At 44.2% G+C, this 144,179-nt stretch overlaps 3 long non-coding RNA genes across 3 annotated transcripts; 2 read left to right on the top strand and 1 right to left on the bottom strand.

The window, feature by feature from the left end:
- Positions 1 to 60,157: 60,157 nt before the first annotated feature.
- LOC135330044 (uncharacterized) lies at positions 60,158 to 70,665 on the top strand. Its single transcript, XR_010391799.1, has 3 exons — positions 60,158 to 61,715; positions 63,462 to 63,592; positions 66,107 to 70,665. It is a non-coding gene; the product is annotated as an uncharacterized LOC135330044 (long non-coding RNA).
- A 26,408-nt stretch (positions 70,666 to 97,073) lies between these two features.
- LOC135330043 (uncharacterized) lies at positions 97,074 to 106,240 on the bottom strand. Its single transcript, XR_010391798.1, has 3 exons — positions 105,907 to 106,240; positions 101,438 to 101,833; positions 97,074 to 97,800 (listed from the first exon to the last, which is right to left on the bottom strand). It is a non-coding gene; the product is annotated as an uncharacterized LOC135330043 (long non-coding RNA).
- LOC135330042 (uncharacterized) lies at positions 105,767 to 122,779 on the top strand. The gene is made up of 3 exons (XR_010391797.1): positions 105,767 to 106,010; positions 109,795 to 109,947; positions 117,205 to 122,779. It is a non-coding gene; the product is annotated as an uncharacterized LOC135330042 (long non-coding RNA).
- Positions 122,780 to 144,179: the final 21,400 nt, after the last annotated feature.

The following is a 144,179-nucleotide window of genomic DNA, read 5'->3' as shown; positions in this document are numbered from 1 at the left end:
CTCTTTCAAAAATTGTACTACAGCTGCATGGCTTTAGGAAGAAAGGCATTGCTCTATTTCTTCACACACTAAACCACCAAATCATTCTTGGAATTACAATGCTCTTACCATATACATTTATATCATGTGTTTCCCAATATTCCTCCTCCTTTGCTCCGAGCATAGGAAAATCTAGTCTCCTTGCATACCTGCCTTATCTGCTGATCTGCCAGGCCTGTTTGCTTTTCGGTGGTGGAGTGCTCCTCTGCATTCCTCGTGCAGCAGCTGGAGCCGAGGGCAGAAGCGCTTTGCGCTTTCGTCAGGGCACACCGCTTCCCGTGAGCCCCTCTCACCGCGCACGACCGCTGCAGCCACCCGAAGTTAGCGGGCTTCAAACCAGACTCTGCCAAAGACACCTACCCATGTTTTCTCAACTCCAAAGAATAACGATTTGTTGCTAAAGAGAAGTCAGGAAAATTCCCTACCTCTTCTCTGTCTCTTCTGCTGCACAAAGTATTCCTGAGGCAAAAAGTGTGTTTTCCCGTCTGAATTACTGGGGTTTGCACCTGCCATTGCTAAATGCATGACGAGAGGATATTCCACCTCCGAGACCCGCCTATGGCCTCCTCCCACACCTTGTCCGCCCATGGGGCTTCCAGAGGGAAGTCACGAGAGACACAATCTAATGGTTCAGCTGATTGCTGGTCCTGCAATTTTTTGGCATATTCTTTCCAGGCCCGCCGGCGGCAGGCCTTTAGCTGCCTGCACCAGCAAAGGCTTATCTTCAGCAGCTTTTATGAAATCAAATTCAAGGCCATTTGGGCCTCAGGGTAAAATCCGGAGGTTCTAACTTAGGGCGTGATTTATCCCACTCACGCCAGTGGGTGTCAGCTGCTTTTTTCAGGCAAAATTCCCATTTAGCTCAACGGGGGACTTAGCTGAATCAACAACACGAATATTTGGCCAATAATTATGTCAGACAAATTGGGATAAGTATTCTGCTTTACAAATAGGAACACCTAATCAGACAGCCTAGCGCATTTGGCCAGTACCCGTATTTCAATGTCAGACTCGAGTGATGCCCAGCCTCCCAGTTCTGCACTCTGGGCCAGCCTCATCTACAGAGCAAAGAAGTTTAATATTGATAGCTGGATGCCCGCTCTTACCTCAGAAACGTACAGAGTTTGAAAAGTATGTTCACAGAGGACTCGTGTATTAGTAAATGGTATAAGCTGCAGAATTGAAAATACATCTTAAAAACTTACTGTATCAACCTCTTCGTGTTCAATTACCTAAGAATTCTGAAGCCCAGATTGTCCTGGTAGCATCACCACACAAACATAACAAGTTATTGAGAATTTTAATTAGTTTAGCGCCTTTTGCTTCATTTATTTAATCTTTGCTTTGTTAATATGAGTCAATCTTCTGATCATTTTAGTGGCTGGTTCAAATGTTAATCGTCAATAAGAAAAGGTAATCTAGCATCTTGGCAAGGCCCTGCTATTAGTGTGGCCGCTTTATTGAATCACAGATGGAAACATTTAAATTAAGGATGATTTTCTCACTCCAGTGCTTTGTCCCAATTAAAAATTATTGGTTCAGGCAAGATTAGGAGATCTAAAGAAGGCAGCGACTGCACTTAACTAATGCCAACAACAGATGTCACATTACTTGCCACTCTCCTTTCTTATCGACTCACTTAGCCAAATTCTGCCAAATATCCATTTGGTTCTGTTTTAAAAGCCCTGAGCCTGCAAGGTACAGAATTAACATTAATCATTGTATATGAGATTTGAGAAATTTTAGCATTTCCCTTCAGGAAACAAAGAGTTTTTATCTTTTGGAGCAGACTGTTCCAGGAAAGCCAACAGGGCTTCTCTGTAGAGTGGAGACACAGTGAAAATCACAAACTTTGAGCTAGTTGGACTCCATCTTGTCATGCTCAGTGTAGTAAGATCAGTCTAGGGGCCACACTAGATGGAATTTGGATCCAGATTTTGTGAATGTGGGCCTCAAAACCCATCTCTAAAGACCATAACGGAGGCCCCAGTCTGATCCCCCTTTGAGAGCCCTTGATTCGGTTCACCAGGGGAAGCGGCTTCCTCCACGCAGTGTGCCAGTGCTTCCTTCTCCTGGCCTCCTCCCCGGTGTCCTGGTCGCTTCCCTGGCGCGGGCTGCCTCTTCCTCCAGGGCAACACACCCTCGCCTCCTCCTGTGCCCTAAGCTGTGGAAGGTCGGGCTGGATGGGCCCCCGAGAAGCCCATGGCTTGGCGTAAAGGCGAGATTAACTCATTTCTGATAGAGACGTCTGACCTGTTCTTTCAAACTCCAGTGGAAGGGAAATGACACAATCTCCACTGAATACTTTGTCAGTGCTTTGCTAACTTTATGATTAGAAAATAGTCCATGCTGTCAGGCCTATTTCTTCTTCCCTTTAATGCACTTTATTATTACTATTCTATCCACAATAGGCGTGAAAGACAGCTTATTCTCTTCCTTTTAGCAGCAACCTCTTACATAATGGTGAACTCATTCTAATTTCCCTTGTCATTCTTTTCTTTTCTTGCCAAAAAACCTGTTTGACTATCCACTGCAATCCCCAAATCCTCTTCTAAAGAAATGCTACTGAGCCCATGGTTACCCATCTTGTTTATATACATTGATTTTTTTTCTTCTTTAATATAGCATTTTGCACTTTACTGAATTCCATCTTAACAATTCAGATTGTTTCTCCAATTTATGTAGATCGATTTGAATTCTAATCGTCTCTTCAAAGTGATTGCAATGTCTTCCACTTTGGTATCATCTTTAAATTTCATTATCCAAGTTCTTGATTAAAATATTCGATAGTACCAGTCTGAGGATGGGATAGTCCTCTGGATATATCATCCCTATTTAATAATGAAGCATTCATAATTTTGCATTAACCGTTCCACCTTCATAGTAATTTTTTTCTGAACTGGTTCTTTAAGGTGGCTTATGAAAATATCATGCCCAGCTGTGCCAAAACCTGTAAGTCAAGATATCATATCTGCTGCTTCTCAGTCATTACCAAGACTAGATATCTGTGAAAGAAGGTAACTAGATTTCCTTAACCTGATTTTTCCTTTAAAATCCCATATTGGCTGTTTCTTATCACCTCATTTTTTCCTAGGTATTAACAGGTTGATTATTTTAATTATTGTTCCAGCCTCCTTATAGGCATTAACATTTGTTCCTCAGGTCCTCTTTTTCAAAGTACTTTATTTGTACCTCTGTAACTGCAGAGTTTGTGACCCTGTCCCCTACCTGCTGTACACATCCTCAAGATGATTGCAAGTGGCTGAGAAATAGCTCTATCCAGTTCCTTGAGAATGCCTTAATATCATTTCATAAGCCTCTATGGATGCACAATTTACAGAAATATTCTTAACCTTTTATGGGTTTAAGCATCTAGTCTCAGCCAGCATTTTTTGAGGGCTAACATAAAAAGGGCATATTAACCTCTATATCATCATGTGGTAGTTGCTTTCCTTCCCTAATAAGTAATGGTCTTATACTCTGATCTTACTTTTTCTTTGAATATATTCATTGAAACTTTTGTTAGTCTTGTTTCCAGTGTGTTTATTGATCTCTTACTACTCTTCCTGTCTTTACCTCAGCAGGGCAGGCTGCTTATATTTTTTGTCTTCTTCCTAGAAGAACATGCATCAATTTTTTTTTGACTTGCTCATTTTCTGTCATTAATCCTTGAGATGCTACTTCTAGAGAAACTGAAATAATCAGACTAAAATATTATAAAACAATACTGTGTATTCTAACGTTCTCAATGCCTTTCAGACATACAATTTCACCACTGCATATTTTGGATTGACTTCAGTCTTTAAGTACATGTAAACTGGTGCCTTTAAATGCTTTTGGATTATGCAAACTATGAGAAGAGGGTCCTTGTTCTGCTTTGAATTGTTATTTGTTTGGGGGAATATTTGCTCAATGTGTTGAAAATCAGGTCACTGATTTTAGCAGCCAACCTTAAGTTAGATAAATCTGAGAATTAATTGGCCCGAGTTCAGTTCACCAATTATAAAATGGGATTGCTAATTGTGGAGCTAGAGCAATCTTTAGAGGAGTATGGAGGATTTACTTGAAGGCAGACCAAGCCAGCAGAAGCAAAGCAGAGTAATGACATTTTTAACACCATGAGGCTACAGGCAAGTACTCTGGTGTGAATGGAATCTGCTTGTGCAAGTTATCATTTAAGTGCTTTTCACACAAAAATATGCATTTCAATAAAATAATGGATCAAGTCATTTAAGTACCTTTCATTTAAATAAAAGGTTGCAACAATTGTTGTGTTCTTAAAGAATGAAAAGGGATCTATGAATATACTCTTACATGGGAAAAGAATGCCCTGAATATGGATTTCAGGGGCAATGATTCAATAACATCTGCTTGATTAGCTACAATTGGCTTTAACATTATCTCTGGCTATTTTATACTCCCCTGGAATTCTTATAATCTAAATCCTTTTATCTAAACTAGATGTACTTTACCATCACGTTATAGGGGATTTGAGCTGGTGGTTGAGAATTTATAACTTTATATATCAGTAACAGCTTTCTGAGCTACGCAGGTGTTTCATATTAACTTAATTTCAGTATCTCTTAGATTGAATGCTTTTATTTATTCACATATTTACACAATCGAGATAACAATTCTGAGGCCATAGGCTAGTTTATATCTATTAAATTATTTAACATTTAAATAGCATCATCTGTTTTAAATGTCAAGATTTGCTTTTTTTTTTTTTTTTTTAAACTAAACAGGCCTCTCATTTTACTCCTTAATCTCTGGCGATTTCACTGTCATACCTGAACAAAGCATTAGAATTAGACTTTAAATATGCGTATTGACAAAAGACAAGATGATCACAATTATAAATGATTGACTGGTCCAAGCCTACACCACTGGATTAATTCTTCATTCCTTCGCACCACTGTTAATTTGGGATAAATTTGCTGCAATCAAGTGATTTTCACTTGTGTGGTAAGTGTGATAATATGAATATATAATGTTCTACCTGAGCTTTACTTGAACTTAGAGGGCCAAATTCTGCCTCAAATCTAGTCTTATTTTTGTTTCAGATCTGGAGTGAATATACTGCTCAAATCTGAAAATGATCCTCCTGCCTACGTATTAGCTAGTGACAGATTTCCCGCCCAGTAAATTCTTCCATTAATAGGCTTAAACTTTCGTAAATGGATTTAGGATATAGTGTAGCCATTCTAATGTACTACTTTAGCTGCTAAGTTAGTTTTATGACAGATCATTTAAACATACGCATGTATGGAATAAGATTACATTTTCCATATGTTAGTCCGATCACTTCTCATAAGATTTGTTGCAAATACACAGTGATTTATTTAAAGAATTCCAGGAGGGAATAAGCTACAAAAGGTCTCAAAGCTTCAGAGTGAGGTAAATAGTAGATCATAATATATTTAACAAATGATCATGAAAAACACAGGAAGAGAGAGAGAGGAAAAATGCATTCCCTGGCTATGAAGTTGTTTAACTGTGGAGTCAAGGAACACTGTTCAGTCGGGAATATTTTCTTGGCTTTGCCCTGAATAAATAAATCATTACTGTGTACATAGTGAATGTGATGATACATGGTAAATTCTACCCTGGAAGACAGTTGGCCCCATTCTTTGCCCCTCACCTATAGCTAAGACAATGCAGCTATTGTGGTATGGAGCCCGGCAGGACTGTCCAGAGTTACAGAACGTGCTTTTTAGGGCTTAATCCTGCTCAGTTTTGTGTGCACAAACAGCTTCATTGAGCTCACGGGGACTGCATTTATGCATAAGGGAACACGCGCAAGTGTTTTCAGGTCTGGTGGCCGAGTGAGGAAATGGGACATAGTCCCCAGTGTTCGCCGAAGGAGAGGACCCAGCAGCTATCACAAAGCCTGGGCGTATCTAGGTAGTTAGACAAAACTAACAACGCGCATAGCCTTACCTTAAGAAACAACAAGCCTTTCCTTGTGCATTTGTGCATCACAGTGTCCGAGGCAGATTTCTGCCGCGTACCTGCCCAGCAGCTGCCTACATCTGTAAATGAGACAAAGACGATAAATGGTTTTAAAAAATCCTTTTTCTTCTTTGTATTGGGTTTCTTTCAGATAGTTGCATCTAAAAAGTTTGCTTTTTAAAGAAAAGTTTGGTTTAATTAATACAGGACTAAAAGAGTAATGCTGCCTGTGCACAAATGCAAAAGAAGTAATTTTTGCGTAGGTTGCTTTTATTTGGGATTGAGAAGCAGATAACAGAGAAGGAAGAGTTATGGCATCTCCCTGAGAGCAGCAGGGAGCTGGATCCCTCAGCGAGAGTCGGGTGCGGGAACTGCCAAGCGCTGGACACGGCACATCCCTCGGGACCGGGGCCAGCTCCGCGCTGCTGCACAGCCCAATTCAAACAGTTTTCCCATAAATCAGGAGAAACTTTTCCTACAGGCAGAGCTACAGCAGTGACACATTTTAGCTTCAAATCCAGATCTAATATGGTTAGGTAGTTTTTATTTCTTTTTTAGGTCAGCATAATGGTTTTACAGCGAGTTTCTCAGTGTCTGAGCAGACAGGTTTATTCAAACGTAAGTTTGGGGAATACCTGTGTGGTGATCCACGCGGTGCCCGGCCTGCTCCAGGGCTCATCAGCAACTGGGAAAAAAAGGAGTTCATCATTAGCTCCCGCAGCAAAACCTCACCAGCAGGAAAACCCAATGCTGAGTAGCAGAACAGGATGTTAATTTGCTGTTAAAATCAAACTGGGGTTGTGAACAGGTTACCTACCCCAGGTTACAAATGAGAAACGGGAGGACAAAATCGGAAAGAGGCGAACAGCTAAAGTTAAAACTTCTTAAATCATCCATTATAAGAGCAGGACGAAATCGGACTTGGTGTGATTTGTGTTTAGATACCATTCTTTACTTCCAAGTCAAATTGTATTATTCTACTGTACGGCAATGTTTCGTACAGAAAGGATGTATTTTTATTAGACCTTAAATTTAGATTAGATTTTTATTAGGTTTTATTTTATTTTTATACGGCCTACAAGGGAGGAAAACACAGTATAGTAACCTATACCCTGCTAACATAGGTTAGTGCATCTGTGTGTGCGTGTATACATATACACATATATATATATGCGTGTGTCTATATATGTGTGTATATACATATATATGCATGTGTATATATATACACATATATATACACGTGCACACACACACATATATATATATACACACACACACTACCAGCACCTTTATAAACCAGAGCACTCGTGTATATGTGTGTGTATATATGTGCACATATATATATATATTTGTAAACCAGGGCACTTATGTCCCGGCTGTAAGTGTAGAAATCATTTTGCAGATGGGGTCTGGCTCCTCTCTGTGTCCGTGACTCTTGGGCACCTTCTCCCGCGCGGAAGCAGGATCGCTGCGAAGCCGGAGCTGAACGCGTCCGTCTGCGTTGGACCGCGGGTTTGGGGAGCTCGGGCAGGGGCGGCGCTCAGAAGCGAGAGCTGCCGGCCCCGCGCTGCTGCTGCTGTTCTGGGTTGGCCTGGCTGGGTCATTGAGGCCTTGCCGGACCCGGGGATGAGCCGTGCGCCCGCGGCGGAGGGGAGGCCGAGGGGAGGCCCAGAGCCGCCGGCCTCCCCCAGGCCCAGAGCCGCCGGCCTCCCCCAGGCCCCCGCGCCGCCCTCCCGGCCTCGGCCCGGCGTGGCTGTGAGCCCCCGGCCTCCACACCCCTACTCGGCATGAAAGCGGCCCCGAACCACCTGAATAAATCTCCCTTCCAGCCCCGAGACACCGACCGAAGCGTTTCCCCTCCGACGCGCGCCTCAGCGGGGCCCGAGAGGGGCAGCGGCGGTGGTGGCGGCGGCAGCTCTGTGGCGCTCGGCGGCTGCCTCCGAGCGCAGCCCCAGGTGAGCTCCCCTCCGCCCGCGGGGCTGCGTTTCTTTCCGTTTCCCCCCGGTTTGGTGTCACAGCGATGGCCTCCAGGCCGCGGCAGCAGCCTGTCACCGCGCTGCCCGCGCTCGGCGTCCCCCGCCTCAGCCCCAGCCGCCGCGAAGGAGCCGCGAGCGACGCGGCGCGCTGCCCTCAGCGCCAGCATTTGCAGAGCCTGGCAGTTGTGTTTTGCCCCATCTCCCTTTTTTACACGACTCGCTGCTCATCAGCGACGTCCCTTTCCGGGCGGCCCAGCAGGGAACGGCTCGGGAAAAACACGTTCATGGAGAACCAGCGGCCTCGGGCGGTTCATTCCCCGTGGAGAAGGGCTGGAGGCTGTCAGACAAACCGCTTGGTTTTTATGACCCAAATCCAAAGCATTTACCTAATTCATCATTCTCTTACCTGTCCACATTTCGCGCTCGAATTCAGCAGCTCTAGTTCTTTAAAAGAAAAAAAAAGGGGGGGGGTTTCACTCGTCTGTGCCGCTGTCTGCTCCGGAGAGGTGAATTTTGAGGCTCCTTTCCTTGCTTTCCTCCCACAACAGCCGCACGTTTGATTTCCCCCACCCGCGTGTTGCAGCTCCGGCTGCGCTGAGCAGCTCAGCCGCTCGCACCGCCCGGCTCCTCGGGGGCGAACCGCGGCCTCCCGGTTTTGCCCCGGCAGACAGAGGTCCCTGACGCTTTGGGGACGTTATTACTGTTTATTTCACCTTAATTCAACAGAACTAGCAGCAGTTTCTCCTCTGGAAACCGGGTGTCACCGCTCATGCGAAACGCAGGGGACTGGTTTCGTTTCCTGCGGTCGCACAAAGGGACGGTGCTGCTCCGAGCCCGTCCTCTCTCTTTACCAGGGCCTGCTTTCACCTGAGCATCACTAATATATAAGAAACCATATCTGTGTTGCTGCACTGGGGCAGCTCTTTCCTCCTAAACTTTTCCCAAGACTGAATTTGTGTCCGGCAGCGAGCTCAGCTGCGACGCTGTCCCCTTGCACCGGCAGCCGGCAGTGACGCTGCGGTATTATTACTGTATTTTTGTTATAGCACCTGTGCTAGCAGTAGCGAGCAGCAGTGCTGCAAGGTTGTGCGCTACCGAATGCAGCCGGGGAGGAGGAGGAGGTGACGGGGAGCTGCTGAAGTAATTATTTCCAATTGAATCACAAAAGCAATAACAAACATTATCAACCATTTAACTTTCACAACCATTAAGCAGTCATACCAAATACTCATGCTTTTTCATTCTCACATAATAAATGTTATTAAAATAATCTCTCATCCATCATGAATTATCTATGAATATGGTAAGTATTCATAATCTGCTAAAAATTCTCCAATTCTGAGTAGCATGAAAATATTCAAATTAGATTATTTCAGATCATGTTTTTAAAGGCAAGGAAGACTTTCTTATTTTGTCATTAAAATATATCCTAGCAATGCTGTATAGTACATGCAATTCACAGTCAGAAATATGTGTAGCAAGTTGATACGATAAATATTGGTTTTCAATAGTATAAAAATTCTGCAGCACAATACCTTATTCTTATCCTGCAATCAAGCTTTGCATGAGAAAAGTAGTTTTACTTACCTGGAGAATCTCATCGGTTGAAACTTAGCAGTGTTTGATATACTGGGAATCCTAATGGATTTTAAACACTGGAGGTGAAAAAAATAAAGTCTTTAAAATCATATGATCCTTTTCCCTGCATCTTCCCAATGCAGAGTTATTCCTTTCGGTGCATAATCCAGGCTACTTTTAAACATGCTAATGATAATTCCCACTATGTTGGTGAAAGGAGGCAATACATCCCTAAATTGAGAGGGCATCTACCTTAACTAATCATGAATTCCTCTTTAACCATAGCACTTCAAAAGCATCTTAAACATCTGTAATAGAAATACAACAGTCTTTCTCTTTCTTCCAAAATCAGTAAATTAAATGTCTTCGTCGACCTGTGGGGCTTTTTGCTCATACTTCTTTGTTATTAATTTATCTGTTTATATGAGTGGACAAACTGTGTGTGGGGGTGCAGCATTTTTGAGGAGATACTAATGTTTTCATGCAATAAGCAGCTCTGAAGTGTTCACATTCAGCTCTCTTCCCATTTCTATCTCCAGCGCATTTGTTTGCTTGTTTTTACTCTAGATTGCTAAGCAGATGATTGCATAATCACAGAGGCCATTTCTTGTTCCTTCATTATTTTTCAAAGCAAATACAGCATAATTCTAGGCCCTGGAGAAAATACAGCTAAGCTAAATTTTGAAACCGTAAGACTTTTAAATAGTTAAAGTGCTGGCAGCAGCTTGATAATACCCATTAAAAACATCAAACTGAAGCTCTGAAACATCTTTTCAGTTTACATAGTAATTCTGCTGGAAGTATGTTCTATGGGAGTTTTTTTCCATGGAAACCTGTACTGTAATCCCCCAAACAACTCACTTCGCTCTTATGTATATAGGCTTGATGTTTAGATACCACCCAGCTATGTTAGTCTGGTTGCTATGGCCCTGTTTTCTTTTTCATACAACCTTTGATTAATATGCTAACGGCTGAAAGAAGTTGGGTGACTGGTATATGAAAATGCCATATGGAGCGCACCGGGTAGAGATGAGCTTACTAGATGCAAATGCTCTGCTCGTTTCTTCCAAGAAGCTCTGGCAATATAAACAGCCTTGGCCTGAGCTTATATAGCATCCCAGCCCCCTGCACACCACTGCCAAGATTTCTCGTTGCAGATTTTTTCCCCCATCATCCCCACTCCACTCTCGGTGCCTGAGCCTGCACACAGCTTAGCCAGGTTCCCCGTGGCTTACAGCACATCCTGCTCTCCCCAGCCCTCGCCGCTCTCAAACTAAGATTAACGGCTCTCATCACTTGATACGGGTGGCTCACGCAACCAGCAAATAGCAGGCTCAGACCCAGGTCATCCAAAGCAAAAAGCTAATGTCGTTACCCGTCTTGGGCCCTTGCAGGTATTGTCGTCGAGTTTCTTTTATTTACAGCCTGTAGCCAAGCAAGGCGGCAAATCTTCAGATGATACATCCTGGCAAGAGTGCTGACTTTCAAGCACAAGAGTAACCCACAGATGCATAGCTTAGTAAAGCTTAGGAAGCCAACAAAACATCATAGATTATAATTCTATTAATCTGCTCCATTTCTTTCCTACTATAAATTGTTTTTCCTTTTTACCAGTCTCAGTCAATCCAGTTTACAAGGATGTTGGTTAATTATTATCTGTATATTACAAAGGGGGAAACAGAGAGAGAGAGAGCTGGAATTATTTGTCTTAAGGGCACTAAGTAGGCAAGGCAGAGTTAAGGTCTAGTTCTCCCTGTCATAGCAACCACCGCTCTGCTGAGAAAACAAAACCAGGATGAAAAGGATATATCTTTACCTCTAAGCTCATTAATCTGTATCATTATCAACAAATTATCTGCATAGTTTTCTGAACTAGTACACTATTTTCTAGCTGTTATATTTATATCCCTGTGGTTTCTCAATGCTTCTGACTGTTCTCAGCTTTTAGTTTAACTCATCTAGTGTGGGATTCATCTGATCAGATACAGATATCTGTAATGCAGATACAGACATATGAGCAAATCATTTGAGGCCTTACAGGCAATGGAAAGAAATAGCCTCTGTAAGGCACTTTTCTTATCTTAAAGTAGACAACTATAACAAGTCAGAAGAATCATACCGTCTATTGACTGTAAAGGCAAGCGAGAGTGAGACTCAGATGCACACACACGACCTCTGCACTTGTGAGATGAATCCTTCCCTCGACAGGAGGATGTATGTGGATCAGCTGCTTGACAAGCCAGGCTCACGTAGTCCAATTCTCCTTGCAGGAGGGGAACCCTGTCGTGGCAGGACACCTTCAGAGAGATGCCTGACAACCGAAGGTGAGGAGGAACGTCATGCTCGGTAGCAAACTAAAAGCCTGTGCAGTAAGGTATTGATCCAGGGCCGTTGCTGTATTCAGGCCAGCTGCTAGAAAAAGCAGTGTCCTACAGACTTGTGCACACTGGCAACACTCAGGAAGGTTTTGGCAAGGCCTTTGGGGGGGTTCCTCCAGGTGCAGGGTGGGAGCAGGGTCAGAGCATCCCTGACCTCACGTCTGTATTTCTCTCCGGGGAAGTAGCACCCCATAAGGAACCTTTAGCAGACCGCTGCAAAGCTTATTGCCAGAGTCACTCTGGCCTTACCCTTGAACCTAAATATCTTGAAAATTTAAATCACAGGGCTAACAAAGGAAGAAAGCAGAGGAAATATAACCTGACCTCAAAACCTGCTGGTCACAGTGACAGCAGCGTGCTTACATGCAGTGAAAGGAGCTGGAAGACAGTTTCGGAAGAGCCTTGTAGCAGCGTCTGGATACGGTCAGCATCTTCTGTTCTCACGATTCTTCTGACGAAATCCTCAGTCACTGCCAAACACAAAACCATCGTAAGATCTTAAAAGCACAACAGAACTTGACAGCCTTCAGTTACGAATGCCCATTTCCATATGCCACTAGATGGCAACCTTTATATATCAGCTTTTCTTAGACGCTGTAATATTTGATAGAGCATGCTATCTGCTCCTGAGACTGCTGAGTAGGTTCTCCTACGAAATGCTAATGCGGGCCAGCAGATACCAAAGTTAGTGCACGGGACTCCCTACGCCCGCTGAGGGTCCTGCTGCGGGAGGGTGCTGAGCACTCGTACCGGCACAGCTAACAGGCCTTTTCCTCCTGTCAGCACTGAGCCCTGCTGCAGGGAATATGTGTTTTGCACTTCCGTGGCAATCTCCAGCTGGCACGCTGACACGCGGACCAACCTTTCATAATTGTTCAAAGCTGACCTAAGCCTGGCTGACACTTTTGGCCGCTGCTAGATAAAGCTTGGTCTTTCTCATGTGTATTTCTCCTCCCTCGTTTCTCCTCTGGAGTTTATGTGATGGTGCAGTGAGCTGGACCAGGGAACTGATCCTGCTAAGGATCAACTCTTTTTTTAACTAGATGGGGTTAATTTTCCATTGAATCAGTTCCCTGGTCTTAGGCTTGCCGTAGGGCCACACAAACCCTAGTGCAGGCGCCAGGAAGGACCAAGAAGGTGGGTGGGGGGCAACAGGCCAGAGTGTCCTCTTCAGCAGTGCTAGATGACACTGTGGGTCCAACAAATAGATATTTAAAGTAGTGACACTACATCAAGAATACTCTCTATCATGTCAGAGTATAAGGAAAAAGAAAATCTCACTTTGTTCTCTGAAATATCAAAAGTTTCTCTTTGCTGTATGAATTTAATTAAATTTTTAAAAAAACTCTGTTTTTCTTCCAAAGGAAGTGGTATGCATTTATTGTTTCTGTATTCCTTTACTTTAGAACAGAGATCACCAAAGTCTAGGTGACATTAGGTCCTGCAAGAATAAGTGGGTCACTTGGCTCTGGTGCTCTTGGTCTGAATTCAGATCTTGCAACAAGTTTTGTCCAGCATTGCTGATGCAGTCCTACACCAAACTCTGGTGTTTCTAGAGTAATTACGTGTATACAGCTTCTTCTCTTCCTTTCCAACAGGACACAAAAATTCCATGAAACAAGAAAAAAAGAGTGTGTGGGGGGGAATAACGATGTTTTGGCCAACTTCCGCTTTACAGGACCAATGACTGACTTATCAGCAAAAAGTTAATGGCCGCTCTGTTGACCTCCAGAGTCACTGCACTCATTTAACTGGTTACACTTAATTATGCTGAGTAGTATAAAAAGGGTATATGCTCTGTAAGCAAAATCTTCTTTGTTCTATGAAAAAATAGAAATTCAGTGGAGGCAAGAGAATGCCTGTGCTTGACTGTTTTATAATCTATTTTTAACTGAGTTTCACCATCTTTTTTGTAAAGAAATAGCACTTCTTCATTGCCTCTGGCCATAATTAACATGCCACAATTCAGGTCCAAGAGACATATAAAAACAGACTTAGAGCAAAGTGTTAGCTTTCAAGCAGAGCAAATAATTTCAGAGAAAATCAGTATTTTCTATGCTTAAAACTTCACTGTTTTTAATTAAAGTCTTTCAGTTGTTTGAAAATGGAATGTGTTTTCTTCAGCTGCGCACTGTGTTTAAGTGGGTTTGATTCCTGCAAGGACTGTGTGAGGAAGGCTGCTTTACTGCAAGAGCTGTTATTGGTAAAGCTTTTGCTCACTGATTTGAGCTGGCAGGAATATCTCTCTGAGCATCAACCTGCTGTCATTGCCTTTATTTATTTTTTGTTAGAAAATAATACTGTCATTTTTGTTGTGCAAGAAGTATACAGAAGAGAGTAAATGCTCGGAAACAGGTATTTAAAAATCGTTCCACAGCTCTGTTCTTTCACTTTCCTGATGACCTGGCAGCTCTTAGGAAGCAAAATACTGTTTAAGCAGAAGAAGTGTGTTTCAGATAAAACATGTTTTGAAACAATGAAGAGTTTACACATATGACTAATCCTTAGGAGGCTCTGCCATGGCCTGCCAGATCTGGCCATCAGGCTGCTGCGGTCTGTCAGCAAGCAAAAAGAGAGGATGCTGCGTGAGCTCCTCTGCTCCCAGCCACTTCCAAATTTGTGGGACCAGGAGTGAAACAAACTGGGAAAGGAGAGTGGGCAGAAGAGCAGAGTGGTTACACATCTCCTCCCTCCTCTTCTGCACACTGTCCCCATCCCCTGCACATCGTGGGCTTTCTAGGCAGCAGGAGGTGAACCCAGAGGCTTCAATTAGAGGCTGAGAAGTGTGTTGCCTAAAAGGGGTGGAGTGGCTGCAGCTGTGCCTTATCCACACAGCTGTGCCTTATTCGTGCAGGCATGCTTTATCTGTATGGCCACGGCAGGGGTTACCTCTTCTCTGAGAGCTGCCTTGTGCTTGCTGAGATGGCTTGGTGCAGGTAAGGGGTGCTGCAGAAGGGCAGGGGCCTGTTTGGCGAGCAGGCTTGCGTGTTAGAAGTGTGAGAGGGCCTTGAGCTGGGTCTGTGTGATGCTACTGTAATGCAGAACACAGCTGCGCTGGGAGCAAACCTGAAGGGTGCAATTAGTGTTAGGCTGAAGGGAGAGCTTGTTTAGAAACACTTTTGAGGTCTAGTGTGTGTTGTGCTGAGATACTTAAAGGAAAAAGAAAAAAAAAAACACTAAAGCCAGCTACTCTTCTACTGAGCGTTTCTAGAAAGCCTAGCCTGCTTTAGGTGCAGGCTTTAAGGAGAAGGGCTGGGGAAACCCATGCTGCTGTTGTAGCTGGTGCAGGATCCTGCTGTGCCTTGGGTGCAGGCTTGTACAGTGGCCTCTAAACGCACCTTCTGCAGCCCTTACAGCTGACAAGGGTGCTGGTGGCTGCCATCTCCCAAGCAGTACTTAATCTGGTCCCTCACTTTCACTTAGTGATGCAGAGTTTTGAGAACTCTGATATTTCTGTTCAGCTCTTTACTTTTCTGGCACACTTGTGTCTTTGTATGCCCAAGTTACAGTGGCTTTAGTCCTGCCTCTTGTGTTTCTCCTCTTGCTGACCATGGTGGTAGGTCCCCTTTCTGCAGTGGTGCTGTGGGCAAACCCCAGAGCACGGAGAGCATCAGTCCCCTCTGATGCACTGACGATGGTCAGGGGTCAGTGTGTACTAGAAGCAAGAACAAACTTGTTTTGATGTATACTATATAGTAAAATGCATTATGTTGTTATGGCAACTAAAATCTTCTAAAAATGAAGCAAAGAACAAGATATGGTATGTATCAAAATAGTGCATACTTTTTATCCTTTCTATGCAAAGAATTTTGAAGCTTATTTTTTAAGATTTCCTTGTCTTTGACTTACAACTTAGGAGAGCCAGGAACTTTAAAAAATTTCGAGGAGACTGCCAAATGGAAGCTCCAGTGCTCTGCTGTCCTAGGCAGCTCAGACATGGTGGCAGCTGCCACCCTGGAGCCTAAAGAATAGCAGCTGAGTCTGTCGAGAGTCCGTGCTGCATATCTGAACATACATCCATAAAATCTATTTGAGGAAAAAGCAATTGGAGCTTTTTCTTTGAGGTAATTTAAAAATCTGTTTGAGCAAAGATCTAAAAATTATACTTTGTGGTACCAATCAGGGCAGCAGCAATAGCTGTTTTATGATTATATCTATAAACACTAGAAAGGATATGGCTTTTGGGCTAGTTGTTGTATAGACAAATAGTAAAGATAATTGGACTAATCCCCAAAATCATATATTATAGTTACGAACACAGTGATTTTGACAGTAATCTTCATCCATTTGCATTATTCCTTATGTGCTATATTTGTCCAGAATTGGCTGCTTTCCCCATTTCATAGCAACAGAGGTCGTCAGAAACTTTTACTTTTTTGCTTTTTCGCTAGCTCTCTACAGTGAATGAAAGAAGATTCTTGAAACAGAGTATATTGTTTCCTCTTAGTAATAACAATAAGCACGTTCTTGCTTTGATGGACTGATTGGCTGTAGCAGTTTTCCATTGCAAAACCTTAATGTTGTGCTTTATCGGAAGAAGAGATACAACAGAACACTGCTGACCGCTTGGTGCTGCTTTTGAACTAAAGTTCGAATTTCAAAGAACAGTGAACTTAAGTCATTCTTGGAATGACTGGAGAAATGAATTTTATTATGTCAAAATCCAAGCTGCAGCTGCAATCCTTTTATTAATCATAATTAAACTTTCATGGAGTTACTCATGAATGTGGTAGCTGGGCAAGGCAATTCAGTTCCCTTCAGCTATATTGGTCTGACTGAGCAATAAAGCCCTTGCTAAGAAGACAGGGTACAGGGAGGACATTAGACTATAATATTCCTAGAACAGAAAATTAACATGCCCTTGAAAATGGGGTTTCCTTCCTTACATAGGTGGACTGTGAAGTGACCCAGGCAGAAATCCCTCAGTACCAGTGCTCCTAGTCGTGGAGGTCCACGACACCCTGCCGCAAGACTCGGTCACCTGTCCTCCACTCTTGTTCTGGAGAGGCCTCTTGCTCTGAAACCTGGTGGTAGCAGCTCCCCTGGGATTCCCTTGACCCAATTTTCTGATTTGTCTGGGTTTCAGAGCTGCCCTTTCTTGGTGATTAATCTCCCTGGCTGTGCAGGTGACAAGGAGAGAGGGTTACCCGCCACTGACTGCTGGGATGTCCTGACTTTTACTGCCATAATTAAACGTGGCATGAGGCTCTGAAGTCTGGCAGTTAAGGGGAGGCTCACCGGACTCTTCCTCGCGGCTGAGTCTCTCTTCCGTAGTGAGAGCCCGTCTGGGAAGCAATGGTTACTCTTCCCAGGCTTGGGGTCTACGTGAGCGCGGGGAAAGCCTGCGGCTTTGGTGCTGATAGCGAAGTGTGGCGAGGGACATGAGGGTCGGCTCTGTGGCCGGGAGCAGAGCTTGGGGTCAGCAATGCCTGTGCCGCAGGAGCGGGAAGCGCCTGCCCCAAACCGCTGGGAAAGGACTGGCCCGTGGCAGATCCGGGCCCGCGCTGCCGCCTCTTTCATCGCCTGGGGTTTCCGGGGTAGGAGCACGTGCCTTGCTTGCACGCTCTGGGCTGTGCTTGAGGCTTACGCGGTTACGTGTTTCAGGCATGCTGCTTGCTTCTCCTACAGCTGGGTTAATCCTGCATCATTGCTGAAAGATGAAAACATCTGGAGAAGGGGCCACGGAAAGGAAATTTTTGTCAATTCAGAGGGAGAACTGTGAGTGTCAGCTAAATAGTATGTGTGTATGAAAAGCAGCGTTTAATTAAATAAGCATAATGTAAATAGAAATATGCATTAGCTTAATGTGTGCCACGAAATGAGGGCACTTACAAAGAGCACTAAAGGGTGAAGCAGTGCGTACGAGCGTTTAATTTTTGTATCCTGCATTCCAGCAGGAACTAATTAACTGCCAAAGTCATGCTGTTTCTCTTTGTATGTATAGACATATTAGTAGGGTGCATGTGTGTTTACTACAAGCTGCAATTTTTTTAGGTGCTGTAAATTTTGTACCTCTTCCAAATATTTGAGCACTACTCTGACCTTTTAACCAAAACACTAGAAGTAAACTGTATGAAATCTATACGTATGGTGGTTGCCATTGAAAGCTAACATTTACCCATAGTCGTCATTGTTTGTATTGCAACAGTGTGAAAAATTACAAATAAAGAGGGGAGAGGTTGCTCCCAATATGAAGTGCTTTAAATCCAGAGAAGTAATGGTCTCTGACAGCGGCGTTGTAGTGTCAAGCTGTGCGTGCAGAAGTTGGGGTTTTTCTGCCCTCTCTGAGCATTCTCCTTGTACGGCTTATCCCACTGAGGAGCCCCTTCCGGATTTGGGATTTCTTATTTGTGCTCTGTTAATGAGCATTTGAGCCGTCACTGGTGCTGTCTTATCTGTTCTGTTGCTCTTTTGAGACTGCAGCAAATTGCCTTTTAGTTGTCATAGTCATTTCCTTCATTATAGTGGGAATTGGGATTCTGGGGTAATACACAGTAAAACTCGTGATTTCTTCATGAGGCTTTGGAATCTATTGATATCTCTGTGTTATAGCACTGCTCTGTTTGACTGTCCTTATCCCTTATCTCCTTTTTCTTTTTTTATCGCTGTTTTGGGATAAAAGGCAGTCATATGTGCCTCTAACAGCCACAGGCTGTTAGCTGGAGGGAGTAAGGTGGGATGGGCACGGACAGACTCAATGCTGTTAGCTCTGCTGGTAAACATAAAGGAAGGCATTGCATTCACAGTGTTTGCTTTGCTAATGACCTGTAATTCTTGTCCTTTATCCTTAATGAAAGTAGAGTTTGTATAAACTCTGGCAAACCTAGCTGTATATTTGCCTATACCCCTGCTATATAGCCACATTATAAACCATAAGGAATTATTCTATAAAGAGTTTGTTTTAAATGATTTTTTTCCCCCTTCCTCAAAGCTGCTGAAGCTTGGGGTAGGGCTGGAGGGCTGTGGGAGCTCATGATGGGAGGAGAGCTCCTGGCCTTTCAGGGGTGCTGCTAAACTAAACATCTGAACCCCCCTGGTGACTCGAAAGTGTCTGAGGAAGACTCCAGGCCTTATGCTGTTAAACTTCCAGGTGCTCCAAATGCTTGCTGGATTGCTTGACATCATCCTGGGGATTGCTTGACATCATCCTGGGGAATGGCCATGTTTATTCCCCCGTACTAGAAAAGGGAATTATCTTCTGCCTCACATAAGTGCTTAGAGCTTGGGTTATCCTAAAGACAGCATGCTGCAAAGCAGCAATTCAGCATTTTCTACCTGATCATACCAAAGCTTTTACAACCATCTGTGGCAATACAGGCGTTCGTATCTTCATTTTACTTGAAGTCTGCTCAGAAGGGTCTTGTCGTCTTTACAGGGTGCCAGGGAAAATGTGTGGCATGATTTGTAACATGACCTACTTTTCAGATTCCAACCTTGTGTCTTAACCATAAGATTGTTTTTCTCTATTAGCTTATTAGTCTGTTAAAACACTCTGATAATAAATGCTAGCCTGTAGCTTACAAAATTACCTAGAGTTAACTCTAAGAGAAAACAGCGTAAGGTACGGACATCCAGCGCACCAAGAGGCGGATAATGTAGCAGTCTCCACGCTGCAGTCCTGGGTAGCTATATAAACATCCAAGGAAATGGCAGAGTGCCACATGTTTAAGCCAGTGTGACACTAACCAAGGATCTGAACCAAGAGGCCACTTGAACTATTGCCCTATTTACTCTATTGGTCTTTTCTATTAAGAGTGTGTAAGCTCCCTGGAACAAGACTTGTCTCCATATGATGACCTGTCTTTCCTCAATTGCCCTTGCTTAGCTGCTAATATGTACATTGAATGAAGAAAAACAGCTTGATTTAAAATGAACCTTGTAGTGAAAATGATATTAGCTGTAGGACTAGTTTGAAAGCCAATTGCCTGATGAATGTTAAATTTTGCCATGGCATTACAAACAAATGTGTTATTAGAACTGCCAGGGAAGGCTGCTATATGTGATACTAAAGATGCAGCATATTTGCTTGCAAAGCTGAAACTACTGAAACATGCAGAAGGGTGGGTTTTTCCTCAAAAAAGTCAGATATCCAGCTGTTGCCACTAGCTGCTGTATTGGTATCAGTATTAATCACAGCAAAATGATAATGTGGATAGGTCTAGAGAAGCACAACAGCAGCATTTATAATCAATCATGTCTTAAGCAGGCTACGCTAACATATTCTATAGCATCTCTGAAAGCTTTAGTGCATTAATCTAAATGTACTGCTATTCCTTGTAAGTTTTGCTTTATGTAATTTGCAGTGTCCTCAATTTTAGCCTCTTACTAGATGCTTTTGCTGAGAATGTTCTAACGTAAATAAAATAAAGCATACCTGAAGCCAAAAGAACGGAGACCCAAACTCTCCCACAGATGTCTCTAAGGGAATAAGAAAGAAAAAAATCTTGAGTTTCTATTTGATGCCTAGAAACCTTGGATATTTCAATGAAATTGAAGTGTTCGGTCTATCGAACCTCACCTTCTAGCCAGAAGCCTTCCTGGAAGAGGAAATGAGAGATTAAGGCCCTGGACCTGCCTAACAGGAAGGTACCCGAACATCCAATTTGATTCCACAGGGGCGAAAGATGAATCATAAGTAATGGAAACACAATTACTTGTTCAGATGATAATGACTTAAACTTATTTGGTGTCTCTTTACCCAGAACCAGTACACCTAGAAACGACGTCACTTCTCGCTGAACCAAAGCTACCTGTGGGGAAGCTGCAGCAATAGGCAGTGCCATGCCCCCAGGATTCTGGAGAGAAAATGAGGCAAATACCATCTGCCTAAATAAAACCACAGCAGTCTTGGAGATTGGCAAAGGGGGAAGGGATGTACTGTGCTATCTCAGAGGTTCAACAGCATGGTCTGAAGAGACCTCTTTGCAGGAAGGACGTGAGAAGATGTTATGATTCACATCCCTAATCCCTCAGACAGTACTAGTAAATCTGCAAGGTACAGCTGAATGATTTCAGGCATGGGTTGTATCTGTTGGCCAAATTGTTTGCCATAGGTAAATCTTGCTTAGGAAGAGCCATTATTGTCTTTCTCAGTGTGAACTGTGGCAGAATTTGGAAGGACGAAAATAGAGACCAGCTGGCCAGCGTGTGTTCTGGTAAAGCCAGAATCGAGGTCCACGTCCCTCCGGACATGGAATTACTGTCGCCCAAGTTGTGGGTGGCAATGGGATTCCCTATGTCTGCTCCAGTCCTGTGAGATAACAAGGGGCCTAATTTTACTGTTGATACACTAAAAGAATGCTGGCCTTGCATTTGTGTCTGATATTGAGGGACCCAGATCTAAATTCTGTACACAAGAGTGGGTTTTGCCTACCACAGTTTGGGAAACAAGTTCTGATATTTTTACATATATGCTCAGCTGTTTAGAATAGGCTGCAGAGAATAACACTGCCAGGTTTTAAAACTATTGGGAGAATACAGAAAAGCAGCCTGCAGTTGCCAGAATTTGAAGGAATGTATGATAGGAGTTATTATGTTTCTAATTACCAAAGTAATCATGACAATTACTTTGTGTATGGCAGTGTCTGGAAAACTTCTGAAGACTTCTTTTTCCATTTGAAAATATTCATTATAAAACAAAAACTCTTTGTAAAGAAGATATGTCTTCCAAATCTTCTAATTTAAGTGTTTTTTAAGACCTTTCTAGAAAGACCTGTTAAGCTGAGTAACATTTAGTTTGAAATCTTAGTTAATTTATGCTGGAAAAAGGTTAAAATTAAAAGGTTTAAACTGAAGTGAAACATTTTAAATGCTTTTAATGAGATGTTTTGGTGAGTTACCCTCTTAGTCTACCCATCAGGAAAAAGTGGGCTATCTTTTTATTGTAGTGGTGCTATATGTTATATATAACCATTCGCTTGTCCTTTGCAGAAGTCGTTTTAGAGGTTTGCATATAAAGAAAGAAGAGTGGGGTCCGTGGATGAAGCGCCTCTGCCCCGGGAGGTCTGCGTGCGTGCTTGTTTGCGGACGTGCTCTCGTACGTGAGAAAGCAGGTCAGCCGACAACTTGTTTATAACCTCAGCGAGGGAAGACGTTCTGCTCTCCTCTCTTTTTGTTAAGATGAAGCGATGAGTCCATCAAAGACCTTTATAAAGTTTTGTTTGTCCTATAGTATTTCTTGAACTGGAGAGTGAGCACTGGGTGCTCCAGGACTTCTAGCAGTTCATCGCTTAATTTCGTTATGGGAATTCCCTCCATTAACTTTATTTTTAGCTTTTGAAGTGTTCCTCTGGTTGGCATATGAGGTTGCTTTATACAAAAATTCCTTGGGAATTGTTTTTCTGTTAATATCTTCTCATGAATATCTCTATACTCTTTTTGTAGCATAAGCAAATTATGCTTTTGCAATATCACTTTTTCCCCTAAAATGAAAGGAATGATATCTGATTGGGAACACTTAATAGGCATTAAATTAGATGTTAGACGTATAAACAAGACAGGACATCTATATAGACAGCTGTGGGGAGGGGAAAAAGATTAGCTTTTCTGCCAAGTTGGAGTACATTCAAGCAAGTCCAGTATTATCCAATCGCTTTACTTAAACCAATGCTTGGAAGGCTAAAGGCATTCCTAACTGTACCTTGTTTTCCTTGGCTATTTTATTGGCTAAATCTCCACTAACTTTTGGATGAAATCCTGATTTGCTGAAGTTAATGGAAATTTGAATGTGCTTAGTTGTACGGTCTGCCCTTTTCTTTTATAGGTTTGCTTTTTAAACATTTTTCTGAATTATTGTATTTTGTGCAAGCTGGTATTCCTAAGCAGATATTTCTGTACCCTGGAGACCTGAAATATCAAAAAACTTGTAAAGAAATGTAAGATTTGAGGAAACTTGTTGCTTTATTGTTCTCATAACTCTCCCCCCCCCCCACTACTTTTTATTCCCAGTTCTCCTTTTCTTCTCGTACCACTAAGCCTATTTAAATAAGATACATGTGTTGAGTGAAGTGAGAAGAGCTTGTGGACTGTAAATGCTCACTGAGTGCTACAACACAGCTTACTCAAAGATGAGGGATAATACAGCTGTTCCCCTGTAGTGAATAATACAGATATTATCCAGTTTGCACATAACGGGAGAGGCCTAGGTTATTTTTAAGGAAATGATGCAATTCAGTTTTCTTTCACTTTCACACTAGTGTGGACAGAATAGCCACACATTGGGGTGAATGTAGATAATCTGTAAAGAATATTGTTATTATGCAAATGAAATTGCTCTTCAGAAATAATTGAAACTATCATCTGGATGTTTAACTTTCACTGACTCTTGGCCCAGAAGGTGGTGGGGTGTTAGGGCTGTGGCAAAAGTGCTGTTACTGAGCAAAGTGTTTTGAGCCCTGGACACCTCAGCCAGAAAGGCGGCTGCTCATACGTGTCTACCCATGCTTGTCTGGGCTTTGCTTTTTCAAGGTCCAGCGCATCATGTTCCGTTGGAGCAAAAATGTCCTCTTCTGAAACAAGCTTTCCTGTGTTGCTGCAATCATCTGCCAGGTATGTGGGCCCCAAGGGATAAGTCTCTGGCTAGGGTTTAAGCTTTCCTGGAGAGGCTGAAGTCAGACAGCTTTGGCCCGGAGTAGCATCAGAGCTACCCGTGTAGGTGGGACATTATATGCAGGGGTTGTGGAGGTTAAAGGCGTAATGCTCAGTGATTCTGCAACAGTTGTGTTTGTATGTGCATAACTTGTGTCTCAAGGTGTGGTTTGACTTTGCAACTAAGTCAATCCAAGAATTAGCTGCCCTCACAGAAGGCATTCCTGCTCCAGCCTGTCCCTCCAGGCAGGACGCGTTGCATCGCCTGCTTTCCTGTGCCAGCCCTGGCACGAGTCCGACCGTGCAGGGAGCTGAAGCTGCCTTTGCAGAGGTACCTTTTGGTGGTTTGGCCTCGCGAATGAGCTTGCCACTCTGAGCAAGCGCCAGCACTGGCGCACAGAAGCATCTGTAGCTGGAGGCAGGAATGCGCAGGCTGTTTGCTTAACCTGGACTTAGCTCATGAGTGTTTGTCCTCATTCAACCCCCTTTATTGTAATGCTGCCTACTGCGTTTCTACCAAGTGATGAAGACTAGCACAGGCCTCAGAGTGATGAAAACCTTTATGAAAGACAGAAGTCTTTACAACAGTGCCTGTGTCCAGGTACCACACTTAATCTGATGACTGTCTGTGGCATTTTCCCACCACTTACTGGTCAGCAGTACAGCTAGCAAGACCACTATATCCTCTGACTGGGTCAGCTGTATGTTGCTGATGGGTAAGATGGGGAAAATGCTTAGAAATGGCAGGAGAGTACAAATTAAAGAATCGAGTCAAACAGCAATAGTGCATAAGCTCAAGTTGTTATCAATAAAGAAACGGTTTGAGCTGATAGCAAAACAAACCCTAGGTCCTGGTGAATATAATTATGATGAACTGTCAAAGGTTAACTATTAATATTCTCTATTGCTTATCAAGATTTTTTTCACTGCTATGTAGTAAAAAAACTGAGTATATAGAGATTCCTTTTATTTCCATCAAACAAATGCTTCTTTTCCCAGTTAGTTGTGCAGCATTGATGTGAACAGCTTCACTGCTGTGCATTTTTCTTGGTTTGTTGGTTAACCTCAGTAATGGGTACCTTTTGTTTTCAACCGATCTTCCAGGGCTGTTAACCACTTGGGTTAAGTCCCTGTAGAGCTCACTCCATGCGTGCTAAATCTACATATAAAGATTTATTTTTAATTTTTGTTCATTGCCAGCACTTTACCTGAAACCTCGGTGGTAATTTCAGCTGTATACCATCAGGTGATCGACTGTGGGGCAAAGCCCTAGGGATTTGAGAGGCGGATGCCCTCTGAAGAGGGGGGTATGGGGTTGCTGTCCTGCTGTGGCAGGCTCACAGGAGAAGCCACGGCTGGATGTAGTTGCCGTGGATGTTTCGGAGACAGTTGCCTGCTGGAGGAGGAGGTGCCCTGGATGCGCAGGGGCTGGAGAAGAGCATGAGAGTTCTTGAAAGTTGTGAGACTCTTTGCTTCCACTTCTGCTAAATGATAAATAATGGGAAGGCCTAACAGCTACTGAGGATTTTGAGTGCTCATCACTGCCTGTAGCTTAGTTTTCCTTTTCCCCTGCTGCATTTGCAGTTTCCCTTGGGGAAGAACTGGCTCCCGGAGGCCGTGGGAGCTGGGCTTGTCCGAAGGAGCGCTCCCACCCTCCGCTGGACGTGGCTCCCCTGGAGCAGTGCAGGACCATCCATCTCCTTCTTGTTTTTATTCTCACTCGCTGCTCACTGCCTGTTGCTAGCTACCTGTAATTCTGCTCTAAACACCAGCCCTTAGAGGTCAGTATCTCCCAGGTATCGGCTGTACGAGGGGCTTTAGCCATGGCATAAAGCAGCTGGAGGAAAGGAGGAGAGCTGCCGAGGAAGCCGACTCCTCCTGGGCCGTATGACTCATTGGTTTGTCTGGGGTTTCGTCCTCCCGTGCGGTGACTCATGATGAAATGTGAGTGGCATATCGTGTCTACTTTCATTTTCTTTGTAACTCTGTGAGAAAAAGCATCAGGAGGCAGACATCTGTGTTGTGGCTCCTCATTTTACCTGGTTCAGACCCTTTTGGCTTTCAGATGCCTTTTACCTCGTGGCAGGGTGAGGTCATTTTGTGTTCATCTTCAGAAGATTTACTTAAATTGGGAGGGGGATGCCAGTGTTTTCTTATACATATTCAGTTTTTTAGATCACTTGTACTTCAAGTAAGAAGCAAGAATAAGGGAATAACCATGTCGGCAAACTTTTGAGATGTGTGTTGCATATTAAATCTGAATTGAATAGATGGTGTCCTCCACTTACTGGGACAAAAAATGAGGGGAGGTGTGGTGAGACTGATGTTATTAACTGTTACAGCAAGTCAGGCTTCTTATGTAAACCATCTTCTGCTGGTAAGATTAAAAAATGGTATGGGAATGAGATCAAAGTTAAACATCTTTGGCATCTTAAGATGCCAAAGGACACTTTAAAGAAATCCCATAGTGCGCTTCAGAGTCCAGATCTGTTAGTAAAATGTATAGTCCTTCCTCTTTCCCCTCACTCTTCCTCCTTTCTGCCTCTTTCCCCCTCCCTCGCACTCCCCCCAAATGAAAAACACCTTCTGTCATGTGGAAGAGAGCAAGCCCTGGCTTAGGGGGTGGTACCACAACCTACTTGTGCCCCGACGATGGTAGCTTTCTGGTGAGTCTTCTCTGAAAGGGCAGGGCACGCACGCATCTGCCCTGTGCCCTTGGAGAAGTGGCAGCAGATTGCTTGGGTTACGCAGCGCTCGAGATGTTCTTCCAGAACAATATAGGCTTTGTGTGGTAGATGCGGTTTTGTTATGGGGAAATTAGTACAGAATGACCGAAGACCTTGCGCAGCCTTGGCAAGAGCCGGGGTTGCACAGCTACAGCTGAACAAAAGCGTAAATTCCACGCAACAGAAACAAGATATCTGGGAGGAAAGTTAGTGCAGCCAAGCTATAGAAATAGATCGCAGGCAGGCTGAGGTCTGCACCAGCTAGTAAAGCTTTGGTCCTCATCCATGAGCACATTAAATATGAGATGGCAAGGTTTACTGAAACAAACACAAACCATTTGTTGACATTGGCAAATGTTGCGTCCTTCGGGAATAGGGTGTTCTCCAGCTACAAATACACGGCTTCCAAATTGAATACAGAGCTGGGAGAGAAGTGGTAGTTGCAGACTCTTCTAGAAGAATAGACAGACTTTAAAAAGAAACACATGAGAAATGCCCCTTCCCCCCCCAGTCAGCCAGCCTTGGGTGAACTAAAAAAGGGAAGAAATGCAGATTGTGATTGCCAGAGGCCCTGCTGAGTTTAAAGCCCGAAGCTCTTGGCCAGAGTCAGAGAAGGGAGAATGTGGCTTCTAAATGAAAAGGACTAAACGCGTTCTCCGTGAGATCTGAGTCACATCTTTACCTCCTAGCTTCCTAGCTGCATTTCCTCGTTCTGTCCCAGGGCGATAAAGTCATATCGGCCTCTCTCCAAGGCGGGCTGTAAAGTTGCAGCCTGAACATCTGCTCTGAACTGAAATGGTAGAGCCCAGCAAGGGAGCCCAGTGTCCAGAATACTGGAGTTATCAGAACTGTGTTTTTCTCCATAAGTGATAAGTGGTGCCTGGTGTAAGAGCTCAGGGAAACAGTGCGTGGCCCCCCAGCAGATGCGGCCCTGCCCCAGCGGGGGTCCTGCCTGGGTGGCCGCGTGCTGCTCTGCTTCCCGGGGCACCTCGGCTCTGCCGTCACACTGTGCTTCTGCTTGTAGCTTGGGCAGGAGCTGTCACCAGTCCTGTTCTCCGATACGGCATCTATTTTTTAAAAAGTCAGTGCGGCACTGATGTCCCACCTGGAGCAGACCATGATGGTTTCCTCAGCTTCCCTGCAGCACTGGCACTTTACCCTTACAGACCATCTCTCCAACCTACATGTTGTTTTGCAAATTGTTGTGCCGTATATGGGGCCAGATTTATCACAGGGACCAGGCAACGTGCTATTGAAAACAGTCCGTTAGGACGATGATCTGTACAGAATAACCTGCTCTGTCTTAGGACAACGAAGTATGGAACCAATTTCGAAAAGCTGACTGAGAAAGACACGGGACAGCTCTGCCTGGCCGACGCACCAAGCACAGCAGCGTGCCCTCTGCACGGAGTCGGCGGGGGGGACGGGGGACTTGCTTTTCTTCCCATGTGCCTTTCTAGCTCCTTTCACGGCACTTGTTATGGACCACTGCTGCAGTCTCTCTGACCTGCTTTCTCCTTGCTTAGCTCTTCTCATTTTGCCTGTTTTTCCCCATTTCTAGCATTCTAGAAATGCCGTCTCTATTCCGTTGCTGTTGGGCAGAAGCCCATCCAAGCCTGTTCAGCTCTGCCCGTTCCTCAGCAGTGAGTGGAGAGTGTTGCTGTGAACACCTGCTCCACCTTCCCCTCGGTCAGCAGGCTTCCTTTCTCTGCACGGTTTTTGGTCTATGTGCTAATTTTCAGGCATTGCCTGCTTCATTTGAAACTTTACCCCTCTGCCCAGTCCCGTGCTGGCTCCTGTTGTTCAAAGTGCAGCTCAGAGCTCACAACTTGTGTTGCTCCTGTATCGTCATTTTTGCGCACAAAGCTAGGAAAGGAACGATGACCTAGATATCAGACTTCCGTCCTTGCTGCTTGTAAATTCTTGGGTCTCTGTGTCTAAGGAGTGCTAACGTATGTTAAATAAGCATTTTCTTTTTAGAGGGACTGACTCTTCTCCCTCTTCCACTCCAGCCTAGCTTTTGAGTTTTATCTACACAGTTTTAGCTGCTTTAGGCAAAGCCATTATCTTCCGTATTCTGCAACGGGCCAGAAGAAAGGAAGCCTACCTGAAAGATAACGTACCTGGGAAATATTATGGCTGTGTCGTGGCAAACTGTCAAGAGAGCTGGCCAGTACTGTGTTTTAAATTAATGAAAAATACAGCAGTACATTTTGTGCATGTAGTGTCTGCAGATGACTCAATATTTCAGCTAAACATATTTACCTGAATATTCATAGTCACTTAGGAGGTGGCTGCATCTCCTGAGCTCAGCTAATCATTTAAATTGTGAACTATACTGCTGTTCTCAGCCCGCAGTGCTGTTACTTGTAGGCTATTTACTGTGTATTCTTTAACTAAAAAAAGGGCAGGGGGAAGGAGGAATCAAATCATTTAGGACTAAGGTATTTTCAGACGTATCCAGGTACATAATCCCCCCGTGTTTAGACTCCAGTTTTATACGAAGTGTGTGGACAGAAGCGACAAGCAGATCACTGGCTTGCAGGTTCGCTACGGGATTTGCTCCGAGCGCGTGTCCGTGCGTGCCGGCTGTTTCCCGGCAGGCAGAGGCGCCCAGGCCGGCTGCAGCAGGAGGAACAGGCTGACCGCAGCAGCGCGCGGCTAATCCGCCCCGTTTCCCGTGGGATCGGTTATCCCGCGCGGGCGGGGGCTTGCTCTGCAAGGGGTGCCCCAGCCTGCCGGCTCCGGGGACCGCAGCTAGGGCAGGCAGCTCTGGCAGTGCAGGTGCACGGGTGGTTTTGTATCTCCTCTTAAAGACACTGTGTTGAGCCTTTATGTCAGCGTGAAGCATAGGGCTCCGTAAGAAAGGAAAACGGCTAAAGAAGGAGATGTTTTGGAAATGGAGTGGTTCTGCTGGGGGCAGGGAGCAGAGATCCGTGTGCTGCCTGCAAGACTAAAGGAAAACAAGTCACACTTGCTTTTCTAATCACGAGAGAGCGGCTACCTCTGTTTCCCCTGTCAGGAGGAATAAAAAGTAATTCCTTGGAGGGAGGAAAAGGTCAACTAAAGGTGGTATTTGTAGCAACATTGACCAAAAATATTTTCAGTTGTAATAGCAGTATGTGTACAGCTTTCTGGGACATGTTTGGGTTGTAAAAATCCATTCATATTATTTAAGCACTGCCCAGAAAATAAAGGAAAAAGCTGGATTCTTTTGATGCTGACAGACACATTCAATCGAGATCGGGCTGTCTGGATGAGATGCCCCTTTCACAACCCAGGCAATAAATCCTGTTTTATGCTCCCGCTGCCCTGCTGCAGTCACAGGTGAGCGGAAGATGGAAAGGGCCCCGGCGTGCCCTTGGCAGGGGCAATTACAGCTGCATCTCGCGCTGCTCGACAGCCGCAGCAAGCCGTAAAGCACCAAGGTTAGACAAAACTGGTTAGCGCGTTTTTGCCTCCAGGAGGTTTTTGTCGGGGAACAGATGGTGCTAAGATGCTGTTGAATCTCAATGTCACCTTAGGTAATCCTCCGAAGTTTTGAGGCTTCTCTGGAAGCTGTGGCTGCCAACTTCAGCTGTGCTGCTGGGCGCGTTCTGCTTGGCAGCAGGTCCCTCGAATAAGAAAGCCAGGCATCGTTTTGGGGATTTTTACGTTAACAAACCTAAGTCCAGAGGTCTGGTTGGAGTGTATGTGTATTTTAAAGAGAACTGAAGTTCTTCAGAAAGCAGGCAGAAATGTAAAGCTAGAAATTAAGGGGGGGGGGAATCCTTAGCTGGATTAATTAACTTTCAGATAACAAAAGCATCAGACTTAGCTAAGAAAAAAAGCTGTGTCTATGAACATGTGTTGTAGCTTTAAAAGCAGCTGGTTGTGCGTTGGACAGACATCTCCCATCAGTCGGGTGCCTGAAGGGTGCTGGGAACCCCAGCTCCACACGCAGCGGTGAGGAGGCCGGATCCTGGCAGCTGCTGGACACTGGCCACCTTGCTGGTCGCTCTGTGTGTGTGTGTGTGTGTGTGTGTGTGTGTGTGCGTGCACGCACGTGTGGCTTCCCGGCGCTTTGCAGAGCCGGTGCTGGGAGGCCCTGGCTGCTCGCTGGCGGGGAGCTGGGGCAGCGTGGCTGGGTTACGAGCTGCAAAGAGGCCGAGCAGCCCGGCTCGTCCAGGCAGCGGTCTGTCATGCGGTGCCATAAATGCTGCCTGTGACAAGGCCAAATGCTATTGATACACCCAAAAAGTCTTAAATAGGAGTGAGAAATGCATCAGCATCATCAGTCACAGTGCTGTTTATATTCTGGTTTTGCTTGCTTAAAACTGCAAGCTTACTACCCGTTGCTGAGAACTGCAGGGGCCTTGAGATCTCTCCTGCAAGGGTGTTGCACAGAAGTAGGGATTTAGCAGAGTTGATCGGTATAAAAAGCTGACCTGATGTTCTGACATTTGAATGACTTCAGTGTCACATGCGCTGACTGTAAAGCAGCTTTCCATAAATTCCTGTTGATTGCACATCTTGCCTACAGTTAATCAATTTTATGAAAACAGCTAATTAGGAGATACTGCATTTGCTTCTATGGTTGTTGGGATAGGTTGGTAACTATTCACTGTCCAAATCTGCAAGCAGAGCAGTTTCTATGAGCATAGGAGGATCAGACACTTAGATGATTGTTTTAATTAAATAACAAATGGATTGTTTGGGGGGTTTATATCTTTGACTAGCTTTATTGCTTGACATGGAGCCATTTTCCTCGGTTGTGTGAAGAGAGCTCATCTCTCCCAACTCCAGCTCATCCTGGAGAACCAGGCAATCAAAGACAGGCAAACAGGAGTGCAAGCCAAGGGCTTCAGGTAGGGACAAAAGAGAGTAATGGGGGTCTGGAAAAAGCTGCATTCAGACACATGCAGAACAATAGAAGTTTGCCATTTCTGCCCTTCTGTTCAGTCTGTTCCTTTTGGTGAAGTGCATTTGACCCAGAACGTCGTCTGTGTCTGCAAAGCCTTTGTTTCGCCTGTGGTCAGTGCCAGATAAAGCTGCGGGACACATTAATGAAGAATGCTGACTTGGTAATGGAAAAATGTGGTCAGGAACTGAAATCCTCAATCGGATAACTAATAGCATGATCATAATGAATAGTGGGAACACTTAATATGTTCAGTAGAGCTGGATGAGATGCTGCCCAGGAAGACTACTATAAGAAATATTTACTATCCAATGATTAAATGTAGGAAGACTTCAAAGCATTTGCATGTGGGGGAAACGGAAGGTTACTGAATGTTGCCACCATTTGGAGGCTTTCCTGAAGCTGCCTTTTGCAGTAGGCACTTCAGAAACACATTTGAAGACAGTCTCTATTTCAGAAACTTTCAATCAGTGTCTGCAGTCATGCAAAACTTATGCCTGTAGTTCGACATACGAGTAGTTCCACAGACACAGTTGCTTTCAAAAGATTTGCCTAGTATTATAAACTAAAGTTTGTATTCTTTTCTGTGAGATCTTTGTGAAAACACTTCCACTTTGCAAAATGCAAACAGGGAAAAGTCGTGCAGCATCCTGGCTTGCTGCTCAGGGCCTCCGAGTATTCATCTGAGTCATCAGTGTGCATGACTGAGCAGCAAAACCATCATTAACCCTAAGGTTTCTGTTGCGACCATTGTTTGCTACTATTTTAAATGTAAATAGTACAGCTAAAAATCTATGACAAAATAAATCTATAGGCAAATGAAACTTTGGCTTTCCCTTCCATCAGTAGCATGGCTTATTATTGGAGGTGCTGTGTATGGGGTGAGGGAGAGAAAAGGGGAATCATCTCATCTCCAGGATATTCATTTGCATTAATCATTCATATAGCCTTTATCAGATTCTTCTTCCTGTCTAGACCATCCTACAAAGATAAATTTTTCTTAGCGCTTGGCTCAGGAACAGGTGCTTTTAAATATCTGGTGAGACTTTCCTAGAATTTTAAAAACAAAACTGAGGAGCTGTCAAAATAAGAAGAAAAACGCCAGCATTTAAAACCATGTGTGTTCATGTCTTGCATAGCAGTTAGCAGCACCGGTAGAAATCAACTCCTATCATCCCAGCTGGGCTTCAGTCCCTCCCAAGCCTAAACATTAAAGGAGACGACATAATGTCCCTTCTGATACCTCCCTTTTGTTAAAGGCTGTGGAAATCTGCAGTTTATGTAATGAAGGATTCTTTGATTCTGTGATTTCAAATCCTTGCCTTTCCAATAGCTTGACCCCGGTAACTGCCGAGGAAGGCCGCGCGGAGCTGATCCGATGCTGCTTCCCAGCACGGCTGAGCCAGGGCGAAGCGCCCGTGGCTACGAGCCCCCCGGCAGTGCCATCCTGACCGCGCTGCCCGTGACCCCCGCCACGGCCAAATGCAACCGAAAGGCAGGCTGGGCTCGCGTTGCACGCTGCCTCTTCCACGGCGAAATCCGAGGCAGAACATCCATTTTGAGAGGTATTTTCTATTTCATGTTAGTGAAAGTGATGTTAAGTATGTGTTCATTCTCCGTGATTAATCTTGGGCAGGTACTGTAAAAATATGCATAGAATATTATATATACAATGTATTTGTACCAAGGGGAAGGCAGAGATGACTAAATGGCAGTGGTAATCATCTGTAAAGTGTTAGGACATAAGAAAACAATAAAAATATAAAGACAACACAGAGGGAGGATATGATTTAAATTGTATTGGACCTCTACCAAACAAATGACAAGAAACTCTGTGGGGCATGGAGATCCAGCTTGTAAAACATTAGAATGTATTGTAGGGACTTTATTTTCCATTCCAGCTCTGCAATTGCCCTGTGACCCCAGGCAATTCACTTCGAATCTCTGTGCTTTTTTGCCCCCTGCTTGGCTGGTCTCTTATAAACACTTTCTTTCAGTATATGCTTAGGCATGACTTCACACGTGGCATTTTATCTTTAGTGAGCTCTACCAGCATTGCTAAAATTAAAGTCTAATCTTTAAATCTAATTTTCTATGTAATAATTACCCCCATTTAACTTCAGGGCAGTCTGTATAATTGAGGACATGGTTAAACTCGCCAATGTATGTCTGTGGATGATATATGACTACTTTTAAAATTTGCTAACCAGATAAATATTAACCTAGGTAGAGATGATTATACAGAGGTACAGTTTTCACAGCATTATATAAAGTTTGGGGAGCCTCTGTTAGGAATTCATGTAGCTAAGGTACGATGATGTTTTGGGTCCATACCTTGACTTACTGGCTTATGCTGATGTCCTTGACATAGTCTCTTCTCTGCTGCCCTTTCCTAAACTGGCTAGACCGAATTCAGTTTGTCTCTTGGACAGTACACACTAGGGCAGATTTCTGCAGTTGTGGAAGGCAAAATAATCTTTGCAGAATGCAAGGCACTGTGGTTGTCTAGTGAAATAATCCACTTCTGTAAAGTGAGTGATTGCACTTAAATCCTCTTTAGTTCTACCCTATTCTATCTTCATTTAAACTGTTCTTCTTGAGTGACTTTAAGCTTTGAGATGCTTGAAGCTTCTTAGGCCTTGTAAGATATGTTGTCAAACATGACAACAAGTGCTGAACATTACCATGCCACTACAAATGGTGGTTCTCTTCCAACATCCATAGCTCTCCTAAATACGGAGGGATGTGTGTACACGCGTGCTGCTGGGGTAGTGATGAGTACAGGTATGCTCAACAGGTGGAAGAGGCTTCCTTCAAATCAGCACCAACATGAAATAATCATCTCAAAGAAAAGCTAGATACACTTGCATATGTAAATTTATTGGCAGTAATTTGCATTTTTACTTGTTAGTGGCTGATTATTCTGATAATAAATAATAAACTTTGCCATCAAGCATCTCGGGTGGCTTGACAGTCCTTAGTTAAACATCATAATTTTCTTTGAAGTAGGTAAATGTTATTGCACTGACTTCACAGATAGGTAAGTTGGGACTGAAGAGCAAAAGCACATCATCAGATTATGTTTAAGAGCTAAGCTTTGCTGAAAAAGAGCACTTCAGGATCCATGTGTGTTCAGCAAAAGACAGACCTTAATCAAGGGGACTTAATTTTTCTGCTTTCTTATGCCATTTGTAATTATCTCTGGACAATGGGAGTATCAAACGGTTTAATTGTCCCCTTGGTCTCACCATTGGTCTGATTCTTCAGACTTTATGTGCAGTTTGCATACAAATAAATGCCTGCATGATTTAAAAAAAAAAAAACCAAACAATTCCTAAACAAGTAACAGAAAGACTAATTGTGCAATGGCAGAAAGTATGGTATGGAGGAGCGCAGACAACTCTCGTCTTCTGAAAGCATCACTTAGGCAGGCAGCCATATGTGCACAAGGAAGAGGACCCTTTGAAGAGTTTTCAGTATGAATGGCTGTTTCGAAGATGTGGCTTCCAGCTGATTACCAAGAAATTCTCACCCTGTGAACTGAAGAGGCAAGCTATTTGTTTGCCTGTACAGAATACCACTGCTGCCCACTCTTCAAAATAAGAGGGAAAATGCCAAAGGCCCAAATGGCAATTGGATTTAAAATGCTTTTATAAAACCTAGCTGCATTTTTTTGCCTTTGAGCCTCTACCATAGGCTGCCAGTGATGCGATGTTGAAGGCCACACGCGTGAGAGCTGACAGCAGAGGACAAGAGCCCTGCTTTCCCTTGCGTCACAGGGTCCAGGTCTGTGGCTTTGCCTGAGGTGTTTCGGAGTCTTTGCTTTCAGGGAGTGAGTAACTCCTGAATTAAGGCATGCAGCAATTAGTTCCTTTATTTTGCCATATTGAAGTTCTTAGCTGAAGAATTAAAGCTGCTGTTATAGGCTATTATGACCTAAAGAGATGATACTGAATCTATATAATTACTATAACCATTAAGTGTAGTAAGAACTAATTTATAGTTAGTGACAATATAAAAGAATTATGAGGGCTTTAACTGAAGATTTAATGCTTACAGTAAAGTATGTTTGCACTAATGCTGCCCCCTCCAATGGGGATTTGATAATCCATTACAGTTTGGCTGGGTGATCGAGGTGGGTTGGAGGCTGCATTTAACTTGGACATTGAAACAGAGGTAGGAGCGATACTGCGGCTCTCGGAAGGATCGGGTTTAGTTGTTGTGCGCGTGTGATAAATACCCAATAAATTAGACTGTCTCTGGCCACAAACTCAAGCATTTAATATAACAAAACCTTCTCACTGTAGAGCAGCTCTGGTGCAAAAGCCGTCTGATGGTGAGTGGAAGGAAGAAGGCTTCGAGCGGATTTGTTTGCCCAAATGCTGTGTGCGGAATTGCAGGTGGCTGGACCGCTGAGGGAAATGCCTCGTGCCATCTTTTTGGTGAATGGCAGAAGTGTCATCACATAACGTTAGTATTCCAGCCAGAATTTTCTCTACTTTTGTGTTCTCACTTAGCATTGAGGAGGCAATGCAGCTCAGTCAAGGAATGACTTTTTGCCTCTTAAGAGCACAGCCTTTATGCTGACTGTTTAGGCCTTGTATCTCTTCTGCTCTTACAGCAATAAGAACAGATTTTAATCATAGCTAGACAGTCTTCTGGTTGGTTACAAGGAAAGGGTTACAAACAAGTTAATGCTAGGGTGGCTTTTTTGTTGTTGTTTTTTTTTTTTGCTACCATAAAAATAACCCATATATGTAACATGCCAGAGGAAAGAAAACTAAGAAAATGAGTCTTTGTAGAAGGGCAGGATATTCTAGCTAGAATCACAAATGGAGTAACATTTTAGGAAATAATATTCAAGAAACAGTCACCAGCTCTTTAAAAGGTGCTAGGCACTGAACTCCCTTGTATTTAGAAAGCCTAGAAAATAAGATTACTTATTGTCATACCACATTACCTCATACCACATACCATATTACTTATATGTCATACCACAGGAAAGCCAGATTAACCCCACTGGACTCTGGAGCAGATTTATATTTACCTGCCAGTGGTATTTTTCTATTCTCTTCCCTGGAAAAAGCTGGTGTAAGCTGAAGTGTACGTTTGATCTACACCCATAGCAACACACTTAGCCATACTCAAGGGTATGTTGCTATGCTACAAACACGCTATCAACTTTGTTCGGTGAGAAAGCCGAGAGGTGTTAATATATCTGAAACTGATAATTTCAAAATATTAAACTTGAAAGCTTCAGTCACAGGAATCATTTGTTTTTCTTAAATGGGAAGAAGCAAATCTTCCCAGATGCTAAGAGGGTGTGCTGTGCTCTCTGAGCAATGTGCTGTATTCGGTTTTCTTAGCTCGAGTGTGCCGGTTCCTAAGCACTCCTCCGTGGCACGTGTCCCCAGGCAGTCAGACGAGAAGAAATGCACTTGTCCACCTGATAAACAAGACCGGCTTCTGGTGAGCAACGTGCCTGCGGCAGGGAGGGAGGATGCTGTGAGCTCCGTCCAGTGCATCCCAGCGCGATTCCCGGCCGTTGCCAGCAGCAGCGTGCGGCTCCTGCCAGCCGCCGCCGGCTCGCCAGGAGAGGGCACGCGGAGACCTTCGCGCGGAGGAAAGCGTTTCAGGCGCTTGCTCTGTTATAGGAGAAGTTCAGATTCGGTTCCTGTGTGATGTTTTCAGCCCTTTGGATTAGGGTATGTGTAGTGAAAAGCTGTGCTGGTGTTATATTAGCTTTACTACAGGATTGTGTACACGCCTTTATAATTAGCTTGCTTTCAAAGTCGCCCTTCTCGTGTGGTATTTTGGGATGCCTTCTATCATACAGGCTATTTTGAGCATGCTAACGCCATGACTTTTAGCTTATCAAATGACCTTAAAATATCTCTCTATTGCTTGCTAACGAACTTGCAGAGACACAGGAAATTAGTGTGTATAACCTTTCAGCCGGGCTTAAAGTACATATTTACTCAGTGCAACGGCTTCCTGGTGCGGGAGGTTTCCCCCCGGGACGGCGGAGCAGCGCCTGGCAGCTCTCCCGGGGCGCTGGGGGATGCTCGCGGTGGGCTTCCCCCTCTGAGGGGTCCTCTTGGCTGCCGACTCCAAGTCAAGCAGCTCGGTCTCCACCCGGCAGTGCCGTCGGAGGCTCCCGTTCTACCCCATGGATACTAGCTTGGATCTCATCCAGCCGTGTCCAACTGGGTCTTGTGAAACCCACTGTGCCACCCGGGCAGCTCCAGTGCCTTTGTCCCATCTGTGCAGCAACCTGACATTTCACTAATTCTTACAGGTTTGTTGTAGTTCTCTGTTCTCTCAGCCCAGTAGCACAGAGACAAGGACGAGGGAAAATCCAGCCTGCGTTACTTTTATATAAATTACTGAATTATCAGCAGGTATCATTGTTAATCATGCTATCTCTAGCTTTAGCAGCTTTGGAAACTGGTGGGTGGCATGGAGGTGAGAGGTCTCTTATGATGCTACCAGTCCTCTGAGCCAGCGAGTCCCGTAAGCCATGATTTTCTAGACCCTGCCCATTTCCCCTAGGAGCAACTTCAGCTGCAACAAAAGAAAGTGAAGATAATCTATAGGAAATGAAATGCCTGACATTTCTTGTTATATATCCCATCAAACCACTGAACACAGAAATATTCCTTGCATAGTTGCTGAGTTCCCAGAAGAAAAGAATCCAGAAATAAAAATTGGTATCATTTATTCGTGTGATAAAGATACCATTATTAAAAAAAAGAAGGCAAACAACCTCAGTGTTTACCAACAAACTGCCTACTCCCTCCTGTGTCTTTCTGCCTGTCTTGCAGGCTATGTTCATACAGGGTTTTGAAGGGCAAGGATCATCTAGCATCACTGGTGGGATTTTGGCCAGAAATTTGGGGGATCAAACCTAGCTTGGGAGCATGCTGCCTCTTAATGCTGAGGAAAATGCAGGATTCCCCCCCACACACACACACACATACACCTGAAGCAAAGCTTAGCTGGTTTTGTCTTGTCTTCCCCAAATTGGCAGTGAGCTGGTCTTGGTTGCTGACCCCTTCTCCAAGGGAGACGTGTCTGCCCTGCCTAGGGGAGGTGGCATGTCACCTAGGAGCAATCCTGCCTGAGCAGAGGGACCTTCTGTGATGTCCCTGCTGGAGAGGCAGAACGTGGCTGGGTGGTGGCCTTTGCTGCATGGAAGATCTCATTACAGATGTGGAGACCAGACTCCCCTTTCAGTTATACTGCCTGAGCCCTGGTATGTGCTCATTGGCATCTGATTTATAGCAGTTTTAGCAGGATGAGAATTGGCTCTTTCCACCCATGTATATAAACTACATTTCTGGGGTCACTGTGATAACAAATTCTGAATTATATAGAGAGTCAATTAATTAAAGTGCTGGTACTCTACTGATCTGCTGAAAGGTCGCGGTCGTATTTACTTTTTCCTACTCATAAAGTGGGCAGTGGAAATCACAGTTTTATGGTGCATCCATGAGTTTATTTATCAATGACTTCAGTGCATATGTGTACTATCCAGCCGTTAAACCACAGTGACTGGTATCTTAGTGACTGTCGTTGCTGTGGTTATTTGCAAACATGTCACAGCAGCATCGTTTGTTCAGCGTCTAGGTTTCATATGCAATTTTTTTAATATGTCTTCAAAAGTAGTGATGCTGACATGTCAAAGAATGAATGTACCTTCACTGCTGTTCAGCTTTGTGTCTTGTTTTTTCCATCTAAGTCTGTCACTTATTGCGATGTGATCAACTTGTAAACAGTTTCTATTTGAGGTAATCTTCTAAAAATTGAAGGTTAATAACCACCAGTAAGTTTGTATATTATGTCAGCAGACTGCATGGCTAGCGAGACAAAATAAATACTACTTCTGAGGTAAAATGTGGTGGTTAAGAAGTATAAATAGACAAATGTATTCCTTCCATGCATACTGAGCATTTGTGATGAGGTCATGTGTTATAAACTGTGCTGATAAATCTGGAGAGGCTTCTGGATTTATTTCCGTATGACAAAGAATATAGTCCTCTCCCCAGTTCTATTCTGAACTCGCTTTAACGTTTGGTAAGATCTTTAGTTCCAAATATCTAATTTCTTATTCAATATTCAGATTTCCAAATGAAATAAATGATCTATTTACATGCATCACTAGACCATCTGGTTCCATATGAGAATTCAACAAAGAATCTATTAATTGTCACCCATGTTTATTCATCATTCTCAATTCATAATTCTTATAAATAACTAAATCAGAGGACCTTTTGCAAATAAACAAGCCAAATGATTATTTTGAAGTCCCAGCTTCCATACCTAAAAGAAAATAAAATTAATAGCTCATGTAAATATCCAAGAAAAGGAAAACATTCAATTACATAAATACATAGAGCATTGTAATTTTCAAAAACTAGATAAATTTCTTTTGTCTTGCATGTAAAGATGTGATTACACTCATCAGCAAAGCATGTAGAAGATGACAAAGAGAAAACAATGGATAGAAAAGAAACTTCTAAAATAACATATCTTCTTGATAGTTTTAGATGGTTCTTTCTATGCTATTCTTTATCGTTTCTAAAGTTATTTCCCAAGAGAGACAGCAGCAGTGTTGTTCTGTCCATGTCATTAATATGTCATGCCCAGTACAGTCTTACAAAAGGAGAATAAGACATTTTGGGGTGTGAAAGAAGAGAACAGTGGGCTGCAATCCTGATAATGGTAAGGAAAGGGAGTCGGATTTAAACTGGTGAGCACTTCCAGAGAGTTGCGGTGGGGAGTTGCTGCTGCACAGAGTCAGGTATCAGGTATCAGCAGTTATCTTGGGCATATAGGGACTTGTAATGTTTTGAATTCATAGGCAAAACTGAAATCAGAAATGTGGGTAAGACTGTGAGGTAGACAGGCCAGCATTCTTGGTAGAAAGAAGAGGTGTCATCAAAAGACATATCAAAAAATTAGAGATTCCGAAGTAGGCGTCTATAAGCACAATATGCCAAGGAAAATGCAGTGAAATAAGTAAATAAGCTATTAAAGAACATGTCTGACAGTGACAACCACTAGCTGGAGATGGAGCAGAAACAACCGTGAGCCCAGGCTGCCTGACGGGGATAGGAGGAAGGCGGCAGGGCGCTGCTGGTGTTGTTCCTCCTTGTTGAGGGCAGACTTGGACCCAACAGAAGTGATGAAGAGGAGGTGGGACAGAGCTGAGGTCACATTAGATGACTGATACATGAAGGGGAGGAATAAAATAGATGGGATTATTTTCTGTGTAAAGTATAGCCAGCAAGAGTGGGCAGATGCAGGGTATTACTTCTCTGATGTTTCAGTGATTTTTGGATGGTTCATGGCTGGAAGAAGTCTGCAACAGTCTCTCCAGGGAAACGTTTTAGAGGAGCACAAGTTCCCTTTGTTAAAAGCTGTGGAAGATTTAAAAATACAGGGATCATGATCTTCTTGGGGAGACTTTGGGGTACATGTAAATAGCATCTATGTGCCTCTAGAGTCACTGGAGCTATGTTTTTTTCTCTCAGCCACTCCAAACATTATTTCTGGAAGTGAAGAGTCCTCAGGCACATAGTACTTGCACTGTGAGTGACTTCAAGCTGGAAAATGTGATTCATCGAAGCTAAAATGTAATTTCCAGAATAATCATCTCTCACAGGTTGTCTTCTGAAAAAAAAGACATTTTGACATGTCAGCAGGTGAAAAGGTTGGACACCTGCTGATACTTATGGGATAGTGTTTTATTACTTTCACATTTCTTATTTTAACTTCACTGTCTGATACAGTCATTACCTTTTCAAGGGCATGGGTTTAGAAGTTATTGGGAGTCTTACATCCAGAGTATACTGAAAATCCCATAATGTAGGACATAAATGTACCTAATGCAGCTCATTTTCGCAGTACATGGGTGCGGAGCCTTGGAAATGACACAGCTATGTTCATTATGCGCACATGGTTTGCCTCACGTTCTTCCTTGAGGTTACAGTTACTTTAAAGCTCGGTATGCTTTTTCCTGCAGCAAAGAAGGGTACAAAACTGGTAATGATTTATAGGTGTTGCTCTCTGATTTACTAATGTGAATTAGCTCAGCTCAATAGTGACAGAGCTAGTTCCTACCTGATTATCATCTTTGAAGTGTTCTGCATGAGCGTACTAGGGCTGGAATTTTCAAAAGAGCTAAATCACAGTAAATATTAGACTAGTCTAAGCCTCTAACACAATTGACATGTTGTCAGCTTCAAAACAGAGGTCAAAGACTGGGCCCTGGAAAGTAAACCGCCTTTTCTGAAATCTCTCTTCAGACATTCATCCAGCTACTATTTCACCTCTTCATTACCAGGAAGAAAAATAGTCTCTTTTTCATCCAAAGTTGACAATTTAACAGCTTTTTGTTATGATGCTTCAAAACTGTGCAGTGTGCTGTAAAGTTGCAGGATTTACTTTCCTTGTGGTTGTATCAAATAATATCGATAGGACGGCCACCAGATTTACCCTACTACATTGTCTGAGAGCAACGAAATATTCTGTATTTGATTATGACATTCTCTAAGTTTCATGGTTTGAAGAGTGCCATGGCTGTCCACACACCTGCCTCTTAAAAGCTGGCTTGGCCATATATATCTCTTACCAGGTCTGTAATCCAGAATCACATGAGCAAAATCACAAACCACAGACGTAAGCTATCTGAATGGTTGTCCATAGTAGGAGATCTTTTGTTTCCTGTAGATATCTATGTCAGTTTATTGTTGCTGTGCACTTTGTAACCACGTATCATATGAATTTGGTCCATCAGTGATTATTCTTCCCTGCTGTATGATTTTCTGGACATTGGTATGATAAAGGAGTGGATGGCCCTAAAATACAAAGTAAGCTCTAGATTCCAAATCTTCAGCCTTTCAAGATCAATTTCAATTGTGCAAGAAAAAATTAAGACTTCAATCCTAATTTGGGTTGGTATGACTTTATTAATCAGCAGATCTCCAAGGTCAAAGGGCAAGCTCAACTCATCCTCCATGTATGTATTTGTCCTCTCTTTCATACCTATCGCACTAGATGCTACTACATTATGCAGAATTTTGTAAAACCAGGGACTGGAGAGGGAATGGCATGCCCTTCTGTGCTTGGTGTATTTGGTGGTAATATTCTTCCATTCTCTTTCTCCACAAATCATTGAGAGGAGAGTTATGCAGAGTACTGTCCTGTGGTGTTTTCACTGAACGTGCCCGATAAGAGAGATAGGAATACTTATTGGGAGTAGTGTTAGGGTTGGTTTGTTTGTTTGTTTTACTGTGTCTAAGAGATGTTATTTCAGTGTTTCGGGCATTAAAAGGTTAGTGAAAATCTGGAGCAGGGTTTATAGACCACAAAGATTTATGCAGCTTCTGAAGACAAGCATGCACATGCTTGTAGTTATTATTCATCCATAAGTTTGTTGAAATCTAACTCGGTCTCCTGAGTGACAAGTATAAACTACCATGCAGTTGTTTTTCCCTTTTTTTAATGAACTCTTAGCCTCATTTGTATGTCGAATGAGGAATCGATACAATCAGAGCACGAAAGTACATATTCTGTATAGATCAGGCTGTAAGATATTAGCACCTGAAACGTTACCATATGTTTCGTCACCGTTTATAGAGGTAATGGAAAATATTGATTTCAAATGGCATTGCTAAAAAATGAGAGTGTATTTTAAAATTTATGCTTGTTTGCTCTTGGAATTTCATCTCCCCTGTCAAAAACTGCGAGGAAGCCTGAATAACTACTCTGACATTAATATTCTCTCTTCTAAGGCTGATTAATGAAGAAGAAGCATCTGAAAATCACATAAAGATTTTTCTGACTGCCAGTAGTAAAGAAATAGGTTGTGTCATTGGGATGGCAAGTACTGATTAAAAGATTAGTAATTAAAATTGGAGGCCAAGGAATAGGTAAAACAGAAATTTTCATTGTTTAGTGGATACTGAGGAAAATTTCTTTTTTACATCAATTCCTCAACTTATGGTTTGCATTGTTTAATGCTGATTTTATTTTTGAAGATTTTTCTAAAGAAATATCTGTGTACATTATATCCTATCAAATAGAAAATCTGTGAATTAGCGAGTGTTTTCAGGATATGGACATGTTCGTGGTATTTCTCTTGTCATCACATATGCAGAAATGTATCTTGATGGACTCCGCAGGTGGCCAAAGCACTTTCCCAAGAGTTAGCGGCTGAAGTGCTAGCAGCTTTAGTAGTAATTGTTCTACATATTTCATACTAAAAAATTTTAGAAGCTATTTTGGTGCTATGTGTAGAGCTGATGGGAAAAACTGATGAACAGCTCTGTCAAAGTGCAGATCAGTTGAAATTAAAATGCTTCGTGTAATCATGCCATCATTGCTGAAAACTTAATTTCTAGGAAGGTGAAGCCACTAAGGAGATGATAAATTCAGGTAGTGTCAAACATCCCATTTCAGTATTTTTTGAATGAAATGTTTCAGTACTTCCTTTCAAAGTCTCTTTTCCTTTCAAAGGGTTTTTTTTAACTCTGTTATCTCCCCCCACTCCCATAAGCAAGTGTTGCTTTACATCAAAGTCCGCATCTGTCAGACAGACCTCTCTGCCGTGCCTCGGGTGAACGAGCAGTCCGCTGGTTCCAGCACGCAGGTTCTTATTGTTTCTTGATTGTTTGTGAACCAGGGCGAAAGAAGGTATCCTGCCTTGCTTGGTTTTGTTTTGTTTTAGTAGCAGTGAATGAAAAATCTGAAGTAACGTACCAAAGTAAATAAATACTGAAGTAAAATGCCTAGGCCAATTTTTTAAATATATATTAAAAAAATTTCTCAGGTTCTTCCCTCCCTTCCCCACCCCCCAGAAAATTCAACTTTCCTTTATTCCCATGTTTTTCAGTTCCAGCCCAGATTAAACACAGAGTCCTTCGCAAAACAAGAAGCAAATTATAAAATAATATTTTTTTGAATCTCAAACGAGGCTTCTAGTTTACTTCACAGATCTAGGGGATGGAGATTACTTGGAGACTGAGAGGAGCAGTCCAAATATTTGGACTTTTTTTCTGAAATTTGCAGGGATGTATGCTTGTTTTATACCCAGAAAGCTTTTGTGGGAGTTGGAGCATAAATGGAAGAAATTCCTACCAGCAAGTTATTTTTTTCCAGCTGTTGTCTGTGCTAATGGCTTCCCCCTGCTCCATGTAGATAAGATTTCCCTTACTGGTAGCCATGTAGAACCTGGACTTTTTCATAATTTTATTTGGGGCCTACGACAAGCTTCGCTGAAGACTGCATATTATTATTTACCGTGGTGTGATTTTCACTATTGAGAATGGTCAGTCTTTCATGAATGTGTTTAAGGAAACTGCGAACAACTCTCCTTTCTCCCGGCCGGGGAAGCAGAGCCTCTGCCGACCCCTCCAGCCCAGCGCTCGCGGTCGCGGTCGTGGCTGGGCGTCCGCTGCGTCTCCGTTCCCCGGGCAGGTCAACCTGGATTGCACTGGAAGCATGCGGCTTAATCTGAAGTTAACAATTCCCTTTGCAGGAATAAATTAAACTGGCCTTGTTTTTACAGAATTCAAACGTGCATCATAGGAGGGATGCGAGTGTCCTTTTTGTCTGTGCAACTGCTGTCACTGCTGGATAAAATTTACTGGGGTAAGCTTAACACAGCACTTGTATGAGCTGAAGCCCTTGAAAGAAGAGATTGTGCACAAAATGTCTGCTAATAAAATTGCGGTAAGTGTTATAGTTTAATAGAAAGTCTATAGGAAAGGATGAAAAAAATTGGTTCTCAAATACTGTTAGTCTGTAACATTTAAAATAACAAGTGCTGAGGCTTAGAGCAATGCAATGAATGTAACACGATAACGTGCTGCATAGGTGGGAGAGGAGCTATAGATCTGAAAGAAAGTGCAGCAGTGCTATGCAAGGACGCTTTTTCAAAATGAGTTGAGAAAGCCTCTTAAATGCACACTTGGAATTTTATAGGTGTTAAATAAAGATGCTCAGTAACATCTCCTGCCTGCCTGATGCTGAGTGGCATTCAGAGTCTGGCTTTCCCAGACATAGCCTCTTACCTGGGATTTTGTCCTTTTGGGTCTGACCTGATGGCTGGATCCGGCCTCCAAGGCGAGCAGCCTGCCCACACATCTGCTCCCGGCAGGCGCTGCCTGCTGCTGCGAGGTCCTGGAAAAGATGCTGGGGAAGGGGGGCTTTTCACAGCTGAGGGTGGGGTATCAACCTGCAGCTGATTTCTGGGCTAGCCTTTAGACTGCTCGGTGTAGCTGTTACCTTGCACACCTTCACCTCTGATTGTGCAGAGGGTGTTGCAGCTGTAGCATGAAAACCAGAACAGCTGTGCTGCAGACCCACTCCCAGCTTTGTGCTCTGCCCGGTGAATTTTGCTAAATTGACTCCTTCTCAGGCACAGAAGAGACTGGCATGAAAGGGCAGGTGTAAATTTGCCACACTGGTGTTGTGTTCCCAGCTCTAAGGATCTTTGGAGCACTGGTAAGCTGCAGACAGAGCAGAGCTTTCATTATTATTATTAGCCGCGCGCGCTCTCTCCTTTTTTTTTTTCTTGATATATGTCATTTCAAGAAATAAAGCTTGTCATCTAACCTTGCTCCTCTCTGGTTTCTCCATGGGCCTCCTTGCTGGTGGAATTCGTTGCTGGGAAGTGGGCTCTGCTGAGCGCAAATGAGAGCACTAACCAACTGTTCACAGCCTTCTCGCTCATGCCGAAGGAACAAGGGTTGATCTCATCCTGGAGGAAAAGCACTGAGCCGTAACTCACATGGTTATGCAGGCACAGAGCAGTCCCCACTCTTTTGATATACATCAAAAGTGTCTAACTGCTGAGTATCTTTCTCTTTTTATGTCTATTCAGAGACAGATGGAAAATGGATTGCGGTCTAACTACTGAATAGTTTAGGTTCCTGTATTATTATCTGCTGCGTTCAGGTTGACTCATTCCAGGATTATGTGGGCATTTGATTCACTGCATTACTATTAGAAAGTTCTTTCTGCATAAGCTGGGGATGTAAAACTGAAAATATTCTGATTGTAAACATCTAAGATAATAGGAAGTGTGTTGTAAAAGTAGGTCCTGTCTGTGCAACACTAATTCCACAACTACGAAAGCCTTTGTACGTGTTAAGCTTGTTCTTGCTACCATGCAAGCCTTTTTGGTGATTTCAGAAATTAAGATTCTTGTCATAGCGAAAACTACCTTCTCTTAGAAGTCTCTTAGACTCATAGAAAGTCTGTCTTCTCTTTGCATTTAGTATTTTTTTCTAGTTAAAAAAAAGTCTTTCACTGCATTACTGCTGGGTGTTTCAGGTATTTTCTCCCGTTTCAGGTATTTTCTCCCGTTTCAGGTATTTTCTCCCATTTCAGGTATTTTCTCCCAACTATGACAATCCAAGAATTTCAAAGACATGTGGGCCGTTATAAATGGTGCCATAAAGCAGAGAAAGGAGTCAGAACTTGTATTGTTTCATTCTTGTGCTACCCCTCAAAAGAGCTGTTTTCTGAGGGGCAAGTGGCTTGGAATTAGAGTTAAGCTGAAGAGACTTCAGCAGCTGTGGTTTGTTTTTTTCCCCCTAATATCTCTCTTCTACCCAGATTCCCATGCTGGGTTTCTGAGATGCGAATGCTAATTGAGCTTTAAATCATTAAATGGCTACATCTTCTTTTAGGGAATCAGGCCAAAAGGAGTACTTTTCTCTTAAGAGAGTAAATTTGTCCCGAAAAGACAAGTTCTTTCTCAGAATTTCTGCTCTTCAGTCTATAAGCCTAGGGTGTATTTTTTTTCTCTGCTAACTCCTGGCAATGTGAGTAGCTTTGAAACACAAATATTTATGGACGCGGCAGTGTTTAGATTAGGTAATGAAGAGTCTGGAACGGCTGCATTATCTCTTATCTCTCAAAGAGAACCAGTGTGAAGAGCATGGGCATATTCCTAAGGTAGTATCTTACTCTTACAGCCTTGCTTGCACAGTGCACACTTGATTAAAAAAGGAGCCCAGAGAAAGAAGAGATTCATTTTACAGCTTCCATCAAAGATCCAGGATTTGGCACCATTCCCCGGTTTCTTGGCAGCATGCCCAAGCCGGGGGAAAAAAGCTTATAGATATATATACTTATAAAATAATTATTATTCGAATAGTTTCCAAATGCCACAAATTACGCGAGGCTCCAGTTCTGCCAGGCGCGGGTGGAGCGCCGGGAAGCAAGGCACCTCGAGGCACCACCGAGCTCCGAGCCGCGGCGCGGCAGTGAGGCGAGAAGCCCCGGCTGCTTAGCAGGTCGGCTGCGGTGCTGGGCACGGAAGAGATTTCTGGCCCCGTATCCTGCCGAGATCCAGCCAAAAAGCACCTACACTTTAAGAAGCGATTTACGTTTGTTCCGTGAGTAAACACAGAGCTCCTTCGCGAGTGCTGCCAGCCCAGCACCTTTCAGGCACATTTAGATTAACTTTTAGAAAAATAATAAAAATAGTGGCCCGGCTAATTAACGCCCTAGGAATTCTATAGAAGTCCTTATGACACCTACATTAATACCAAATGAGTTCATTATGATTAATGTTATTAAAATAAATGTCAGGGGAATGAATAATGGCTTGGTCATTATTTTAAAGTGTTGCCACTGGATCTATAAAAGCTAATGATCCAATTCTAAGGAAGTCATTCTGCATGTTCATGTCTAAAACCTGTGGAGAACTCAAACTTTTCTGAGAAAAATAGCCACAAAAAGAACGCAGAAGATCGACAGAGACATCTTTCCCTCATAAACAGACAGAACGTATCCCTGCTTCAGCAAGGTCCAGTTTTCTTGTTGCTAAAATGTGGGATGAGAATCTCTTTGGTCTGGAGAATTTATTTGTGCTCGAAGATGATTTCAGAATTGTTCATGATGATTTATATTAGCTTTTGATCAGGCCAGAATTTTTTTGTTGCTGTTCCTTTTCAAAAGATTTGAGCTTCTGTCTGTGAATTCAGAAGGAGGTGATTTATAAGATCCATAGTTCCTCACATTTGTCTTTTTGTATTGCATTGCTTTTAAGATAATTTTGCACAAACAATTTAAAAGTGAAAAGGGCCAGACTGAAAGCATTCCCATCCAAGCAGAGCACACATCAGCAATATATTATTCTTGCATAGTTTTTACCGGTGTTTCATAGAACTTAACTTCAGAAAGACCTTTTGGCTACTTCCATGTGATTCCTAGTATGAAGTCGGCCACAGAATTTTACTGTTGTTCTAGGTAATTACCCAGTAATTTGTGTGACTAAGCCCTGATCTGGGTGGACTCACCAGCAGCCAGCAAAGCTCCCCGGTAGCTGCAGGCATTGCTATTTTGGCTGTCCCTGGTGTAGCTGGGAGGGACCGGCCACGACTCAAGCCCTGAGAACGGCACCTTCTCATCATGCCATGCACATGTGAAAGTCAGCGCTGGAAGCCAACCTTCTCAAGGGGAAGAGAGGGAATATCTTCTTCCCACACCTCTCGCCCTTTACAAATGACCCAAAGGCCTGACTTGGCCTTCAGAAGGTTTCCAGGATCGTGCTGAGCTCTGGAAGGTTTCTCCATCGTGTTGCAGCTCTGAGGTGTCTTGAAACGTTCTGTTCCTGGCTGAATATTCAAAAGCCTCCCTTTTTTCTGAAAGCTTCCTGCAGGGAGGAGGCCGCACAGAAGAGCGGTTGCTTGCCCGGAGGAGCACGGAAGAGTTTATTTGCCTGGTCGTGTTTATGGAGTCATGTCATATTGCTCTCGAGGGAGCCTTCCACTTCCAGTCATGCTCAATTTGTGTGTCTATCATGCGACGTCTGTCCGCATGGCGCGTGGCTGTCTGGTGCTAAAAGTAACTTTGGTTTTCCTGCAGCATTGCTCAACTTGTGTAGGTCCAGTCGATGCAGTTTCTGCTGAGAACTGTGTCAGCGGTGGGGGGAAACCTCCATAGCTGTTGTACTTCGTTAGCTTTTCTAATCATTTTAAGCAATTACTTCTTAGTACTCTTTGATTTCACTTATATCACATAAATGCTTCCCTCCTATTTCTTGTCACAAGCATGGTTACGGTTTAAATTGCACTCTTGGAGACCACAAGTGTCAAATGTGCTGGAGGTGGTAACGTAATCATGAACCAACGTGTGCAGCAGGAGAACGTTCAACATGAAGGCAAGAAACCAGTGCAGTTGTCATGAGATTGTGTGGCAAAAGATGAGTGGTATACAGGGTCTTTTAAGAGAAGAAATGTGTTTGCAAAGAAACTAGGATTTTGAATCTTAAAGACTATCATTTCCGTTATGAGCAGTGCACTATAAAATAATCTTGCACACAAAAGTGGTGAAGGAGATTGCATTATAGTTACCTGACGTGGATGAGAGAGCTGCCACAATTATGTAGCCTTCAAGATCCATTTCTGCGTTTTGGAGAAGGGGGTTCTGACGGGCCAGCACTGACATGTCAGACTAACAATTGGGGTAAATTCAAGAAAATTACTTGCATGTGTGGATAAACTTAGCTTGCCAGAAACAGTGTGCTAGGCATACAGATGAAGAGCACGCTGAAGGGCGTCGAGCTTGAGCATGTTATGTCCATCTGCGTAGACGTCTCTCTGACTCTGTTCTAGCCTCCCCGCTATGCGGTGACGGGCCGATTAGCTTCCACTCTTTCTTCCTCTGACTCTTTGGAGGTCTGAAATCATCTCGTGAGGATTTATCAGCCTAATAGCAGAGCCGTAGGTTCCCCATTACCACTGCCCGTGTGTGACATAGCCTTCGCTCTTCCAAAGCCTGTCTGAGATTGGATTTTGTTCTCCCTAGCTCTTCTCATTGCTTTGTGAGATTACTCAATATTTATAATAAAATATTAATGTTTGCAAATTGCTTTAAAGATTAGGATCTGATTTTCATTTAAGACTTTTCACGTTATTAGGGAGCCTTGAAGGAGTGAAAATGAAGCCCTTTTGGAGAATGGCGTACAACAGGACAGTGTAATTGAGATTCAGGCTGCATACTTTTATAAAGAGCTAGGTAAATATTAACTATTATTATTATTATCATCCATTCATATAGTATTTTGGGGCACTTAATAAATTGTTTATATGATTAGAACTTAAGTATGGCAATTCACAAGCATCAATCCACCTACCAGGAAAAAAAAATTCATCCAGTCTTAATGTAAAACATGCTTTGTTCATTCAAAACTGTTGGTATTATGCAGGATGGCAGAAATTGGAATTTTGCTCGATTATAAGAGTTAATATAAAATTGAAAATGACATAAATAGGCTGGTTTTTGCTTTTGTATTACATATTAGAATAGCTGTCTTTTCATTGTTCGGAGCTTATGTTGATTTTCCTAACAGTGTGTTAATGGAGTAGTCTTACAAACATGCTAAGCTTGTTGTTACAAAAAAGACATTTAGGAAAAGGCTAAGAATGAAAATAGTTAGTTACGTTATTGAAATTTTAAAAACATTTATTTTCAGTGCAATGGTTGTTACCTATGCAAATCTTCTTGGCAATTTATGAAGCCTTAGGAGAAATTCTTTAGAAGCTTGATTAAAGTCTCAACTGGAATAAAATATTTAACAGAAAGATGTATCCATACTCTTCAATTATTTCTTAATGAATCATCTGCTGTGAACTTGCTAGGAGGCATCCTGTTTTGTTCAAGGTCTACTTGTAATTTTCCCCCTCTGACTTAGTATATGTAAATTCATTTTTGTTTTGTAACCCAATCATAAAAAATGGGTAAGAACATTCCTGCCATTGATAATATTTTGTTTTGAGGAAGAAAGTAAAGGAAACAGTTTATTGGCCATGCTGCCTGGGGGGGAACCATCGCAAAGAGTGCAGGCGGGGGACTCCACGTGCATCTCTGCTCTGTTGCCCCAAAAGACATTTCCTCGTTTTCTTCCCCTCTCTTTTTTTCCTCTGGTTTAAGGGAAGTGCTGAGTTTTGAAATGCAGTTGCTAGTTTTGGCTCTGTCTACCAGATTTGCGTCCATGATGATAAAGGCAGTGGACAGATGGAGTTTGGGATTATCAGGATTAGATCGATGTGGCCAGGTGCAGAATATCACTGAGGCTGGAAATAGTTGTTTCCTAGCAGGCTGGATGGGTTATGGGCATGCTGATTTTGTCCCAGGCCATGTGTCGGCTGGTATGCATGTGTAGAGATATGAATGATCAGCGTTTAGTTCAAGTATGTGAAGAGTGAGGCAGTTCCTGAACCGCTCATATCTGCAAGGGCGAAAGCAGCGTACGGCGTTTGCATCGTTCCCCTCGGATGGGCCGGAGCATCTCCTGGCGCCCGTCCTGCGGATGCCGGGGCACGGGCATGAATGGGCGCTATTCATCCGCTCCTTGGCCGCTACGCTCACGCCGGAGCTGAAATAGTTTCTCTTTTGTGCTTTCTAACGATGCTGCTGTGCGGACTGACAACAATATTTCTCTTCCAGCGGGATTTGGAGTGGAAAATGCGTGTAGGAGGGAGGGACGGCAGCAAGAGCGTGTCATTCCTGACACACTGCTCCTCACCCCGGTGGACCCACTCACAAGTAACGAGGCAAAGCTATGGCCTCGCTGAAAGCGAGAATTTTAATGCTGAATGAAATAATAGTGCTAAAATTTCCCCCGGAGCCTGAGCCATACGGGAAGGGCTTCCCCAGGCGCCTCCCCTTTGCCAGGAGCTGCAGTGTCGCTGGCAGAGTCATCAAAGCAACAGAAACTTCCCCCACAGTCTGGCTGCTCCCAGACCCTTAGCGAGCCTGTGTCTGTCGCAGGTGGGTGTCCAGGGACTGCTTCCACCTCTGCTGGCTGAGGCCAGGCTGGAGCCCGTCCCCAGGGAGTGACCAGCAACCGACCTCGCGTTGCCCGCTCTGGGTGGCTGGCAGGAGCTGCGGCATGGCTTCGTCCTCTCTTTCTCGCGGGTACCCACCTCTTCTGGATTGTCTGTGTTCTTCTTGTTCCTCTGGCTTGCTTCTCAGACTGGTTTCTGCTGCTGTTCCCTCCCGCAGGTCTGTGCCATATGCCAGAACAGGACGGGGCCCTTGCACAGGGCTGTCTCTGGAAATGGGTGGTGCAGGATAGCTGTACCTCCTCCCCTTCAGAAGTGACCCTGTCTTTAAAATGTGTGATGAAAAAGATGCAGAACACGAGGGAAGTGATCAACGCTTGATTTCAAGTATTGCCAAAATAATGCCGTAAAGTTTAAGAGGAATTACTTACTATGGAGTTAAAACTGCTAGAGATGGAGAAAATGTGATAAGGGTTCAGATTTATCTAATTTATATAATTATTTTTAAAGCAGTGCATTTGCCCGGTCACAAAACTATTTTAACTGTGGTGACGTAAGGTCTAGCTAATGAAATGACATTGAGAGAAGAAGTACAAATCTGCAGACTACGCATTTTACTGCTGCTGATGTAATTATGCTGCAGCAATGTAGCACCGCACTTTAACCCTGACCAGGCTGCTGCTTGGTAGACGGCTACAGAGAGCTCGCTAAATGAGCACGCGGTGGAATACAAGCGTGGTCTGGAAAGGATGGCAAAGTCTGCTGACGTGACTGAGTTAATCAGGTCAGTAAGGATGAAAGCTGACTGCAAATAAACGCAGGAGGTCCTCGTGATGGCAAATGACTAGGTGATAAAAGGGCAGATGAAATTTAGCGTAAATAAATGTAAAGCGCATAAAGGGGGAAAGAAATCCAGTCTGACTTGCACAAGCACACTGACGGGCTCCAAGTTGACTAGTTCCGTTGAGGGACAAGATCTCATGGCTACGGTACGTAGTTTTACAAAAATGCTCAGATGAGCTCACAAAATGTAGAGAATTAGCGGTAGGAAAATTAGGAAAGGAAGAGAATGGCATAGAAAACACCATTATGCCACTGAGGCATCTTTAATGCTCCTATATTAAATAAGAAACTCTGGAAGTCAAAAAGATACGGAGGAGGTTATGGATGACAATAAAGAGTACAGAGTGTTTTTTAGAAGGGACATCCAGTTAGGTTAAGGCTTTTCAGCCTTGAAGAGAGGTGACTGACAGGAATATGAGAGAGGGCTATAAAATCATGAATGTCGCGGAGGGGACTGATAGGAAACAAGTGCTGTTGCTCCCGGTTGAAGAAGTAGAGGTTGTCAAGTAAAAGTAGCAGCTTTCAGGTTCAGGTGCTCCAAAGAGCGTCTCTCCGCATGTGCTGCCCGGCTGTAGGGCTTCTTACCAGAAATGTCGATGCTGAAAGTTGGCATGGATTCAAAGGAGATCCGAGTGACTCAGTGTGAGAAGGATCCAAGGGCTGTTAAAGACAGAGGTACCACTTCTGCCTCAGGCTCCCGGACTCTCCACTTGCAGCTGGGAGGTGTCCTGGGGACGTGTTGCTGCCTGTGCACTTGAGCAAGTCCTGCCACCGTTCCCTGGGCAGCACGTCCTTCCCTTGACCCGGAGCCATGCTTTTTGTGTTCACAGCCATAGGCAAACCTTTCAGATGAACAACTGCTAGAGGGGACTTAGAGTAACGATGAGCCTTGAGCCTTCTTTCCTGCACTACCCCCTGCCCAAACCACAGCCTGAATGTGCATCGTGTGTCCCAGGTGGAGATAAAAGTGACTGCACCAGCACGGTTAGTAATTTCATTAGCATTCTTCAGTATGTTATAAAATGTCAGCGTCTTTCCTGGGTATAAAATTTAGGGCTCCTTTTAACTCGGCTTGGGGGAGTGACACGATTTAAGACAGCGGTTGCAGACTGCCTGGAGGAAAGCAGATGTGACACGCGTCCTGCGCAAGAACAGCCGTGACTCAGCTCCTGCGCTTGGGCCAGGTCCCGCCGCCACCAAAGTCGACGCTCGCCTTTCCGTGGCCTTCCTCTGGCGCTGGCCGCAGCCTCGCGTCTGCACGTCTGTGGAGGTGCTTTTAAAATCAAAACGTGCCAAATGCTTTGTTGTGTTAGGGCCTAAAACCTTCTGATTTCTGAGTAGGTGTTTAATTTATTTTCCTCTTAATTTCTTTAGCTTTTAGAAGCATGAATCATTCAGATGCATTTACCAAAAAGCCTCGCTGCTCGGTTTTGTTTCTGTGCATATTTGCAGCAGTTACCTAAAGCGAGTAGGCTGTTGTTACTGCTGTGCGAAGGGGCAAGATGTTGGTAATGGAAACTGAGAGAACTGATTAATTTCCGGTTGATACATGGAAAAAAGAAGTCCCACATATTGATGAGATAGTGTGTGCACCAGCAGAATAAGAACAGGAGGTTCAAGCACATCAGGTTTGAGATTGAATGATATCTTGTAATACGCGTAGCAGTAGTGATGGTTGCCAAAATGCAATTGCATTTCCTTTCCTCATAATTTCTTGATCGCGCGGAAATCTCAAACATAATTAAAGGATATGTCAGATGCAGCAGAAAGTGCATCTTTGAGCACTGCCCCGGGAGCCCCTCTTTATTTCTCTTCCTCTTCTCAAGGTCCTCCCCAGCACCTCTCAAGGGAGGGCGATGTCCACGTGTGCCGCGTTGGCACTTCACGTCCGTGCGGACACCCGACCCAGCCTTCACGGGACTTACCGCTAGAAACGTGGCTTAATGCTTTGCATTCATTTTCCCTTCTCCAAATTTATAAAGCTTCTCTATTTTATATCAAAGGTAAGAACTACCGATATGTTCCTCCTGTTATGCGAAGGTTGGTGATGGAAATACTTCCTTCTTACATATTCCCTGCTTACAGAGAGAGGTATGTTTTAAACAGCTACATCCTCCCTTGTGATTTCCAAAAGACTGTCACGTAATGAGATGCTCAAATGACTTTTCATCATTCCTCACTGATTTTTATAGGCTAAATAAAGATATGTGAACAGTACAAAGAAAATGGATAGGGAAAAAATATTCACCTTTCTAATATACTGCCAAATCTAGAGTTTGATAATTTAATCTGCTGCCTAATAGCTTGGTAGTATACAAAGAATAAAACTTTTTTCTCACACAAAAACTGTGGATTTCACTGGCACAGGATGTTGGGGAGGCCAAAGAAATAAATAGGTTCATCATAGCTATTAACTATGATGACTGGGATTCAAACCAAGGTAAAATATCTTGTTTTGCAGCTTTAGTACTGTAATAGCTCCAGTGGGGAGATTTGAAATTCAAATATCGGTGGCAAGTGACAAAAAAACACATTACAAAGTATAGATAAGTGCCAAATACACCTTTTACAAGATATTTTGAAATAATACATATTGATAAGAAACTCCAGTGTTACATTTCAATTAGCATTGCATTGAGCCAGTTCCGGTGCTCGGAAGTGAGGGATGTGCACGCTGCAGAGCGCTTCTGAAAGGTGAGGTGTGACTAAAAATCATGCTCCAAAAATTAGTGGAACATATAAACTAAATAGATTAACGTGGCATTCTGGAAGAATACTGCGCTCTATATGTATTAGTGGACCCCTGTACATTGTTACCCATATGCAGTGGATGAGTTTGATCTTGCCGTACGTTCAGACGCATCCTTCACTGTAGAGCTGCTGTGGTTTCCCCATGGTGCATTCTGACACGATTTCTGCCCAGAAGCGGTTGTTTCTATAATTTATGCAGGAATAATAAATACTTCTGTCCTTGGAACCTGCAGAGGTCACACTAAGACCCTTAAGTACATTTGAGTAAGGCAATAAATATTTCTTTAAAATGGAGCTTTTCGATTGAACACCGACTCCCTTTATGTGCTGCTTCTGGAACGATTTTTTCATCTTATGCATAAGCTACCAGTATAATATTGCAATTATCTGTGCAAGTCTCCTGGTTAGAATGTATAAAATTATTTGCTGTGAATAACATGTAGTTCCTTCGTTGATTGTTATCTGTGAGTTGGTGTCGGGTAGTTGCAAGCACCCGCGGAGCAGCCCGTGAACACGCACCACCCTGCAGCAGCCTGCGACTGTTCTTTGCAGGCAGTGTTGTTTGTGCTTTATGGCTGGTCACCTAAGCAACAGGTTTCACGGACAGCATTAATGTGGAAACAGCTCTTCTTACACAAAATGGAACAGTGTCTGAACTGCTCTTGAAACAGCAGCGTTAGAAAGTGCCGTTCGTTTTGCAAAGAAAAGGCACTGACGCACAATTAAAACTCTGCAGGTTGTGCCTGGAATTGAGCTCGGTCGTCGGGTCCTTCGGTGAAATCAGAGAGAGTTTTGGATAAGCAAAGATATTCTAGACACAGGCTCTCTTCTCTGTCTTAAAACAGCATTTAAAATATGTTGCTGATTTTGTGCATTCAGTACTGCCTGTCTGCCCTTAAATGGATCTCTTTACAATTTCTGGTCACGCAAAGAGCTGCATCATTTACAAGCAGGATTCACAAGAATGCGGTTCTTCTGCTCAGGAGCAGCTGGAGGACACTCTTAAATAAAACAGGAATCCTCCTCGCAAGCTGTTTCATGTTACCACGAAGGTTTATAGATTGAGATAAATCTTTTCTGACCTACGTGACCCTTTTGGCAAGCAATGACAGGTTCCTGCTAAGCCTTTAGGGTATAGCCTGGACCCAGGTTCTTCTAATATTTCTGGAGCTTCCAAAGCATCCCTCCCTTTCTTGTGGACGTGGCTAAGTACAAAGGGAATTAAATCACTTTTTCTCTTGTTCTCTGAAGAGTGAGTATGGTATACGGCATAAGGGGGTCTTCTCTGCACGACGAAGCTGCTTCTAAACTTGCTTGACAATAAATCACTCAAATCCAGCTAACTCTGGAAAATCTTTGCAGCTATGACATCATATTGCGTTAATCCGAGACTATGAATACAGAAGTGTTATTCCTCCTCCTTCGTCCTCCTCCTTAGGAAGGGAGGAGTTGCTGAAAATGGCTTTGCAGTGGTGCAGCTGCCTGGCTTTCAGGTGCTGTTGACATGGAAATGGTATTTTCATCAGCTCTGTGGAGGCAAAGCCTGCCAAGGCTGCACCAGCCAGCCGCTGCTGTTAGACAGTCGTGACTGCCACCGCCACCGCAAGCCAAACCTCACTCCAAATCAGAGGTGACCGGTGAAGGACTGTGCTGAGAATAACCTCAGAAAAAGGGTTTTGGTAGGCTGCTTTCCAGGCCAGATGTGTACTTCTCACTCCTCGCTGTGCTGCATTTGTACCGTGCTTGTCGGAAGCTGAAACTCATTTACTGTGTTCAGTCCTGTGATGCACTTGCAGGACGTGTGATGTTTATGTGCTTAGAGCTGCCTAGTAATGTTTTAGATGAATTTCTTAAAATAGGGTTTTGTGATTGTTTTTCTATTTTAAGGACCCCCCAGGTGGTCTGGTTTGTACCTGACGATGGTTTATATTATTGAATGTTTATGGGATGCACAAAAGCATATTAAAAAAGACTTACTTATGAAGGTTATTGACCCATCAGTATTGCTTAACATACCCAGAGGTGCGTTTTGGACTCTCAGAAGAACTCTTAGTAAGTTAAATTCTTAGAGTGTTCTATTACTGAAAGAAAATAAGAATCAAGAGGTCATCACAACAGTGGATTAAAAATGAACAATGGGTTGGGGTTTATCTACCAAAGGCTGAAGGACAAGACTTAAGGCTGGATCTAGAACCAGGCCTAGATTTAAGTTTTGGGATGGTTGCTGCAGAGGAACAGGGAGCCAGAGATCAGTATGGACGGTCAAAGGCTTGCAAAAAGCAGCAGTAAAAATGAAAGCTTTACTGAATTATGGGTGGTAGGAAATAGCTACACAGGCAGGAAGCCTTGGAGGTGAAACCAGGGCCAGCTGTGGGATAATGGTAGCTGGACACATGGCCAAAGCCATGTGCAGATCAATGCAGAAAGCTTCTGTAAGTAGATGTCCTGGCATAGGAGGGTCAGAGATGGAAGATAAGCAATGCAGAGAATTAAAATGAGGCCATCCAACAGAATTAAGCGGAGTGAAAAATGCCACTGCCTCAACACTGTGCACATTGTTTTAGACTGATTGAAAAAGATGGGTTCAGTAGGCTATTACAGACCAGAAACTCAACAAGGGCTGCCACTGCCATCTGGCAGAAACCTGCAGAGGAGCTGGTAGGACGGGGAAGGGAAGGGAAGGGTGTTAAATAACTCGCTCTGAGTGTGTTTTGCACATGTGTATGCAAAAAACCAGATGGAGGGTAGCCTGGCTGCAAGACAAGACTCTTGAGAATCGGTTAAGTATCATATGCTCATAAAACTAATGCTTCTTGTGTCCTTAGCCTCCCTGTGTCGTCGTTTGATCTCCCTGCGGCCGGGAGCGAGCGGCTGCAGCATCCTCCGCTGCAGGTTTGCACGCAGGAGGAGGAGACCAAACTTCTGCTTGCGGTGCTGGAGGCACAGCAGGTTTTCAGCACGCTGCAGGTTTTCAAGCCTTCCCCCCTAAAATGTTTGTGCTCCCAGAGAAGCTAGTCAATATTCTCATTCTTGCTCTTTAGCAAATTATAATCAAGGATGGTTCTCAAGTGCTTGGCGCTTGCAGATGTTTTTACAGAGCTCTCACTTTGTATCGCAGGGCTCTTAATAAAGCACAGTAACTAAGCTTAAATTTTCTGGGAAGCCTCACGTGGTCCCGCAGCCAGCCGTAATCGACAGCCATTTTAAAGCCATGAACTCAGTCGATGCTGCGATTACATTTCTGGAGAAACCGTCGGAGCGGGCCGCGGCGGGGTGCTGCTTCCCAATGCCTCGCGTTGGCCCTGCTCCCCGGCTGCGTGCGACGATCCCCGAGGGCAGGGGCGTCGTGCGGGCCCGGCTCGGCGACAGGCCGCGCACGGAGCTGTTTTGAGAGCTTTGCAGCTGCCGTTGGGCCCGTTACGTGGTCAGGCTGCTGATGGGCCGTCTAGACAAGCGCGGCTTCCAGGATGCCCCGCTCTTCTGATTCACGTTCGATTATGAGACAGGCTTTTTTATTTGTAGTGTAAACATGCCCCTGAAAAAAAGATCTGCCACGGTATTTTTTGCATAAATGCCCCCCTTTTTTACAGGGGTGATTCGATTCATTCGTTTCCATTCCCCGTTACAGATGTGTTTTCAGCTTTGCTCTTTGGGCATTGGGTTTCCCGAACAAAGGGTGGATGAAAATGCTGAGCCCCTCAGAAAGTGCTCGTATTTAGCAAGGATCCGCAGCTGTACAAATACAAGGTCTTGCACGGAACAAGTGAACCGGAATCCACCTGGTTTGGTTGCTTCCTCCTCGTAGGCCCGGCCTCAGGTTTCCCAGGGCGGCGAGAGCTGCTCCGCGTTGGCGTGCGGGCCGGGCCGGCCTGCGGTGCTTGGCACGGCGGTGCGCGATGCCACGCGTTGCCATACCAAACAACGGGCTGCCAGCGCTTTTGTGAGACGGAACATAGGGCTTGGTGTGAAAGCACTACACGTTTCAGGGGATAATTCTTCCATGCAGTGTGGAAACACTTTAATTTCCCTTTAACTGCAGCAACGTGTTCTAATGGTTAGAGCAGAGGGCCCTGAACCAAAAGACAGCGTTTTGCACAGGGACTTTGCCACTGGCTCCCTGGCTGGCTGCTCGCAGTTCATCATCTGCTTTGTGCTTAAGCTTTCCTCATCTGTCTCTTACAGGGGCTCAAGGTGCCTTTGCAGAGCATCGCGAAGACGTACGCATTGCTGAGAGTTTGTTGTAAACGATGATGTCAGTGGCATGTACAGTGGGCACTAATGACTTTATTTAAGTAGTACAGCTTGGGAAGTCTCAGGGTCTCCACAGAAAATTGGGGAGGACTCTGGTCTCATTGGATTTTCATATTTCTCCTTGCTTCGCTCTTGTGTGACTAAAGCAGAATCAAACCAAGAAGCCAGGCCAAAGCTAGCTACTGGGTTTCTAACTTCTGCCTGATGATCACAGAAACAATTTGTTCTCCAAAGCAGCGCTTACTAGCAATGTTACTAGCAAACATAGCAGCAGGTTTCCATTTCCAGAGCGGGTCCTTCTTGGGTCCATCCTGCACCTCCGGCTTTTCCATAGCGTTGGTCCCCGGTGGGGCTCTCCGTTGGCGCTGCCCGATGCAGCCCACGGTGCCCAGCTGAGGAGCCGCTGCCCTCCCTACATCTCCCATTAGGCTCCTTGATGAACGGAGCAGCTGACTGGCCTGGGCTGAGGACAGGAGCACGTTGCCCCTGCAAAAATGGTCGTGAAAGTTAACTCTTCCCCTTCCGCCTCATTCCAGACTTCCGTGAACGGACCTGCTTTACCCAGCTCCTTGAAATAGCACAACCGTGCACAAATGTCAGCCTGGGCAACTCTGCTCCGCCGTGCGAGTGCTATATAAAGACTTGATGTGCATCCCGGGACGCGAGCCAATTCCATGGGAATGTTTCTGCTCACTGAAATAGGATCAAGCCCTGGAAAAACTCAGCAGCTTCTCTCCACAAAGCGAAGGAACTGTTTTTGAAATAGGGTCGGTGGGATGCATCATTTAGACCTAAATAAACCAGAGATTTTCATTTCTGATTTTGCATAGCTAGATGAGCTCTCTTCAAAGCATATTTCAGTTTGGGGAAAATTTGTTCTCTGTGGCTTTTCTAAAGACTTTCTGTGCTCTTCTGTTGACCATCCTGCTTTTGTGTATGGATTTAGTATGGTGTTGAATTTAGTACATTATTGAATTGTTCTGAACATGTTTTAGTCCCAAGTGAACATGTAGTAATAACAGAAGATCAGAGCCAAGAAAAACACGAAATTCTGTACATGTCAGGAGGCAGAAAACACTCACCTTGCTGTGCTTTAAGGAGAAGAAGAAATTCTCCACGCTTGCACAGCAGCAGTGTGATCCTAAATCTGGATCAGGTCGGCAATACAATATATCATAAGTTTCGCTTTGTTAGTTCATGCAATCTAGAATATAAAAGAAATTCTGTGAGATAGCTATAAATCCAAATATAAATACTTCTGTATAGCAAGAAAAAGCAATTAAGGTATGAAAAATCAGGAACTACTATGAAGAGTTTAAGCAGTATTTTTTTAAGAAAGGCTCCCCTGTCACTGAGGGGCAAGAAGCTATTTTGTTAACTTTGTAACATAAAACTGAAAAATTGTTATGAGGAATGAAAGGCAGCACAACAGCAAAACTGCTGCAGGTGTTTTTCATAAACAAGTGGTTACTGATTTCTTTATATCTTATTCGAAAGGTGTTTTAAAATATTTCTTATTTAGTTCTACCTGTAAAACTGGATGTTGTCTTTCAGCATGTCTGAACAGTTGTTGCACTAGACTACCCATGTCCGCGTCGAGCAAAAACAGAAATGGAAAGTGTTTTTCTTGCTCATTTGAGAGCAGGTTTGCCCTCCATCAGTGAGGCAGTCGACAAGTGGCACGGGTCCTGCAGACGTGGTGGAAGGCCTGGTCCTTTGGATCAATCATTCTCAATTTTTTCCAGTGAAAGCATGTGACTCTTTGTGGTGAATTTAGGACCACCAAAAACAGTTTTGCTCTCTTCAGCTGCCTTTCATGGACCCCCGCAGAGCAGCTCCTGGACCAGAAAGGTCCACAGAGGAGAGCTGCAAAGCCGGAGGTGTTCGGAACGATTCTGAAGAACGCGATAGAAAATTATCTGCCTTTGGTAAAATAGCGAACTCTATTAAATTTATATTACTTTTCAATAAACTTCTGTGGAAAACTATTAGTTAAGTGTATTAAATTTTATAAGGCTCTCTTACAAGAGCTGCTCCAAATGGCAGCCATCTGGAAGAGAAGGCTGCTGCCGCTACAGTGCTGCTATTGTTTTCGGGAGCAGAGAGGATGCCAGCGTTGCATTGACTTCCACAGTGGATTTACAGTAAAAGTCAAGATTTCAGGCATATATGCAATAGTATGGTTTTCAGCAAACACATGGAACTACTGAAGATCTTTTCTCCAGTTTTGCAGACCAAGCAGCAAATAAGCCGGCTCCGTGTCTGCTCGTGCCCGGCCCCTGAGCAGAGCGCTCCAGGCCCATGGAGCAGCCCCGCCGCCCGCCAGCGCGGCTTAGCTCGGTTTACCTTTTTCCGAGCATTTACAAGAAAGAATTTGGACCCCGTAATAATAATAATAATAATAAAATAAAAGGAAAACACTGAAGTGTTTAGAAGCCGCGTCTGATGGCTGGATGGCAGAGCGAGGAAATACAGCGTGCTCCGCTCCGTCAACAGCAGCGACACCGCTCTGCCGGGAGAAATTAACCCCCGGAGTGCACTTGCCCTTCGTGTTTGGTTTTAATCCCATGTATCTTGATCAGTTCTAATAAGTAGATTTATATTGGGCACCAAATGTTAAAATTGCCTAAACTTGAAAGGCCTGCCTATGAAATGAGTCGAAATAGATTCTCTGTGGAAGTTACTGCAGTGCCAATAAGGATTAATTAAAACGCAAATGTTCTCCATTGTGTGTTAATTGAGTAATTGTTATTCAGTCAACCTTCTTGGTTTTTCTCTGTGTTAAATAATCATAGAAGTATTTCACCTAGTCTCACTGTTTATTTAACCATTAATTAAGGAAGGGGATATTCTGCATGTATTAGTATTTTAATTGGAGAATTTTATTCCCGGTGGCCTAAACATCTACATATGTTCAGGTTTTGTGTTTAGCTTTTTTATCTTTTAAATGACCAATGTTCCTCATTGTACACACCACAGACTAAAAAAAATCTCTCAAGTGCTCTGTACAATCGAACTTCATTAGCGCTTGAAAACCAGTGGCCAGGTCTTAATCTCAGCTGCACTCATGTAAATCTGAACTCATTCCCCCACTGTAATGATGGGTTTACTCTGAATTGATACTGATATCGTTGAGATCAGAATCTGGCCTCTGTGATTTAAATGATTAAAGTGCATATTGTATAATGACACCTAACAGTTGCCAGTTCAAAACATTATCTTTCATGGTTACTGATTTACAGAAGTTCACTTTATAACATATTCACAGTTTAGCAGAGCCACAAAATTTAAATCTCCGTACATGAAGACCACTCTTGTAGGCAAAACAAGAGAAAACCTTAACTTTATAATGACAAAATTCCCATGTATTTCTGTGGGCATAGATTTTTCCTACATTTCCAACCTGGCCCTGCTCTACGTGACATTATCACATCACTTAAAAAAAAAAAGGGCAAACTTCTGAGCCCTGATCTGCACAGCCGTTTGGGCATGCAGCTGTATGTGCTCTTCTTGAATATTGTTTCAAGGCCATATTGAAAGAAGAATGTAATCCAGGTAAATTAAAGCAGGTCAGAATTGGATTTTGAAGGCACACTGATATTTGCATTTCTGATTAGTCTTTGCATATGCCAAGGCCGTTCAGACATCAATACTGATTTCCTTTTTATTGGCAGAGGTGCCTCATGTTTCTGTCATGCCCATATGTGCAAACGCTGTTGAACTGACCCGATATGAGGCTGGAAGACAGATGAGCTGAGCCGAGTGAACCGAAAGTTGACTCGCCGAGCTCCCGTGTCTCCTTCAGGTGAGCCTCCCGTCGGCTGCCGAAATCGAGCTCAAGTTAAGGGGGAACTGGAAAACTTGCCGTGTCCCTGTCTTTAGCCCACTCGCTTTGGATAGAAAGCAAGCCGGAAAGCTGCCAGCTTGCACGCGTTATTCCACTGTTTCAGGAGAGAAAGGCTGGGATGGAAGGGAAATGGGATGGTGGATTTCCAAACTCACTTATCTTTTTTTGAGATATGTGTATTTAACAAAGAACGGTATGTGAGCTGTTTAGCACTTCCTCACCGTGGTCCTGTGTCCTTAACATGGAAGGTCTTTATTTTCCCTTCCTTCCACCTCTCAAAGACGTGTTTGCCGTCACAGCCTCACAGGGAAACCTGCCCGGGGCCCGGGCACGGCGTGAGCTGCGGGGACCGCGCTCGGGGAGGGAGCCCCGGGGCCCGGGGAGCAGGCAGCAGTGCTCCGAGGCTCCCGCGCCCCGTGCCGCTGGCGGGGCTCCTCCGCGGCCCGCCGTGGCTGCTTCGTGCAGCCCCACAAGCCGGCAAGACTTGCACGTTGGAGCCTTCTTGAAGAGCACATAGTCCTGTCCCGTCCCGTCCCCGGGAAAGACACACTGAACGCACGGGAGAGGCGTGCTTATCCCGGCAAGACACATCCAGCGACGGTCTTGTCACGGTGCCGTCCTTCGGGTGCTTTCCAGCTGCTATTTTATTAACACTGCGGAAACTGAGCGTTCTTCGCTTCCCGTCTTCAGAAGGGCTGGGAACGACGGCAGCATCTGGGATGAGGGGAAGAAGGACCCGGAGCAGGGAAAGGACGGAGGGGAAGGTGGGAAGGGAGGCAAGGAAGCTAGCCGGCACCCACGCGCGTCTGCAGCGGCAGGGCACGCTGCAAAAGTGAATTTGGTGACTGCTGGCAATAGAGATGACGAGAAGAGTCAGGAGTTTAAGCGGCAGAAACCAGTCTGAGCAAGGGGAGCTTGGCCGGACCGGCTGCCTCTGTCGGGCAGAGCTGTGTAGCGGCGCTGGGAGCACTGGTTTCGCTCAAGGAGCTTCGGCCTCGCTCAGTGCAGTGCCCCCGCGCCAGGCCCGTGATGGACGTGCGTTGCTCGTCGTTTCTGAGGTTGGTTCCTGAGGTTCGGATGTTTGGTCTGTAGACGTGTCCAGATGCTAGAAGCAGAAAGGCAGCTTCAGACGGGTGTTTGGGTTTTATTTTCCTGCAGCAAGCGAGGCTTCGACGCGGTGCTGGATCACAGGGGATGCCCCAAAGAGCCCTGCAAGATGCTTTTTGTACTTGTGGATGTCATACTTCATTTTTACATCTGCAAGTGCGAAAGGAAAAAAGAAAAAGGAGTAAAATGACATTCTTTAAAGAGACTTATTTCCTCTAACCACGTAACGAACAGCAAAGCGATCGGTATTTGTGACTCTGAAATGAAAGCAAAGGACTTTAATATTTTTCTTGTGGCTACGTCTCTTTGCTGTGCCCAGCCATGAATCAGAAGGCAGCAAACACAACACCAAAACGAAGCTCGACCCTGGCATCGGAGGGAGCAGAGAGCACCAGGAGCCGGGGCTGGCGCAGTCCCTCCTGCCAGGAAAGGTGCCGGTTTTCCTCCCTCTGCCAGTGAAGCCGGTGGGAACTTTGGTCTTTGGTAGCTCTGAGACCTCCAACGAGGCAGCGCGGCTTCCTTGGAAAATCCCCTCATGAGGATCCGCTCGTAACCAAGCTCCAGCATCGCTCTGGCCCTGCGTGCACGGCCGGGGCCGCGTCTCCTGCACAGCCACCTCCGTGGCGCAGGGTAGGGTCTCCCTGGTCTCCCTGGTCTCCCTCTCCCTTTTCCTCTGATTTTTGTTTCCATCTTTATTATTCTTTGATAATACTACAAGTATATTTTTCCCCTGACCTGACTGAGCTTTTCTGTTTTCCTCGGGAAGATCGGTGCAGAGATTGATCCAAACAAAGCAAGACTTCATCTTGCACCAAAGAGTATGAAAAGCATATAAACACGTCCAACGTCTTTTTTTTTTCCCCCACACTGATGAGTGATTTGTGGCCCCAGGTCTTTTTTCCCTGCAAAGGCCTGTAAAGTAGCTTTAGATTAAAAATATTGTCAAACAAATAAATATTTCCCTCAGTTTAAAGGCCCCCTAGATTAATGTAAATTATTTGCATGTTCCAACCATGCTCTCTGGTTTAGCAATGCAGCTAGTATCTAGTTACATTTAAAATGTGAATAAGCACTGACCCCGAGTCAGCGAAGCACTGAGGCACACGGTAAATCCTGTTGATTTTAATGGGATGTGAATATTTGTTTGAAGTCAGGTCACTCTGCTAAATATAGAAAGATTAGCAGACACTATCTTAGCTGTAGGCTCATGTGAGTTGCCATTATTAACATTCAAATTTTTGTAATTTTAAAGGTATGTCAGAGCATGTGTTTAAAACCATCAGCTTAATCTTTGCAGTTACGTTGTCTTTACTGCTCTGTTGATTTACGATTTCCTTGGTGCCTGTCCATGTATTTATTTTTCAGTGGTACTAAACATTTTACAAGTAGCCGCAGCGATGATGCATTAAAGCATTGACGAAGGAGGAAAGGCACCCGGGCAATGTGAGCGGACGCGTCCCATGCATGAAAAGCTCGCGGCCTTGCCAGGGCCGTCATGAATTCCAGCCGTGCTCCATGCGTGCGCCGGCATCGGGCTGCAGCGACAGCGCCCTGATCCTTGCGGAGACGCTGAGGCTGTTCCAGGCACTAATTAATCTAACGAATGTGGAGGCCGAGCTGGAGGCAGCCTGAACCAGGGCGAGCGGCCGCTGAGCCCCGTCCCCGCGTGCACGCGCGCGTGCAAGGCAGCTTGCACAGCACCGGTCTGCTCCCGCGCTGCTCTGCCGCCAGGCCAGCATCCGAGCTTAGGAAAGCCCAGCCTGAGCCGCACCTCTGTGCCGTTGTCATCGCTGCCACCAGTGACGCTTCCTTCAGTGATGCCTCTATCTTCCAGAAGCATAAACGATATTTTACTACACTGCAAGAGAAAAAAGGCTCCCCATCGACATGCAGTGTTTTATAGTTTTGTGAGCTTTCTTTTGTATTTAGGATTGTGTTTGTGGGAAGGGAAAATTGTCCATATTTCTTCAAAAGGAGCCAAAAATGATCTGGGTGATGGATGATTAATAAACTGAAGGCCAGGCAACAAATCTTGACACAGTTTTGGAGGAGCTCTTTCTATTCTACCGTTCATGACACCCCAGGGAGTCGTAAAACTCTGCGCTAACATTGGTTGTCATTGAATGCTGGCAAATATCCAGAACTGAAAATCAGAGTGAATCACAATTTGTGTCTTTGAAAGAAAGAAGATCCTCAGTACATCCATCTGCTACTGCCCATAAATCCAAGTCCGCCTGAAGAAGTCCCGTATTAAGCAGTCTCACCCTTTGGGTAACTCCTCTCCCTGAAAGAGCTCTCTGCTGTGGAAGTACTGTCAAAACAAAGACACGTTTTAGGTCCATCAACCTTGACAATGTCCTCTGACATTATTAGCTGAATCCATCAGCTATTAATGACTGCAAGATATATAGGATATACTCCGGTTAGCACTTGGAAAGACTCTCAATTCATTTCTAGCTCTATTTATTCATTTAGATTAAATGGAGTTATTAAAGGTCACTACTTCATTTCCAAAGTATCAGGTGAAAATACTTTTCAATTTAACAGATAGAGGAGACTGCCTGTAATAAAATTAAATACCATCTTAACAGTTTCTTTGATTTTAAAAGGCATTTACTAAAAGTTTGGCTTTCATTAACTAAATCCAGGCGGGGACCAGAGAAATGGATGGCGGTGCATAGTGCTCAAAGGGGAGTTATTCACTCCAATAATGAATTTGGGGACTTTGGGTTTTCAGAGAACAGCAGCAAGATTTCTTGTCCTTCTCGGCACTGAATGACATGGAAAACCTGGAAGGTAATAACTACCACGTGTAGACAGGTTTTGTAATAAAAGAGCCACTCTTTCATTTTATGATCTGAGATTTACCTGCAAAACACCAGTGACTGAGTCTTCACTGAAAAATGTTTTCTCTGCCGTCCCTTAAGCCACGGCTGTGCTGGAAGCATTTTACCTGTAGATGATATTGTTAAAATGCCTTTGATGTGGACACAGCAGCACGAAGTATCGATACTGGTATGGTATATCCCACAACTTGTTTTCCAGCAGGAAATATGAACTGACTTCTGCTGGAAGATCAGGGTTCACGTTTTTCATTTCTTGTGACTAAATGTGCTGTCAGAAGCCTGCACAGGGATCACTGTGGTTCTGTGAGCCGCCCAGCCGGCTCCGCGTCTCCTAGCCGGTGACTTAGACACGTATCTCTATTAATTCAGGCGGCACAAAGTGGAAGACCCACTGCTTTGCCGTCTGCGAAATCTGGAAACGCTCGGTGAATGCTTTGGCTCAGTTTGTTCAAGGCACCTCCAAGCTCCCGCCGTGGGAATATGAGAGACCCTTAGTCTAAAGTTAATCTAAAGCTAGGGCCCAGCAGCGGTGTCGTGCGATGGCCCTCAGCCCGCCGGCCCGCAGCCCGTCGCAGCCCTCGCGGCACCGCGGAGCATTGCCCGCTCCCTTCGGAAGCTGCCAAACAGATGTTGCTACTTGTGCAAAACGCTGCTTTGAGAGTGACCAGATGTGGTCAGGCAGGTTGTTCCCAGATGTTCTGCGTGTTGCTTCGGAGTGGAAGAAAAAAGGTGCCGTTAGCAAAAACAGATATGCGGAAGACGAGCTGAATGCCGAAGCGCCACACAGGCCCCTCGGTGAGATGACACCTGGGAGTTCAGGGTTTTGTGCACTTCCATTTTGTCAGAACTGCACGTTTAGTTCTGCAAACGCTGCGATAAAGAAATCAAACCATAATCGATCAGATCTCTCTTTATTTCATTAATTCTTGCTACTCATGAGGAAGCTTTAGCTCTGCAGGAGCCATGAATTAATTTGTGAAGATGGCTGAGGTCTTAGGACATGTCTAGGCATCATAAACATGATGATAGCAAATGAGAAGTATTTCCTCCGAGGTCCAGCTTAAATATGATAATGTTATAAATGTTGTAAGACACTGAAAATTAGAATTAATGAAAAATACTGGTAAGAGCTTGTTCTGCGGCTTAGAGCAGGACCAACACAACCACAGAAATTTGAACTATGTCAAAATATTTGCCTTATGCTGTTTGTCTGCAATGTGTATAGCTGGACTGTGCAGAGGGATCGCAAACCTCTTGCTTACTGTTCTGGCCGGCTCACAGAAACATCCGGCGAGGCCGGGCCACGCTCTGCGCTTGCAGTGAGTCGCACCGTGGGGCAGGTCGCTGCGGGCAGCGGGACGCGGGAGGGACAAAGCAGCAGCATCCTCTGGGTAATCAGCACCTTTCGCAGCCCGGGGCCCTCCGCCTTCCAAAATCTCTCCCCAGGGAGAGCGCCGGGGCTCCACGCGGCGACTTTCCTTGGCAGGGGCAACCTGGGGACTCCTTAAAAAAGGTGGCTATAAACTAAAGATATTTTTGAATTGCTGACTTTGTTTCTGAGGCTAAAACTAACTTGCCAAAGACAGATTTTTTCGTCTAATGCAATCTGGCTAGGTGGATGTTATAAATGCTTTGTATTGCCTATGGTACAGGTATCCAAATGCATAGCATTTTCTTTGGCCAAAGTTAGTAAATATTTAACAAAAGCCTTGAAAAAGCATCCTGCTGTGGATGTCTCACCAGCTGTTGACAAAAACAAACTCTCTGTTAGGAAAGGGTCACTTAAAATCCAGTAGTAGTAATAAAGGTCATCAGGAAATAAAAACATAGGCTCCCTGCCATAAGAAAAAAAGAGAGAAGTTGTGAATATGTGCAATCTATTTTAGTCATTTTTAATGAACAAATTAAAACAAAGTTATTATTTTTGAAGTGGCGCAGCAGGCTTGCAATGTGTAGTGAAAAACAAGGTGAGAAAATATGGGATAATCAGTTGTAACCTCAGAAATAAAGGCAGGTTTTTTACTACACTAAAGAAGTTTAGACTGGAAATGCTGTTTTGAGTTATTTGCTTTCTCTGAGAGCTGGAGGAGTAATTACTGCAAATGCAGTCACGGCACTAATCCATCCGATGCTCAGAGGCCAAGATGTTTCATCAGATTAAGGGATTATAAGATTTCTAGCAGATTGGTTAAGGTCACGTCAAAGTTTTGGTGGTTAGATTTCAGTTTAGTGGTTGCTAGAAGGAAACGAGTGGAGGATTGCACTTCCAAAGCCGCCGAGCATTTTGGCCCATGTACTGCAGGATTTAACAATATCAGCTTGAGAGCATGTACTCTTTTCTGCAAAGCAAGTAGTTCTTTGGGGTTCTGCAAGTAGGGAGCCATTTTGTACGTATTGCAAACCTGGAATTTCATGTTAGAGATGACAGCGGAGGCAGCAGAAGCAGCTCGCCCGCGGAGTGAGGGTAACGCACGGAGGAGTCGCTGCTGGACTCGGCTCCGGGCCGCAGCAAGCAGAGCGGTTTCCACCACCAAAAATTCGACGTGCAACGCAGGAGCAGATAAGCCTAAATTCAGCATGGAGCAAGAGACGGAGGATCCTTAAGTCTCAAAGCATCTGATGTCCCTTTATTTAGGGATTACATTAATTCCTGCTTTCAGATATGACCAGGAACACGTATATTCACTAATCAGAGTAAATAGGTGCATGAGAAACGTGTTGAGAAACACCCGTCTGTTTGGGGGATGTGTGTGATCACGGTGACCGTGCGAGTGCCCTTCCCCGGGAATCGCCCGGCATCCCGGGTTCCGGCACGCTGCTCGCCGAGGGACCGCTCCGCTCCGCGCGGGCTGGAAGGAGACGTCCTGCCAACAGCGGCGTCGGGACATGCCGGTGTCAGCAGCGTAAGCGCCGTGCTCCGTGTGTCCCTGCTGAGCAGAGTGTTTGTAAGCAAAAGCTTTTTTTTGTTTGTTTAAAAAATATGCTTTGTGAATGTTTAGGTGCCTGCAGGAACAATAAATGACCCTCTCCCGTGTGAGCAGCACCTCTGCCCTGCAGGGAGCCCGTCCGCGGCCACGCAGCCCCGCGCAGGGGATGTGGGGACCGGGGACCAGGGACCAGGGACATGGGGACACGGGGACGTAGGGACATGGGGACACAGGGACCAACCCCGCGAGCCTGCTGCTCGGGACGGGCTGCTCAGCACGAATCACCTCTGCAAATCGCTCGCAGCATCTCTGCAGGAACTTCATCAACTTGTCAGATTTGCCCGAACAGGTCAAAAAAAAGCCCTCGGGGAACGAGGAGGGACCTCGGGAGCGGGGGAAGCCAGCTCCCGCGGAGAGCTGCACCCGGTTAAAGCATTTCTGCCGGGTTCGCTCCGCGGTCACGAGCACGAGGACCCGCGGACACCCCAGCACCGTCCCGGCGGCGGGTCCCCGGCGTTCCCGCGCGTGCACGTGGGAATTGCAGAAAAGGATGGGGTGAAAAAGCGCTTCGTGCTCCGCAGGGCCCGCGCGTAGCCTGGCTTGGGCGGCCGCTTTATTCTTTGATGGTTTCTGCTAATCCGGCTCGCGGGCGGGCGTGGAGCAGCTATCGCAGTGCACGCGGTTTCTGCTCGATTCCCGCTGTGGGAAATCAGCCGCTCTCTGTGCCGCGAAGCCGCTCGCGCACGCTGAAAGGAAAAAGTGGGGTGTGAGCAGGCTCCCCGCGCCGAGGTGCCGAGGTTGGAGCTGTGCAGGACGAAGCTCTTCTCGCCGTCGGGGAGCGGAGCCGGGCTTTCCCGCGGCACCGGCACGGCCGGGACCCCCAAGCCCCGGCTGGGTAAATGCAGGTTTTAGTGCTCGGTTTCCACCCGCCCTGGTTTTGTAGCACCGCAGCGCTCATGAAAACGGACATCCCAAGGGAAAACCGCAGCGCGCGCTGCTCGGGTTTTGTTTGCTGGTGTTTGCAACGGGGCTGCGGGGAGCAGCGGGAGCAAGAGCGTGCAGCCGGCAGCCGGCGGCGAGGTTGCTTCGGGGTCGCTCGGGCGTTTTGCACCAGCGGTTCACGGGGTCGGATGCACGAGCGGGGCTGGACCGAGGCGGGACCACGCGGCTGGGACCCCTCGCTGCTCCCAGCCCGGAGCCGGAGCCGGCCGGGCCCCGGGGATGAGGCCGAGCCACAGCGTTTGCACAAATACGGCTGCTTTAGAAAGTTTCTGCCCTATGCATTTTTCCGGACAGAAACGTGCTAACACAAATACTGAAAGCCAGTAAAGGGTGTCGCTTACAGCAGCGAGGCGAATTTAAAGGATGTATCCAAACAAATGTCCATGATGTTTTATGCTTGGTAGTTTTCATCCCGGGCCAATGCCAACGACAGCGAATTGCACTGCCGCTGTCTGCGTGTGTCACAAGTTGCTGCCGTGTAACGTGTATTGACTTTCTAAGGCAATAGATCCAAATAATTAATTTGAACAGAAGCTGCTGTTTGCATGTTGTTTTTAGGAATATGAAAAATGCGAAGCTGCTGCCTTTTGGAGCAACCCGCTCAGCAAATCTGCTAGGCAAGTGGGCTGCGCTGCTCTTTACTCCTCTGCTAATACACGGATTTACAGGAGTCAAACTGACTCTTAAATCAGCTGGGAGATGCAGGCAAAGCTGCGAGGAGAGACGTTTCACTTGTGTCCTGTCCTGTCATTTAACCTTCTTTTTCACTTTAATTTGGTTTTAATGAACTTGTTGTTTCCTTTTTCATTTTAACAGCCCATAAAAGGCAAGCCATGCATTTACTTTATTGTGCTGAAGAAAACATATATAGAGATTATTTTATATTATATATATACCTATTATATTTTTGTATTTTAAAATATGGCCTATAAGGATGTGTACTTTGCCATGGTCTTCGCCTAACTGATGTTTTCTGGAAACTAACTGCACAGCTTGTGAACGTCCACACGTTTTTTCCATTTGCCTAACTAAGACCTGTCCCTAGAGGACGTTCAGCGAAATGTTCCGTAAAAGGAGCTCGACACAAAAATTGTGTGTGCTGGGGGCAGAAGCCGAGCTTTGCGGTCAGGACTGGAAAGCCATGGCCAACACGCGCGGTCACCGCGTGCAGCTGGTGCAGCCGTGCTCGAGGCGGTGGAGCAGCAAAGGACCCCGGGTGTGCGCACGCGAACCAGGCACTTAATTTATTGCTGTCATGTCAGTGCGCTTTGGTGTGCACATACATACATCCAAAGACTTAATAAATTAGCCTGGTTTCACTTATGTAAACATATATATGTGGAGAAACTGAGCTAATGCCGTGGTTCCAGACATGAAGGAAAGTTTGGGTCCTCTGAAAACACTCTGCCTCCTCTATTTCCCATATAAGCTGCTGTCAAAATAAAATAGAGAATGGCAAAGAGCTCTGAGCCTTGAAATAAAAGAAAAAAGAAGACGGCGATTGCCTCGTGTAAGGTAAACAAGGTAAGATGCTCTTGCAAGGGAGACGCAGCGTGTGCTGGATAAGGCGAGCCGGCCCGGAGAGGGAACGGGCTGCAGCAGACGTGTGCAGATGAGGTGCTACGGCACGTTAATTCAGGAGTTGGTGGATAAAACCCTGAACCCAGAAAGGAAGGAAATTGCGCATGAGGTTGAAAGGCCAAAGCGATAAGGGGTTTATGTCTGAAGTCTGAAAGTCTACGTGAGCGAGGATGGAGAACTGCCCTGGGTGCCCAGAGGCTGTAGGAAAAGGCAAACCCAGGAACATGCTGGCTGACCCCTCGCCCAAAACGCAGGGACGGGGGGGCTGCAAGTCCCGTCCTCCACCGGGAAATTACTGTGCGCTCTGAAGAGAGATCGTTGCCGGTTTCAGCGTGAGGAGAAACGCGTGCAAGAAGGGGAAGAGCCTCCTTCCTGGCTTCGGATGAACTTTGCATTTTGAATCTCGAAGCCTCAGGTAGGAAGAGACAAAAATAATCCAGGCAAAACCTTTTCTAAGCAAGGCGTGGGCGGCAGGGAGCCTGGCAAAGGGGCACAGTTCCCGTCAGGCCCAACGCAGCGGCAGGGCTCGATGGGGCTGGGAAACCAGGGAAGCAGCAAAATCTGGCACCGAAAATCAGTGGAAGAGCGAGCATCTGGAAGCCGGTGCTTTTATCGGACATGGACGTGGCTGTGGAGAGGTCCCAGCTCCCCAGGAGCAGGGAGGAGGAGGGGAGGAGATGCAGCCCCTGGACACCGGCTCAGGTTGGAGGGAAATCCGCGTTGGTCGTCACGGTGCAAACGCAGAGAACTGGTCACTAAGTATCACCTAAGTCAGTCATCCTTGGCTTGGAAGGGAACCATGATTACGATCAGTCCCTGATATAAGAAATCCAGGACTCGGATGGAGACTGCCGCCTGAGCTGGGGAAGACCTGGCCACTTTCTGGTTTTGCCATTTTGTTCAGGTGAAGAATCCAAAGAAAAAATTCTTGCAGGTGTTCTGCATAGTTCACGGCAGCACGTTGATGGCCCCACCGCAGGATTTCATGTTTCTCACAGCCCCCGAGACAAAACCCCTCCCTGGGAGCACTTCTCCAGTAACCGGTCTGGGCCGTGACGTGGCTTTGAAATGGTGCGACTTCACCCGGCGCTTCTGCCTGACTCCCGGATACGGCCTTAGAAGGAATTGTGTTAATTCACCTCTCATTAGTGTGGTGACATAACTACAAATATTCTATGGTGAAATATTTCGGTGTTAGAGCCAATTCGACGGCCGCGGGAACAAAGCTGGCATTCTGCAGCAGCCCCGGCCAACGGCTTGACATTAAACGCAAACAGCTATTTTCCACCCCAGTGTAAAGGCGTCGCTGATCCTGGGGACTTCCAGCACTTCTCATCCCACTAATACCGTCTAACCCGTGCTAAGTTGTTATAGGAAGAGGGTTTTTTTCTCATATTTTTTAAATACAAAGAAGCCCAGTCCTCTCACAGGCTTTTGCTTAAGCTGGATTTTATTTCTCTCTTAGCATGTGTTTCACTTCTCTTCGCTGCTGGGACACGTAAAGCAGCAAATCTGCATGGGGTTAATGCCTTAGTGCACTAAAAAGAAGCAGAGGCTGGCAAGGAGGAGGGGGAGAAAGTGGCCGAGAGAGCGAGCTTTGTTCCCGTCTAAGTGTTTGAAGTACGGGAGAGGGACTCACGCTGTTACGGGAGGCTGGAAGAATTTCGTTAAAGGATGGGATCTGATTTTGTTTCAATTTAAAGTGTAATATCTCATTGACCAACCCAATACTGTGGGAAAGGCAAATATTCTCATGTATAGTCACCTCATTTGCGCTCTGTACAACGTCATTTCAGATGATTGTGGTGACAGGTTTGTATCTGCAGACTCAAAACGTCCTGTGTCATGCTGAAGGTGTCCAGCTCTAGCGAACTGCCAGCGTCTCCGTCCTCATTGCTGCGGACGTCCCCGACAGCCGGTCACCTGTGCCTTCTGGACGCGGATGTATTAGCTTTGTCAGCTGAACTTTGTCCTCGTATCGCTAGGAATATAGCAGCTTTGGAGCTGTACTGGAGCATGGGAGTTACTTCTTGCTTCCGTTATGCTGCGACCTCGGTTGCAGATGTCACTTCTGCTTCGTGCACCACGGCGTTGTCCTTGCTGGTTGGGAGACGCGAGGAAGACGCGGAGGGAAGGGGGAAGAGGAGAAGCTTCTGCTTTCCAAGACAGACATGAACAGGGTTTAGGGACCCTCAAATATAACAGGACTTTGGAGGAAGCAAATTGTTTTGCAGCAGCTGATGTTTTGGTTGGTCCAGATGTTTGCACGTGCAAGTTGCGTGTGCGTTGCGTGTGTGTTGCGTGTGTGTGTGTGTGCACGTGCGTGCGTGCTGAAAGCGCTGCTTTGCGGAGCCAGTGCCCTCCTTGCAGAGCCGGCGCCTGCAGAAATGCCTGCAGAGACCGGAGGTTTCCAACACGGGCTTTTGGGCGCGGGGTCCTCCGCTCCGTCTGCAGCCCTGGGGAGGGGGACAAACCCAGCGCTGCCGGGTGACGTCTCGCCGCGCTGAGGCTGCCGCAGCCGAAGGCCGAGCTCCGTGCAGCGATCGAGAACAAGGCAGTGGAACGAATGAGCAGGAGCAGCAAGGCTCGCGCCCGTCTGCCTGAGCAAAGAAGAGACGTTGCATGGAAAGAAGGGGAAGAGCTCTGGCACGTGCAGTACGAAAATCACCAGAACTTTCTCAAGAGTCGTTTTTTGTTTGCTTGTTCATCACTGGGGAAGGGGAGCAGTTCAGGCTTGGCAGTTTAGCGCTTGGAGTTGTCATCATCTCATTTTCCTGCGCTTCAGTACTGTGTAATCTTGGCAAAAGAAAGGTGCTGAAGGGGGCTATTCTTGACTTTCCAATTCTTGTATTTCCAATGTTGATTAAACAAGAAAATCTTCTACAAGCCTCTTCTTGTCAGATTCCTCAGTCCTATTTCAGGATCAAATAGGTTTCGAAACAGGTCTGGATAAGCTCGCAGGCTTAATCTGCTTGAAAGGCGCAGCTTGGGCAACGCACCAGGCACAGCCGTGGATCACGCCGCGTGTCCTGGGTCGCCCTCCCGCCCGCCGCAGACCTGGAGCTCGCCGAGGACGCGCGTGCCCGGCTTGCAGAGCACGGCTGCCCCTGAAGGCAGTTCTTTAATGGAAACACTCGGTTTGCCTTTTCCGCCACTAATACTTTAGTGGGATCAACATTGTTGAAGCTAATTAGAATTCAGCGAGAACTGATTGTTCGTCAGAGAGAGGAAAAAATGTTCCGTGGAGCCTTGGGTTTGGTAGAACTATTTCACGTAATTAAGCAATTCTACATCTTGGCATTTTATCCCTCTTGTTATCGTTGCACTTTGTTAATAAGTTTTTAATTGCAAATCACCTCTATGACACAAATTACACAGTGTTTACTGATCAGCAAAAATGCCGCGATAACCAGCTTGGGTGCCAAGCCTTTGGAAAACACTAGCTGCCAAGTTCTCTCTCTAACGCGGTTTGGCATCGAAACATCTTCAGGTTACTTAAAATATATTGACTTCCAGTTTAGAGTGTTATGGACTGCACAAGTTCTTGGCTAAGACTTCAGGAAGAGGGAAAGAAAAACTCTCATACCCAAGAGTTGAGCTGTGGGTTGCAGACCGGCAGGTCGATCCGTGTTCGTCAGCTGCTCTGTTTGTGCTCTGCCTTGCCCCATGTATGCTGTACACGTCTCACGGCCGTGAGAAGTAGCCGTTAATACAATTATTTAAGTTTTTAGATATTCACATTTATTGAATTTGAGCCAGATGCCTGAACAATAATAATTTATGTTCAGATTCGCATTGATCGGGTTTTTTAAATGAAGTGCCCGGGCTGACTGAACTCCTGAGAAATGTCTGCTTTCTCTTCACAAACCAAAGACTGCGAAAGCTGGAGGGGGAAAGCCCCTTCCTTGCTCTTCAACCCTTTCCTCATCACCTCCAGCTCCAAGCGGAGGCTCCCGGAGGCAGCTCTGTGACTGCTTTGTCTGCAATATATGAAGGAAATACGTGAATGTCTATTCGTGTTCAGCCGTGCAGTTTCTGTTGAAGCGACTGAAAGTTATTTGGGACTTAATTTAGCAAATATTTCATTGGGAAAAATGGGATAAAAATCTCAAAACTCCATTGAGGCTTGTTTTAGAGGGTTTGTTTTAGAGGGGATTTCCTTGTTTAGGGTTTCTTAATAAGCGGAAAAAACTGTTTTAATATGTTTTACTTTGAGACTTTATATGGATTTAGAAACCAATTAGCAGTTGAAATAAAAAATATTAAAATATACAGGTCAAAATGTTTAATTCAAATTTAATCTTTAGCGATAAAGTCAGTTATACAGCCCCAGTCAGAATTCAGTAAACAATAAAGTATAATTGTCATTATGTCGAGCTGCCATAGGGTGAACTGTTCCCTTATCCCTGCTTTCTGACCCCTGAAAAAACACAACGCTTTTCTGAAGGATTCTGGGGTTTTAACCGAGATTAGTTTATTAGCTATTAACCTCAAACGCTGGCGTTTGTCCGTGATCACTTGGAGGAAGATGAGGCTGGGATCTCTTTGATCTGCAAGGCTGATGATATTGCAGTCACTGAGACCTGAATTTTTGTCCCACTCTGTTGATTTTTTGGTGAGATCTCTAGTGAACATTAATCCCTCGTGCTTAAGTGACTGCGTCTGTGAAATATTTAAACCAAGCCGCGCGTGGCCCCCGGTTACGCCAGGCACATCTCCAATTTTCATAGCTCGACTTTAAATGATTTGAAAGCAAGTGAAGTCATTCCAGTTTTAGTGAAATTGAATGTGTCTGTTTCTTTGTCAGATTATAAAAATGTGTGTCTCGTGCATGTTTTTAGCAGGGAAAGACTCTAAGTCCACGCTGAAGCGCTGCAGGGTGAATCGCAACCCCCGTAAGTCAGTGCCAGCTACCCTCCGCCGTCGCAGCACCCGCCTGGGCCTCACGCCGTTGTCGCAAGTGGACTTATCACAAAGTAATCGCTCTGTTCAGGTAACCCGCGATACCAGGTATAACAAACACTGCTGCATTTTGCCGTTTCTGTTCTGTAACTCACGTTGCATCTGGTGCCTAGGGCTCACGCGAGGGGCGGCCGCGCTGCCCTGCAGCCAGGTTTTCCTCGTTTCCCGTCCGCATCCCTCTCCGGTGACAAGGACGTGGTTTTAAATCTCCAGAGATTTAAACTCTGCCGTGGCAATCTGCTGTTCGTTCTCTGCCTTGCCCCCTTTCGAAAGGACATATTTAAACAAAACTGAGCTTTGGCTGAACGAAAGCTATGAATACTGTTAAAGCACAATATTTTGTTTCAGTTGTAAACCAGTTTTACTAAAAGAATTTGTTTAAAACGTTTAGTCCCTGCTGAATGCCCCCTGCACCAAACAGGTATCTACAGCGGTTTGCTTCGTTTATAGGACACACGTCTATTAAGACGAATTTGCTACTGCTTTTTTCCAGCACCTACAACTTTGTTCTTTCTTATAATTCAGAAGCCTCTTTATCCTGCCGCCTTGATTCAGGGGAAACTGCTGCTTTCCTTTGGTCGTCATCATCTGCTCCTCTGCGTTTTTCCGATACGTGAGCTGGAAATAAACGTCTACCCCAGCGGGAGAGGAAGGCTCCTCCGCTTGTGGGTTAATGGTGGATGTGTGAGACAGACCCCGGGAAGGCTGCACTGAACTGCTGCGGAGGCTAGAGCATCCCTCGCCCCCATAAGCAGGCACCAAGGAAAGGCTCCACAAGGTGCTGGGGCGGGGGAGAACCTGATTATTTGAGTTTGGCATGATTTCACTTATTTCTCCTCATACTTGCTGGTGGATTATGTCCCTGTTGCAGTGCAAAGATGTTCGAGACTGTGTCCTCCTATTATCTTTCTGCGTCCTCTACAACACAGCGTGTGTGTGTGTCTTCACACACCTCCTAAAACAGCCTGGATTTGAGCTCCAAGACAAGGGAGCCAGTCTGCAAAGTCAGTCACTAAAGCAGATTAGCTTGAATATGGGCTGGCTTCCTGCCCCAGGGCCAGGAAGGACACAATTTTTATTCTTAAGAAAGAGAAGAAGAAAGAAGTCCTTGGGGCTTCTCTGATGAATCCCTTTAAGACACAGCAATAAACACATGCACAAGCCTGGTTAGTTAATTCTTCATGGCTCTCTGAATGCATATAGAATTTGTGAAATAACAGGTAGCTAATATGTGAAGATAGGTTTGTCAGGACAGTCAGTATCTTTTATTTAGTCAAATGATATAGCTGGTAAAACCGGATGAACTTCTGGGCGCATAATTCCTTCTTCAGGTCAACACAACTAACATCCATCTCCTGTAATCAGCTGAGCTTCAAGACTGAACCTCCATACCTAAAAATCTGAAAGTCTGCAGGGATATGAGATCAGGAGAGCGTGCGGACCATCTGCAGAGCTTATTTTAGTCTCCAGTAAGATAGTGATTGATTTTTATTTCCCATGCCTGATTTTGCTCTTTCCATTTCAGAGAAAATGATGTAACATTAACCGCTGTCTTAATATCATACTTCATCTCCCTTGGCTCGTTGCAGGAGTGGACTCCCCAGGCGAGGCTGAAAACATCCTTTAGGAAACATAGCTGGCAAAACCGTCTGCATGTAGACTTACCTCAGCTTGTCATAGAACAGTATTATAAAATATTGAATACCAAGGGCAAGAAAACAAGCACAGGTGTAGTCTCATCTCATTAGACTATAACTAATGTCTGTCACTCATCAGACTGGAATTATTCCCCATGGGATAATTCTTTCAAAATCTGAGACTTTCAGAATACCAGTCCAGCACCTGAAGAGGCTCCACAGAAGGTAAAGACAACCAGCTCCACGCTTAGCATTCCTCGAAGGTCAAAAAAGTGACAAATACAGTGTTGGAGTTCCTTTAAAACTGGGTGTAATGAATTAGATCAGAAGTGAAAACAGTTGCTTAAGTACTTGGTGTTAAAAGAGGAAGCACGCCCTGCAAGTCATTATCATATGCCCAGAATAAATTTTTGTAGTAGTGTCAATCTATTAGTCATCAAGAGTGCAAGTAAAGCATTAGTCACTGACTGCTCAGAAAATTATATGTTTGAAACAGAAAGGGTAACTAGCCATAATTTTTCTTAAAGGGCGTCCTTTATTTTCTTCACGGAAAGCTAAATGAATAAAATAGTCAAAACTTTTACAGAGCCAAACCTAAGAAATATGACTGTTGATGTAAACGCTGTTTTAGTGCAGAATTCAGCCTGAAGGCCACATAATCTCCTAACATAATTAACCCAAAAGTCTTAAAATTAATTATTTTGTGTTGTTACGAGACTGAATTGTACACCTAGAGTATAAATCATGCGCTTACCCCAAACCTCTCTTCTTGCACTGATAACTCCAGTAAGGAAAGGGCATAAGGCAAAAAACCTCTCCAAGGCACAGCTCTTAAAAAGAAGCAGAAAGCATGCATTTCCTAGAATGAATGGAAACGTTATTGTGCTTGTAATAGTAAATATAGCAGTAATTGTTGGCATAATGCTTGTTGTAGGTTATGCAGAGTTTTCTTAGCTGCCCTTGATAGGTTGTCAGATGCAAGGCGGCACGCAGACAGAGCAGATATTCTAAAATAAACCTTGGAAGCAGAGTTTCTAAGAATAAAATTCTTGAAACATTTTTTGTAGCTCATCAGTACAAAAAGTTGTCTGTTACAGGAGCAATGAAAGCACACCATGAATTCTGTCCGCTGCCATTTATGTAGACAAACTGATTGTGATACCAAATTAAATAGAACTAGTTCTCAGATACACTGAGGACTAAAATTATATATCCTGGTAGGAGGAAAGTGTCACAAGTCACCAATAAGAGGTTTCTCTTTTATTTCAGAAAAATTTCACAGGCTTGCCTGAAAATGATGCATTTTCTCTGCCACTACTGATTCACCAAAAAATGAAAATAGCTGAATGTTTCATTATGGTGCAGTTTAAAGGAAAACTTTTATTTCTGTTTAGACATAGAGATACAGATACAGATTGTTTCTTTGAGGAATATTCTGCACCGAAAGATTGAGTGAGTATATGCTTCAGGAGCCTTGCATTAGGAAATGGTGTCATGCTTCGTCTTCCAGTGCTAGTTCTCTTAATTTTTTTAGATTTATAAGATTTATTATGCCCAGTCCTACTTCGAATGCAGCAATAGAAACAGAAATTTCCATTTATAAACCAATTTTGTTGGAAAGCAAAAACTTAATATATGCAGATATTGTAAGAGGCAAACTTCAAATGAAAGTTAATATCTATGACAAATTGAAAACATTTATTAACTGATTTTTAATGATGCATTAATATTTATTTTAAATTTTGCATATGGATTTTAACCATAAACTGCAGCTTTAGATAACTGTGTTGTATAGAGAAGTGGAAGAACAGCAGAAAACTTCAAAAATTAATGCCATGCAAAAGGAAATGAGTTCACCTAAAAATGTCTCATAAATAAAATATTTTCACTTATTTTTCATGTGTTACCACCTTATTTCCTTCCAAGACGTAGTCATTCTGATAATGGAAGTTGCTGCCATCGATTTGCAAGAGCTGTGGAGGACCGCATTTTCCTCGCTGTTCCTTGTAAGAGAGCAGGAGCTTTGGAAAAAAGCATAGGTTTTGTTTTAAAGTTCTTGCAAACCTAGCTCACTGGGCTGATTCTGCAGTCTCTCTTCCCTAGAGCAGATAAGCAGGTATTATAGTTGATTAAAAAAACTATCATATCGGGCAGTCTCAGAATTCGAAGACAAGGGCCCCCTCCCAGTTTGAAAGCTTAGATCTAAACCAAAGTCTGGCTAGTCTTGAAAACAAAAAATGGGACAGAAAACCCTTAAGGAGCCTGTGCCCTCTGTTTTATGTCAGTCTTTTAAATCAAAGCCCCTGCGACCACAGCTGTAACCAGCCAACAGGTCTGTGGAAGAGCCCCGTGGCTTGCGAGGATGGCAGATGTGGACTCCCCGGAGAAGGCCTTGCAGCCACACGCGTGGAAGGAGCCCGCGGAGCCTTCTGCTCCTCTGAAACCTCGTGTGAACACGGTAGGTTTTGCTCTTTGACTTGATTATGCGTCGAAATATAAATACGCCACCCACAGCAGTTTTTACCGGGATTTCTTGCTGACCATGAGTTAAAAATAAGACGTGGAAGGTTTGTTTTTTTCTTTTCTGCCTCTTTTTTTGTTAGGATTTCCATGCAGGAGCCATGCGAAGCTATGGCTATATGCCATTTTGTCTGGACCAGCGATTACAGAAACAAATAATGAGAATGTAAAATTGTTATTTTTTTAACATATAAACTGAAATAAAGATGTTCCGTTTTTACAAGTAGCAATTAACCCATGGATCCTTGAATGGGGAGTGCCAAAGTCTGGAATAAAAAATGCTGCCAGCAAATTTGATTCCATGAATAACTCATGCTTCTTATAATTTCCACCTCATGTAAGACTTCCTAGCTCATTTCACTTGGCTTTTTAAAGGTATTCTGATGGTGTGTGGAAAGCACTGAACCCTGGAAGTTTTTTCCTCAAAATTCCTTCTCTCCCTGTTAATAGGAACCCCCTAAACTGTCCTTCAAAGCCTGCCAAGCGTGCCCCACCTTCCTTCAGCACATCTCCATAGGAAAAGCTGGATCAAAATATTAATAGACCCCAAACATCCTCTTCAGCCACAGGCAAGTCCAGTGAGTGTCCTCTTAAGAAACAGCCTTGGGGCAGTAGCGGGGGCTTAGTGCTGCACTGGGGATCCCAAACGAATTTTTTCCATAATCAAAGTATGCTCAGGATCTGCAGGGACGCTGGTGTTTGCAGGAAGCAGCGAGCCGCTCTGCTCCCGCACCCTGCCCGCCCCATCTCCATTTCTCTGCAACCACTTTTAATCTGTTTCTGCAGCACAACTGTGTTTTTTCTACACATTTAACTGTGCAAGGGCATTGATACTGTATTTGGTGCTCTCTATTTTCTTCACTGCTACTGTTTAAGGTAAAGGGCTGACAGTCATGTGGATGCTGTAGTTACTTTCTCCTTAACATACCGGTTTCTTCAGAATGTATAAATCAGGAGCTATGTAGCAGACATTGGGAAGACACTCATTAAACCAAGCTTTAGTATGAAATTCCAAATCCTGATCAATTTTCAGATGTGTGAAACTGTTTTTTCCTGCTTCTATTGTAATGTTGCAAGGCCATGGTTTCAAAGGCAAGTTCAGGGGTGAGATAGTCCCACACGCAAGATTCAGCGAAAATGAAGTGCAGCTGTAGCTGGTTGCTGATGCTGCGCAGTTTGGGCAATCTCTGCGGCAGAGGTGCTTGAGAAAGTTACAAATTTAGGCCACATCCAAAGGTACTCCATTTCAACGCTTTAAACCCAAAAGATCACTTCTGCTTCCCTTGACAGTGGATGATAGTCTTCACGTAGAGATGCTAAGGTGAGAGATTTATTAGACAGAATAATTGGAATTATATTTGCATGATTGAATTGAGGAAGCTGTATTATATGTTTCTGTACCTAACATTACATTAGATCAGTTTTCTTCCATTTGCAAAATTGATTATATCCGTTTATCATCTCCTGTGTTCATGCTAAACTCATTCCATCTGCATTTTCTTTTTCTTCATGCACTTTACACCATGAAAAAGAGCGAACATTGGAAAAAGTGAATAAATACCTCAGTAAAGTCCAAGTGTTCAACCCCAGTCTTTAAACACAATGACCAAAAGAGGAGAAGGAAAACCGGGGTTAAATCCCCAGGTTACATAAGCTGACACATATCTAGTTGGAGATGCTTAGTTTTCCTCTTGCCTAGGCAGTTCAGGGATTTCTCTGCAGAAACCAATGGAGTTTGGTCTAAGTAAAAATGGAAACAGTCTGTCTGAGTTATAAATGGCACTTGCTGCAAGTTGCATGCAAATCATGAGAAGCAAAGTTCCTACCGTCAGGAGCCGAAGGAAAGGAGTCTGTGGAATAGAGAACAGAGAACAGTGATGGCTCTATCTTAAAAAAAAAAAAAAAAAGGACTATGGTGTTTATAGAATAATAGAATATAGAGTAATAACCCATTTCTTAGCATTTTCTAAAATCCCACCGGTTTTATTTGCAGCCAGTACCCATTGTCAGCCTTGATACATCTATTTCCTCTGTGGAGACGATGGCCATGAGGTGGATGCCTTTACTGTAAATCCATTTCTGCTGGAGCAGGAATGGCTGTTGGCAAAATCAGCAGAATTTATTATCACAGAAGCATGGTAATATAGGGTGGAAGGGACCATGAGAGGTCATTGAGTCTTGCTCAAAGCTATCCAAAGCTATCCTTGGATTGTCGCCAACAAATTCTTGTAATTATATTATTCTTGTAATGTAAAGTCAGCACAGATGTCCCCTTACTAAATTTAAGATCTTCCATTTTTATACACCTTCTGTAGAAAACAGTATTTTGGGCAGAATTTTCTTGTGTTTATTTATAAGTAAGAAACTAAGGAGATTTCTAAAAAAATCCGTCTCCCTTCAATTAGCAAGATACCTACAAGGCATCTAAGAAATGCTTCTACGCTTTCTATAGAATATTAAATGGAAGTATTTAATTGCAAATTTTAAATATATTATGTGTGGCAGGTTGTAAATCAAAGAGAGAGAGAAGGGAATAAATACAGAAAACATGCTGGATGTTTGTTTTTGAAAGTGCTGACTTCAGAAGAGTGAGGATGTTTTTGGTAGAGGATCAAGGAGGCACTTGTGTCAGGAGCACCACACTACTTCACAGAAACACGATTTTCTTTGAAAAAACAAGCTAAATTTCTAAAAGTCTGTGAAGGCAACCGGTTCTTAACCAACTAGCAGTAGACAAACCTACTTGAGTAAAGCTAGGTTTCTGTTTGCAGGGCCGGCATGAGCCGAAACGAGCCCCCCGAGCTGGACAGCCCCGGGAGACGACGGGCTGCAGCTGGGAGCAGTCGGCTGGGTGGGAGCGCAGGAAGGGGCGATTCCCGGGGCAGGTATTTAAGCAGAAGGTGTGCAGGGAGGCTGTTTCCAGGCTCTGTAACCCAGGGTGAGAGGAGAGGAGAGGAGAGGAGAGGAAGTTTTGGTTATGTCTCTTGAAGACTAGTGACCTGAGGAGATGTAGGTATGACAAAGTCCTTCCTGAGCAGGAGGAGCAAGTCTGCTGCTCCCATGCTGGAATCAGCAAAGAGTTGCTTATGGGGAGTTAACTAGCCCTCTGGCAGTACTTAAGTGATGTCCTTATTAAATTTAGAGAAATTGCCTTTTCCACAATGACAGGAGGATGGTTCCTTGTGACTGGTCAAATAAAAATTCTTTGACAGCTAGGGCTGAAGATTGCTTTCAGAAAAGAAATGTATGTTCTGAATCTGACAGAACTCAATATTGATGAAAGACTTTTTTTTTCCAATGAGAAAATTTGTTTCATTTGTGCTCCACTGATTTCCCCTTGCATGAACATAGGCGATTAGGAGCTTACAGTCTGTTTCCTAGCATGCTACCTAATTATGAACTGAAGGTGTTGAGCAAATTAAAGAATGATTGCAGTTGAACACCTGATCCGCCTTAGCAATTGAAATGCATTTTGCTTCTCCTATAAATGGTGGAAGAAAAATGTAAATGTTATGGCTGAACATGAAGTGTTAAACCTGCAAATGTTGTGCTTACTTCACTCTTCCCTTTGCAGTCACACCATCGGCCTGTGTAAAAAGCAGAAAAGTAAGAAGAGGGACACTGCTTCGCACTTCAGCCTGGTCTCTCCAGCAACATGGACTCGAAAAGGTTTGCCTAGTTGTAGCTAAGAAACTGGACTTAATATTTTGAGATTGCAATAAACCACTACAAAACTTATCCCTGCTTTCTGCAGTATGCCATGTAGGAGCCACCTCCCTTAACGAAGGGCAGGTTTTGGGCCACCTGTGGTTTGTTTTGAACAGCTCTGAGACACTAAGGCAGGACTTGCTGTTGCTTTGAACTGGTTATATTTGCTGAAAGATGGCTTTCTTAAATGAAGAACACCTCTGCTGAAGGTGGTCTTACTCCCCACTGCTTAGGGCCTGTTTAAAAGGGTGCTGCAGAGAGGCATGCGGACTCTGAGTGAAAAATACCGGATAGGGTTCTGTTTCCTTTTGTTCCCCCCTCCTAATTATTGTAGTTAATTATAATATTGCTAATCTGTAGTTATGGTATCCCCAAGGCATGATGAATATGAATAAAATAATAGGGTATTATTTTATATGAATAAGATAATAGATGTCACATTGCTGAACAATTAAGATCTTGTCCTAGCAATTTCTTGTGCACCTAGAGAGGGGGGTATATTTTCAGCTGCTGTCTTGAATTGTGCTGTTAGGTGCCTAATGCTCCTATTTATGCAATCCTGCCTCGTTCAGAAGGCTTTTCAGCAGGCCACGTTCCACTATGCCTGTGTTTTCCTCCAGCATAGGGGAAAATGCTGTACCAAACACCCATAATAAGGGCCAAATCATCAAAGACAAATAGAAACAGGGACATTAGGGATGGGAAAACAGAGCAAAGGAACTAACTACCCCCTTATTCCTGTTAAGCTGTAATGTATCAACAGAGGTGCTTTTAAAAAAGTCTGTGTATTTAGTGACAAGTACTCTCTGTGTGTATCTTTCACTTTTTTTGTCTATATACTTAACAACTAAAGGGTTACAGCGGTGCTGAAATCTATTCTTTCCCCTATTGAGGAAGATGCTGTTGCAGGTTTGCTGGTTTATTTTTCCCACCCTCTTGCTGCACTTTTAAATTGGAAAGGAATAATAGTGGTTTTGATCCTTTGGGAGGAGGAGAAGGGAAGCTGGTGTTTGTGCAGGAGCAGGTAGGAGGAGGCTGTGTAACTCAGCTCAGCTCTCTTTTATGAGACTTTCACTTTACGAACCCTTGAGCATATGTCTTCATTACTTAAGTTAAGCACATTGAAATAGAACTAGTAATGGAAGAAAAATAAAATAAGCTTGGGAGCACATGACTTGCAATACCAAAGTCTAATGCATGCTAAACAAAGCGCTGTAACTTAGTCTGGGAGCTGAGATTTTGTTATAATGCATCCAAATACAGGTAAAAGAGGGTATTAGTCTAAGAGACCATACAGTGAAGTGATGCCTGAAGCGGGGAAGCATTTTGGGCACAGGTTCGCCAGACTCTCCTGTCCTCTGTGGAGGAGAGATTCCTGGTGCTGAAGTCCGTACTAGGTTTCCAGTACTGCAACTAAGCGAAGGGTACAAGAAGTCACGCGCCCCGAGAGGTGTAGCTGCTGCGGAAGCAGCTATTCGCAACGGCCTCTCCAGGAGAGCTTATTTTACGCTTTAGAAGTGGTTTTACATACCAACGTGAGGTGCAACTATGCTTTTATATTTGCATCCATGTGGGCTGACTTCTGTTTTTAAAAACGCTGGCATTTCCATGGCTCCAAAACACGCTGTGGAGACGGAGTCTCAGTTTCAAAGGCTGATTTGAATTATGCGGTGATATAATCAAATGTTTGCCTGCCACAAAAGGTATAATGCTTTATCTGGTCTGCTATGAATGTACTTCAAAAATGGCACAGATAGTTATCAGACATCAAAAACATGCAAGATATTACTAAGAGAAAATCCAGCTGAGGGAGCCCACAAAGCTGCTTCTGTCTGGAGAAAAAAACCGAGCATGTTTAATCATTGCATGGCAGGGAAATTGGCATTTTCACTAATAGCGCTGAACTGTGATTCTCACTTTTTCTTAAGAAAAGAAAAAGCATGCCCAGTGTGACAGTCTGCTTGCTTTGGTAAAAACATTTGTTTAGAAGATCTAGTTAATACAGAGCTGTTAATTATCTGACCATTAAATCAGTTGGCTTCTACTTAGCCCCCACTGGGGACTAATTTTAAATTCAATTAGCACAGAATTTAAAGAATATAGTTGAGGGATTCTAGAAGGCTGCAGAGATATGAAATAGTGTTTTGATAAGAAACATGCAGGAAAGGGAAGCTTCTAGTCTCGGCTTTAAGGGGAGGCTCCACAAGAGAAATGAATTATTACCTTTGAATGCCAGTACACAGATGAGTTCTTCATATCAATGCATTGCAATTTCTAATTTTATTACTGGTTGGTTCAAATTCTGGCTGCTTAGTATTTTATCTGAAATAAAACTTGAGGTATTACAAATACACCCCTTCAATCTTTTTTAAGTTGATGCAGTGTTGAATTCTTCAGGCACTGGCTAAGACTTTAAAATGTCAGATTGCCACTTTCACCATTTTCACTCAATCAAAAGCAAGACATATAAGAAATCTCACCGGGTGGCCTGATTTCCAGTCCACTTTTGCAAATGCAAGCAATTTAGGTAAGTACCCCAAAATCAGGAGACTGACTATAAGCATTTTACTCCACACTCAAATACAGCCATTTTTAATTGAAACTGCTGGCAGGATTATGGAGGCGGAGAATAGATGTGCAAGCTGAGGTTTGGCCCAGGCTAATGTCTCTTGCAAAAAGCATTCAGCAGCACCACCATGAAGCTACCTCTGTATCAACTCCCAGCATGTCTGCCCTGCAGTTGCAGCAATGACAGTAATGTTTAGATACTCAAACTACCATTAAACTTGCATTTTAAGACCACTCTGTAAAATCTGTCTTATGGAGACTGCGTAGCAGACTTCTAGCAGAGTCAGTGAAGCAATATGGGGAGGTGCGTATTATGCATTTAATGACAAATGCATCATTTATAAAGATCACATATTAAGGATATACTGCTTTCCTATACAGAGAAATAGATAAAACCGTGCTGCAAGTGCACCCTATGGCACTGGGTCACTCTGTAAGCCGTACGAAGAGCTGCAGCACTAGTTACCTCTGTGTAGCAGCTCTTTCGAAAACTCTTGATTAGGGTTTTTAGTTAGGATTTTACAAGACTTAAAGGTGTGAGGTGCTCAGCTCTTGGGATTTGAACACTCGAACCTCTTTGAAGCTGCAGCCTTTCAGCAGGTTATTCCTGCTGCTCTGTTTAACAAGGGGTAAATTTTCATTACTTAGAGCTCTGGAAATACATGCGATGCTTTGAATCCTCTTACTGGTTTAGCAGGATGAATAGCAGCAGACACAGCTGGGCAGGAGTGATTACCACAGAAATGCATCCTATATCGTGACCACAGGAGACAGCAGTAACCACTCCCCTGGCTTCTCTCCCTTCTTTCATTCTCATCTGCTGTTTTTTTGATGTTGTAATCACACTTCAGTGCTGAAATCAGAACTGAGCACACAAGTGATGGCAGAAGCCGGTCTCTCTGAGTGGTTGTTTGCTGCTTTGGCTGTAATACGTGGTTTCCTTGAGGAGGGAAGAGTGATGCTTCCTCTCTACCCCGTAGCTGTTCATCAGCTGAAGAACAGATGTGTTGCATTAAATGAGCCCGTGTAAGGCACCTGAAGGATTGCCTAACTACTGGAAAGGCACATGGGTTCACTTCGTTATGTGCCATGCTTGTTTGCATGTGGCTTTGGACATTTGCATTTTAAGATAAACATTAATATAGATCAGGGAATTGCTTAAAAACGTCTGGTGTTGAAATGTGTAAAGAGCTTTCCTCCTGCCCACAGTCTCAGCGTCTGTCTTGTTCACAGCTCCCGACCTTAGCGTTAGTAACAGTCGGGGACAGAAAAATGTTCACTGGGTTGGTGGAAATATTCCTATTCCATCACCTGTATAGCCCTGAGGCGTAACGATAGAAAAGGCAGTGTGGGACGTGCCGTCAGTCCGTTGGCGCTGGGCTGCCCGGCACCAAGGTGGGGTCCGCGGGCGCTGCGCCGTGGCAGTCCTCTGCTGCCCGCTCCGCTCTGCCACGCCGGGAGCGGCGTGTAACTTGTGATTAGAGCTGTTTGTTGCTATCACAAAATGAGTTACGGTGTGGCAGAAAAGTTGAGTCCAGTTAGTTGTACTTGCGTGATTTTTCATGAGCTACAGTTCACGTCTGCCTCAAATCTTTGTCACTGCAGAAAAGCAAACGTAAGTATGCCCAGACAGCTCATCCCTAGCTGCAGTATAACTTCTAATCAGTGTATATCATTTTGATTGCACTGTTTGCCTTAATTTCTTTCCATTCCATATTACTTTAACTGTCTCTTTTTTCTATTTTTATCTCTGTGTATGTGTTTTCCTAACTTCTGGGGAATTATTGCAATTAGAACCTTGTTTAAGAAATGGAAATTTATAAAGGGGAAAAAAAAGGCCCAGCAAAATAACTACAATTACATTTAAAACTTTTTAAAGGATGCCAGTTTTCCTTCCTGTACTTTTTTGGCACAATTCCATTCTGAAACAGTGCCTGCCAACTCATCTTAATTTTGGATAATTACATTTTTGCAATTTCTAATTTGTTAATCTATAGTAATTCTCTTGTGATTTTTTTAAAAGGCAAAAGGGGGAGTAAGGGAAGCTGATTTGTGATCAGAGTTCTCCCAACTATAATTAACTACATCTAAAAAACCATAATTGATGCTTATATAGCTTCCCAATAGCATCCCTTGAATTGGAACACACAGCATTGTATACTGTGCTTTCTGCTCTGAAAAGATTGATTTGCAAGCCACTATCAATCTGTTGCTAAGCAGTTAGTGACGGCACACAGTAAAGTCCTCAAGGACAATACAGAACAGCCAGAATGTTTTTCTCAGTATCAAACCTTTTTTTCCTCTTCGTCTCCTGAAATATTGCATCAGTTGCTCCTTAATCAAAGTATTAAAAAATGTTGCCAAGGCAATGCCACATTTAGTGCCACAGATCTCAGCACATAAACCTGTGCTGGGAACTACAAATTTTAGAACTTTCACACCAGGCAACAGAGGTGTAATGTATTTTTGCTGTCACTGGCGTCTTCATTTAAACTCAGGTTTTGGGTTTGGTTGGGATTTTTCCTCTCTCTCTCTCTCTCTCTCTCTCTCCCTCCCTCCTTACAGTCATTTAAATAGGGTTAGTAGAACAATGGTAGAACAAAGTAGGCTTTCTTTAGATACACCCAGTGAATGTGGGTTTACTGATCTTTTTGTCTGAAAGGTGAAAGCAGCCATAGGAAGAACTAGTCTAGCAATGCTTTGTGCTGTAACATGAGAAATAAGTCTGCCCAGAGATGCAGTATGATGCAGTGCTTTGCATCTGCGCCAGAAAACAGGAGCAACTTGTACGTCATTCTTGCATCTTCTCTGTGCTGATCTGAGGAGCATATTTGTACAGAACAAGAATATGAATGTTAAACTCAGCCTGGAAATAGAATATCCTTTCAGAAGCCTGCTGTTTCTCATAGGACCATGGGGGAGAGAGAGAGAGAAAGTGTGTGTCTAAGGCAGAGGAGAAGTGATGCCTCTATGCAAAAATAAATCAATGAAGCCATTAACCTGTATGCATTTCCTTTATGTAAAGATGCAAATTGAAAACTAATCTTTAAAAAGACATTCTAAACAATTAGGTCAGAAAAGGGATTGAATACTAAACTCTCTGCTTGCCTGGCTTTTCTGTTCTACTTTGTAACGAGATTTTAATAAAAAGGCAAAAAAGAATGCCAGCTGAGCTGGCACATCTGACATTTTGATAACCTTGTCAATAACAGAGTTATTTTATTGGCTTTAAGCAGCTGCAGAACTTTTCCTTATTGTTTAGCTGTCTGTTCATTCTATTTCTGTCTTGTTGATAACAGTAAAAAGCAGATGAGTAACAGTGGCAAATCAATAGAAAGGCATGTTTCTTCTTATATGACCGTGAATTCAAGTCTTCAAATTACATCTTAAGACTCCAGGCTCTTTATTTGATCATAAATAGATATGCAGGAAAAACACCTGAATTTAGGTGTTGGTTTAGGGTTTTAAAAATGTATTTCTTCCCAGGTGTTCTCTTCCAAATTAAGTTATATTAAAAGCAAAGCACAATTTTATTTAAGTGAGGGACAAGCTTTTAAGCTTCTTTATAAGCATCTGTTGGATGAGTGACCACTAAGTGAACCTACATCAGTGTTTGACCTTGTAACAGCACACAAGAATCTTTACTGCTATTTATGAGGTTGCATTCCTGTTTGAAAGGTAAGATGAAGATTTCTGCTTTCTCTTCTGCCTGGGTCCTAAAAAAAGGCGCTGAAGGAGAGTTTAAAAGAAAAAATAAAATTTTACAAGGATATGTGCAATGTACTACATTCAGGCAGGCAAATTTGACAAATACCGCATGGCTACAGTACAGCTGGCTGAGATGGAGCACTTGAGAAAGTGATGTGGGAATCACTGTGCCTCGCAAGAAGAGTGAGAATCATGTGAAACTTCAAGACAAGTCCTTAAATAGAACCGGAGAAACAGAGATTTAGTTAGTGACTGAGCAGAACAAGGCAGAAAAAACAGCTATGACTGCTTTCTTGCTCTTGAGTCCTGGAGAACAGGCAGCAGGGGGAACACTTTGCTTCAGGTCATTCTGAATAATTTTTCTTTGCCTCAGAAATACTATATTTTTTTCAGATTTAGAACATTGGAAATTGTTTTCTTTTTTAATTGAATCGATTTTTAAACAAAAATGCTATTTGAAAAAAATTTAACCAATGAACTAAAATATTTAAGTGTTGTTAAAAGACCAAAATTAAACACTGTAGCACCTTTTAAATTTACTTCCTTCCTTCCTTTTACTCCCATTTCTGTGTCTCTCTCCCGACCCCCTGCCCCCCTCCTCTTGCATCAATTATGACTTGCTCTAGTGGCTTTGATTTAGTTCTGGTCCCTGAAAGTCCAGGTTTTAACAAATGTATTGTTCTGCTTTTAGAAGTAGTGAAATCTAATCTCAGGTGCCTCTGGTGCTGCTGCTTTCCCTGGGCTCTGCTCAGTCCCTGGCGACCTGGACGCTATTAAATGTGTCTGCTGACCACCTTGGGCTTGGAACAAAACAAAGTTCATTCCCTAAGTTTCCACTGCCAGTTGTTCTGGTTTCATTAGTGGAAAACAAACTCTCTTACTGAGTTGTAAGATCAGGAAGATCAACAATAATTTACAGGGTATAATTGCAGTGTGTTCATTTAGCAAAGTTATGCAGGGAGATCTTTTACACCTTCCAAGAACACCACTACATAAATGTTCTGGTATCATTCATCTGCATTTCTAAAATTTTGTTTCTGTGAAACTTTCATTTTTGGTAAAAAGCTCGAGGATGCTTCTCACCACTCTGGTATTCAGTCCTGCTTTACGGGAATAACCAGAAAGCAGATGATAGCAACAGTGCTCGAGAAAGGTGCTGCTCCCGTGTGCCACAACGAGAGCTTCCTCGTGGCTGAGGATGCAGCCACCTCTGAGCCCGCTCTTGAGTCAACACTGGGCGCATTGCTCTAGATGACACGTCTCGATCAAATGCAAAACCTGCAAAATCTTGCCTTCGGGTCGCTTTATAATCTGCACGTGCTGAACTTGCAGGAATTGCACAAAGGCTGCAAAAGTCAAAATTAAAAACAATACTTGGAAATAACAAAATACTACTCACAACAACAGGTAATTTCAATCAAACAGAATATTCAGTGTATGAAACTTCAGCTATGATCATCAAAGTTTATAAGCAACCAAAAGTGGATTCTAACTTTTATATGAATATGAAGTAGCTGCTAAGAATGTATATATAAATGTGTCACTTAAAAAATCAAATTTTGTTCCAAAATTTTCTCTTCTGAGTTCTTAAAAGAATTTTTTTCCTCTTACAACTTCATCAAAGACAACACTATAAAAAACCCCTGTGGAACACTTTGACCATCTGGCCCGTGCGTGTGAGCAGCATCAGGCTCGCGGGGCTGCTCGCTGGTCCATCTCGCCTTCCGTGCCGACCCCGGGGCGGCGTTAACGCTGGGTGCAACCCTCGCTCCGGCCTGTTCAGCCTTTCGCTCGCAGTAACCGAGTGGCGGTTCGCGGGGATCTGCGTGGGTGCAGCAGTGTCACCTGCCCAGTGACCCTCGGAGACACTTGGGAAATGTTTTTCCTGTTTATATTAAGCATTGGTTTTTTTTTTTTTTTTTTTTTTTTTTTTTTTTTTTTAACAAAACTTCCAGCTTGAGCTAATCCCAAGATTTAAGCGCATGAAGAGCTCGGCTAGGGGAGCAGCCGCAGGCGCCGTCGCTCTCGGCTCCCCTCAGCTCGTCTCCTCGGCCCTGGACGCGCTTAATGTCCGCCGGGAAGCGGGGGGTGGCCGGGGCCGGCCCTCTTCAGCCTGCCTCGCGTTGTTAGAGGCTGCTGGCGCAATGGGTTTAAAGCTGAAGTCACAGCAAAGAAAAGGCGTGAAATAAAAGAAGGGTGGTGAAAATGGTGCACAAGAAGTGTCTCCTGTGGCTAAACACATTTATTTGCCATGGAAAAGGCATCATTGTGCTCTTATGCAATGTGGCCGTGGCCATGAAGGTGGGCCAGGCCCAGCAAGGCCGCGGCCTGCGCTGCCAGCTGCGGCAGATATTCCTTTACAGAGAGGAATAAAAACGCTCCTACCTTCACTCGGCTTTAAAATACGAAGCTGGATGTGTGACGGAGCCAGGTCTCGGGGCGAGCGGCCCGGCTGGGCCCGCGGTGCCGCCATCCCACCGGGCCGGTGCCTCATGGAGCCCCGGGCCGTGCCGCCTCCGCACGGCCTCCAGCTCGGAGGGACGTTTCAGAGTTCAGAGGAGACGTCCGAACCCGGCAAGAAAAGCCATATGGAGCCTGGCACGCTCGTTAAACAGCGCTTTGGGAAAGAGCATGAGGAGCACCGGTCACTGCAAGCCGAAGCCGGCGAAGGTGAATGAGGTAAAACGGATTTTTAATTGCTGCTTTACGAAAATCACAGTGCGCTGTCAGAGGCTCCTCGGCCTTCGCCGCCGCGAAGCTGGGGATGCTCAAAAACATTATATATAGCAGTAGCTGTCGGGTCGTCATAAACCCCGGGTTTACACTGGTTTTTACCGCCGCGAAGGCGAGCGGATGGCCGCTGCCGCGACGAGCTCCGTGTCCAGCTGACTGCTCCTCCCTGCGTAAGGCACCGAGCCTCGAATGCCCCAGCTGGAAACTGGTGGTTTCTGAGAAAAGATAATTAAAATAATCCTTCCACTTATCTTTGGAAGGTGACTTTTTTTTTTTCCTTTTCTCCCCACCCTGCTGGTTGTATGTAATTAGAAACTGAAAATAGCACCAAAGGCTGCGTGTAGGTTGGTAGACGTGCTTGGCTTCAAAAAACCGTTTGAATAAGACTAAGAAAAAGACCAGACTAAAGAATTTGCACTTGTAACGATCAGGATCAAAATGTCTCAGTGGGAGGTGACAACTTCTCCAGCATCTCAGTGGAGTAGTACCAGACCCCTATGAATCTAATAGTCTGGAAAGCATCTTCTACTCTCTAATTTATTAAAATTAAGCTTGAACTGCACAGTTCTGGTTTTACTGATTTACTCTCTTTTCTTCCTCTGCTAGTACTGATAATTAAAAAGAAGGGAAAAAATGATTTTATTGGACTCATTCTGAACACTTTTCCACTGTTATTTAGTATTTGCTGTTCAAACTGTAATGGCTATACTTGTAGGTGAAAAGCCCATGTTGTGTTGCCAAAAGAAGAAATATTAGCCGGGCTGCTTCTGTTAATATTTGCATTTGCAAGTACAAAACCGAGCTTCCTCCAGGGCTCTAACGCTTGTCTAGGAGTAAAGGTGCCTGAGGAAAGAAGTTTGAGCAGGGAGGTTACAAAAATGTTCATGGAAAATATTTCTTTATTCAATGATACTTTCAAAATAGATATAATACTTGGAAATGTCGACTCTCTGCTTAGCAGATCGGAAACTCTTCTAGCGCCTGGGACTGTAGCGTAACGTTTCCCGTTTGCCTCTGCCTGCCAGGTACTGTGTTTAAGGAGCGATAACCTGAAATGCAAGAGGGCTTTGTAGGTGAGAAACCTCCCTAGGTTGGTTGCTTTGGGCTTTTTGTTAGCAGTAGCCCTTGCAAAGTTGAGCTCAGCTGTGATGCTTTTGCTGCCTGTTTTGTGTTTGAACTTGGCAGAAGGTGGCCTTCAGTAAAAGATTGCATTTTGTTCCCTTTTCTAGCCTTGCGAGCCCTGACCCTCCCTTTGAGGGAGGATGAAGAGCTCATTTTTACATTCCAACTTTCCCCTAAGAGGAAAGTCTGTTTCACTTTATCTTTAAAATTGATCCATCTTGCTTAAGGGGAGATTTTTGAATGGCTGAATGCTGTAACTTGCATGTACCACTGGTTTCTAAGCCCATTGCTGATAAGGCCTTGCAAAACAAGCCTGTGTTTTGGGCAGATAAATGCTGTTTGGGGCCCAGTACTGTAGGACTGAGATACAGCAGAGGGACCTAGAGGAGAAGGTAACGCCTCCTTGCAGGGCTTCCAGGGGTCCTACCTAGAAACCAGGCGTGAATTTGCAGGCAACTTGGACTGGCTTCTCAGAGTCCAATGTTGCTACTTGTTTTTCCTCAAAAAAAATGGTAGTTCTTATGACTGATGATGACTTTTTTACATGTCAAATGCCTTTAAGTATGTTGCTGCTATCAAAGCATCTGAAAAATAAGGGCTACTGATCTGCAGATTTCAATGCTGTCTTTTTTAGTCTGTCTATAGAAAAGCTTTGTTTCTTTCTCCCAGTTCCTCCCCCTCTAGTCCAAGGAGTCCAGAGGCCAGAAGAAGGCCGTGCCAGGGTGACAGCTGACCCCAGACTGCCCGCAGTGTGCCCAGCTCCCCATGCCATAGCAGTGGGAACGGGGTGAGCGGGGACTAGGCGCTATGGGAACGTAGCAATGGAGAGGGGATATTTGGCCATTTGCTTTTTCTTGTGTTTCAACCTTTTTGAAAGCTGTGGTTCTGTGATACCATCTCATCGCTCTGAGGTCAGGGGGAAAGTGGGTGGATAAGTGTATAAATAAAAACTGGCATCAGATGTGGTACCAGTAGATGGCACTCAAGAATACACAGCATCCTTTCTGGGGTTTGGAGGACCAGCAGAGCTCGATGCTGTACAGGGTAAGTGGTTCTCTCTGGCAGCTCTTTGTGCTTATTCCTGTGAGAAGAGAAAAGAGCAGTGCTGTGTATTAATCTGACCATGTCCAAAGGCATATCTGAAAGCCCTGGAGGAGATGGGGTGTTTGAGGTGCCTACGGGCCACGATTTGAACCACCGGTGGGACCTGGCAGCTTGTGCCAGGGTGCTGTCGTGCTTTTGCCCTGGCTTATGCAGCCAGTGCCTGCCGGGCTGACCTGCCGGCAGCCCAGGAAAGTACAAATACATAGAGATGCCAAAACAGCTTTTTCAGCAATGGAAAAAAATATAATTTCTTTGTCAAAAGAGTTTGTGGTGATCACTAGACTGACTTTACATGGAGACCTGGGTAAATGCTAACTCATCTCTGCTTGGCGTTCCCATAAATCTTGATGTGGACATGACTTAGCTCTTCCAGTACTCGTACGTGCCAAGTTTGTCATCTTGAGTCAGTCTGTAGTGTCTTAGGGCTTGTTCATCTTCCCCAGAATAGATCTTCACCAGCTCATTAGTGGTGTCTATCCACAGATTCCCACCACTGGCAGAACAGTTATGTCAACACAGATGAGACCAAGAAGCCCTTCTTGTCCTGGCTTGTGTTGAATGTTCCTTCTTTTCGGAATGTTCCTTATCTTTTAAGCCAGTTTCTGCACAATTGTTTCAGCATTGGCTCCACAGCAAATAATCTATCATAAATAAAAGCATAGAGGCACATCCAGTATTCTTTAGAAATAAGGCAAGACACTTCCAAGCTATCTTCAAAGCCCACATAATTTGCCCCAAGCGTTTATCACTGGGACTGGTAACATTATAATTGTTGCCTGATTTGATGAATTCCATTTTCTTTTTTTTTTAATGTAATTTATTTGACAAATATTTCTTTTGTTGCTACTCTTACCCTCTGCCACAATAGCTGGAGGAAGAGACTTTCAGGGCAAAACTGTGCTCTGAGTTGCATTGATTTAGAGATTAGTGTCATGTTCCTCTTGAATTTTTGTAATTCATACTCATTAACCTGAAAATGTTCTTGCAATTTTCTTCTCCTAGACTAGTTTTTAAAGTACAAAAGCAGCTTCTGTTCATTTCAAGCAGCCTGAGAGGAACTGCCTCTTGCAAGGCACTACATTAGAATGCAGACTGAGACTCACTAAATAGTATTTAAATCAATACATTTAAATCAAGGATTTAAACAAATAAATAGTATTTATCTGTTTTATTTCCATCTTTTGAAGAATTGGGCTAAATCAATGGATATTTTTTTAAAAAATGTAACTATCTACACTGCCTAACTCTTCTAGCTGGTAAATAAGTAATATGGTCCTAATTCTAATCTCATTTGCTTACTTACACACTGGCATAGTTCCATTGACTGTAAGGAAACCGCTCTCTATTTTACAGTATTTTGCACAGCTTTCTGCACTCTGTACCATCTGTGTGGATTTGCTTGCACCCTGTCATGCTAACACAGGCACATTTTAGGACGAGGATATGTAGATCAGACAAATGATATCGCATAGCCACATCCATGCAGCACTGCGCTGGATTAAGTGGCGAGGTGGGGCGGATGGTGCCGTGCCTGGCCCGAGGCTGCCGTGCCGGTGCCGCGCTGCCCCGTGCACCCGGGGGGTCCGCACGCTGCCCTCCAGCCTCCCGCTGCGTCCTGAAGCTGCTTTCCAACCAGGACGCCTTCCCTCGTGTGAACCCACGCGAGTTCTGCTGAGCTTTCCAGTAGATAGCGAGTGATGTTTGATTTTTGTTGTTTAGGTTGTTTATTTTTTATTATTCATAAGCTATGCTCGTTATACACATTCCTTATCCACTGGTGTTCTTGATACCAAACACATCTGTTCATCCTCTAAAATCAGCTGCAGCCCAGGCAGGTTTGTTGGCATCGTCTCCAATCTGCTGGAATTAAGGCTCTTTACTGGGGAATATCACTGGAAAAACTGTTCCCCTTGGAGAGCTGCAGATGGGATTCACCCAAAGTGCAGCTGGACTTGGTGCAAAGGGTTTCTTGCAGTTATTATTGGATATTATTGATAACACAGAGTTGTGCCTGGGCTGGTGGCCTCAGCAGAGAACTCAAAGCAGGGGGCCTGACTTGTCCCCCTTTTTAAGGGGGGGGGGGGGGAAATATGAAGACCTCCAGCTTGTGAATTCATTTATTTTAAAATGTGTTATCAGCTCTTCTACTAAATATCCAGCTGTTTTTGTGGCCCAGTGAACAGGCCCTAGATCCATGCAGTCTAGCCTAAGGCACCCTGTTCCCTTTCCAGCTTGGACTTCACACTTCCTGCACAAGAGATGGAAAAAGCAATATGCCTAAAAATTGTACCCTCAGAAACTAACTGAAAGGAGACCGTTGCGCCAGTAAGTGAAAATGTGCTGTAGGGGAATGGGACTCATATATTGCTTCTTGGTGAAAGATACCTATTGCTAAGCCAGTAAGGAGTGGATATTTCTATCTTGCTCTTAGCCATAAATAGTTTTTCTGGGGCGAGGTGGAAAAGCACAGGTGCAAAAGCATGTCAGGTTTTTCTCCAGGATAAAGGTTTGACCCTGTTTAATTCATACCCCTTGAGTCTGGAGAACTACTTCTAAATTCTCTTGCTCTTCTTTCCCAGGCCCCTTTCTGGGGCCAGGTTGTAAGCTCATTTGTCCAAACAGTAACCTAATGAATAAGCCAGTGGCTATTCCAGAAGGTGAAATCTATACCTTTTGTCTGCTCTTATTCAGAGCAGGAATTTGCCCCACTGGACCCATCTCAGATGGGTGCTGGCAACAGTCCTGCTGTTCCTTTGGTTTTGCAGGGGGCAGGGAGGAATGCTTGTTTTTGGGTGTGGGGTTTTTTGTTTTGTTTTTGCAGTAAGCATCTATAAAACCCTTTTTAAATGAATGCTTTCTTTACAAATAATTTTTTTGCATGCTAACTTCTTTTAATATAATCAAGCTCTCTATTCATGAAAATAACTCTGATGAAACATCCCATTCAGTGAGGGCAATTTAGGCTAGACATCAGGAAAACCTAACTAATGATTAAAATAGTGAGGCACTGGTGTAAGTTGCCAGGAGAGCTTAAGGAAACTCCATTATGGGAAGTCTTTAAGAATAAGTTTGGCAGGTTTTATCAGGAATGATTGAGATATAATTGATCCTGACTTGGAGCAAGAGAATGGACTGGATGATTTCTTCTTTTCTTGTTCTGTATGATTTCCAAGAATCAAAAAATAAAAAGTTAAAATTAAATGATTCAATGTTACCAAATGTTCCCTCCCCTCTTTCTAAGGGAATTTTTCACTAAATTTCAACTGAACGTGCAAATAGTTGAGCACACTTTGTGATTTATGTCACATGTCAAAGTCTAAACCTCTTGAGGATGTAACTCCACATCCTTAAATACTTAAATATTTTTCCTTCTCTCTCGTATTGCTTAATAAGTTCGGTGTACTGCTAACAGGCACTTTGAATTGCCGTTTCTCCACTGATGCTGAAATCTAGGCAATTATAGTGAAAGTAGCACAGTTGCAGCCACCTTGCACAGTAAGGCTGAGCCAAGGCTCAATTTCCACAAATAAGAATTAGAACAAAGTTTTAAGCAAATATTATTCAACTGAATTTAAAGGAAGAGCTGAGTATTCAGAAAATGACTCATTGTGAGGGCGAGGAGCATGCACTACCTTAATGTTGTCTTGAGGGCTGTTTTAATAAATACATGAGAACTGACTAACAACAAAACTGATGCAGAATGCTGATGGTATTTTTGACCTTTAAAACCTTTATGAAAGTTGTAATTTGCTCATTTTTTAATTTAGGAAAGCAATAATATTAGTCATTCTTTACATTTGCTTCTCCAAACAGGCAGATATATTTGCAGCTTTTAATGATGGGAATCAGTATTTTAGCTCTGTGTATTAAAGCTAGATTACTTAAGACTGCCCGTTGTATCTGAAAGAAGACGTTGTATGATTGCTTCCTGTTTCTCTCATTGCAGTGATGGACAGAAGAGAGAAAGCAATCTTAAAATAGCTGCCTGTCATACCTAAAATTCATATGCAAAGGCATTTTGTTGCATGTTTTGTTTCCCTCTCCTAAACTATAGCAGTCAGTTCAGATGTCAATGTTCAGAGTAATCAAATACCCCAAATCAGAAATAAATATTGTGTCTTCTCTTAAACATATTTAACATCTCTTTTGTACATTTTACTTAGGTTGGCCTCCTTCAAGTTTAAATATTATTGTTCAGAATAAAAATGTTTGCCCTGATAGCAGGGATGAATGTCCATAAAGCTGCTGTCACGAGTTTTGTCAGTGACCCGCTGTTACCTGAATGCCGTCTGTTGCAGAAACAGCACTCCGAGCTGTCCAACGTGCCAGGCAGCTCTTCTGGAAAGCTGCCCATTTGGCACTTGCTTGCTCATTAGCAGCTTCTCTTTGTGAAGATAAAGCTGGTAGTCATGGATGCACTCCAGGTCTGAGGCACTGAAACCACACCTGGGGAGAAGCCAAAGCCTGGAGTCAGACGAGGTGGGGTAGGTGCGTGTGCAGAAGCCGGAAACTTTGTACATGGTTTGTTCAAAGGAGATTGCAGTGCTGTGAAAAAGGCCTTTGCTCTTGGGTGAATACTTGGCTGGCTGGAAGGTGGCATTTCAGTGGCACAGAGTAGTCTTGCTCAGTGAAGGCTTTGGAAGCCTAAGGCAATATCCAGTGAAATCTGTAATACTAATAACAGATACACTCTAGTTAATATTTCCTGATAGAGATGGGCCAAAGCTTGAGTTACTTTCCAAATCCCCGTGACTTTGCAGGTTGGAATTAAAATAGAATATTTATGCAAACCACAAAACTGATTTTGGCTTTAGAATGTGAAAACTTGCCTGATGAGTTTTTGCCAAATAAAACCACCCTGGGTTTCATTTCATTGCAGTTTTTCCAAGCGAGGATACTTTTCAGAAAATGAAATCCATTGACCCAGGCCAGGCCAAGAAATGAGTGAGGAGTGTACAAAGGTTATAACCATGCAACTTTAAAAACCTCTAAATCCACCCCTGTGTGGCTTTGCTGGAACCAGTGTAGCTCGCTCTTCGACACTTGTGAATTTTCAGCCAAGATCACATGAGAATAGCAAAGCTGCTTTCCCATCTAAGAGCTATCTCTCAATTTCAAAACATTTAACAAATGAACAAAAAATTGAACAGTTAATAACACTTTATATGCAAGGCAGTTTTCTGACTTTGAAATAGCTATGCCCAGTAATTGCCATCCTCGTTTTGCCATGGGGAGCAGAAGGACCCGGTGCTAAATATCGTTGATTCTTACAGATCAGACTTCAAAAATGCTTAGTCTCTGTCAAGTCCTATGGTTATCCAGGTACACTCAGACCCCTGCCTTCTCCATCCACTTCACGACATAGGTGAAGTATAGGGAGTTTATGTAGAGAAGAACTTGAGTTCATGATGAGGAAACAGCTCTCTCCATTTCTAATCTTGGATCTTTTATGCATTATTTCTGGGCGAATTGACTGGAGCTAGACTCCTAAATACTCTGCTCACCCTGCTTCAGACCTGCTTTCAAGGTCCAGTTTTGGAAAAAGCTAAAGAACCAGCATCTCCCATTATTTCTAATTTGTTACATGTACAAGTAACTCATGCTTCAACTGTTTTGTGAACTTCTACATCCTTGCACAGATGGTGGGGGTGAATGTGAGAGCTGAGGTTTCGTACAGATGGCACCAGGCACTTTGTCCAGTCACTGTTCCCTATGGCTTGCTCACGTGTGTATTTTGTAGACACTGGAAAGAAACATCTATGTATGTCTTTTAAAGACATCAGAAAGAAACGGCTGTGCTTCTTCTGAATGTGTTTGCCTTCAGACTGGAAATACAAGTAAAAGAGGACCTGAATTTTGTCACTAAGGTAGCATTCTGCTTCTTTCAGTGAGAAAGCTTCGGAGATTGTGCTATATAAAACTTCGCAGCCATACATTAAACGTTTTTCAGGATCCACAGTTTCATCTACACTTTATCTTTCCAGCAGCAACAGATTTAAGCAAGTTAAACAAAAGATCTTTCTCATCTCCTGCTACTTTTTCAGACTCCTCCCAGTATACGTCTCTCTTTCCCTGTGTCTCGAGGTAAAAGGCTCACAAGGAGAAAAACAAGAAAAGACCTAGAAGCTGACGACGTGTCAATGTGTTGCCTCTCGTGAGATGGATGTGCTAACACTTTGGCATCACAGAAAAGTAAAAGGCCATCAGATATGGTGAAAGAAATGATGAAACCAGATGTAAGACTGATTAAAACCACTTCCATTGATTCATACTTCATGTATTTCTCTGCCCTGGTATTTCACTGCTGTATATTTCCCCCCCTGGAATTCTTTATGCCCTGCGTGTGTGTGTAACACCTCAGCTACCAGCTGTGGAAATGATTGTGTAGTCACTGAAAATTGTGACTTTTGGTGAGAAATGGGCAGCAGAAATGGAGAAAGTATTAATGCACAGTATTCTGTTCTCATATATGTCTTATTAAGTGCTGAGGAAAGAAATGAAACCCTACAGAACCATGGAATAATTTAGGTTGGAGGGAACCTCTGTAGGTCTCTAGTCCAACCTCCTGCTCCAGTGAGATCAGGTTGCCTAGGGACTTGTCCAAAATAAGTCCTTACCTATAATTTCTATGAGCCACTGACAGCTCTTTGATATAGCCATGGTTTTACTTTGCAGAATAAAGACACATCCGAAAAATGGAAGGTTTTAACCAAAAATAGCTACTATTCCCTCCAACTGTTCCTCTATTTTATTAACAAATTTTCTATATACCAGAGATTTCTCTAGCATCCAATTTCTGCCATGCTTAGCAAATGTGCACCTTTCTGTCTGTGAACTTGATCTTAAGGCGTAGTAAAATGACAGCTTCCCTTACCACCTCTGCATGGAGATGAAGTGACCTGCTTTCGGGGATGGGGCTGTCCCAAACTGGACCACGAGGAAGTCTTTGAAAAGTGCTGAGCTATTCCTTCCTCGCCTACTGGGAATTGAACTCCGCAGCTCTGCAGCATCCCACTGAAACCACTCATATATGGCTTAACTTGGCTGAAAGCTTCATGAGCCTGAGTGAATTTGGGGTTTGTGATCATATCCAAAATTGGATGTGTTTTGCCAGGGTTTTGCTATGAAAATTGCTCACAGCTCCATTGACTGGCTGTGCTGCCTCTGCAGTGTCAATTCTATCCCTGGCTGACACCTTTGATTTTGGAAGTTGTCTTCATTTTCCAGAGCAAAGTATGTACATTAGCTATTTTTGGATAGCGTATATTTAATCTCCTGCAAGAAATGGAGCAATTCACTTGTTCCTTATTTCCAGAGCCATTACATCTCTCTTGGTGACAGCTCCAAGGAACAGAAATCCGTAACTTGTTTAATGTCTTCATTTGGGTGATCAAAAGACATCTAACCAAAAATCCACATCTGTACTACCAGGAGGAAAACAGCATGCAGCGCCTTCTAGATGAAGTAGTTTTTTTCATCTTGGGTAAAAAGGAATGTTAAAAAAAATCTTTTTGAATGGTTCTAATATCTGCTTGGAAGCTAAATTAAAATATTACTGTCTGTTCTTCATTTTGTCCGGTCATTGTTTGATTTTATGTTTAGCTGATGATAAACTGTGGACTTTGCACCATGTAAAGTGTATTTAGACTCTTAGCTCAAGTGAAAAATGAGCTATCTGTGCCAGTATTGAAATGTGCAGGGAGAAATCTGGGACAGTCACATGGGCTGCCAACGGAAATAACTGATGGAAGATTTTACTGTGTTTAATTGAAAACACATAAAGTAGAGGCATATATTGTGAGTTCCTTCTGATGGAAAAGCGACAAAGTACGTAGTGACTTCAGAGGGGCTGGAGCACGCGGCCAGCGAGATTCGCGAGCCTGTCTGCCGGCTTCCTCTGCATACGTGTACCGGGGCAAGCTAGACCGCGTGCAAACTGCAGAGATGATCTCTATTGCTAATAGTTAGAGGGGCCTCTCTTTCAGATCAGAACATATGAACCTGCTCGAGCGTTCCAAGCTCTACAACGTGCAGTTCGACAGCAACTGCAGAGTCCTGAAGTTTTTGCAGATTTGCTTTAAAAAAAAAAAAAAAAAAAAAAAGGATAACAATTGCTGTCCTTTAACTGCGAGTTGGACTTTGAGAGCGTGTTGTTGATTTAATGCAGTGTGCGCAGACCAAGTTGTTTACTGGAGGCCGCGCTACCTTCCTGTGGCACTATAGGAAGGATATCTTTAACAAAGATGAGGCAACGTTCACTTAAAGACAAGGCTGTGTTTGTGGGTTGAGGCTAAGTGCAGGGAGCTCCAGATGAGATTAGCATTACTTAGGTGAAAGCAGTAGCAGTCAAGATCTGGATTTGGGGCCAAGGTAAATAACGAGTTGAAACAAGGTAAAGAACACAGGGTCATGCCACGGGAGCAGTGCAAAAATACTGGCTCTGTTACGTGCTCGATGCTGATGAAGCAGCTCTAATGCCTCGGCCTCGGACTGGTGGCTGGGGCACAAGCTGATGTTGTTTGGTCTCGTACAAACTGAGCCATTTGTTCATAATAGTGCAGGCTCATACGTGGAAAAAAACGCTGCAGTGTTTTGTCAGCGTTTTTTGGTTGGTTTGCTGGGGGGTTGTTTGCAAGTTTTGGGGTTTATTTGTTAGTTGATTTTTAATGGCAATTATTTTTAAAACTGGAAAGCAACAAAATTTTTGCAGAAGTTCTTGAATTGCTTTTTAAGGACTGCAGACTCACGTGTGCCTTGGTGTCTTTGGTCCCGCGAAGCGATGCTCTCTGGTGCTGAACCCCCCGAAGCCTGCCCGAGCTCTGCCCTGGTGCCTCCGCGGTGGCCGCAGAAGGTGCGTAGTCCCCTTTCCTCTCCGAGGGGCAGGAGATGCCACAGGCAGAGGTCTGCCCGCTTCTGCGGGAATGCCTTTGAAGAGCCTTTTGGCTGTCTAGTCTACGACACTTTCTAAATACCAAAAGGGACCGTTTTGTCTTTAAATCCTGCCTCCCGGCAGCCAAAGGACCTCTTCCGAGCCATTTCTGTCTTCTGCTGCCTGACGCCCGGGTTGCGGTGCTCCTCGTGGGTTCCTCTGGCTGCGGCTTGTTTCCTTTTCTACTGTACTTCGCGCCAGAGCTAGGTGTGTTCTCAAATACAGCTGCACGGAAAGGTCACCGAGCAACGCGGCAGTTATTGTTCGAGAGTTCTTATCGCTAGTATTTTTTCTCAGTGAAATCATTAGCCATAAAGTGGAAAAAACACACTGAGAAATATTTTTTCTTCCCTTAAAAGGTGACGTATTTTGTTCTAAACCCTTAGACCGATGAGAAGTCGTAGGAGAGAACGCTGGCATCATTTAGATAGCGAAATAAGGAATCATCGAATAACCTTTGGATTTCTAAATCTGGCTACAATCAGCAAACGAGTGTGGAAAGCACTGATAAAATAGATTTCTCTATTCTCTATCTTTTTGTTCACACTCAAAGGCTACTTCAAAGGCTAGCACAGTTCTTCAAACCCTGGATGTGCTGAGACAAAAGTGAGATTTGGGAGTGTATTTGAGCACTCTCAGTGGGCACTATTTGTAACTTGGGCCACAAACTCGCTGGACCTGGAGAAAAATAAAAATAACCACACTTTTAAATTCTCACAAAGAAAAGGGAGTAGGTTTTTCCTTCCCGGACTCCCTTTCTCTCCCTCACACATGCACGCACAGAGGCATGCTTTTCCCGTTTTCTAATCTACTCTAAGTCAATCTGAATGAATGGAAGTACCAAAATGAAAGAAAACCGACATTTTGCTGTCTGGTATTTAACAAACCTTCTGTGTGACATGCATCTAAAGCTTGTGCAATAATGCTAGCACATCTGTTATTAGAAACAGTTACCAGTGGGGAATAGTGAACTGTATATTCTCTATGGTTACCCACAACAGAAGAGCTGTAATGTGAAACACTTTGGGCTAGTGGAACAATTCATTACCTCAGAATCACAGGAAATAGAGGTCAGGTTTTAAAAAACCAACAAAAATAGTCACACTAAACTCTGTTCACCTGTCTTTGCCCTTTATATTGCATCACTCGATATCCCTCTTGCTGCTGTCTGTGTAATCATTTGCATTTCTCACATTTCAGCCTTTCTTTCATGCTACTCCATTTTTCCTAAGTTATTTTCCCTTTCTGCCTGAACAAGTCATCGAAGGCAGCTCTGTGGAGCAGCTTCTCTGTCTTATACTAACCATTTTGGATCTAATTTTCCCTTTGTGTGCAAGGTCGTAGCGATGGACTGTCAAATCTTTTGACACTTGAAGTTTGCAACAAATGAAATGACTTTCCCCTTATATCATTGACCATCATAATGTAGGAACAAAGCTTTTGTTTTGCTCACATTAGCCAAGTCTGATACAGTATTATAGGAAATCAATATGATTATTCAGTTAGAAGCTCAGACTGTTGATGAAAACACATGTGGTCTTGCATTTAAAAAATCTTAGCAAGCTACTACTTTATTACTGCAATAAGTACGTCACACTGCTATGATGGGAGGTGACTGATCTATTTTAAAAGGTGCCACAGAGATTCCATGCAACCCTCCTTAGCAATTAAATATTTTATCTTGCCAATCTCTGAATTACAGAGCCTTGCTATCATTTGTAAGTCCTTGATACAAGACAAACCCTTATTAATTAGCTTCTTTCCATGTGTTGTGAGGTAAGAAGCTGAGTGCTTTGATCTAAAATTCAATTTCTTAAGCTGTACTTCTAGAATTGTTCACCTCCAATATTCTGAAATATTTTGGACTTAATGTTAGGTTAGTGAGCACTGTTAGTCCCTTAGGTGATATGTAAGATTTATGTTTATATATCAACCCCTGTTTACAGCATTTAGATACTATTCTTTATGATTTATGTAACAGAAGAGTGATGCAAGACAGAAAAATTCATTCTTGCCAAGGACAGTACACTGCTTAAAAAACACTCATAAAAGGCCTAAAATACCTGGAATTAGAGATCTGACCGCCATCACCTGGGATGTAAAAGGAGACTAAATTCTAGCTAATTTTAGTTATGTGACTTTTAGTGTTGCTTAATTACAGTTCTGCCAGAGGGGTGTTATTCAGGTTGGAATGCATTTCTGCCTTGGAGAAAAGAAAATTGATAATATATGCTTGTAATTGCTGCTTTATTGAAAAGCCATGGAAAGTTTGCATGGACATCCTACTCTTTAAGTAAAGGATTTTGGCTAAATAATAAGTGTTAAGTAAGTAGGAAAAACGTCTGTGCCTGAAATGTTGATAGTGCTACGCAGAAAGCGAGAAATCTAAGCCTTCCGATTGGCTCTTGTTTCAACTCTCAGAGACCACTATTTCTACGTGTTTCGAGAATTTTTTCTCATCTCCTGTAAATTCCTTTTTATTTAATGTACGTGTATATATAGGAAATCTGGAATCATGATCTGTCCTGTAAATATAAAAATGCTAAAAGACAGGCTTATTTCCAGTAATTCTTTAGCAATAATTGCCTGGATTATTCTAGTCTAGCCTGTCTACAGAAGTTTAAGATGACAATAACGTAACCGCTCATTCCCATCCATTGGCCATATGCAAAAGTTATTTGCCAAAGGAAACAAAACAAAGTAGTTACTGCAGTTTCAGTCTTTGATGTTCTGTCCTTAGGGAGCTTCTGGAATTAACGCATAAAGGTCAAACAAATAACAAATATTTTCTAGTCTCAAGTTTCACTTGATTAAAAAGGAACAGATACTAATTAGTGATATTAATTACGCATAACAATCTCAAATGAGTCTAATAGAAACCATTAAATCTGAAGTGTTTTATTACTAGAGTAAGAAGCTGTTTATTTTTCTTATAAAAAATAAGGATAAAATTAAAAATAAATAAGGAATTTGCATCCGCTTTTGCTGGGAGTGAAAACTGTTCATAAGTCCACGAAGATGTTGTTGCTTACATTGAGGTGTCGCTTCTCCAAGATTTTTAAATGACACTTTTGAGCAATGCTTCGAGTATGATGAGCTCGCTCTCAGTTATTTTGCCTTGCCGTCCAGTGCTCCCACAACGGAGCCTTGCTAAAGTGTCTTCCTGAAGTGATGCTTATATAACTATTGATCTTCAGTTATTACAATTTTTTTTGATAGTAAAAGTAAACCACATGACAGCTCTCTGTATGTTTAAGCATAAATGGCTTCTTATGCTGAGACATATTCTGGAGCAGCTGGAAAAATGTGTCATTTATTCCTTTAGGAGACAAAGGTTTGATTAAGCAGCTTGTTATCATTTCTTTCACTTATACAATGCAATGCACTATAATAGCAAGTGCATTTGAGATGATATGCAGGTGTATAACTTCATTTCGCTCAAAAACCCCCATAAAAATTGCAAAGCAAAGGAAATGTGACTAGCATTGCTGTGTATTCCTAGCACCAAGCGCCCACAGTGATGGTGTTGCATGCATATATACTGGTACGTACCATTTGGCGCACAGTTGTTCTGAGGAGTTTGGTTTTAAGATAATATGTCTAATTTCATCCTACACTTTTGCCTTGGTTGGGGTTTTTTTTCTTTAATTCCTAACTCTTGTAAATGTGGTTGTGTATGACCCGTTTCTTCTTGTCCTGCTTTCAGCTATGGTTTTACTGGTGGCAGCCCGGTGTTTTGTGTCCCTGCCGTCCCCGAGGGGTGCTGTACCAGCACAGTGCGCCCCGGTTCCAGTGCTGCGCCGAGTGCGGGTGCACCCAGGACCATGCTTCGTGCGAGAGGACGCTCAGGCTCAGAAAGGTATCCCAAGGGTTACACAGTTCAGGTGGGGATGAACCTCAGTCCCCAGGGTAACAGCTGTCCCTGAGTTCAAATCTGTCACGACTCTGTTATGTTTAAGATTAGTGATCTTCCCACACTGAGAGGCATGTTCAAAAACCAAGTCATCCCTCTCTGTATTCTTAAAAGCATAAGATTGACTTTAAAACTACAATATTCTTCATAAGGCCTTCTAGGTTTTTAGACTTTTGGGTCTTCATTTTCAAGCTCCTTTTTTCTCTGCAACCATCAGGGGTGAAAACATATTCTGCAGGAATTCATTTTAAAAAATCCTCATGGATTTAGAAAGAACATTTTAAAGAGCAAAATCAATATCTCAGGATTCTCCAGAAAATCACAGGCTAGTAAAATTGCTTATATAGTTTACACATTGCCTTATATATTTGCAAGTGAGAACTCTTCCTGACTCTTCAGCCAGTCAGCTCCACAGCTGGCCTTATGAGAAACAGACGCTTGACCCTATTTCCATTTGATGCCTCTCCACGGCCCCATAGTTTGCTTGTGCTGGATACAGGTCTGCAGGCACTCAGGGACCATAACTGCAATTGTTGTTGAGGAACGGAAACTTTGACCTGCTTCTCCTCACACTCTCACGATAGTGCAATGAACCTATGGATTTCACTTGCAAGAAAAACATCTCTTCTCTCTAAAGTACTGCTGGATTTAGGAGCCTAACTGTTGAAGCAGAAGACTGGTTTTGCCTTATTAACTGTAACAATTTTATTCCTAAAGATAAGAAACACATATGAGATTAGGTAAAAACCTAAATGTCAAGATTGACAGATCTAATTTCTAAATTGTTGGTTTTCTAGAGCTTGTATTCTGAGAGTACTGAACTATCACTTCTTCCCCAGCATTTTGGGAGAATTTTGTAGAACATGTGTACCTCCATATCAGCATGATACTGTCTGAGATGTATGTCTATAACACTTCCCAAGCCTAGTGACTGGTAACTTCTGAAGCTGGGAGAACCAGTAGCCTCACAACCTCTGCCTTTTCATTGTATGGGTTAGATCAGTGGCCACACTGAATTTAACAGTGAAGAAGAAGAAAGCACAGGTGTTCAAAGGAGGAAAATGATTTCCTTGTAAGAACTCCATCAATGGATACCAAATGTCTAAGAGTTTTCTGTAAAGTCCTCAAGAGTGCTAGGTAATGGCCAAATGATTTAACATCACGGTCGCCAAAATTCTCCATGGAAAATGTGCAAGCTGCAGGAAGGCTAAGTCTGCAGGACTAAATGGTGTCTTATGGATAGACCACCCAAGCGAAGATACAGAAAACAGTTAGTCCAGGTCTACATTACAGACTTTTTCCAGTATAACCGTGTTGGGCATAGGGATGGTGGCCTGTGATCTCTCACCAACTGTGCTAGCAGAAGCATGCTATTTTTCGAAAATATGTAAGAAGAAATGTATGCTTATTTTCATTGGACTCCTGTAAGTGTCTTTGACAATCATTGCCATAATATTGTTTATATAAGTAGAGGTACCCATACATGAAGTACAGAAATATTGCTACATTATAAACAGGAGAGCCGGGTTAAGCCTGAGATCCTCTGGAGTGTCTATGGGATGTTGCCATTCTGCTGACATATGGTAATGTTTTCTCCCAATAATCTCCTGCAGAAGTTGTTCTGGGCCAAGTAGTCATACATTCAAATTCCATAAAATATATAGCAGAGTTTATAAAGTTATTAGAACAAAAATGTTTTTGGAGATCTCGTTTCATTGTACAATATGCGGCTTCAGCAAAAGATAGCTGTAAACAGATATTTTAGCTGAATACAAAACCCTTTTTAGTGTTTACTCTGACAATCCTAATGGTGGATTTCAGCCAAAATGTTTGTCTAGCTTCATGCCTTAAGGTTTCTACTTCAGATTCACAGCTGAATGTTTTCCTCTGTGATGGATTATTATTTAAAACTGCTGCTCTCTCCAGTACTCAAAATGCCAAAGTCAGTTTTTGTTGCAAGCTGTATTTAAATTTAGAGTCAAATTCTGCATGTACTTCATGTCAGTGTTTGTACATGAGGATCAAATCTTGAAGGCTGTCCTAAGCAAAAGTAAGAGAAGACCGGAATCAGGTCCTTAATTTTTCAGTTAAAGAGTAATAAATAATATTATTATGCATCTAGTAAATAATTATGTTTGCTAAAGTAATCAAACTAAGGCACTACCAGAATCTTTATGGCAATTAGAAATCTTCTATATTAAAACTGCTGTCTGCTTTTGCTGTCTGTAGATCTAACACTGGGCTTGAGCTTGCAGAGAAGTCAAATGGCAAAAGCTTCATCCAGCTCTGGGTACATATTAATGTCTCCAAAGGCCAAAGGATGTTTCAGGAGAAAGGTGCAAGCAAATTGCTAAAACTGGCTGGTCAATGAAGAGTTAATCAATGCAGTTGGCTGGATTTTGTCAAATGATCAGACACAGAGTTTTGATATCAACTACATCTGGCTATCTAATATTGCACATTAGCATGAGCAGTAAAAATAGTCTTTGGCAGCAAGAGCTGCACCAGAATTCTGAATAGGTAAAATTTTGAGTCTCGGGTTTGATTACTATCACATTAAATATTTACAACCCTTTGCCTCAAGCGAAGACCATACTACCTACTGTGGTGTCAGCAATGACAGCTATTGTCCATCTTTTGGTGCCAATGTTAAATTACTTCATACTCCATCTGCACAAGGCAGGGTGATACAAAGTGATGCGAGAAGTGTAGAAGAAGTAGGTTTCAAAAGTAAATTGAAACAGAATACCCTTTTAAAGGCCTCAGGAAATGCTACTGAAAAAGGAAGCAGTTAGTACACTAGTGTGGCAGAGGCACGGTTATGGGGACTATCGTGTTCATTAAACGTGTGCTCTGAATATACCCCTCTACTCTTCCTAGTTCTGTAAAAAATGTAAAACACAGTTCAAAGTGGTTGAAGATAAACACATGATATAGTAAGGTGCACCTGAATTGCCCAAACTAGGGGTTGGTTGTGAATTTATACTAAGCTTAGAATTTCACTGTGATTCTTTTACTTATTTAATCTAAGTCCATTTCACTGTGATTCTTTTACTTATTTAATCTAAGTCTAAATAGAAAAGGCAATCCAATACTGAGATTAATACAAATTTTGGTTTATTTCCACTGAATAATTGATTAACAGTATATGTTGTTGTTATTATTTGGCTACCTGCTTTGCTAGCTATCAAAAATAGTTTGTTTCCTTTGTTCGGTTTCTTTTCAGGATCTTTTAGAGTATTGTTTCCAGAACTCAGTCTTCTCAATTCCCTCTCAGTTCTTCTGTGAGACTTAGTCCCTTCGTGAGCCTCTAACTATTTGTGTCTAGGTGAAGATAAGCGGTACTTTAGTGATAGGAAATACGTCGCATCAGAAACATAGCTTCACTGCAGTTTCTGCAGTTTCACCGAATACAACAAATGGTGCTGTATTGGGTTTTTTTCTCCATCTCATCGTAGGCAGTCTGTAATTTTGAGCATTAGGACTGGAAAAGCCAAATCAATTGTGCAGGCAAAGCCGAGTCAAGCAGGAGCAGGTGGCCCTCAGGCTTGGTCTCGCTGAGGTTTGTGGCGCACTGCTGAGGACTTGGGAAAGGTGTTAGGAAAATACAACTGCAGGGGTTTCTACTTCAACATTACTGAATACAATTTTATGTTAAGTAAACATTTGCATGCATTTTATTCCAACCTCTGTAACCAAACCTAAACTAACTAAATAAGACTTTGCCCTAGAACATGTATTTTGGTTTGGTTCCTAATTTTAAGGTTTAGATAAAACTGAAGAGATTTGTTTTTTATCATCAGTCTTCATTACTAGTTGGCATCTGACTCATGAATGAAAGCAGACTGGCTGCTCTCCCTTAGCTAATTTATCTAGGCCAAGCTGAAACATCTGATTATTATTATGTGGCCTTACTGACATACTGGTTAAAGATTCCCCGAACAGAATTGGGAGAGACAGCTTTAATAGCCCCTTAAAAGAATTTTCCAGGAAGAAAGGTGTTTATTTAGATACAGAGTACATAATTTTGCACTGAAATCTTCTAATTGCCTTGCATGGCCCTCGGTGAAGCAACAGCTCGCGGCGTGCGCTGTCAGTGCTGGGCAGAGGCACCTCTGCTCTGCCTGCGCTGGGGAGGAAGCAACCGCCGCAGATGTGGGCAGTCGTTCAGCCAAGGGGGGCTTCAAAGGGGATCCTGCGGTGAAGAAGAACGTGTCAGGTAACATGCTGTGGCAGTTCAGTGTGCATAACCATTAACCAGACTCCTACAACCCGTCCTTAATGCCACGGACTGGCTTTGCACGTAACTGCATGACCGTCTCCCCAGCTGGTACAGTAAAATCTGAGAGGAGTCAGGAGCCCGGGACCAGGGTGCACAGATTGCCAGTTGTGGAAAGAATGAAGTTACGGCTCCAGGAGTTATCCCAGGAACACCACACTGTCCACTCTGCTTTTTAAGATGTCAGTGTTGGCCCTTGAAGCAGGTAGGGTTTAGGCATAAATTCCCTGGCAATTCTGCAGGTTCCCAGCCCGTCACCCTGTGGCTTGTCACTGCTCATCTGTCTGTGCTCCCACCTCTGTCCTTCGAGCTGGGGGCTGAAGGCAGCCAGCAGCCTCTGGGAGACTGGCTGCTGTTGCCTGCCTATATGCAATGCGAAACATATTTCATGGTTTCAGAGATTTGAGCTAAAAATGTCTTAACTTATGGTTTTCTGTTTTTCATAAGTCTGATGTTTTCAGAAACTGATGTTTTGGGACTGTTGTCATCTTGATTTATTTTCTGGTTTTGAAAGGTCTGAACTTGTATATCCATCCTTAAGTTCGTGCCTGTCTGCTCAGCACTTCACTGAGCTGGGTTCAGTGTTGGTTATTCTGCATGGGAAGAGAAAAGATTTCTGTGCTGGAGTGAATGTAAAGAGGGCGAAACTCTCTTGAGATGAACAGAGCTGCAGTTCGATCTGGGTTACTCAAAGAAAAATGTGGTAGGAGATTTTAAAAAATTCAAAAATGCTGTTATGGCAAAGAAGAGAAAGGGCTCTGTTTTGAAATCTCTTGCACAAATGATCCAAATTATTTGATCAATAACCTATTCTCAGAATGTCCTTCTTCCAGGGGAATTTGCAATAGCACAGTCAGTGGTTGAGTATGTAGGAAATTGGACACTTAAACCAAAAGGATTTTTAAGAGAAATGTGAAGAGATCTATTGATTTCAGGATGGTGCTCTCGTCTGAAAGATGAGATGAATATTGCTTGAAACAGCAACGTGGAGAGGTGTGAGCAGAGCATGCGTCTCGGTGGCTGTTCTCACCCCCTCTTCCCTGGGACCAGCGACAGGGCTGTGGCATCCGTGTCATTCCCCTTTCGTGAAATTATTCTGTGCAATCGTTTTGGTCATGATCAGAACCATGGTTTGAGCTCTGCGTCTGAGGACAAAAACAGGCTAATGCCAGCCTTAAGAAAAACAACGTGTTTGGTTTGGGGGAAGAGGAAAGGAACTTGAGTGCCTTATTTCCAAGAACCCCTCACTGAAATTAGTCTGAGTCTAGGACTTTAAGTCTCTTCTGTACCCAGCTGAAGAACACAGTTTTTCAGAGCATTACAGGTGGATATGTGGATTTTAGATTATTGAGAAAAGTTATCCCTCAAACAGAGGGAGCCTCAGCTTCGCCATACGAAAGCCGGTGTTCCCTTTCAATGCAATCCCTCGTCTTCAGGGCTACCTTAACGGCAGTGCTCGCTTTCCCAGGACGAGGAGCGCGGTGCTGGCTCGGCACCGGGGTGGTCAGCCACCGCGAACCTCCGTCTCTGCTGGCCTCGTGGGCTGAAAATGCTCTCTGCAGGGGGAAAGCAATGCTGCGGCGAGGGCTGCGGGGCGGCGGGGCCAGAACGCAGGCTCCTGCCCACCGCGTTTCCCGTGCGGCCGTGGAGGAGAGGTCTGGCCGGCTGCCTCAGTTTCCCCGCGGCAGCAGCAGCGGCAGGGAGCATGGGGAGATATTAATAACCTCTGTGCTGGAACAAGGAACAGAGGAGTCATGCTCCCCACTCTCATAATGTTCAAAAATCGAAGTACCTGCGGTGCCTGTGATTCGAGGTCTGCAGACAGGCAGTTCTGGTATCCAGCTGAGGGGAGCAGTGCCGTGGGTACGTGTGGGTACATGGACTACCAGTACTGCTTGGAGAGAAGAAAACTTACCAGTACATGACTCTCAAATTACCCTGCTCGCGTTGCTGAATCATCTAACTTATCATGCAGTTGTTTAGATGCTCACTCCTCCGACTTACCATTTTCTTTTATTCCATCTTATTTTTTGTATTCTTTCCCCTGCTTCCCAATGATCTCATATGAAATTAACTGACATTGCGTTTCCTAGTCTTTTAACAACTATTAAAGCAGCTTTACCAAATGATTGCTAAAAAAGACTTTTAAGCTTCCCAAACATAATCATTTATTAAAGAATAAAGGAAATAGCATGCTGTGTTATAGTGACTTCACAGGCTTATTTCTTTCTACCAATTAATGGTTTTGAATGAAGCTGTAATTGAGCAATGACTAATACCGAAGACAGAGATTGTCTTACCTGGCGTGTTTAGATCTTGTGCATAACTTTTATAACAATACTGAGGAATAATAATACCACCATATTGCGGTTTCTCCAAGGATCTCAATTTGTTTATTAAAATTACTGTACCGATCCATAAGGGCTCTTAGGAAATCAGCATGGTTTAGGAGAGGAAGGATTTAAATCAGAGTTAAGAAACGTATGGAAGAGCCAGACGAGAGAGCTGAGCCAGCAGGACGGCCCAGGGCTGCCGAAACGGGCGGCCGTGCTGCCACCTCCCTCGCTGCTCCGCGGCGGCACCGCTCGGCTCGCTGCGCCCCAGCCCCGGCGGTCTGGGGGACACGTGGGGCCCGGAGGTGAGCAAAGGCGACCACCCTTTCCAGGCCACCCGGGCTAGCTCATACGCCTGCAAACGTAGGCTCTGCCCCGCGAGGCGGTTGCGGTGGGATTTTCCCCCAGGGAGCCATGCTGAAGCCTGACCCTTCCTGTCTTCGTCTGCAGTGTGTAATTAAAAGTACAGCCTGGGCCAATTAAAAGTACAGCCTGGGCCAAAAGGGTGACAGTGCCAGGCTGCCAGCACTGTGTAACCTGAGCGCTGGTGACTGGTGCTGGCACATCTCTGTTATTGGTCCCATTTTACAGATGCGGAGATCAAACTGCAAAGACTCAGCGACCTGCCTGAAGCCGCGGACACCGGGCAGCCGTCCCGCTCGAGCAGCTCCTGCGCCAGCCTTGTCCCCGTCTGCTTGTTCCCCCGTCTCTCCGCTCCCGGCGGGCTGTGTTGACCTACTGCCCGTGCAGGTACGTGCCATAAAATGGCCCTGGCAGGGGAGGTTGTTCTCCAGCCAAACCACGCTCCCGCTCCAGCCTGAGGCTCTCCAGGCGCCGGGGCCGGTGCAGGAACGAGGTGGGCCGGCCGGGCCAGGGCAGGAGCCGTGGTACCGCTGCCGCGCGGCACCGTCCGTGCTGGGCTCAGCCAGGGACCTCAGCGAGCCCACGGCCCTGGTCACTGACCCGGCCACGCAGCCCGTCCTCCCTCAGCATCCCAGCGGATGGGCAGGTCGAGCGGGTACTGCTGCTCAGGGGGAGACCTTGGGAGACCTCGCTCAGCAAGACAAGGGGTTCCTCAGTTTCTGCAAGTGCATGTTGTTTATAAATACGTGATGTACTTAGAAAAGTGCTGTTCAATTTACCAATAATGCTGTATTTATTTTTCCCAATTGTATCTAGTCACTAAGTAGTATTTCTGCATCCTATTGGCTGACTGAAATGGTTTCTCAGGAAACTGGCAATTAAGGAGTAGGAAAAATGTCTGTGAGTCACAGATACTTATAAACAACGAGAAGAGATTGATTGGGCTACAGTGGTAATTGCTCAGACATGGTGAAGGCCCTGGCAGAAGCACGGCGCTGTGTTCTGGCGACGCAGCCACGGCTCGGGCTGTTTGTCCCTCGAGCCGGCGGAAAGGCCGGACTCGCTGGTCCACGGCGCAGGCACCATCGTGCCGGCTCTGAGAAAGGACTCGCTTCAGGAGCTTCCCCGAGCTCAGGAACCGCTGGCCCTTTTGCACCGGGGAAGCCGAGTCCTCGCCCCGCGGCCAGGCACCGGTCTGCTGGCGGTGCCCGCTGCTGCTCAGCGCAGCGCCCGCCTGCCCCGCGCTTCCCCTGGGGCTAGTCCCTGCCTCTCGGGCGCTCCCCAGCCCTGCTGTCCCCGTGGTGTGACCGTCGGCGATGCCTCCACGCTGCTTCCTCCTGGGCTGCCGGTCCAAAGCCCCTGTGTTTTGTGCTTTTTCAGCTGCAGGCAAGCCAACCAGATGGGGCTTGCCGTTAGGCAAATGTGAAGAAGGAAAGAAAAGGATATTTACGGTTTCTAGCTGTTATGCTGCCTCTCTGTCAGGAGAGAGGATTCCCCTTGCCTCAAACTCTTCACGTTTGCTCGTTCGCTCATGCAAACAGCAACAAAGCTAAAAGAAAAAGACTGCATGTGCCCTTCCTCTTCGACTCTGCTGTTGGACGGTCTGCGTGGGTATCTGGGCTGACTCTGCAGAGACCCAGGTCCCTCTTGCAGAGTTTCTTGCAGCCTCACTCTTAGATCTGGCACCAGCCGATAGCGGTAGCTCCTTCCTTCCTCCTGGGGGAAGGATAAGGTGAAGCAGAACATGTGAAAGGGAAGTGCCCCGAGGAAACCTCGCCTCCCTGTGCTCTCCCAGGCCCTCTGCTCGCAGCTCTCCTTAGAAGTCATTTATACGTAGGTTGTGTTTTTTGAGGATAGCTTGAGACTACTCTGAGCTACCTGCAGCCTCCCCATCCCTTTTTCTGAAAACGTAATTTCTCAGCTCCGAGGCAGAAGCTGAGTTGCTGGCACGGAGGCTTTCTCCCCCTTGCACACTTATTCGGGTCCCATCTCCAAGGGATGGTGCACTGGCGATGGCAGTGCTGAGGAACCGATCCGCACAGGGATGAGCAGTTCCACAGGCCTCACAAAATAATCCAAGCTCACACACACACAGAAAAGGGAACAACAACAAAATGAGTGCAAGACCTACTTGCAGGCTCTGGTACGAGCGTGCTAGAGGTGAGAACTTCTGTCATGGGCAGACTGCATCCAGCGGGGATGTCCATCCACACCAGCAGGAAGATGACGAAGTGTTGAAATAGCGGCGAGTATGGCCCCACATACAGCGAGGAATCAGCCAGAAGATGTGAAACTGTGACTGCATTTTAACAGCTCTTTTGCTGTTTAATAGGTATCTATTGGAAAAGCGATTCTGCTCTGAAAGAATTCATCTAATGTCATATGGGGAGTTGATGATAGAACCAGAAATAGATTCCCATATTGGTAATACCTTGTGGTGTGCTACTTTATACTGTGCTACAGACGCAGTCTTGCTTTCTCTTCTTGTCTTATATCCCCTAGTTTTAGAGAAATTTTCAGAAATTTCAGAAACTTTCTCCTTTTGCTTCTTAATCCATCTTTCTGCTCTACACACAACTTAATTTCTGTTAGCTGTGCCATTATCTTTTTCATGTATTCTGATGTATGTTACTCTCAAATATAAAAATCTTATTTCATATTAAAGCTAATCTACAATTTTGATTTAATAAATTGGAGCAGGCTCAAGGAAATCAGACCAAAAATCAGCTTGTTAAGTTTCATATCACCAGCCCTCTGATAGATATAATATGGCAATTTCTGGTGAATAAATTGCCAGAAAGTTTTGTATGCTGTGTCTAATCACAATTTCTATCAGATAGAAATTACCACCTACATCCCAAAGGATGGATTTTTTTATTATTATTATTCTATACAACTGTGAAATTAATTATGCCATTTGGGGGTGGGAGTTTATGGAAAAGACACAAAGAGTGGTTCTTAGGGAATTATCTTACTAAAGTTACTTCAAACATCTAAATAAACACAAGGCATTCATTTTAGAGGGAAATATAGTCATCAAATGCTTTGATTCTGCCTATCAACCCTTTCCTACTTCAAAGTCTCTTCTTCATTATTTAGCACCGGTTTTCATCTTTGTCATTTTCTTAAATGCCCTCTTCTGCTCAGCACTTTTGAGACATTTTCCTAAGTGGGTTGTTTTTTCCACTGGCCCTTGTTGAGCTGCATCATTATTCTGCATCTTAACTGCACTCTAATCTTCTTCCTAATTACATGTAATGAGTATTTTGGAGTTGACAGAAGTACATCAAGACCTAATAATAAAGAAAATGACTAAATCTAGTCTTCGCATTATATTCTATTAGCTCAGATAGTTGGCATCTAGTAGATATAAAAATAGATGTTATTAAAAACCTCCCATCTTCCCAAGGTGTTTCATCCCCTACTCCACATTGTGTTTCACTGTTCATATCAACAATAGAGTTTTCTGCCACAGCGAAGATTTACAGAGTCAGAACGGAGCATTTAGCGCAAAGTCCTGTCTGCGCTGGAGCTGAGTCTAAATGACAGCTGGGACCAGAATTCATCCCTCAGTTGTGAAGTTCGGTATCAATTACATATGCCCATAATATATGAAGGTGCTAAAAAAGGTGATTCTCAGCACGCAGGAGGAGTGAGGATATTTAGCATTTCTTAGGATAAGTGTCTTTTTTCCCTCTATTTCTTACTGAAAAGAAACAGATTTTGTTCATTTTATGACTGAAGAGCGCAGTTTTTTATTTTATTTTGTTACTGGATTAGCAAATATTCTATTACTTATGGCCTATTTCCAGAAGATTTGCTTAAAATGTAAATGTAGAAGAGGTCTTATAGTATGACAGATTTTTCTTCCATCCATTTGAGTCTTTCAAATTTTCTTATCTGGTCATTAATCTATGGTTATTTACATTACAATGTGTGCACTACAGTATCTACCACTCAGAAACAGAAAAAGTCTGGAGATTATAAAATAGGAGTTTTGAACTGGTGCTGAGCCACAGGCTCTGCATCCAAGCTCTCCCAAGGTTAGGAGTTTGGATTGATGTTCCTCTGAGTTTGGAATCTGAATGCAAAAATGGCTCATAGACAAGTTAATGTAACCTATGGGGAAATATTATCCTCACCTTTTTCGCAGTCTTTTGCTTCTCTTCTTCAGTTGCAGCCCTCTAAAATACGGGATAAATTTTGAAAAAGTACCTCCTAGCAGAGAGAGAACAGTTACAGCAGGGATTTAAATATTTAATCAAGTCCATAAGTCACTATCTTCATATTTTCAAGAAAGGCTCACAGGCTTATATCTTCGTAGCTAGGAGAAATGCAGCATAATGTTATGTTACTTTCACTAGTCCCCGTCTTAGAGCAACCTCAGTAACTGTTTGGAATAGATTAATTAAACTCGGAATTAACCCTTAAACACAAGTCAGGATGTAATTTTATCATACAAAAGCAATTTATTGAAAAGCATAAAGACCTTCGATGGTCTGACCCAGACCTGCTCAGCTGCCTTCACTGTTCCCAGAAAGGGTTCTCAGATCAGCAGCTCAGTCCACATCTAATTTCCAGCTCTTTGTTTTCTCTTCTCCTTCCCTCCACTAAGAGCCATATACTTTGCTTCCTATCACTCAAGAGGACCATCTCATAATAGAAAGACTCATCCCAGCAACCTTCAGATAGTCTGGAAAGTCATTTCCCATACAAAATGCTGAAAGAACTTGTCAGATTAAAGGCGCTCCCTTGTGAAGTGCCATTTTGAAGCAGAAGTGTGATCAGACTAAGAGATTGCATATTAGCTGCTTGAGTGGTGGAAATGAAACTTGTTAACAATTCGCCTGTTCCTCACAGAAAAATGGCCCCGGTGAGATTTAACCCAGCTGATCTTTCCTAAAGACAATTACAGGATGCAAATATTTATAAATCACTCATTTATTTTATGCCCGTTGATATGTTAGACACAATCTCCGTGTTTCCAACAAAGCTGGAACAAATGCTGCCCGTTATCTCCCTTCTCCTGGCTGCTGCTGGACGGAGGGTCCAGCAAAGGCAGAGAAAGGCTCTTTGTCCTGGCCGCGGCTTCGCTCAGATGCGCCTTCTGCTCTATCTGAGCTGGCTGCATGGCCGTCCTTCCAGATTATCACAACCGGTTGTCTGGGATAAGTAATGTTTTCCTGCAATACATGTACCTAGCTTGCTCAGACTTTATTGCTCCTGTTTTATAAACTTCTAGAGATCCGTTGTGATATTTGAACCCAAAAAAATCCCTCCAAAAGTTTCAGGTGTTGAAATGCAATGGAAAAAAAATCATTTACCAATTTCCGCTTTCATTAATACCATCCCTCTCCCCTCCCGCTTCCCTCCCCACAGAAATACACACTCCCAGCCCTTTCTCGCCGTGCTTTTCCCACCTCCGGGCCCAGACCGTGTGCAGCCTTCCCGGACGAGCGGCTGCTTTTGCTTTCCTTCTTTTGCAAGCCAGAGTTGATGAAATGTTAACATTTCTGATACATTGCCATATTTGCAGTGATTTGAGGACCTGTGTGAAAATGAATTGTGTTTATATAAATAAAAGCTAATAAATGTAAATTGTGTAACTAGTACCTGTCATATCTATACTGTGTTTTTAAGACCTGCCCTGGGCTAGTGAGTGATATATTGCCAAAGTGCCACTGGCCCAGAAAAGGAGGGAAATTATAAACAGAGATAAGACATTTGATCATAAATGGCTTGCAAATCTTAAATATTATGAACATTACGATTTTTCACCCCGATGTGTGTGTTATGTGTTGCATACGCAGTTTTTCTTTGCTCCTGTCCATTCCTGCGTTTGGTAGCTATCAGCTTCCCGCTGTGCAGGGAAGTACTGGCCCATACCGCTGTACATGCCCTACAGCCTTAACGTCATTAAAAAGCTACCTGTGCTGGTGGGAGTACGTTAGCAAAGTGCTGCTAAGCAGAAAAGCAGCGGAGCTGTGATTTTATCTTTGCTTCAAAGAGTGATGTTGGATTATATAGCACAGGGCCATAAAGTGCGTGGGGTCGGTCTCCTTTGTCCAGCGCTTCTGAGTCCTGAGGTCTGAGATCTGCAGTTGAAAACCTAAGCTGTAAGTTCAAAGATGGGAGATCAGTGACTGTAAATAAAGAGAGTAAGCGCTGAATAAACCAGCCTACCTGCAGGGTCACGCAGCTGAGAGGCTTGCAGCAGCCTTGCAGCACACCCACAGCTTGCAATGGGGCATCTGGGGTAGAAAACCGGGTTCGGTGTTTGGGTACTGAGCCATAGCCACACTTGAAGGGTTTATAAATAGCTTGCTTCTGTGGAAACAAAAGCCTCTCGCTGAAAGACATTAAAATCATCTCATGGTCTTTTACAATGGCTGTTTTCACTCCTCTCTTTCCCTCCCCAAATTAGAGTATCGCCAGCTCCAAATACGTCCCTGCAAGAGCAGCCAGGCTGTTCCTGAGGTGAAGGGTTAGGACGGATCAGTGTAGCTGAGGATTAGCACAGGCTTAGAGCTGGATGCTTTAGACACGGTGTGATTTACACACCCTGTCTGAAATAATAGAAAATAAAGGAAAGCACCTACTGAAATTGCCACTGTCACTTCTGCTTCCTGTTTATAACGTTGATTCATTTATACTGATGTCAATGGTGGCATCACAGGCATAGTATCGACGTTGACTTCAGGTAAGGGAAAAAAATAAGAGAACATGAGCTCTCAAATCACATTTTGGTGCCAATATCTTCCTTAGCAATAAGAGAAAGAAGAAAAACAATTTCAGAAAAGCTCCAGTATATAAGCCACGGTTGTTCCTGAAGCAGAACAATTATTGTTGCTATAAAGGAATCTGTGATATATCATCTGCTCCTTAACAACTCCTTGGAGAGAAGGAGGATTATCGAGGGAGTCAAGGGGAGCAAATATCTAACGCCAATCTTTAATAAAGGAGCTGGAAAGAAATCAGGAAATTATACACTTGTAGGGTTGATCTCAATGGTAGGTAAGAGACTACAGAAATTAATAAAGGATGAGGTCACACCACAGCTGGAGGAGTTTGAGTTGATTTTAAAGAATAGTCCAGATGGCTTTTCTAATTTATTTTTAAAGGAATAAAATCTTACCTGACAAATCTGTAAGAATGTTCTTAGCAGCTGCAAGACAAAACAAGGTGAGATAAGCAGTGATATTATCTATACCAAAACAGTAATTAAGATTCTTAAAGTCAGTGAGTGGAGGACTGAGGCATATAATCACAGAAAGGGTGACAGACCATTACCATGATGTGCATTTGAGCATTGTCACGACAATTTAACCAGCCCAGAGGATTTTCTCAGCCCTGTTGATGGTGATAATAAGAAAATAAATTTCTATTTTACTTTGGGGGGGGGGGGAAAAGCCCTCCTTCCTCCTTCCACCCTTACCCCGCTCCCCTGCGGCAGCGCTCAGGCCGAGCGGGCGAGCCAAGCGCTGGATGGCTGATGGACGGAAAAGGGCAGACGAGGGAAGCGGATGCGTCTCAGCACAGCGCCCGGGGACCGTGCTGCTCCATCTGTGCACGAAGGATGCCGGGCGATCTCCCGCCGGCTTGGAGGATCTCTCCTCTGGGAGCACTTCTGAGGTTCAAGCAAGGCTAGGGAAAATGGGAATAATTACATATACATTTGTGAAGAATTCCTGGCTTGTTTTCGGTGAGTGCTACAGCAAAATTGCCTATTGTACTCTGAATACTTTACAGACTGTCCTGCATAGCTGAACCCTTACTGAACATGAGCTTGTGTTTGAGGTTGGAGCCAACTGGTACGTACTAGTTTGCAGAAGGGTTAGATCTGGGGCTGAGCAGTCATCCCAAATTACAGGCAATATGGTTTGGTGCCAGGAGGTACAAACTCTATCAAAAAATACGGTTTGCACCGAGCTCTGGTCTGTCGTATGTTAGTTCTCAGTAGTAACTCAGCCCTGAGTTAGCGCCTGGGGTAAATCAGGAGATGGTCCAAGGCTGGGCTGACATTTGGGATCACTGCCTGATTTATACATAGGTTCTGGACTAACTAGTGACGGGTAGGCTGGCAGGCGATGCTGGCCGGGCCGCGAGGCTCGGGCCTGGGGGAGCACGTGGGTCTGGGCTGTCGCGGGCTCCCGCTGGGGTTGGGTGCTGGAGGGAGCTGGGCTGGGAGGGGTCGGGGCCGGCCGGGGGCTCCTCGCTGGGCTGCTGCTTCTGAGACCCCAGGAAAAATGAGGGCTGATGCTCCTTGCTGATTCCTCTCCAGAATTAAGACAGAAGCCGGCAAGTGGCAGAGGCCTAAATTCAGAGTCGTCTGCGAGGGGCCCAAAACTAAATACTCCAAAATGGAGACCTTTAACATCACTAGCTATGTCCCAAAATTTAGGTGATAGAACTGTGAAAATAGAAGGTGACTTGGCAAAACGGTGTCTTTTTCTACAGTATTCCCTGAGACGTTCAATAAGGAAAGAGTTAGAAGTGTCAGTATTTGCAGAAACTAGACTTACACGGACTAGCACGCCGTGCTGGGAGGAGTGCTTCGTGCCGGAAGGGTGAATGAAAATATCCATAATATCCAGCCTGAAAACAGTTTATCAGCAACGTATCTCTGTTTTGTAACTAGATACTTCGCCACATCTAGTGTCAGGATGCCCTACTCTGGAGATCTTTCCATGAATTTCCTGGTAGTATTTTTCTTAGCTTTATTTCCAAGACTCACATGGGCACATACATTTCTTTTGGTTTTAACACAATGTGTCGTTTTAACATATCACTTCAGCCCTTAAATTGCAGCGAAATACTCGTGACCGGGAAATGCATCAGACAAGAAATTGCAGAAAGTTTTCACAGCCGGGTGGTGTGTCCGTAAGACACCGTTTAATCCTGCAGCCTTCGCCTTCCCGCAGCTTGCACATTTTCTGTGGAGAACTTTTGGTGAACTTTTAGCGCTGAGCTAATACTAACTTTGCGTGAGCAAGCTCTCTTGATAGGAATGAGATTTTACAGGGCATGGATCCTCTTACAGCAGAGTTTCTGGACCTGTTTGAGCTGGCGGATCAGAAAAAGGGGATCATCTTGAATCTCCTTATTCCTTGGCAGCTGAAAGCAGGAAGATAAGTAAATTATGTGTTCAGCGTTTAATGAACAAAATATTATTGTTTTAACAAATCATAGCACTACTGTTTTAATTGCAAACATTTTAATTAGTCACTGGGAACTGTTGGGAGCTAGCGCCCGATGCTACATGCATGCAGGCTCTGCCAACTTACGTATGTGTGCTTAAAAAAAAGTCTGCCAGTTTTCAGACTGATTCATGATGTCTTACAAAGTTTTGCATAATACTGAGCTAGAGGGAAAGGACTTTATTTTTCCCTTTTTGTTTAGCTGTTTAGTCTTTATTCTTTGTTGTTTCAGCTAAACAACCAGATAACTAGGCATTACCTCCATGCACTGATTGATTTTAAGGGTCCCTGTGTACCATCTACCTAGGAAGTGTCCAAGCCGGTGAGCTGGAAACTCCTTCTGCCGGATGTCGTGACGTGAGCTGCAATGCGCTCCGCCTGCACACCTGGCTGCTGGTGAGCTTCTCCGTCAAGCGAGCCGGGAGAAGCAGCCAGGGCTGAAACACGTTCAGGTTTTCATGTAAACATCCATGAAAAAATAATAAAGTATTTTTTCAGATCGACTTTTTTCTAACCTGTGCATATGACATAACTGGACTGGAAGCGATGCACGTCCTTTGATTCATTCACTGCCTACCCGTTTGCTGGAATTCTCCGGGTTTCAAGCACATTCACCTAAATTCTGGAGCTGGCTCCTTCCCCAGATGTCCTTCCCTCTCACTAACAGCCAGTGGAAGAAGCGTTTTCCAAAGCCCTCTCCGCACAAGGCCCTCTTTATTCCCAAACCGGGGGTGATGAACACGCCGTGCTCCCGGCCTCCGGCCGTTGCTGTAACACACGGCGGCATTTGAGCGCAATTGGAATTTCGTGCTGATAAAGGTTGTTGAAAGTAGATAAGGATGAGAGGAAAGGGAAGTACTTGTAAATAGGCTCTGTATATTTTATCTCCATATCCTTTTGCACTTCCTGAGCTGGTCCCAGCCCAACCGGCCGACTGCCGACATCGAGGCGGGGAAAGGCGCTGCTCCGCGTGTCGGCAGCTCTGCCGCTCCGTGCGCGTAGGCGTTTACCCGTGCGTGCAAGTCGGTCTTCACTTTTGTCATCACCGACGGGTGGTTTCCAGATGCTTTTTCAACATTACCTTTTGTGATAAAAACTGTATTTTGCCTCTCTCTTACTTTTCATTCATTACTCTTCATCCTGGTTAAATTATATATACATAGAAAAAAAAGAGAAAAACCCAACATTTGAGCAGTCAGCTGAAGATTTCAAATCAGTATTACTTTTGAAGCTTATGCAAAGAAAGTTAGAAGATTTTTGTCATTATTTTCATTAAAGAGCTGAAATTTAGATGTGTGTTGAAGCCCACACAGTGTAATCTTTCCTGTCTTGTCTCTCTTCTGATTTTCATTTTACTTGTCTCCCTGTTTTGCCATTTCATTTTATATTCTCTCTCCTCTTCATTAAATAATGACTAGTGCCCCTTTTTGTTTAATCAGTGCCAGTTCATTAAATCATGGTGAGTATTTTTTTGAAGTTAGGCTATTCAAAAGAACAATGTGCATGGACATAAATAGCTGACAAATAAATCTGTTTATTAACATTTGAAAGTGTCTTCTCCAGAAGAATTTTCTTGGAGTCATTTACTAGTTCTGTTGCTAACTGATTTACCAAGTCATCCTTTCTTTCTTGGTGAGATAAAGAGTGAAAGAAGAAATACGAAAAAGTGATTCATCCTTCAGTGACATTGTCTATTTTTACTGGACCGGTAGCAGTATACGTTGGCTCAGAAAAGAGCTCTGCTTCTGCTTCCAGTCAGAATGAGTTTTAGCTGTGAAAAGTAGTATCTTTCAGATGTGATTGGAATAATTTTTCAAGAAATCTTGTTAAAAATAAATAGGAAAGCGAGGAAGAGGTTCAGCCGGGAGAAGTAGCTTATAGCACTTCCTGTGGCTGTAAATGCATTTTTCTCCCCCGTTCTCCAGCATATTGAATAAGTCTGGAATTGTTACAGTAATGTCCCTGTCATTCTGAATAATACATGAAGAAAATTAGTTACTCTTCATTCAGACTGAAGCAATTATTTCATGCCGCCTTGCATGAGGCCATGTGTAACCTATTTCTGATCGCTGTAGACAGGGCCTTTCTCAGGATGGTGGAATAACAGCTGGGACTAATTGAAACTATGGTTGACTTGATCCATTAAGTTTATTTATTTATTTGTGTGTGTGCAGGGAGGAGCATAGAAGTTTAATTCAGTACGTAAAATATTTAAAGGGAAAAGAGCCACACTAATTCCGTTGTGTACAATGCATCGTAATCTCTGCTGTTTTAATTAACCTTTAGACGTGAAGACCATTCACCTTTCTACTTGGCAGTTCACGACCTCATTAATATAAGTCACTATTTTTATGTAATACCTCTCTGTCCTCTCAGCACCTTCAAAAACAGAGCTGCATAGCCCCAGCCGGGTGAAGCGTCAGGCAGAGCTCCAGCACGGTCCATCCGCACACGCAGCAAGATCTGAGGAGAAATGACCCGCTTTTTCCGAGTCTCGCGCGCTTTCTTGGCAACCCCGCGTCACCCGGAAAGCGCAGCTGCGCAAGACCTGCGTCGCCTGCCCCTCGCCCAGCACCGGGCACGCCGCTAGCACAGAAAAGCTGCTTCTGAGGAAACTGAAACCATTGCCTTGTTTATTCATATGCATCCGATTATTCATAGGCACAAAGGGTCAACTCTGAAAACAGCCAGGTATCGCAGGGTGGAGGCTCAACAGGCTCCGGGCGCGCGGTGCCAGCTAGCACCCGGGCCGGGCCGGGCCGGGCCGCGCAGAGGGGCTTCGGCAGGGCTGCTCGGAGGCGGGACGGGGCGGGCGGGGAACGGGGCGCATCGATGACCAGCTCGTCCAAAGTTCATCTAAACCAAAATGTTCCTGCAGACGGTTTCGGTTTTGATCAAGCGGCATTTCCTGATAAAACCCCTTTTTTCCCCTTTGAAACCCGCAGCCCATGCAGCTTGGGGCTCCTCACGGCTGCTCCGAGCTCCGCCGGTGGCTAAGTGGGTTTTGACTTCGAGCCCATCGCGGTGGCATCTAAGTGCTGATATTTACATCTGGGAACGAATCTCCGTATTTCCAAAGAAGGAAAACGATAGTTGGCTACATCGTGGGGGTATTCTGAGGATTATTGTTCACCGAACGTCTCAGAAATGCTGCAGCCTTCTCCTTACAAACAAGTGACATAATCGGTGACGTTCTGAGCTGAGCACACGCTCGTTTTGGGGCACAGCGGGTTAACGCGGTGGTCTTTCTGCCCTTCTATTTTTTTATTTAAGATGTGGCAGGATGCTCTTGAAAATGTATAACTCAGTTTGCTGGAGAGAATCCTGAAAGTTGCAGGGAATAAATGCAGAACAGGGAGCATAAAATCTATGTGCTTTTTAATATTTATTCCTATATTAAAAAGCCAATACGGTGGCTGAGATGAATGCTAAAAACTTTAATTAAAAACAAAACAACAATGCTCTCTTTCAGTTGCCTTAGCAGCAGAGAAAATGTAGGTAAACATCCTTCTTTCTGAAAAATGATCTTGTTCCTAGCGAATCTTACAATCCCCCTTTCCCAATATAAATGCATCGTTCTGTTGAAACGAGCCACGAGATGACACTGGTTCAAAGTCCGTTGAAGTCGATATGAGTCATTTTGCTGATCTTGCTGGACTCTAGATCAGGCTCTTTATGGTAGGTGGAAAATTATTTCATTCCATTAATTAGCTGGAGGAAAATTAATCATCTCCCTCTGATGCATGAAATTTTTCATATTAATTCCCGCTTTCCCGGCAAGCGCGTGCCGGCGTTTGGGAGCGCCGAGGCTGCATGCCCACGCGTGCACGCAGGCCCTGGGGCGTCCGGGGGGGTCAGACTGCCCTCGGCCTGCGCTGGCTTCGCCTCCGGAGGGGCCGAGGCGGGAGGACTGACATCTGCTCACAGCGCGGAGAGCCGTAGACCTCGCCGCGTTGCAGCCGTAGACCTCGCCGCGTTGCAGCCGTAGACCTCGCCGCGTTGCAGCTGTAGACCTCGCCGCATTGCAGCCGTAGACCTCGCCGCGTTGCAGCCGTAGACCTTGCCGCGTTGCAGCCGTAGACCTCGCCGCGTTGCAGCTGGCGAATAGGAGCCGGGTACAGTTAGTCCCTTTTATAAAAAACACATTTCAACAAATTTTAACTCTGTTAACATCAGTAACATACTTCAGCGTGAAGAGTACCACCAAGCACCCTCCGCCCCTTCGGTCTGCGGTGCTGGGTGGCTTGGGCTGGGGAGCGGGGAGGACCCGCACGTCCCAGGCACGTGGCTCAACGGTGCTGGCGGCCGGCGCTGGAGATGCTCAGTGTGCCAGGTGGGTCCACGTTACCGCTCTGGTTTGGTTCTGCAATGCAAATGTTTGCTTCAGCCATCCCCCTTTTCTTGCTTTGGTGTCCGCAGTGGAGAGTCTGCGAGCGTTCGCGCCGGACTCCGTCTAAACGAAGCTCACCAGCAAACGCGCTCCGGGAGCGTAGCTGATGCGCTGCAGCAAGGCGGACGGGCGCTCGGTCACGGCTTCGCGGTTTTGCGGCACTGCGGTGCGTGTCGGGAAGATCCCCTTTCCCCAGGATTTCCGCTGCGGATTGCAACCCGAAGCCAAAGCCAAGGCAGGCGCTTAGGTACCGTCGCTGCAAAGCTTGCGTTTAACCGTGCTCTGCGGGTAAATCCTCGGGTTTCAGGAAGCAGCGGTGAGATTCCCAGCGGCCTCAGCAGGACGAAGGGCTCCCTGTGCTCGTGCTAACGCCTGCGGTCAGCCGCACTGCGAAGCGATGCTGGTCCGCCTGGAAGCCTCTGTGTTTCCTCCACAGCTGCAGACGCGAGCCGTGGCCTCCCACGTCGCGCCGACGCAAAGGCTGTACAAGGCGTTTAGCTAGAGCCACTTAAAAGAACAGTTTAGCTAAACCTGTACCCATCTTTCGCACTTCCCGGGAGCTGGGCAGGGGTAATCTGGCCCCCTCTGAAGCGCTTTTCTTCTTTGGCTGAAGACGCCCGCGGGGGCAGAGCGCGACCACCCGCCGGTGCCGCGGCCAGGAGGCAGCCGGGGAGGACGCAAAGGGCACCGCTGTCGTCTGCACCGGTAGACCCCGCTTAGGGCCACATCTCCCAGTTTCCACGAGCTGAAACGTGCATTAGGTTTGGCACGCAGAGCATAACCCCGTGTCCGAATTTTAAAGATGCTTCACTGGCCCTGCAAGTGCTGAGTCTTTCAGAAGAAACGAGCTCCTGGGCCTTTAAGCTGAGCCTCAGAATTAGAAACCATTACTGGAGATTTTTATGAAAATCAGCTCGACCTTGACTGTTCATAAATATGGCGTGACACTTCGCTCTTTACCTTTACAGAGCGTACATGTTTTTAAATAGTCCAACTTCATATAAAGGCTCACTGTTATAAAACGTAATTTATATTGGTTTCTTTCCCAAACACATTAATTACAACCTCAATAAGAGCATGCAGTATTTGCATTTCCACTTACAAGGATGTGTTTCTACGACAGAGCGCTAGAATAGCTGGAGCACTTGGTTCGATTCACAGACCTCGGCATTTCCCTGCTCCACTGAGCTTTCCTTCATGGAAAAACCAGAGAGTTCTCAAATCAGGTTTCTTTTCCAAGCCGAGACAATACAAATAAAATAGTTAATATAATTCTAATTTCATTCTGAGTGTTGGCAACCGAAATAGTTAGGTTTTTAGTTGCATTAAATATTAACAGGTAAAATATCTGTTTGCTCATTTTGCCTCCAAATTGTGAAGAAATGAGCACTTCACTTCTTACTTTATCTGTCAGCATTTGAATTCATTATAGACACACATTTTCTAAAATAAGCATCCGGATTTCATGTTTGTCTTATTATTTAGGCTGGGAAAATGCAAAGACCACAGGTGCCATTTAGCTTCTCTATTCAAATTACCTGTATTTTCGTGTGAGTATTCAGAAGGGGCATGTGCAGGAGTGTCCAAGCCATCGCGTTTTCCTGCCTCCCTTGTAGTGAGATTGATGGAGGGTTTAGGCTTCTGCCTTCCACAAGCAGCCGAAACTGGGACAGCTAACACAAAAATGCCTCGTAGCTCAGTGTCGTGATCGTGAAGTAGGAGAAAATGGGGGTGGTGGAATTGTGCTCATTCACCTCCCAGGCTAAATCACAAGAAACGTTTCCCTCGCACAGAAAAGTCCACCTGATATCTGAATCCTAGGCCAGAATTAGAGTGGTTTCTGTTATCTGCACATCAGAATCAATTTGCGTAGTAGCAATATTTGTGTAAGTGGAAGCTCTCAAGGATGCACTCAGGATCTCACGGCAGCAGCCAAGCACTGTTTACACAGGTGGCTACAATCCAGATTTTGTTTTGGGATGGGAATAAAAAGAATGCAATTGTTATCTCAAACCATGATCTCATCTCTTCAGAAACCAGATATGTTCTTGCTAAACAGAAGACCTATTTTGATGTTTTACTCTAAGGCCAGTGGAACCTGATTCCTCCACGCAGAACTGTTCTGCTGTTACTGACCATCAAGGCTTCTAAAAAACAGCTTTACTCCCTCATCCTAAATCGCTGAGCATTTACATGGGACACCTTCGGAACGAGCTGCCCGACGTGACGCCTAACCTCAAGTACCCGAAATGCCTGTTTGGGGAGCACAGCTGATCGGAGCTCGTACATGTCTACACAGAGAAGGGCACCTCAGAGAGACCGCATCTGAAGTAGACCTACCTACCGCCGTTGGACATACGTGTCTTAGGCCATTAAGCATACCAGGGGCCCGAGACCACAGTCCCCCTGTGCTGAGCACCTCAGTTAGCTGGATGCGTACGCTCTGCTAACTCTATTTAAAGCTCGCACGTAAGATGGGACGATCTGGCTGATAATTTCCTGATCTGTGTGGCATAAACCATCGGAATAAGAGGCAGGAGCTGCAGCAGAGCAGTCCTGGCCCTTGTTTCTGGAGGCTTGGTAAGAGCGCAGAGAGACGGCTGCGTTCAAAGTAACCGGAGAAGAGCAAGGAGTTTGTTTCCCCCGTTGGCTCTTTCCCTTAGGAATTATGAGCTGCAGAGATGGTGTTAAAGCGAGCTTTTGGGTGAAGCAGCTTTGCTGTGGTGTTTAGTGGCCTGTGTTAGGAATTGGTTGTGCAGGCAAAATCAGTTTTTTTAAGACAAATGAAAACATGCAGAATTCAACTCTTTGCTAAAGGATAATTATAACAAAGTTGTTTATGGTAGCAAATGACTGCTGTTTACTGTCCCTCACAGCCACATAAACAATGTTTTTAGCTTATATTAAGATCTTTCATATGGCTTAATTACCAAAAATGTGGGATGGTAACAAATAAGGAATATCAAAGGAAAAATAGATAGAATAACAGCTCCCTAAAATTATGTAAATAACTGATTGAGGAGTGTGCTAAAGATGGATTTTTTTTTCATTTGAATATACTGAATAGTTATATTTGCAGAATTATTGTGTCTCTTGGGGCTTTTCTAACATTGTGGTTTGTATGTGCTGCACTCGTGCAGAACTGGTTGTCTGCATGCCAGGAACATTTTTTTTTCCTTTATAAATGACAAGATTTTGATTTCACACCATAGTTATATCAATATTCCAGTCTCCTGAGATTATTTTAATGTGATGACAATTATAATATTAGTTCAGTCTGTTAATCCCAGGGCTCCTGTATTTCAGCATCTCCCCAATCTCATCAGAATTATATTCTTGCAAGAATATATTCTTGCATTTATCTTCGTACATATCCTATAAATAATGCTGATGAGCATTCAGGCAATAGGATTTCAAACTGGTTTGAAATCTACTGGGCTTATTTTACTTCTTCGGTCCCATTTTGTTTCTTGCTTAGCATGTTTTCGTGAAGGCACAAAGGACGGCACGGGATGCCCGTCGCCGTGTGATTGCTCCGATTGCGTGGGTTCTGCTTTCCACTCCTCTCCGCCTCGGGATTAGTTGGCATCCCGGAGTCCCATCAGGACGGGCTGTTTCAAAAGGGACCAACACTCCGTTTCCTCATGCGGACTTCCTTTCTTCTTAGTTTTTGTTACTTAATGGACATTAAAAGTAAATTCTGACCAAGAATATCTGTTTTCTCTGTAAGAAAGTGTTTTCCCACTATATGAAAATACACACTGACGCTTCACCCCAGTAGCAGGTGCTAATTCCTTTCAATTAGCAATGCAGGTTAACTGTCCTGATGAAGGGAAACCCAGCCAGTAAGGTAGAAGCGAAGGTAATCAAGGAACAATCACGGGACTGGAAAGGCCAGCTGATAAAAATTAAGCATTAGTCTTGGGTGGAGAAGGATCTGTGTGGGGAGCTGTGGGAGCGATGTGTCCCGGTGGGCAATGCTTCTCTGGGAAAGGGCTGCGGGACCAGGCTGGAAGAATTTGAGTGCAGAAGGATTTACAGAGAGTGACATGAAGAGCTGGAGAAATGACTTTTTGGGGAGCATAAAGGTAAAACATTCATGTACTTAAAGGTGGATAGGCCAGGTCCTAGAACTAGCTCTCTCTGTTAACTTATTTAAATTTTGTGTAAAACAATGCAAAAAGCCTATTCCTGGTTCTGAAGAATGCAAGCAGCTGTTGTACGTAGGATCGCAGACAGGTCGCTGAGCTGGGCTGTTCCAGACCAGCGTGGGAAGACAATCTTCCAAAGTCTCAGAGCTCTTCTAGCTAAACCAGTGCTGGGCAAAACGAGTGCTGAGGACCACGGGGACGGCTCCTGTCCTCTCTCCCTGCCTTCGCTTGTCACAGTGTAAGAAGAAGCTGAGCAGCTGCTGAAATGAGAGCAACAACATCATGGGAGGCTACACGAAGGCTTTGTTTTGCTGAGCATCTTGTTTAAATGTCTTGTGATACTGCCCGATACTGTTTGGTCACAGTCTTTTCCAGGTGCACATTTTGGGGGGTGTTGAGGACTTGGGGTTTTTTTCCATTCTAAAATGCTCAGAAACTGCTTCCTTGAGAACAAATGCCTTTCTAGCATATTTTCTGAGTGTCTCTTTCTGAGACTTGCAAGATAGTAAGGAAATCTGTTATTGGTGTCAGCAGAAATTCCGTGTTGATAGTTGCACCTCTTCAGACTGAAAATTGAAGGCCTGGAACAGTACCCAACTAACAGGTAAGAGGTGATTAAAAAAAGGTGTGTGTGTGGGGGGGGGGGGGAGTGTGCTTATGCCAGAAATAATTGCTTTTGAATTGCTTCTGTGTCAGAGGCAGCGTTTCTGCTCTGGCTGCTTTCAGCAAATGCAACGCACGGCGTGGGACGGCTGCTGCTTTGCTCCTGCGCATCAGCTGTCCGCAGACCTTGGAGGGGGCAACAGGTATCGCTGCTTCTCATGCGAGTCCCAGGGCAGAGACAGGTTAAGGAAAGGGTTCAGAGGTGGCTTCCCCTCCTCTAAGGGCCTCAAGCAGAGGCAGTGCATGATGTTCTTTGTAGCCTTCAAGTACGTAGCTCAAATGGAAAATACACACTGAACTGTGGTTCCTCAGGTGGAAATGTTTTTGATACTTCCCTATGAATGCATAGCAAATTCAACTAGCTTTATAAGACATAGGGGGTTTCCTCCTTTTCATGCAAAAGGCTTTTTTGCCTTTAACACTTTGAATATAGTTGAGTCTGCTCGTGGTGAATTTGCACTCTGTGAAGCTGAGCCATCAATGGAGACGGAGTCCAAACCTCCCAAGTCTGGAGAACTGCTTGTATTTCCTTCTCCTGCCAATGACTGTGATTTATGATTAACCAGATAAGCTGATATTGCCCTAATCTCTCTGAATAATCAGAATCCTACGGCATAGTCATCTTCTGTTCTGGTATTTAATTAGCCTTTCAGGTAAAGTACAGAGACTTTGATCTGGATATAAGTTCTAGAGATATTATACATACCTCCAGGAATGACACCACTGGATCTGTTACGACTGCTGTGCCACAATTCCCCTGTGCTTTGGGGAGTTAGGTGTCAGCCTCACAAATTTGTTAATAATCGAGCAAAAACGGAGTAGATGGCATGTTGGAAAATGATAATCAATTCATACCATCATAAGTTCATGCTATCTTCATTTTCTGGCTTAAAATAATTTACTACTTGATATTTAGAGCAAATAAGGGGATTTACATACTTCTGCTCACAGAAGCGGCATACTTGGGGTATAGATAAACCATCTTCCTTATGCATGGGTGGAGGTCCAAGAGGAAAAGCAACTACAGCACTGTGCAAGTACTGCTTTCTTCCAAAAACTTGTCAGACCTTTGAACTGCAGTGAGCTTGTGGTATCTCCTGCGGCAGTGTCTTCTGCACTGTCACTGTGTTCTGAACTCTTGTTCACGTGGAAACTTCACTTGCTGTCTCTAGTTCTTGGACTGTGAGACACAGTGATGAATTTATTCCCTATTCATCTTCTCTATGCTACTTTTAATTTTATAGGCTTCTGTCACATTCCCTGTCCCCCACCCAGTGATCCTTCTTGCGGCCTAAAGAGCCACGGCTGTCCAGTCCTTCCTCACGTGGAAGCTGTTTCATACCTCTGCTGATCACTTTCTTCCCTTCTACCGTGATCAAGTGAAATATTAACCTAGCCTCGTGAATGGAAAACTCAGTAGCGGGACTGTCCCTTTCAGAGCAGGAGTGCTACCGCTAAGCGCCTGCTCTCATTACGAGGTAATACTCTTGCAGAATTGCAAACTATTAAAAAAACTTCTTAAGGCATTTCAGAGAGGATAGAACTTCACTCCACGTACTGCCACTGCAGGGCTTGTCTGCAAGTCGCCTGGGCATCTAAAACTCTTGGAAGTGCTTGGTAGTCGCTAAACCCGATGTCTCCTGAGCCGGAGCCCGAGTATGGCGTAGACGCTCGGTAAGCGGCAAGGAGCGTCTTGCACAGCGAGTTCAACACGGGGCAGCGCTCGGCTGTAGCGATCCAACCCAACCCTGCCGCGTGGAAGGCTAAATGCGGTGCCAGGTCACCTGCCTAAACCTGGAATGAGAGCGGCTGCCCTGGGGTTTTCCGGGGGCCTTTCTGAAGCGCAGCACTTGCTGCAGGAGGCCGTGCAGCGACGCACAGAGCAGCGGCAGGAGGGGAGAGTCGCTCCGAGGAAGCGAAGCGTCCCGGAGATCCCGAGGAGCTCCGCACCTCCCGCGGGGCCGGGAGCTTGGCTCCTGTTCAAAGTCTGTGGATCAGCACAGATCTGTCTGATGCGCTTTCTTCCTGGAAGTGTTTATAACTAATCACGTTGCCTCTAATTTGATGTAGCTGACCCCGACGGTCCTGAACACCCATTCGTATGTAGAAACCTTACTTAATTTACACCTCTGCATTGATAAAGGGGATCCGACTGCGTATCCTGGTCTCAGTGTGACTGTATGAAGCTACTGCCTTTCCCTGGTGTCTTTGCACTGAAAAGAAATTACAGCCTCCTTTTCATCTGAGAACTTGAGTCCTCAAAACAGAATTTTATCCCCTTAACTTAGAGAAAGGATCTGTTGCTAGCACCGGAATGGCAACACAGTAAAGCCTTTTGCATGTAGGAAAACCCGAAAAAATCCTTGCAAGAGTCTTTAGAAAATGTGCATGCGGCCTAGAGCTTGTTTTGTCAAGAATTTAAACATGTAATCTTGACATGTAAATATTTCCAGAAATATTTCCTGAATAAATAAAATTCCTTCCCAAATGACCTCACCCTTTGGCACTCGTGGACATGTATACTGTACATCTTCCAGAAGGATTCAGCTGGGGCTTAGCTCTGTGTTGTGCGCAGCGCCTGAAGAACTCGCGAGCTTTCGTAGGCATGCGGACTTCTGCAGGGTTAGCGATTTGGGGAAGAGTCTGGAAAATGTTGCAGATGTAGAGCTGGCTGCTCCCAGTTACAGAGAGTCTTGCTGCTGATTTCCTCCCAGGTAACGCGTTTCCCCTAACCCAAGCCATATATAGTCAAACCGGAGACACCAGGAAGTGAATATCATAGATTTTTAAATACTTAAAGTGTTATAAAATTTAATTGCTTTATAGACCACAAAAAAAAAAAAAAAAAAAAAAAATCAGTTATCTTGTATTCCAGATAACTGAGGCAGGAAATGGATCTGAAGCCAGTTTCTGGAGCAGGCTGTTGCTCAGGATGCGGTGCTGAGTTATTCTCCCTGATGTGGCTTCTGAACTTCTGAGGTTTTCTCAGTTTGGGAGGGTTGGGGGTGGGAGAATGATGCTTTCCTTCGGGACAAGCACCTATCTTTCCAGTATCTGCCAGCTGCAAGAAGAACAGCTCATTCATCTCAGCATCCTTGAAGATGTTAGTGCATGCTTAAGGGTAGGGGAAAGGGAACGTATTACCCCCTCCGTTTTGAGGCAGATAATCACTTAAAGAGCCTTCCCCATACAGCAGAAAATAAATGTTACTTAGTATCCCTCTCTTACTGCTTAAAAACTGTATTTTTCAGTTCTTTATCTCCCTTCAGCAGCTCTGAGACTTCTAATCTGAATCTTCTGGCCTGTTTACCTTCTCTTTTCTCTTTTTCCTTCCTTTGCTTTCTTCCCCTCTTCCTTTCTTGCCGTGCCAGCTCTGAGGAGTTAACAGTATCGCCTCATTGGATCACCTTTCTGATCAGTAATTGCATCTGGTGCCTTTTATCCATTTTATTCCTAAAATAGGAAACACCGAAGCTACTTCTGTGAGGTGTTCCCTGCCCCGCCGTCCTCAGCTGAATTTTCACAGCGCGGAGGAAGCCGGTCAGAGGAGGGGGTGGCTCTCCTGGGTTAGGTGCTGTGACGCCCTGCTCCCTTCTGCTTCCCCGGGAAGGTCGGGGGACGTGCTCTGCAGCACGTGCTCCCGTCAAAACGGTCATCTCTGCCTACGTGGAAGGCCAGTGTTCTTTCTGCTTCTCTAAAGATATAAAACTGATAAAAGATTCAAATCACTTCTTCAAGTATGAGAAGAGCATTAATAGTTTCTTGAAAGGGTTTCTTTTCTGAAAGGATCATTTTAAAATCAGTTTCATTTCTTGGCCAATTTATTACTCATCCTACCATGCTAAGCCCTAACTATGTTATCAAAATACTGTATTCGCTAGCATTGAGTAGGGCTGGCTAGAACACAAGAATGTCACTTGCTGGAAAACTAAGACTGAAATTTGTTTTTGATGTGAATTAGACACAATTGTGGTGAAAAATGTACAGCTCACGAATGTGCACACACATCCCAAATCACAGAGAAGGAGGCTGTGCCACACATCTACAGAAGTCCCAGGTTTGGAGACTGGACTTGAGTCCAGCTCAAGCTGTATTTGAACAGGAATTTGAATCCGAGATATTTCTATCTTCTGGCGTAGAACTGGTTCTCGTAACTCCCATCCTTTGGAAAGGCAAGGAAGAAATACCTGATAAGCTAGACAGAGCCTGACCTCACAGCCTGGCATGAAGTCAAGCAACTGATGCTGCGCGGGGTCTCAGCCCTGGGCTGTGTGATGTCCGGGAAGCACCGTAAACTGGGGTATAACAGGGACTACGTCAGAAACCCCGGTCTGTACCCAGTATGCTCCTTCAGAGCCTGCTCGTACCAATATATGCCCTCAAAAGCACATGCCTGAGGGGGGAAGGGCCTCTTTCTTCTGGACAGATCGGTTTATTCCAACAGAAAGTCTTCTCTGAAAACCCCCCGGTTAGTCCTGTTCTCAGAGTACCTTCCCCTGCTCTGGTGTGTACCAGCACGTTCACGGATACTTTCTGTTTTTCCAAACAAACAGGCGCCTAATGGGTTTAATACTTAAAAAAGACAGCGAGGTAAACTTCTTATTATTACTTTCTAGGTCCTAATACTGCAGCACTTAGGTGTTCGTTTTGAAGGGCAATGTTCACACTGAAGGACAAGTTCCTCGTTAACGGTGACCTTCTCTGGACTCTGTATTATGGGATGTCATGCACCAGAACAGCCCGGGGCTGAGCAGCTGTAGCGCGGCTTTGCGGAGAAGGATCTTGGTGTTCTGGCAGGCAAAAAGCTGAACGCGAGCCAGCAGCGTGCCCTTGCAGCAAAAAGGTCGCCGGCGTCCTGGGCTGCGTCCGAGGGCTGGCTCCACGTCTGGCTACCGAGTGCGAGAAAGGCGTGGACGTGCCGGAGAGTCTAGTGGAGAGCCACAAAGATGGTTAAGGGACTGGAGCATCTACGCGATAAGGAGAGGACTCGTTTAGCCTGCAGAAGAGAAGGCTTGGGGGATCGTATGTGTATAAATATCTGATAGGGCCAAACTATTCTTGGGGTTGTCTACTGACAGGACGAGGGGCACAAACTGAAATATAGGAAACTCCTCTTCAACATAAAATTTTTATTTTTTTTTCCCCCTTTACTGTGCAGGTGATCAAACGCTGGAGCAGGTTGCCCAGAGCGGTTGTGGAGTCTCCATCTGTGGAGATATTGGACTGAATTTGGCCCGGAGCACCTCAGCCTGGGTGAATCTGCTTTGAGCAGGGGGTTAGAATAGGTGATCTCCGGTGGTGCTTTCCAATCTCAGCGATTCTGTGATTCTGTTCTTAAAAATGGTAATTTCTAGCAACTTCAAGTTTGTATGAAGACTGATGTTGGTACATGCTAACCTTCTGTTGTGTAACCTCCGTTTTACGACAGCTCTTCAATAGAGCAGCAGTTTCTTATTTTGTGACATGAGGAGTCCATGGAAGGTCTGCTAATGATAGTAGGGTTTCTTCTCAATGTATTATCTGGGATGCCACGGGCTGTGCATGGGCCATTCTTCATACCATCTAAATTATTGTTTGTTATATCATAAGTTAGCCCCACTGGAAATATAAAATAATCAACTCTTCAGTTATTAAAACTCAGCTTTCTGGGCCAAGAGGTTTCATATTTCACACGTACATCGTGCACTTGCATTTGATGCTTTTGCAGGGCTGGGGTGGAATGAGGCAACACGTAGCTCAGAGAGCAAATTCTGGAGCTCTATCTGCAGGAACATTCAGGGGTTTGGGCTATATTTTAATTATTTGCTCGAACCACGCTTGCTCTGTAAGCACGGGTTGTTACATAGCTGCCAGGAGGAAGCGAGCTCGTTCCCCAGAAGCGATGGGGCACTCGGGAGAAGCGCCCGGCTCCTCTCCACCGCGCTGTCCAGCGGCCTCGCCGCGGCGGCGGCTGCACCGGAGCAGAAGCCCCGAGGGAAGCTGCTGGCAGCCGTGGAGGGGGGAAGGCGCACGGTAGAGCGGACACGCGATCGGGGAGGCGGCTGTTGGAAACACGGGTGTCTGCGATCCGGCTACAGCTCAGGATCCCTGGAAAAAAGAAACCAAGGCAAAGCCAGGAAGGTGAGGACAATCTTTAGGGAGACAAAGGTGGTGTTGTCCCACGTGCCTTAGTTCTGCCAACTGATGCTGCCGCTGCCTTCCCAGAGGCGAGAGAGGGGAGATGCTGTATTTTCCAAATTGCCCTGTGCTTTTTTATACTAGAGTCCAGCCTTATGGAGACTTAGGAATACAACTGATAGGGGTGCTGGTAGCCCGAACTGATTTGTAAGTGAAACCAGCCAGGCTGCCAGATGTGTGTGCTTATAAATCCGAGCTGCCTTTACACATTCGCAAGGAAAATCAACCTCTGAGGCAACCTTACAGACGGCTGTGCTCTCCCTAGACCTTATTCCAGTGCTGAGCCTGTGCTTTCTGTTCCCTCTTCACCTCCAACTGATTCCTGAGCCCCCTTTCTTCTTAAATGTTGTAGAATCAGTCACAAATGCAGCAATGTTTGGTATTTTTAACATATATATGCACACACTTAAATACTACAGAAGAGAAGCTGACTTATTTCACTGTTACGAGGCAAAAGTAAAGCATGTAATGAAGCTGAAAGAATCCTTGGCTGTATAAAGCTCCTTCCTACTATTCAGGTAACTGCTCTGATAGATTGGGGGTTTTTTTGTTGTTGTTGTTGCTTTTGTTTTGCTGTCCCGTTCCCCTCCCGTCCCCCCAGTCTGATGAGCAGGTATAACGGGGAGGAAAAAGCGCAAGTGGCAGGTTTGGAGCAAGTCGGGGCTGGGGACCCTTCACAGCCCCAGTGCCAGGTGAGGCTGGGGATCAGCCGGGCAGTTCCCGGTAAGCACCAACGTAACGGGGAGAGGACAGAGATTTCCAGGCTGCCTCGGCCGGGCTGCAATTCTGCTGTCCCACACTACCGCTTTTAGAGCACCGAACGAAGGATGCTCCAGCTGCACGGCAGACACTGCGGAACCACGTACCAACCAGCTCTGCCAACTTAACTTTGTCCCGAAAAATTCCGAAGAGGTAGGGATGCCCTGGCAACCTTTGCAACACAAGCAGTGTTCGATTGCCTGACCTGAAGCCCAAAGTCAGCTCGGCCATTAAATCTGCCGTGGGCCAAGCCGGTGGCACGCAGGCCCGGCGTTAATGCGTGTTCTGGCGTGTTAGAAAGATCATCCATGCATCTTTCCTGAGCAAGTGAAATGCAAATCCTTGTCTTAGCAGTCCCACCAAGTCCTAGCGATTCTCTTTCTCCCTAGAAGCAAATTCAGATTCTTTTCTTAGATTGCCACAAATCTAGGAAGTTCTTGCAATCAGGATTAGTTAAACTTGCGTTACTCAATGCATTTTGTTTCACTACATTACTAGAAACAATTGCACAATTTGACTACGCAAATGAGTTAGCTTATTCACTGGCTTTTCATTTACTTGAAGTGTTCAATTCTGCCATTTGATTCAAACCTCATTTGAGGAAAAATTAGGAAATGACATGCCACATGTGAAAGATTAAAGATGATAAAATGTTTGTTCCCTGTTGGCCAGTTACAAATATTAGACATGAGACCAGTAAAAAGTTTCTATCGTTCTTTTTAATATTTAAAAAAAATCGTGTGCTGCTTTTTCTTTTACAAAAGGACCCTTTTTGCTATGAAGGATGCTATCAACCTATTCATCAAAAACAGAATTTCTGTTTTTGTCCATAACCAATGAAACATTCATGAATTAAGTAGAAGTTTTTCCTAATTCGGGAAAACTTTTCTACTCTATTGTAGATTGAAATGAGAATCCATTATCTAGGCACAACCTTAAGTTACCTTGAAGTCCTTCGTGCTCAGATACAGTCGTCTTGTTCTTCTGAACTAGGTATAAAAAAGCCATCTTCCCTAATTCTAGCAAGCATCTCTTTCAAACAGCTGACTTTTTTTTATCATGAGGGAATAGAAAGAGTTTACTTTTGGAAAAGGTAAAATCCAGGTTAAAAGGATGCCTAAGAGCCTTATCCAGAACACGGTGAGAGATGAGGATGCCTGAGCTGCTCTTGGCTGTTATTGATACTCGGGAACTGCAAATACGTGCTGGTGCCTGGAGGAGACAGGACAGCCAAAAGCAGCCTGTGATATCCATGTTGGAAATGGCCAAGGGGTTGGATCTGCCCGTCTTCGTTAGCTATCCCTGTCAGCAGTATCCTGAGTCTGGGAAAAGTCCCCACTGCTGCATTGTTTTTTTTAAAGAAAAAAAAACTTTTGATATTAAAAATTGGTTTTGCACATAGAGCACTTTTATGTTTGTTTGTATGACGATTGCTTCATGTAGTGCACATGATTCATAAGGTATAGTAATAGGCTTCTTAAGTATTTTGAATAACAAAGATAATGAAAAGAGCATCTCTGCTCCACCTGCATTACACTGACGTTATTAGTTTGTTGCAAAATCACACTTATGTATTACAAATATTTCTTGTGTAATCTGAATGTAAACTTAAGCCTCTTCAAGGATTCAGAAGGTTACAAGATTTATTGTATAATTCTGATGTTTCAAAATTAAGCTAAATTTCGTCATCCTGCCTGGAGGAGGATCCAGCCGAAATCACCTTCTCCAGGAGAGAAGCAGAGAAGGAAGATAGGAAATTCCCATGTGAAATAACATCTTGGTTATCTGAAAGTAAAGCACCTTCTGTTTGGGAAAACAGCTTTGGTGATGCTATGTCTGCGTTTTGATTAAGTAAGATAGGTAGAA

Source organism: Dromaius novaehollandiae, chromosome 15 (assembly GCF_036370855.1).
Source record: "Dromaius novaehollandiae isolate bDroNov1 chromosome 15, bDroNov1.hap1, whole genome shotgun sequence".
Lineage (NCBI taxonomy): Eukaryota > Metazoa > Chordata > Aves > Casuariiformes > Dromaiidae > Dromaius > Dromaius novaehollandiae.
Note: the sequence above shows the minus strand (reverse complement) of the source record. Positions and strands in the feature narration are given on the sequence as shown.